Source organism: Lontra canadensis, unplaced genomic scaffold (genome assembly GCF_010015895.1).
Source record: "Lontra canadensis isolate GAN:19392208 unplaced genomic scaffold, GSC_riverotter_1.0 scaffold197, whole genome shotgun sequence".
NCBI lineage: Eukaryota > Metazoa > Chordata > Mammalia > Carnivora > Mustelidae > Lontra > Lontra canadensis.
The window spans coordinates 1,344,197-1,485,750 of NW_022631191.1; the positions used below are offsets into that span (position 1 = coordinate 1,344,197).

Consider the following 141,554-nt stretch of genomic DNA (forward strand, 5'->3'; position numbering starts at 1 on the left):
GAAATCCTACAGCAAACATATATAGTGGTGAAACATTCAAATTTTTCCTTTTAAAATGAATAACAAAACAGGGATGCCCATTATGGCCCCTTTTGTTCACTATTGAACTGGAGATCCCACACAGTAAGACAAGGACATAACATAACAGGAGTAAGGTTTTGGAAGGAAGAAACAAAACTATCATCTAAATCTACTTTTTCAAATCTTTCACCCACTCGTCCTCCTTCTGTTTCCTGGAGGCCCACAGACCAAAGCTGTCCCCTCTTCTGCATGACAGCCCAGGTCTTCTTCCCTCTCTGGGCCTCAGTAACCTCAGCTGGAAAATGAACGGTTGGACAAAGTAATCCAAAAAGCTTTTTGTGGTTTCATCTTGCCATGATTTATGAGTCTGTATGCTCTCTACTACTAAACACCTCTATTTTCTTTAACAGTTTCTAATAGTGATGACTTCCAGAGCCTTCCTTTCTTACTGACATGCTGAATCTTGTTTTTGTTTTTTTTTTTAAAGGTATGATGCCCAGAACTGGGCAGAAGGTGAAAAAAGGATAAAGCATGAAAAAGCATGAAAAGATTGGAGTAGAGGGAGTTAGCCTGAAAATAGAGCCTAAAAATGAAATGGTAGAGAGAGGTAGCAGAGGGAATGGTCAAGGGATGGCATTTAAGGAAGAAATTGCCTGGTGGGAGAGAACTCCTTGACTTCTCTCCCTGGGATGGGAGAATGGTCCCCCTCATGGTTTAGGGGACAGTGATGGGAACTGAGTTGTAGTTGGTCACAAGCATTTGGTGGCTCTGTCAGTCTTTCCTTCCAGCTTTCCTATCCGTAGGCTGTAGGACCCTCCTTTCCATAGCTGAGATTGGGGGAGAATATTGACTAAAGCCAGCTCAGGGTGGCAAGGGAGGCTTCACTGAGCCAGGTCCCTGCCCAGGATGCAGGAGCAGCCATCACAGTGGGAGGGAGCAGCAAGCCAACAGCTGAGTGAGACAAGGCCTGGGTTATTTTTTTTCCAGTTTGTTGGCAAGTGGGTGGATTTTTCTCCTTTTTTCTTCTCTCCTGCTCTCTGCCGTTTCCACAGAGATGTGGGAGTTTGCAAATTTGTCTCCGTGGAGGGGAGAGGCAAGAGCTGATTTGGGGGGTCCTTGACAGGGACCAGGGGAACACCAAAGGACACTGCAATTCTGGTAGCAAGAAACTAGGACCTATTCCCTGATGGTATCACTGGGGCAAAGAAGGCTCTCACTCTCTCTCCTTTCCTCTTAAGGTCACAGATATGCCTTCTCACCTCTGCTCAGCTCTTGGCTCTCAAATCCATCCCACCTGGTAATTGCAAAAAATCTCTCTCTTCTTCTTTCCTTGCTCTGCAGTGCCAAATGCCTTTTCCTCAGGGCCCTGAACAAACTATGGGAACACCTGACACTCATGCCCAGAGGCTGCTCTCCTCCCCAGTACCTGTGGGGGTTTGGGGGTGGGAGGCCAAGGAGCCTTACTTTTTTTTTCCCAGTTATTTATTTAAAGCATTAAAAAACCCCAGTACCTATAGCACATGCTAAGTGTCAGATGAGTATTTCAGGGGAAAGCTTTCTGAAAGGTTTGAGAGGTGCGTAGTTTAGGAAAGGCTTCCTGGAGGGCGTGGGACCTACACAAATTGACAAAGCACACAAGGGCATGCCAGGCAGGGACAGAGAGCATGGCACTGTGGGTCTGGATACCTACATGCTGATCCCAGTTCTGCTATAAATTTGTAATGTGATGTTGAACAAGGAATTTGCTTCTCTTGGGCTTTCTTTTCTCATTTGGGAATCAGGCTGGGTAGCTAAAGCTCTACAGGTCTCTGGAGCCTGAATCCTCATTCATGGCCCTGGGGGCTATGAGCCATCGAATGACATCGTGTGTATGCATCGTGCACTAAACATCATCAAGGGGTAGGATGACCAAATTTCACTATTTGCCTGGGACCCAGAGGTTCCCCAGAAAGTGGAACTTGGATGCTGAAATGATCCCGGGCAAACCGGAGTGGATGGTCACCCTAATAAGGGCCACATCCATTACTTGATATTATAGTGATCATGATCATTATTACCACTAGAGGGCAACACTCTCTTATGCCTGGGAGAAGGTCTTACCAGACCCCACCCCCGCCCCACACCGCCCGGCCACCACCACCAAAGTTGCAGAACTGCCCCCTCATTCCAGGACCAGTTAATCCTCTGGGTCTTTCTCCTGTAGAGGACATCAGTGAGGAACAGAGAGATCTGTGGATTTCAAATACCAGCAGCGTCCTTTTGGTCTTGCCAGCCCAATGTCTGGTTCTGCCCTTCGTGCCTGGTACTCAGGTGCCCAGTCTGTGCCACTGTGGCAGAACTACTGTGAGTCTCCAGGTACTCACAGCTTTGGTTTGTCTAAACACAGCAGACACTTTCTTTTCTTTCTTCCTTCCTTTCTTTCCTCCTTCCTTCCTTCCTTCCTTTCTTCTTTTAGGTAATCTACACCCAACGTGGGGCTTGAACTCATGACCCCAAGATCAAGAGTCCCATGCTCTAATGACTGACACAGCCAGGTGCCCCCAACTGGCACTTTCTCAAGGCTATGCTGTTAGTTCCCTGCTTTGATTGTCTGGCAGTGTAATTATTCTACAAGGCCAGATCCATTGATACAAGAGCTGGCTTTCTCCCGCCTACGGAATTGATTTCTGTATTACCATATATCCCTTATCACAGTGAACTGTAGTTATGATTTATCTATCTATATACCCCATTAGGTTGTTGATTCATGCATTCAACAAACATAGATTGCTTATTGCTTACCTACCATGTCCCAGGCCTTTTGCCAGACTCGTGGTACAGTGGGGAGCGTAACAGACAGAGTATCTGCCCTTGTAGAGCTAATAGTCTAGTGAAGGAGGCAGGAGGAAAGCAAACAAAGAGCCGCACAAATCAATATGTAATTACATACTTGCTAAGCTCAAGGAAGGAGAAAGACTCACTGAGAGCGTTTATCAGAGGGATCTGCCTCATCTGGGAGTGAGAGACAGTGCCGCTGAAGAATTGACATTTGAACTGAGATCTGAAGGATGAATAGGCAGTAAGTAGGCAAAGGCAGCGAAAAGAGCTTTCTACGCCAAAAGAACAGCAGGTGTGCAGGGCCCAAGAAGGGAAGAGCCCAGCTCCCAGGAGGAGCCGGTTGCTCCTTGAGGGCACAGCCTGCCTCTTGTTACTCTCTTGCTATAGCTCCAGGCCTGGCACACAGATATGCCAAATCAGTGTCTGTTGAATTGAAGTGGATGAAATTTTGTCATGGAAAGTATTGTGGGCTGTGGGTGGGGGTGCCAAAAGACCCAGCTTCTACTTCCAGCTCTTCTGGGCAATTCAGTTCCATTTTCCACCTGTCTACTGGGCATTCACCATGTCCAAGGACCTGCAGCCCCGTCTAGGTGGGGGACTGAAGGGCAAACAAAATTGTCTCTGCCCCTTAGTACCACATGGTCAGTGAAGGGGCTGACAGGTAGACAGGGAGGCCCCTTACACTCTCTGGGCCTCTTTCTCTCCAGTTCTAAAGTGTGGGGTTGGGATAATAGGATCTCTAAGGCTCCTTCCAGCTCTAAAGGTCTTGATGTGCTCTTTCTTGAATAACAGCAGCAGGAGCAATGGAGCTGATTTTTTCGTTTCTCCTGCCCTGTAGGAGTCAGATGGAATAAGACTGGGGAAATTGCGGCCAGGAATTCTGTTTGTGGACCATTTTTCCATGCACAAGGATCTTGGAAGCAATTAGGGTTTGCTGCTTCTGACTAGAATGTTCTAGCATTTGATGAACTTTTGTATTTTTCCTGTCTCTTTCCCCACCTGTCCCCCGCCCCAGTCTTCTTTTCTACACATAGAGCTGTATTTTCCATCTATTAGGGCTGGAAAGGGCCTTTTAAATAATCTCATCCAACCCTTCCATCCAGTGCTTACATTTCCTATGCAATAAGCCCTCCAAATAAGGCCATCCAGCCACTATATGAAGACATCCCATGGTAGTGAACTCACCGTCATTGCTAAGCTTTGCCTCTGAGAAGTTTCTTCCCTCTGGGAATTTGTCTTCCTGTACTTTTTATCCATTGCTTCTGATTGTGCCCGTCAGAGCTAAGCACAATAATTCCACTGCATTGCCCCTCTGACAGCCTATTGGATATTTGAAGCCAGTAATCATGTCTTCACAAGCCCGCTCTCTTCTAGGCCAAATATCATCTGTTCCTGCAAATGTTCTTCACTAGTTCAAATCCCCTTAGCATCTGTAAATATAGTTTAGTTTATATAAGATTTATATCCCGCCTACCTTAAAGAGGATATTAGGAGGCTCATCAGTTATAACATGAAAGAAAGACAATTAGGGATAAAAATGTGGAAGAAAACAGACCAGAGACCACGTAAAGGAAGCACGAATAGATGTTGCCAGGTACCCAAAATGAACTGGATTATAATTGGACTCTGAATTTGGCTCAAAATTTTATGGCAGCTAGGACAAATTTGGAAACACATTGGTTATGTGGTTTTATGTTCTGACAGGATCAAGCTTACAAATCCTCTTCGGAGAGAAAATTTTTCTTGAAACAAAACTCCCGACTAGCCTATTAGGATTGCTTTCTGTGAGACTGTTCCAAGACTGACAGGCACTTTGGATATATCTTGTCCCTTCTCCCACTAGGGGAAAGAGGACTGGTAAGATGATTAATTAATTAGCTAAATGCTGTCTCAGTTTTAAGCACTGCTATCTCTTTAGGGATCCCCACAGAGATGAGAGACTTCCTTTTCCCTTCCTTCTTCGTTCTCCTATGTTCCTCACAGATAGGCACTTCCTTAGCATTCTGCTCTTTATAGTCTGGAATCTTAAGACTCTTTGGAACACTGGACCTCAGGAAATAGCCCAAGTAAGGAACTGTAGCCTAGTGATCACACAGCAAGTATGTCAAATCATTTCTCTGGGTCCTCAGCGTCCTCATCTGAAAAGTGAGCTAATCTTTAACGTCACTTTTGCTCTGACATTCTGGACCTGTAAAGTCTTTGATGGAAAGAACAATGACTTTTAAAAATTTTTTGATTTTCCCATTTCGTGTCTGGCAGTTAACCAGTATAAGAGAAGATCTGTTTATGGACAGAGCTGTGAGAACCCAACAGGAAAAACCAATTTGAACAGGTGCCACCTTTGCATCTGAGGAAAATATTTCCTGGCTCTCGTTATTGTGATGAGTTCTTGTTGACTGGATACTGGTAATGGTGAGATGTGGTTTTCAGGGCTCTTTCCTGCTCTGGCTCCATATTCCTTGGCAAAGCCGGCCCTAGGATAAGGAGAATTGGAGCAATCATGCCAGAGGCTGAGGCTTCTGGGAAATGACCCTGGGAGCCAGCAGGCAGGAAAAAACAAAAAGGTAGTACCACAGTTTCAACCAAATAACAATGAACCAAGACAAAACTCACCTTGTGGTGTGTAATGTTTGGTACATATGATATCCATGTGGAGCCCCCGTCGCCGCCTACCATGTTACTCTCTTGCTCAAAAATGTTCCTGACTTTTCATTGCCTGTAAGAGAAAGTCCAGATGCTCCAGCTTGGCAATGGAGTCTTCTCTAAGCTAAATCAAGCCATGTCTTCCCACTACCTCCTATCCCTTACAACACACACACACACACACACACACACACACACACACACCTGCTCACGCACTTATATCTTGTGCTCTCTTCAACCAAACTGTGTGTGGCTCCTCAAACACACACTGTTTTACTGACCGTTCCTTTCCTCCCACAACACGTGGCTCCATGCAACAGGTATTTTTCTCAGCTCTTCCACTTCCACCTGTTAAAATTTTAAGCTCAGCTCAAATACCTTCACAGCCATAAAGACATCCCAGCACCCCAGTCCTGCTGTGCCTCCGCTCTGGTCCTTCTTCACACCTTGTATTGTTAGTCCTGTCTGTGACTTATGGTTGGAGCTCTCTGACTAGACCGGGAGCTCCCTGAGGGCACAGGCTATGTCTGATTCACCCAGGACTCTCTATCATCCTTCCCTGTTTGGTCTTTCTCCAGAGCACCAGTGTTAGTCTCCTAGGGCTGCTATAACAAAGTACCCCAAACTGGGTTACCTCAAACAATGGAAATTTATTTATTCTCTCAGGGCTCTGAGGGCTGGAAGTCTGAAATCAAGGTGGTGGTGGGGCCATGCTTCTCTCTGAAGTCTCTAGGGAAGAATCTTCCCTTGTCTCTTCCTACCTTCTGGTGGTTACTGGCAATGCTTAGCATTCCTTGGCTTGTAGATTGTAATCTCTGCCTCTGTCTTCACATGTCATTCCCCTTTGTGCGTGCACGCGTGCGTGCATGTGTGTGTGTGTGTGTGTGTCTATGTCCAAGTTTCTCTCTTCTTATAAGGACACCAGTCATTGGATTAGGACCCACACTAATGGAGTATGGCCTCACCTTAACTTGATGACATCTGCAAAGACATCTAGTATACCATCCAACATGCTCTGTATTTTCTATTTGTTTATTGTCTCTCTGTTCTACTAGAATGTTAGCTTCATGAGGTTAGAGATTGTTGTCTATTTTATTCATTATTCTATCCTCAGCGTCTAGAACAGTGTTTGACACATAGTAGAGACTCAACAAGTATTTTGTGAATGAATCTCCCTACCCATTCACCCCATGCCCCACAGGGAATCTGAATGAAAGAAGCAAGGATAAGGTTGAGAATGCAGGTATTGCCTAGAACATAATAAATACTCTGTAAGTGTTCACTGGATGAATAGAAGTGTTTGATGGATGTGTTAACACAAAGATGGTGCATCTTTTTTGTATAAAGTACTGAGAAAAGGTATGAAGAAGCGAGAAGGAAAACTCTGAGCATCCTGGCTATGCCTCCTTGTGACCCTGGGCAAGTCATTCAACCTCTGGGTTTCACTCTCCTTACCTGTAACATGGGGGTAATAACACTACCTACCTCATAGGATTGTCATAAGGATTAAGTGATGTAATGTAAAATGCTTAGCACAGTGCCTGGCACATGGTAAGCTCCATAGAAGTGTTAGTTTTTACTACTGTAATTGCTGTTATGTGCAAGGTATTTGTTTTTTTCTTAAACTAGCCTTATCAAAATAAAATTCACATATCATAAAATTCTCCCTTTAAAAATGTACAGTTCAGGGGCGCCTGGGTGGCTCAGAGGTTAAAGCCTCTGCCTTCGGCTCAGGTCATGATCCCAGGGTCCTGGGATCGAGCCCCGCATCGGGCTCTCTGCTCCGTGGGGAGCCTGCTTCCCTTCCTCTCTCTCTCTGCCTGCCTTCCTGCCTACTCGTGATCTCTCCCTCTGTCAAATAAATAAATAAAATCTTTAAAAAAAATGTACAGTTCAGTGGTTTTTAATTAACAGAGTTGTGCAACCATCACCACAATTGAATTTTATTTTTTTATTTATGGTATTTTTAGAGAGGGAGAGAGAAAGAGGTAGGGACAGAGGGAACGGGATAGAGAGAGTCTTAAAACAAACTACATGCCCAACGAGGAGCCCACCTCGGATCTCCATCTCACAACCCTGAGAACACAAACTGAAGTCAAGAGTCGGTGGCTTACCCAAGGGAGCCACCCAGGAGTCCCACCAATCTAATTTTAGAACATTCATTCTCTCTCAAAAAACCTCATACCTGTTAGTAGTCACTCCCCTTTCCCCAACACATGCCCCAGCTCCTGGCAAGCACTACTCTGCTTTTTGTCTCTATGAATTTGCCTATTCTGGAATTTTATATAAGTGAAATCACGATATGTGACCCTTTTTTCTTCTTAATAGAGAGAGAGAACGAGAGAGTGAGCGCATGCCGGGAGCAAGAGGCAGAAGAAGAGGGAGAGTGAGAAACTTAAGCAGGCTCCATACCCAGCATGGAGTTCAAGAGGGGGCTGCATCTCACAACCCTGAGATCATAACCGGAGCCAAAATAAAAAGTGAGCCGCTAAAGCAACTAAGCCGCCTAGGCATCCCACAATATGTGGCCTTTCGTGTCTCATTTAGCATAACGTAATATAATGTTTTTAAGGTTTATCCATGTTTTAGCATGGATCAATACTTCAGTCCTTTTTATGGCTGAAAAGTGCTCCATTGTGTGGATATGGCACATTTTGCTTGCCCATTCATCAACAGATGAACATTTGATTGTTTCTGCTTTTTGGTTATTGCAAATAATCCTGCTATGAACATTCACGTACACGTTTCTTGGTGGACATATGTTTTCATTTCTCTTGGCTATGTACCTAGGAGTGGAATTCCCGGGTCATATGGTAACTCTATGGTTAACATTCTGAGAAAATTTCAAACTGCTCTCCCAAGTGACCACACCATTTTGCATCCCAAAGGACCACCCAACGGTTGTTCCTACCCATTCAGTGGCTGAAGCAGTGGGAGTTGCAGACCAGTCTTCTGTAGTGGGCTGAGCGCTCCAGTCTTCATCAGGGAACTTCTAGGAAAGTCACCGAAGGCACGTACACACCTTCAGACCAGTTTGGGACCTTGGGTTGAGTAACAGTAAACTCAGGAACTGGAGCAGTACATTCACCTTGAAATTCCTCCTTGGACACAGCCTTTTCAACAGTGGCCTGCTCTTCCTCTTCTATCTCTTCAGGATCTCTGTAGAAGTAGAGATCAGGCATGACCTCCCATGGGTGCTCATGGGAGATGATGCCATGTATGCACAGAAAGAACTTCCTGGTCCAGACCCACCGAGGGTTCTGCCTTGTTGTTGCACGGGATGGCAATGCTCACATGGCACAGAGGAGTGTCTGTGTAATACAGAGCATCGGAAGGCAGATTAACATAAGACACTTAGGTGACAGGCTGGTGATCAGCCCTGGGCCCAGACATCACCAGAAGTCATGGCTCCGGGGAGGCTGCCTGGAGCTGGCTAGTGAAGTTTCGGGGAGTGAAGTGGCCAGCGGTAGGAGTGGATCCAGGAACAACAGCAAACTTGAACACAGCTCACTGGCCACTATTACTGGAGTATATGACACTGGCAGCAACCAAGTTTTCAATGGTAACAACGGTACAAGCCACCAGCAGAAGCTTCTCCCAGATTTTCTTCAGATTTAAGCTGTAGATGCCTTCATTTTTCTCTTTAGAGGCGTACAGTTCCGCTTGGAAGTCAAGCTTGGTGCCACCTAAGAGGGTTCTTGCTGCAAAGACTTTAAGGACAGCCTCCTCCTTCATGTGGAGGACGCTAAAGGCTCTGGAAATTGTGAAACTTATGACAGGAACCCAAAACAACACCATATGGGTAGCACAGAAATCTCATTGTGTGTGTGTGTGTGTGTGTGTGTGTGTGTGTGTGTGTGTGTCTCATTGTGGTTTTTGATCTACATTTATCTGGTGGCTAATGATGGTGAGTGTCTTTTCATGAGCTTATTGGCCCTTTGTATCTTCCTCAGAGCGATGTCTCTTCTAATTCTTCGCCCATTCAAAAACATTGGGTTGTCTTCTTGTTGTTGGGCTCTAAGAATTCTTTGTGTATTCTGAATACAAAACACTTATCAGATATACCATTGGCAAATATTTTCTCCTATTCTGTGGATTGTGCTTTCTGTGCCAAATGTTTTTACCTGCTTTTTTCTAAGACCACTCCTACCAGACAGGTGTTATTGATTGGGGAAATGGAAGTTCAGAGAGAAGATAGAATTTAAATCCATTTTTGTCTCACTATAAAATGGATGCTTTCTCCTCTACCCCAACCTGCTCACAAGGATGAATGAAGACATGTTTCTGGCTTTAAGGAGCTTGACCTGGCAGAGGACATAAAATAAGAACACAAACGAATGCATTTTAAAGCAGAGATCCACTTGTCCCATAGTACCACAAGAGAAGTGTAAAGAAGTGAAATGGGAGGTTGAGAGGAGAGAGAAAGCGAGCACTTCTGGCCAGGGAAATCAAGGTTGGCTTCAATAAGGTGGCATTTAAGTCTTGAAAGATGGGTACAGTTCCACTGGATGAAGACGATGGACACAATGGAGAGCATTTCCAAAGGAGGGCAGAAAGTGAGAGTTGAAGGAATGAATGGAGCTTTGATCCTAAGCTGCGATGGGGAGTCCCAGAACTTGTTGGGATGGGATCCTGGGACCTCCTTGGTTGGAGGACCCAGGGACTGGGTAACCTTCGTGATCCTGGGGTTGAGGGGGTGGGGGATCTGGATGTTGCATTGGATGGAGAGTTTAGGAACTGGCTGCAGTGGGGGGGCGGTGAATGGCTGTGATGACTGTGGGGAAAGGGAGGTGATGTTCTGGGGGCTGCCTGGGAAGTGGGAGCTGTGGCCTCCCTGGGCTGGAGGGACATGGGGCTGGCTGAGATGGAAGAATGGTCCAGGGACTGGCTAGGATGAGAGATCCCGGGACTACCCGGGATGTGGGCGGGAGGGAGGTCGCCTGAGATAGGACGTCCCGGGGTTGGATGGGATGTGGAATCTGACACTTGGGATTGGCAGGCCCAGGGAATGCGGAGTCCTCGGGAGGCCCGGATCCGGAGGCTGCCTGCAATGGAGGTTCCAGGGATGTCTTAGATGAGGATCTTGGGCTGAGACGACCCCAGGGACATTGGAACGGACCGAGATGGAGGGCTCCGTTGGGCTGCATTGGGTGAAGCCCCTGGGAACGGTGGCACAGAGAGATTCCCCGCAGCCGATGCTGCGGCCGGCGCGAGTGTCTCAGGGCGGGTCTGCCTTCGGGCTCGGGTGGCGGCGGCAGGTGGGGCGCGCGGGGGCGGGCCGGGCGCGCGGGGTGGGGGCAGGGGCGGGGGGCGGGCCGGCGGCCGGGGCGGTCCCGCGCGGCCGCGCTGCGCAGTGACTCCGCAGCGGGCGGAGCGCCGTGGGCCGCGTCCTCCTGAGCCGTGGCGGTGGCGGCGGCAGCGGTAGCCTCAGCTCCTGCTCCCGGTGCCGCCGGCCCCAGAGCTGTCTCCCGGGCCCCCCCGGGCCCCCGGGCCCTCGAGCCCGGTGCGCGCCCTCGCGTCCCGCCGGCCCCCTCCCCCGGCTGGGCCCGGGGGAGGGTGGCGCCGTGAGCGAGCGGGGACCGGGCTCTCTTGCCCCTTCCCCTGCCCCTGGGCCGCCAGAATGGAGGCGGGGTCGGGGCCCCCGGGTGGTCCGGGATCCGAGAGCCCCAACCGGGCGGTGGAGTACCTGCTGGAGCTGAACAACATCATCGAGAGCCAGCAGCAGCTGCTGGAGACCCAGCGGCGGCGCATTGAAGAGCTGGAGGGCCAGCTGGACCAGCTCACCCAGGAGAACCGCGACCTGAGGGAGGAGAGCCAGCTGCACCGCGGGGAGCTGCACCGGGACCCCCACGGCGCGCGGGATAGCCCCGGCCGCGAGAGCCAGTACCAGAACCTGCGCGAGACCCAGTTTCACCACCGAGAGCTGCGGGAGAGCCAGTTCCACCAGGCGGCTCGGGACGTGGGCTACCCGAACCGGGACGGCGCCTACCAGAACCGGGAGGCGGTGTATCGGGACAAGGAGCGGGACGCCGCCTACCCGCTCCAGGACACTACTGGCTACCCAGCCCGCGAGCGCGACGTGGCCCAGTGCCACCTGCACCACGAGAACCCTGCCCTGGGTCGCGAGCGTGGCGGGCGGGAGACCGGGCCAGCTCACCCGGGCCGCGAGAAGGAAGCCGGCTATTCGGCGGCGGTGGGCGTGGGGCCCCGGCCACCGCGGGAGCGGGGCCAGATGAGCCGTGGCGCATCCAGGAGCTCCAGCCCCGGGGCCGGCGGCGGACACAGCACCAGTACCAGCACCAGCCCGGCCACAACCCTCCAGAGAAAGTAAGGAACGTGTGTTCGTACCACCACCCACCCCTCCGTTCACCCCAGCTCTTCCCCTCTAGTTCCCTCTCCAACTTGTATGGCTGATAAAGTAAGAAGCCCGTGCCTGATTCCATGTCCTCCTCTCCCGTCCCAGCCTGTCAGGAGGAGCTGGGTCCTCCTCAAGCAGCCGCCTCCCCTTCTCTAGCCACCCCAGCCTGGGTTGGCCAGATGAGTGCAGGTGTCTCTTCTTTCTCAAAACCACGAAGTGAGGGCCTACAGCAGTCATCACCCCTCCACTTCTTCACCCCTTAGCTGTACCCTTGCCAGAGGATGGCTATTTATTTATTTACTTATTTATTCTGGAGGTGCTGCTTGGGATTTTTATTATCTGATGGTGTCACCTCAGAGCCCCAAGGGAAAGAAAGCCCCCATTCTCCCCCCGCCCCCCCAACCAACCTTTGGGTCTCCTCTGCGGGTGCTGAGTGCAGGCCTGATCTTGTCTCTGACGGTCTCAGACCCATCCTTTCCCAGATAGGCAGGTGGGGACCGGAATGGCTGCTGGAGGCTGAGACGCCCCTCTGAGGGGAACTGCAGCACATTCTGGCCGGGGGAGCAGAGATGGGGGAGCAAAGATGGAGGCCAGGCCCTTGGCTAGTTCCTCAAAGACCACCCCTCTCCACCCTGGAGAAAAACACCACCCAATGAAAGAGCTACCAGGAAGGGAAGTCTACAGATCTTCCCTCTTGTTGGATCAGTGCCAGTTTCTCTTCTGGGGCCTGTGTCAGCCTATTCGGGACATGTTGGCAGTGTCTCTTGGGTTGGTGGGACATAGACTGGGTCCACTTCTTCCTTGCAGACAGTACCATGAGCTGGTCGAGATAAATGTCAGGCTAAGAGAGTCAAGGGCATGCAGACTCACAGGGCTTCCCTGAAGGCTCCCTGCTTTCCCTTCTGCTGTATTGGAAAGAACACTGAACCGGAAGTTAGGAGACCTGGGTCCCCCTTCCAGCTGTGCTGCAGATTGGCTTCGTGACCTTGACTGAGTCCCTTCCTCTCTCGGGCCATCAGTTCCCCCCCATATCTTGTCTGCCTCGAATGCTCTTTAAGGTACCTCAGCTTAGATTTGATGGTTCTGTGACTAATACAGCCACACTACAGAGCAAGTCTGAAGTCCTCTAGCGAATGGACAGCCTTCCCCCTCCTCTCACTGCTCAGCTGGTCCTACCATGTGCCACAACCAGTGGAGTGTCTCTTGGAGGCTGGGCTGGGGGTGGGGAAGCCTTCTGCCTCAGGAAATCTGCCGGGAGACAGCTCTCTGCAACTCCCCCGTGGTGAGGCAGCAGGCTGGGGTGCTGGGTTGAGATGGCTGGGCCCCAGGAGCAGCAGCTGCAGCTCGAGGGCTCAGCTGGGCTCCGCTGCAGTGCACCCTCAGCTGAGTTTTGGTGTGCACTGCCCCAGAGTAGTCCGGGGGCGAGGGAGATGGGTTCTCCTGTCCAGGCATGACTGCTGGGACCCCATTCTCCGTAGACTGACTGCTTGTGTGGGTCCCACGCTGGAGGAAGGAAGGGGTCAGACCCACTGAACGAGGCTGTTTCAGGAGAGGCCCCTGGTGGGAGTGGGAGTAAGAGACTGGATGGACATGGTGGTCCTTGAGCCTGGCTGTGGAATACTTTTCCAGAGTGGTCAGGCCTGTGATAGTCTCATTATGTGTGGCTCGAGGGAGCAGAACCAGGAGCAGGCAGAAATTGGGGGATAATTCAGGGAGAACTTTTCAACCTGGCTGGATGGTGATGCAGTGGACTGACTCAAGAGATGGTTGGCCGGGGGGGGGGGTGCTGGACATGTCCAGTAGAGGCCCAGTGGGTGTCGGGAAGAGCCAGAGAAAGCACCATTCCTGAATCCGGTGTAGAGCCCAGTGAAGTGACCTGGGTCTTCCCAGTTCCAGGATTCCATTACCCTCAGATTCTCCATCCTGCAGCCATGTATCTGAATCTCTTGGCTGGCTGGAAGCCCATTTGCTCTTGAGCTCTGTGCTTCTGCCATCCGCACAGGCCTGCCTCTCTGTCTGTCCCTCTTTTGTCAACCCTCCAGGCTGTTTGTTGGATTTCTTTCCCTCAACTGGATTAATAGGAGGGTGTAGATAGTACTTTAAATCTCTCCTAACCATATATTAAATATTTGCACATCCACCTTTGCCTCTTTGGGGCCTCACAACAGGCCCTGTGCAGTGAACAGTAGCAACTCCATCTTAGAGATGGGGAAACCGAGGCTCCAAGATGAAAGGGTTTTGCTCAAGGTTATGCTGCTGGCTCCTAACAGAGCTGGGACTCGAACCCAAGTCCACCTGCTCTAAGGCCTGTAATTTTTCCACCAGAGCTTGGCGACCCACAGGAGTCTGTTGGCTTCGGGACCTGGCCAGGTCACAAGCTGGGAGAGGCCAGGAGAGCCTTAGATATCTAGAGGATTTGAGCAGGAGGAGCTGACGCTGGGATGAGTGGGGGCGCCAATGGGGGAGGGAAGAGGGTCCTGTGTCTCCCTCCTTTCCACTCTCCCTCGCAGCCAGGCATCAGGAAGGGGCCTGTTGCTGTGGTAGCCATTGCTGCCACCACAGCTGCCGAGGAGACTCCCCTGCCGGGCCGTTCTGGGTTTGTAAGGAGTGGGTGAGAAGGCTGCCTCGGGAAGCCAGGGCAGGCAGGGTGGGAGTTTTCGCAGCAGAGGCTGCCGCACTGGGGGAGGATAGGTAAAGCGGGTACAGGCTATAGGCGTTTCTGATCCCCAGGCTCCCTCTGGCGGAGAAAGAGGGGAGAGAGGCCAGCTGCCGCTTGCTGAGGGCCCCGTGTGCCTGGGGATTTAATTCAGTCCTCCCCGCGACCCTGTGGGTCTGTCACCACAATGCACATTTTATAGCTGAAGAAACTGAGGGGGCTCAGAGGAGTGAAGCGACCCGCCCGAGGTCACATTACCCCGAAGACAGACTTTTGGTCCTGGGAACTTTAGCTCTGCTGCAGCTGAAAGTGGCTGTCTTGTCCACCCCCACCCATGTCCTACTCCACTCCCCCCGCCCCCCCGCCGGAGTCCCACATCCTCCCGTACTGTCTCTTCTGGACAGGTTCCCGGATGCCAGTCTGCCTTCTGCTGTGCTCTGGGTGTGGCCTTTTTAGTGCAGCATAGAGTGAGAGGAGGCTCAACCTCCTTCCGGCCACTGGTCTTCTGGATGTGAGGGCTTTGCTTGGTTGTTTGCTTCTTTGTTTGTCACTGCTGGGCTCCAGCAACATTCAGGTCTTTTATCCTTGGCATGGCCACCCCTCTCCAGATGATCAGAGAAGAGCTCTGCGTTCCTGGTTGATCTTGGCCTGGCCCCCCTTGCAGTTCTGGCGCCTGGAATGATTTACGGGTGTGCTGGGGGGCACTGCTGAGACACACTACACTGAAGAGAGCTGTATTTCCCACGCTTTGTGCATGGGGCCCAGCTCTGGCTCCGCTGTAGGCGGTGGTGGGCTGAAGCTGGTTGGGTGGTAACTCTCCAACCTCTGCCCACCCCCCTCCAGGCATACCTCCTCCCCCGCCCACCCACCCTGCAAGCTAGCTCACACTGGGGGACAGCAACCAGAGGGCCCCGCCTGGTGTTCCTGACAGCCAGGGCAATGCATGGTCTACTGCGTGGCTGCTGGGCTGTGTCAGTGTGCTTCCTGCAGGGGCCGAGGGCACTGGGGGGAAGTGGGGGTGATGAGAGTGAGCCCAGGGAGGGGCCCCAGGGAAGTGTGTCTCTTCTGGGGTCTTGGTTGCTTTTCCCAGGGCGGGGGGGTTCTCCTTCTTCCCAAGAGGGTAAGCCATTTATTTCCCCCCCACTGTGTTGGGAGCATTATACTTGTGTGGGAGGAAATGATAATGTTGAGTTGAATGAGAATTAGAGGAGTCTTGCTTCTCCGTCTAGATCTGGAGCAAGAATGGGGTTGTTGTCATCCACAAACATTTCTTGGCTGCGTGCACAGATCAGGAGGGGCCCCCAGGCTGAGCAAACACCGTGCTCTCAGCACTTATAGAGCCCCTTCCTACTGGCCAGAGACACAGGGTGCTCAGACCATGGCAGCGACAGTGCTCAGCACAAAACAGGCAGCAAGGGTGGTGGGGGTGTGCAGGCTCTGGGAGGAAGGAAGGATCAGGGCAGGGCAGGCCTCTGGCTGAGTACCTGGCTGGAGGGCTTTGAGGGGAGTAGGTGTCTCCTGGTGTCAGACGGGGGCCTATGCGGGAGAAAGACTGGACTCAGACTTGCCCTCTGCTACTGTTTCATCTCATCCCCCACCACCTCTTGCCTTGCCTACTGGGGCCTCTGAATTTGTTGAGAGCATAGTAAAGGCCTGGAGCATGGAGAAGAGGCCACACACATGCTGAGTGAGTCTCAGCCTTTTGTGTGCCAGGTGCCACCCTATGTGGCTTTATGTAAGAATAGCTAGCTCTTCTTCTTCTTCCTCTTCTTCGCTCCTTCTCCTCCTTCTCCTTCTTTTTACTGAATTTACTGAGGCCCAAGCACTATTTGTTCTAAGCGCTTTCCATGTATTAATTCATTCAGTTGTCACATGAATCCTTTGATGTGGATGTTGTTATTAAATCCATTTCACAGATGAGGAAACCAAGGCCCAGAAAGGGTTGGTTAACTTGCCCAAGGTCACTCAGTGAATAAGCAGCAGGACCGAGAAAGAGCTCAAAGGAGCCCAGGTGGCAGGCTCCAGAGTCCATCTGCAGTGCTCTCACCCACCATGCAGTCTGGCCGCTTATCTCATTTGCAGAGTCCCTTGCCAGGTTAGTGAAGGGGTAGTATTATCCTCATTGTTCAGACAGGGCAACGAGGATCAGAGAGGTACAGCGACCTGCCTGAGGTTACACAAGCTCATGGGGCCCAGAGGTGTCTGGCTTGAGTCTGTGAGACACCATGGCCTCCCGCAGGCAAGGTAGAAAGACTTTAAAGACACTCCAGGCACAGCTCTGGCCTCCCCTCCACCCCCTGGCAGAGCTCCAGATACCACTACTCGAGTCAGGGTCCGGCTCCTGATTGATGCCTAGATTTTTGCCACAGTCTCCTCTCATAGATGCCTCCCCTGCTCTTGCTCCATCAAGCTTCTGGTAACACACAGCCAGGCCGAGCTTTCTGCAGGGCTCCTCCACCTGCCACCCAGGGCCCTCTTAGGATCGGCACCCAACTCACCGTTCTCCTCTCGCCTCTTCTCCAGGCCCCTTCCCATACACCGTGCTCCAGCCAGAAGGGCTGGCGTACCCCCTCATCAGCCAGCGCAGTCTGCTCATGGTCTCGCGGTCTTCACTCATGCTGCCTCCTTCTCCTGGGCTGCTGCTCTGTCCGCTTCCCAAGGCCGAGCTGCCCTGTCCCCTCTCCCATGTTGGTTTGTTGGTTTCCCTCTCCCATGTTGGTTACCTCCAGCCCTTGAAACGAGCACTTTGCCCCGGTTCTTTGTTTGCATCTCGTGTCCTCCCTACTGGATCGAGAGCTCCTTCAGCTTGAGATTGAACTGACACGTATCGAAAGCATGTTGCCTATGGCAGGTGCTCTGGGCATGAGTGAGAGAGCAAGCAGCTTGGAAACACACAGCACAGCACACATTAGCTGCCCAGGAAACAGTGAATAGACAAATGAATGTCAGATTAAGCCTTGGCGCACTAATGGCCAGAGGTGCCTCTGTCTTTCCTCATTCCAGGGCTCTGGTGGTGTGAAATAACTCCACTTCAGAATCCTCTTGGCTCCTGTGTGGCCTTGTCCTCATGCTCCCAGGAGTGGTTTGGCCTCCACTCTTTGGTGCTTTTTGCACTCACTCATTTTTCCAGTTGGTAGGATGTCAGGGTAGCAGAGTCAGACAAAACTTTGGGGACACTGCGGCCAGTCCACTCATCGTTACCTCTCCCTCCCACACTGTGGCCATGTCATACCATGGTCCTGCCCCTTGGTGCAGGATCTTCTGCTCTGAAAGGAGCAAAGAGACATGCATAGGACCCATGCACAGTCTGCCCAGTCTAGTGGAAAGTGACTTATTTTTCATCAAGTCTTTATTGGGTTCAGACCCTGGGCCAGGCATGGGGTCTTAGAGTCAAAATAAGACTCAGCCCCTTTGACTCTTTTCCTGCTGTGTTCCCTGGCAGAAGGATCAACCCTGGTCTTGGAGAAGGATGATGAGTAAATGACTGGTTTCCACTTTTGATGTAACTCACGTAGGGCCAGGTAGTTTGCTAGTTACTCCGACTTTCTCCTGGAAGTTATTTGGTCTCTCTCTAAGCATCCATGTTGAAAGCATTTATGTGGGGAAGCCTGTTCTCAAACACTTAAGAGCCAAATCTCTCTAGGGGCCTTAGCAGTCAGGGAAAATGCAGCACCGTGGAAGGAGGACTTTTCTCCAATTCTGGGCAAGTCACCTAACTCTGAGAGCCTCGGTTTTCTCAAGTAGCAAATGAGAAAACTATGTTTTCTGATAGAAAAGATTCATGTTGCACCTCTCCCCACCCCAACCCCGCCGCCAAATATATCAGAAAATTGCCTCTCTGCCTGATATACCCATCAAGGCTCTGATCAGGATGGAAAGCTGAGAGATAAGGATGGCAAATAATCTGTGGGGCTACCCTGCCCCCTAGAGGTGTAATGCAGCAAACAAAACAACTCAACCAGGATCCTCACTGCACATCTTCAAAACAAAGGTAACAAGCCAGAGCCCCGTGGGCTCATCAGGATGAGTCCTCTAATATTTTGGAAGGAAATTTATCCCAAGTAGCACCTGATATGTACCGTTTCCCTAATATCGATCCATTTCTTTGTAGCTATGTGATTTTTATACCCTTTTAAAGGGATAATATGACCGCAGATCTGGGCCTTGTGATTTCCTGCTGGATTCTAGGATGCTGCCCTCACCTGAACAAAGCCAGTATTTTCCTCTGTATAGCCACGTTAGAATCACCGTCATCATATCCGTGATGAAAAGTACCTAAATCGTTTTCCCTCCCCAAATTTCCCTTAGAACAGTGGGAGGGAGGCAGTTGTCCATCTGATGGGCTGGCCAGTTCCTAAATGGTTATGAATCTTCTCATGATTATTGTGCAAATTAAATAAGATGACATAGGTGAAGTGTTCGGCACACGGTGTCTGCTTCCTTAGCAAGAAGCATTATTATTATTATTAATAACTTGGCCAAACTCTGCTGCAGAGGAGCTGGAGGGAGAGGCCATATGGGAGCTTACTGCATTTCTGAAAGAGAGGCCAGTCCAGTGAATGTTACGAGCCTAGTACGTGCCATGTCTGGTACTACTGCCAGCAGGAAGTTCTGTGGTTAATATTACTTAGTTCCCGGATTCCCGGCATTCACAGTTGGGTAGGGAAGATGAATGTACTGAGGTTTCCTGTGGGCTAGAGGGGAACACAGGGGGGCTGTGGGTACCCAAAAGAGGGACATCTACCTAGACCATCAGAGAGAGCTTCCTGGAAGAGGTGATGCCTGAGCTGAGACTTGGAGGATGAGTAGGAGTGAGTTAGATGAAGAAGGACAGTATGTGGGTTGGTGGAAATGGAGAGCATAAGGGAGGCTAAGGCAGAGGGGACCGAATCAGTGAATGTGCGGAGACATGGAACCAGCTGGGTGTGTGGGGGAGGGGAACACTTACTTTTATGAGGTCAGTACAAACTGAAGCACAAACAGCGAGGCAGGAAAGGTCTGGAGGAGGGTCTGCAGGGTCAGCCAGCCCAGATCAGGAGGTCACTTGAATAGCAGGATGAGGAGCTTTATTCTATTGGGAATTGGGAGCCAGGAGAGGGTTTTAGATTGAAGAAAGAGGTGCTCATTTTAGAGTGTGGGGTGATGTGTTGAGAGCTAGGTTCTAGAGAGATCCCACGAATGCACAGATTGGAGGGCATCCAGTGAGGAGGCTAGTGGGACAGTCTGCATGAGAGATGATAAGGCCTGATCTCAGGCAGTGGGGTGTAGAGATAATCTACTGGAGGAGAAAGACAGTGACAACATGGGGGCAAGAGCCATGACAGGGGTGTGTAGACAGCTGCTGGGCCTTGTTCGTGACCAGCACGATTTCAGTGATCCCAGCATAAAAGCCAAGAAACTTGAGCCAGAGGTACCCTGAAAAAGCATCCAGCTCAAGCTGTTCATTTCACAGATGAGAAGGGTGAGGCCCAGAGAAAAAGGACTCGTCTGAGGCCAACGTGTGAGTTGAAGAGCTCTGCCCAGAAGAGTGATGCTAATGTTAGTGCCCATGTTCAAAGGATCATCCCTCAAAAGTGCAGTTTTATGCCTTGAAATCCTGGGAAGGTTGCAGGGCCCATTCTCTCTGTGTCCTACAGATGAGAAAACCTGGGCTTGAGGAGGCTTGATGACTTGCTGGGAGGAAGCCATGAAGAGGAGGCATCCCTCAGAGAAAGGGTCTCTTGCTTTGATGGCAGACAGACCCTCCACCCTGTCTGGCTCAGCCCCTCGGAAATCAGATCTCCTAGATTCACAGTGAGGGAGAATGCCCAGATTTCCCTTTCTCCACCCAGGCCCACCTTTCTCCCTGCTGCTCTTTGCCTTTGAGGTCCTCATTTAATGTAATTGAGACAGCTCAGAGGCAACTTTCAGCCTGAGAGCCAGGCCAGTCACCCCCCTTTTTTCTGTTTTCGTGGGAGAGGACAGGCTTTTGTCTGTCATCACTTGGGTGCCTATTGCCTTGGGCAGAGCATCTCCAGCCCGGATGCCTTGGTTTTGAGGCCCCACTGTATGATACATAAAGAATGAGCTTCGGAGATGGAGAGATCTAAGTTTGTCTCTGTTTTGTTTTGTTTTGTTTTGTTTTGAGTGTAGTGGACACACAATATCACACTTGTTTTCAGATGTAGAACACAGACTCCACAAGTTTACACGTTGTGCTGTGCTCCCCACAAGGGTGGCTACCAGCACACAGACCCAAGTTTGATTCTTGGCTGTGCCCCAGCCCACTGGAGGACCTCAGCTATGTCATCTTGCCTTCTCTGAGGTTTAGTTTCCTTGTCTGGAAAATGGCATGATAATGCCCATCTCTCAGGATTAACCGAGATCATTTCAATGGCATTCCCTGATACCCCTAGGTGCTTAATAGTCATTTTCAGGGGAAGAAAACATATGAAATCATTCAAGATTGTGCCAAAGTACATGCTCTTATACATTATGTCTCTCTCTTTTTTTTTTTTTTGTATTTTAAAAAAGATTTTATTTAATCATTTGAGAGAGAGAGAGAGAGAACAAGTGGGGTGGGGGAGGCAGAGGGAGAGGGAGAAGCAGACTCCCCATTGAGCAGGAAGTCCAAGCGGGGCTCAATCCAGGACCCCAGGATCATGACTCGAGCTGAAGGCAGATGCTTAACTGACTGAGCCACTCAGGTGCACCTCTTATACCTCATTTCTATAATCATGACATTACCTGAGATTCTTTAGTTTTTAATAGGCTTTAACTCATCCAAATATTTGGATAGCACATCATTAAAGTAGGACAACTTTAAGTTTAAAAAACAAAACCAAACCAGTCCTTTCCTTCTCCTTCATGAAATCTCCCACAGACAGTGATTTGCAAAATTTCTTGCCCGGCAAAGATTTGTGTCCCTGGAGAATGGCTGTATTTCCTCCTTCCTAATATGAGGCTATCATGGCTCATTGTATCTCGCTCTTGTTCCCTGGCTACAAGCCAATTTGAAATACAGTTTGAGCATCTTTGTTGATCTCTTTTTCTGAGTCCTATTTTCTAGTTCAATTTTTTAATTCTTTCTTTATCTGTGTTATTGGAGTAAGCCACCTCAAATCCTTTGTGACTCAGGCAGGTATAAATAACTAATTGGTGTAAATAGTCAAATGAATGGAAGGCTGGAGAGGCTGGACAGACGACCGTGGGGCTAGAAGGGGACTGGAGGGCCGTAGAGGCTGGAGCAGCTGAGAAGGTACCCTCACCGACTACTGTGACTCCAGAAGGAGTTGAGGTGTTAGTTGGGGGCATCCTTCACTAGCCTGTCTCATTCCTGCTCTAAAAAGAAGGCTGCACTGGAGAACAGGCCCTCACATCATGTGGAATCATCACTGTCCCTCTTCTGTCCGTTCCGTGAGGGAGACTGAGGTCCAAAGAAAGAGGAGGGGCTTTTTTTTTTAAATTAAGTTAAAGCTATACATATGCATAATTTTAAAAAGGCAAATACTGGGCAGGAGGCTGGCTGGTTCAGGCAGTAGAGCATGTGACTCTTGATCTCTGGGCTTGGTGGGTTCTAGCCCCACGTTAGGCAGAGAGATTACTTAAAAATAAAACATTAAAAAAAAGGCAAAGAGTACACAAAGATGTATATAGTAAAAAGCCTATGTCTCCCTATTCCCCCCTTCCAGCCCTCAGAGGTGATTGCTTTTACCATTTAGGTTTTCTGGTGGTGATTTCACATCTCTAAATAACATGCTTCAGTGGTTATTTCTTCATTTATCAACTTTATCTTTTTTAAACATTTTATTTATTTATTTGAGAGACTGCGCACTGTGAGAGAAAGAGATCACAAAAAGCAGGGAGGAGGTAGGTAGAGGGAGAAACAGACTCCCGCTGAGCAGGAAGCCTAGTGCAGGGACCCTGGGATCACGACTGAGCCACCCAGGCGCCCTTCATTTATCAACTTAAACATTATTTACTGACTTCTTTCTACTAGGGCAAATGAGGATCTAGCTTCTTTACAACACCTGACTCTTTATCTCCCTTTCATAGATTACGATAGTTATACTACTACTTCGGTTCCTCTGTTAGTTACCTTTGTAACTTTAGCAAGTAGTGTTTTAAACTACGGTTTCCTATTCCATCCATTTTCCACACTATCTCTTCACCACTTGGTCTCTAAGACATAGTTATTAGGGCCCCATCCTTCCTTCCCTCTCTCCTCCACCCTTGCACCTCCCACATTCTGTGCTCAGTACTTTTGCATTCCACAGGGTTGACTGCATTTGCATTCTGTAATAATTAGGTCTTTGGTGGTTTATCCAGACAAACCGACCACCAATAATGCACTGTGTTCATGTGCTTAGGACTATAATTGCCCCTCAGTTTCCATGGTCCGTTGTCACAATCTCTGTACTCCCAGGAAGATGTTCCTAGCGTCAAAAGCAAATGCACCTGGGTGGCTCAGTCGTTAAACGTCTGCCTTCAGCTCAGGTCATGATCTCAGGGTCCTGGGATCAAGCCCCACATCGAGCCCCACATTGGGCTGAGTCGGAAGCCTGCTTCTCTCTCTCCTACTCCCCCTGCTGTGTTCCCTCTCTCGCTGTGTCTCTATCAAATAAATAAATAAAATCTTAAAAAAAAGCTAAAACGCATTTTCCTTTCTTATGCTCTATGACATGGCTCAAAATCATGCCACTGTTTACTTTGCTTTGTATTTGGGACCAGAACTTTCTTTCTCCCTTATTTGTTCGCTCACTTGCTCATTTATGTCGTTACTGTCCCATGGAGTTCCTTGAAACTGCAGGATAATCATAGCACACCTTCTGGAGAGAGTTTGCTGGGAGATTTCGAGAAGGTTTTTTTTTCTTTTTTTTTTTTAGATATCACATGGAAATACGATATGCATACAGAAAAGTGCTCATGTCACAAATGAATTGCTCAGTCAATTTTTACAAGCCAAATACACCTATGTAACCAGCTATGTAACCTATGTAATCAGTTCAAGGTCTGTTTTCCATTCACTCAACCTGGTACTCAGTGAGTCTGCTCAGCCGGATTCTTTTGATCTCTCCTTACATAATTTCTTTGGTGGTTTCTTCCCTTTCATTTTCTCTGTTTTCTCTTTCTGAAATGTCTGCCAGTTAGATGTGCAACTTCCTGGATTGATCCCCGAGACTGCCTATCTTTTCTCTCATACTTTCTATCTTATAGTCTATGAATGAGTTAGGAGAAAGTCTGATTGAGATGCCCTTACACTCCGACTGGCTTGTCCATTCACTGGTTTTATTTTAGGTGAGACTCCAGGGGGCTGGCTATTATAATGGGTGCCCCCTGAATGCCATAATGAAAAGCACTTCATCCTGGGGACACCAGCAGGCCCCTGGGGGCCCTAATTGACTGCAGATAGGTTCATTCCCTTAGCCAGGAGCTCTCTGATATCTTGCCGTGCCAGGTAGCTTGGATTCTGGATTTGGGGCCTAGGGGAGCAGGGCAGGATTTCATGTACTTACCTTCAGCATATCCCCCCATTTTCAGATCCTGACCATTCCTGTCCTTCCTCTTACCTACCATCTCCATGTCTGGAGTCTTTCTGGACCTCTGCTGGCCGGATTGGCTCCCACCCTGGCTGCAACCCCCTGAGCGGTGTCCCTGGCTCTCCTTCAACTATGAACACTCTCCTCTTTGGTTGTTTTTGTTTTTGTTTTGCTTCCAGAAATTTGTTGAAATCTCTCATCGATACCACTTTCTTCCATCCTCTTCACTGTTAGGACTTCATACCTTGTTTTATTTTTCACATTCATTTTAGTGGGCTCCCAGGAGCTCAACTCAGCCTCCTTTGCTTAGGCAGTAGGAGCAGGTAGGCCAGAGATGGGCCCCTAGCGCGCAGGAGGGGGCTTTGAGTTTGAGCTGAGGTTTCTGCAACAGCGAGCTGCTCTAAGCTGCTCCCCTTTCCACCCACTCTCCTCCCCATCATCACTGAACCCCCATCCCTCTGCTTCTAGAAGAGGGAGGCAGGAAGGGAGGGCTGGAGAGAGAACCAGTTCCATTTTCCTTTTCTCTCTCTCGCTCCCCCTTCTTCTTCTTTCTTTCTTTTCTTTTCCTTTTTTTTTTTTTTTTTTTTGGTCATAATGTCGAGCTGATCTGGGCTGCAATACCTGTACCTAACACCACCTTCCTGTTTTGGCACTCCTCCTCTGACCTTGAATGATTGCTTCTTTCAGAAGCACTTCCCCGCCAATGCTCATGGGTTGGGGGAGGCGGGGAGGGGGGGCGTGCATGGGCTTGGGCGGCTTGGTGTGTAGGGGAGATTGGAGCCAGGTGAGGGAGAGAGGCCAAGCACACAGGCTGATATGGGAGTTGAAGTGCCACTTAGCTCTGACATGACAAAAGGAAACCACAGCTGTAGCAGTTAAAAGCATTGGTTTTAGAGTCAGACCAACCCAGACTTGAATCTCAGCTCCACCGCTCATTAACTGCGTAACTCTAGGCAAATCACATCGCTACCCTGAGCCTGAGTATTCATATCTATACAATGGCAAGAAGAATAACCATCTCGCCCAGCTGTCAAGAACATAACACAAGCCTGAACCTTCGTAGGTGCTTAATAAATAGTCACTTTATTCTTTCTGCATTACTAGAAGGCAGAATAAGCGAAAGACCAAATAAAGCCTGCTTGACAGGAAGGAGCATGAACTGGGGGAAGGCAGCTTTTGACCTTATCACGCCCAGGGCTGAGCTCCCCAAGGGCTCCCCAGAAATTACAGAACAATATACCCTTGCCTGGTATTCAAGGCTCTTTGTTGTAGCCTCTGCCTGTCTTCTTTTTAAAATAAAAAATGTGAAGTGGCACTTGCCTCATTATTTTCCGAGGAAGAAATTTAAAAAACAATAGCCAAACATTTCTTTGAAGTATGCAGCCATCTTCGTCATCATCCTCAGCATCCCAGAACTTGTTCAATGAATAGTGGTAATCAAGGACCCCTTAGGAAGAGTCATCACCAGCAAAAGGATAAATGGCTGCTGAAATTGCCACGATCTTCATTTTGCTTCCCTGCCACCATTTTGGCCTTGGATGTCAGGTGGATCCATTACTGAAAGTGGCTTCATTATCCCCCAAGCTTCCTGATTTGTCCGGTGATTCATCTGGTTGTTCTCTCTTATTAACCCTTATGAGATTTTCTTGCGTGTCACCATTCACTTACCCTCCTGACCTCTCTACCTCCCTCTGTGTCATTTCTAGGTCTGATTCTGGGCTCAGATTGGTCCCTTAGGCAGGAGACTTCTTCTTCAGCTGAATTATCTTTCAAGAGGTTTTTTACAGTCACTTCTCACATTGTCATGATTTAGGTGGCTCTTGAACTTGGGAGGTATCTTTGCCTCTCCCCAAGGGCTTTTCCATTCCCTGGCCATCGTCACAAGTAAGTATTTACACCATTTATGGTCTAGGAAAGCTCTCGTGTGCTCCTTTTGATCAGACCATGGCTCCACTCATCTCTCTAGCCATGGTCTTCCCTTCCTGACTAGTATTCAAGTTGTATTGTACTCTCTAGGGTTCCTAAGTTTAACAGACTTCTGTGTGCCCCCATGACATTCGCCAAGAATGCCTTTTTGCCCCTAAGGAGCAGATATCCACTTAACTGTAGAAAAACATCTTCTCTGTTGGCATTGTTCTAGGTGCTTGGACACAGTGAACAAAAGAGATAAAATCTCTGCCCTGCAGAGCTGATATTCTATTGTGTGTATGTCGGGGGGTGGGGTGTGGAGCAGGGGCAGAAAAGAAACAAGATGACACAGAATATGTCCTATAGTGGTCAGAGCTATGGCAAAAAAAAAAAAAAAGCTGGGCAGAGGGGATGCGGAGTACAGAAGGCTCCGTCAACTCTACCATAACCAATATTTGTACAACGATTATTAAGCAGCCTTTCCTCATTTAAGCCTTTTCCAATGTTATTACATATTCTTTACAACCACAATCCTTCCAGCAACTCTGTTGGGTAAACCCTGTTGTTATCTCCATTATACTAAGGAGCAAACGGGGCCTTACAGATGTAAATCACATAGTTAACGAGGCCAGAGCTGCCACTGAGGCCTAGGCCCCTCTGACCCAAAGCCTGTGCTCACAACCAGTAGGCCTATCTGTCCCTAGCAAACCTCACTGCAACCCTCTGAAGTTGGAATTACTATACCTATTTTACAGTTGGGGAAATTGAGTTTCGGAGAAAGGAATGGATTCATTCATGGTTTCACAGCAAATAAGTGGATTTGAACACAGATCTGTCCACCTCTAAGTGTTAGGCCTTTCTGTAAACCCTGAAGGTGCAAGGACCTATGGACTTGCCTGCCCCTACTTCTGCAGGGCCCGTCAAGGTACCAGCTGAGGCCCTTGGCCCTCTCCCCCCCCTTCTCTTCCCACCTGTGGTTCATATAGAACCTTGAGACGTATATGGACACTCCAGGCCACATCAAAGCCCCACCTCCCTCCAACTTCCCCTTGGCCACCTATTGGCCCTAGCAGATGGACCTGGATAATAAGACCATACAATTCTTGCAAATAAGCTCAAGAGATATGAGCAGGGAATTCTGGGGTTCTGGGTACCTGGAGTGCAGTCTGGAAGACAGAGAGCCAAGGATCCTGATGGTCATATTCCCTTGGCCCCACAGACTCTTCACCTCATGGAGAGGGGCATCTGAAGTTTGGAGCCCAGTGTAGAGGTCTCTGTTTCCCAGTATGGCCTATGGTGGTGTGATTTTTAAGAAGCTAGACGCCCAAGATCCTCCTCCTTTGGCTTCCAGAGCAACGTCCTTCTTTTGCAGTGAAAGGGGGTGGTGTTCCGTGGGTCTGAGTCTTCAAGGCCTCTGGACAGTGGAGAACAGAGCCTTCCCAGCAAGCACTGCTGGACCTGCACTCAGACTCTCAGGTACCCTTCACAGTATTTTCTCCATGGCATCTCAGTACATTTACCTTCGTTTCTTAGGAGCTTTTTAAAAAATTAGACATTTAATGCAATTGCATTAGAAAATGTAGAAGAACTCGAAAAGTAAAGGAGAGGGGTACCTGGGTGGCTCAGTGGGTTAAAGCCTCTGCCTTCAGCTCGGGTCATGATCCCAGGGTCCTGGGATAGAGCCCCACATTGGGCTCTCTGCTCAGCAGGGGGCCTGCTTCCCCACCCCCCACCCCGCCTGCCTCTCTGCTTACTTGTGATCTCTGTCAAATAAATAAATAAAATCTTTTTTTTTAAAGATTTTATTTATTTAATTGACAGAGACAAATATTTTAAAAACATTTTTAGTGAGTGCATGTGTATGGCCTGTGAAAATAACTTTATACTGTTGATTCTGTCTCCTCACATTTTTTTTTAAAGATTTTATTTATTTATTTGACAGAGATCACAAGTAGGCAGAGGCAGGCGGGCGGGGGGGGGGTGGGGAGCAGGCCCCCTGCTGAGCAGAGAGCTTGATGTGGGGCTCGATCCCAGGATCCTGGGATCATGACCCGAGCTGAAGGCAGAGGCTTTAACCCACTGAGCCACCCAGGCGCCCCAAATAAATAAAATCTTAAAAAAAAAAGAGTAGAGGAGATAAACATTACCCGTAATTAGAGCGCACAAAGACAGCCACTGCGAGCATTTGGTGTATTTCCCTTGTTCTTTTTATTCTTTTCATATAGCTGAAATGATATAGCACATACAATTTTTTCTTGCTTCTTTTCACTTGAGCATTTCCCGCATGTAATTGCATATTCTTCGCAAGCATTATTTTTAACGGCAGCTGATATACCATAATGTACTTAACCATCCACCAAATGTAGGGCATAGAAGCTGGGCCCATTTTTCCATTGCTTTAAGTCATGCTGCAGTGGGCAAGCATGCACATACAGCTTTTAGGGAACTTACAGCTTTTAGGGAACTGGCCTTGGAGAGGAACAATCATCTTCAGCTTATTTCCCTTTCTGGATGGTCCCTCCAACTGGGTCTGATTCATTCGAGTAGTCATTCATTTATTCATTCATTCCATCACCACATAGTAGCTCTGTACCTCTGTGGGCCAGACCGTGAGATCTGGGGGTACAGGCATGACTAAGTCACAGCCCTAGACCGCTCCTAATCTACAGGGGCTCCTAATCTACAGGGAGAGTCGGGCATGGAAATGGACACTTTCAGAACAAGTTTGATCGGGGCTGTGATGGAAGCAAGAAAAGGACACTGCGGGAGAACAGAGGAGGGCCTCCTCATCCAGCCTAGAGACATTCAGATAAGCTTTCTGGAGGAGGTCTTGCCTAAATGAGTCACTAAAGATGAATAGGAGTTGGCCGCAGTAAGAAGAGGAACTTCCTGTTAAACATAATGAGTTGAATAAACTTATTTATCTCTGCTGCTTCCCCAAACCCAACTGAAATATGAGTAAAGAAATAAAAAAAGTAGAAACACACAGGGTCTGGGATGCTGACCAGAAGTAAGCTATTCTGCCCAGAGAGGCCCAGAAATGCTTAGGATTCAGAGATGCTAGGAACCACAGAAGGCTAGGTGAGGTGTGGAATTAAAAACAGGGAGAATATTGAAAGTCTGTGAATAGACCTTCTTGTCCCTTCCTGGCCCCATCAAGTGAGGGACCTCACCCCCCCCCACCACCACCACCAAGCCCCATCTCTGCAGATGGGGGTTGATTCTTTGGAGAAATTGAAGTTAAGGGGCCCTGGGCTTGGGGATATCAGGCACAATGAAGTATGGGATGAAACAGGGATGTAAGCAAAGGGATCTGCATCCCAAAACAGTGGGACCCCAACATCCTCCCACTCCCCTACTTCTAGGACACCAAAGTCGGGAGCATACAAGAGAGCAAAGTAGTCTTCTCTGAGGAAACTAAAAGGCTCTAGAAAAAGGCCTCCAAAAGATGACACGTGGGAGTCTTTCAACAAAAGAACAGGCTTCAGCCCAGCAACTGTAGTGAAGCCCACCACTTGGCAAGCTTCAGCTATGCACAGAGCTTCCCATCTGCTTGTTAGTGTCATGAGAACCAATTGCCAAGGATCACCAGCCAAGGACCCTTAAGACAGGTATATTTGATTTTATGTACATTAAACCTCAGTGCAACTGACATTTCACACACACACACACACACACACACACACACACACACACACGGGCAAGTCTTAGGTAGCTAGAGATGACCAGATAGTACAAAGCTATTTGAACCTATAAGAGTGACCAAAAAAGCAAGCAAACAAGCAAACAGAAAACAAAGGAACTTGGAAGGAACTACAAACAAACAGAAAACAAAGGAATTTGGAAGGAACTGAGGTCAGGAGGGAGGAGAAGAAACCTGGAAAATTAAAGATAGCGAGAGTCAAAATAAAGATTTCAGTGGGAAGGATTAGAAAATAAAAGGAGATAAAATATCCTAGGAGGCAGAATAACAAGATGAAGGAATAGACAACAGAAGAGAAAAGATGAGAAAATTGGAGGATCAGTTGAGGAACTCCAACATCCAACAACAGGAGTTCCAGAAATAGAATGGAGGAAACAGCAGGAAGGAAGGGATCAAAGCCAAAATACAAGAACATGTCCCAGAACTGAAGGAATGCAAATCCCACTGAGTAACCAGCAAGATAAAATGATAAAAAGACCCACACCAAGGTATGTCTGTGGAATTGCAGAATGCCAGGGATAGAGAGGATCCTGAAAATTTCCTGGGGTGGGGGGGGAGAAAAACATATCATGCACAAAGTTTCAAGAAAGAGAATGGCACTGGATTTCTCAACAGCAACACTGGAAGCTAGGAGACAGTGGAGAAGTGTTCTCAAAATTCTGAGTGAACATAATTTCCAACCTAGAAGTCTATACTCAGTCAAATTATCAATCAAGGCAGAGAGCATAAGGGAAGACATTTTCAGACAGATGAGGTCTAAAGATTTTATGTCCCTGGCCTCTTTTCTCAGGGGAACACTGGAGAATGTGCTCCAGCAAAATGTGGACCTAAAGTCAGAAAAAAGGCCAAGGGATCTAGGAAATAGGAAATCCAACACAGAAGACAGGTGAAAGGAATCCCAGAGTGCTGGGCAGGGACAAGACCCTCTGTGCACCCTTATGCGGGTCTAGAGAGCACCCAGCCTGAATTGCAGTTGGGACAAATTCTCAAAAGGAAGAAAAAAGAAAAGAAAAAATCTGATGGGTTATCTGAGGTGTCAAAACACATTGAGAGGAGAAATGTATTCCCAACAGAGTTCGGGGAAAACCAATAATAGATATGAAGAAAACTAAGCAAGCAAAGTCATCACCATCAATACCAGGAAAAAAGAAAAGTTGTATGGGAAATGAAATACAGTTACCGCACATACTATGGTAAGCGTGAGCAGGGGAGGGGAAGAAAGGGGCCGAGGGAAAAGCAGGATCCCTGCTGAGCAAGGATTGGTCCTCCATCCCAGGACCCTGAGATCATAACCTGAGCCAAAGGCAGCTGCTTAACTGACTGAGCTGCCCAGGCGCCCTGCCTGGGTTCTTTAGAAATGAGAAGGCAAATACCTGAGCAAGCAGTTAAAAGAGATGAAGAGGGTTTGTCTCTGACAGTGGGGGTCAAGGGTGGGAAGGGAGTAGAGTGGGGAATTTGTGTTTTCTGTTATAATCTTCACAGTCCTTGTGACTTGAAAATCTGCATACATTTTATTACATAAAAAATGTAAAAGGACACACAAGAAAATAAATTTCACAAGCAGATTAGCAATATAATATGAACATATACTTTAGAAATCTGAAAGTGAACTCAGAAAAAAAATAACATTGAAAAGGAGTCTCATTCTGTTGAGATCCTTTCACAATTTGACTTTTAAAACTATTTCACATATCGCTGTAACACAGTTAAAAGACCTAGAGAGGGGCAGGAGTGTTCCAGGTAGCAAGTACCAGATGTGCTAGAAAAGTCGATGGGAGGGCAGAGTGAGATGGAGAGCTTTGGAGTGCTTGGGCTGAACAGGCAGGGAAGTCAATGGGGGGAGTTACTGAATACTTGAAGCAGGAGAACCATGTCAGCTGATTTGCATTTTAGAGATGTTCTTTCAGCAGTGAGGAGGGAGTGCTACACTAAGGAGACTTGCAGTTAGATTAGGTGATGGCTAGGAGAGAAGGTCCATGGCTACCCCAGGATTGGTTCTGTGCTTTGCAAGAGACCTGTGAGATCCGTGGGCTAGTGTACCCACCTCTTTCTCCTCAGGGCGCTGCTGGAAGGAGCCCTGTTTACAGTTGTCCTTCAAGCCTCCTTTTAAAAAAAAAAGATTTTATTTATTTATTTGAGAGAGAACAGAGAATGAGAGAGAAAGAGCATGAGCAGGGGGAGGAGCAGACTCTTCAATGAGCAGGGAGCCCAGTGCGGGCTGGATCCCAGGACCCCAGAATCATGACCTGAGCCAAAGGCAGATGCTTAACCTACTGAGCCCCTCCTTCAAGCCTCCTTAAAAAAATCTACCTCCATGGGTATCCAGTCTCCTTTCTTTTGACACCCAATTTTTTAGACGTGTTACTCAACTCAAATCCTGACTTGAGGACCAGTCTTTCTCTTTCAGGTAACTTTGCATGTCTCATTTTTGATGTATTTTATGTTTATTAATTTAGCTCTCAGAGGATCATCTTGTTTGTCTAATTCCAGGATCTTAGGGCAAAGCACCTTATTATTTCCCCACACACTGTTTACAGGAGGCTCAGAGTACCAAAACCAGAGGCAGGGAACCAGTCAGGAGGCTAAGGTAGGAACCCCAATATGGCAACTCAAGGGCTTACATTCTTTTCAAGTATTCCGGCCTATTGTCCCCGTAAGTCCCTCAAAGTTTCAGAAACTTTCAATATTTTGCTATTTATTGTCCCATCTGCCAAACTGCTTCTTGTACCTGGAAGCAGCAGTGTCAAAGTCCTTGGTCAGGGGCTCTTGGCTGGCTCGGTCAGAAGAGCATGAGACTCTTGATCTCGGGGTCATGAGTTTGAGCCTCACATTGGGTGTAGAGATCACTTAAAATCCTTGGTCTGATTACATGGCCAAGTTTTAGGTTCAGAAAATGTGGTCACTGTACTCGCAGCTTTTAGTAAGTTACTGTTTATTGAGGACCACTCCTGAGGATAGGAATTGGCCCAACTAAACCTTTTGAGACTGGGGTCCTAAGGGGCCTTTCATTAGGAGAAGACTGTGGGAGTAGCAGGAGAGATGGATCTCTTCTCCTGACATGGATTGATAAAGAGAGGCCTGGTACCCCAAGTCTTTGGGTCTCTATGTAGGCAGCTGAACCCAGCTGATGCAAAAGAGAAACTCTAGCATTCTGAATAAATGAAATATTTTAGGGTTAAGGTTAGGGCCTAAGATTGTCTGGAACTCAACTAACATAGCCCCATTATTTATAGATGAGGAACCAAGGTCCAGGGGCAGTGACTTATCCAGGTCTGCGCTGTCTCCCAAAGAATGGTCCTGGGATCGAGCCCCGCTCAGTGGGGAGTCTGCTTCTCCCTCTCCCTCTGCCCTGCCCCACACCTGCTTGTGCTCTCCCTCTCTCAAATAAATAAATAAAATCTTTTAAAAAAGAGAGAGAGAAAAATGCTTTTGGAACAGAGGTGCATATGGGATAATCTCTCTGAACAAAGAGCCCTGGAGAAGAAGATTCTGTCTTGACATTAGGGAGGTAGGATAAGGGAACTCATCTTAACAGTGTGTATATGCCCAGGACTGAGCCCCTGGTACAGTGGAGGGTGGTGGTAAGAGCACAAGTTTTGGGATTTATGCCAAGCTCCCCTACCTGTATGATGTGTGGCAAATCATTTTGACCTCTCTGAGTCTCAGTTTCATCATCTTAAAATTGGATGAGCAGTTCCCATATTGCAGGATCAAAGAGTCTGACCCTGTGCCTGGTGCCTAGCAGGGGCTCAGTGATTATTCACATGCTGATGGCAGTGATTATGTAGGTTGCTTATGCTCTAAAGAAGATTGGGGCAAGGGGGTCCACCTGTGAGCTCCTGGAAGGTTCCTATTCATTCCCAGGTCTGGGTCTGATTAAGTGTGTGCTGGGGGTTAGGGGTGGGGTGGGGTATCTGAGAAGACAGAGCCTGCTTGGAGCAGAGTATTAGTGTTAGGGAGGGTGGCTGAAGGGTTTGGCCTCAATTCTGTTGACAGTTGGGGAGCCAGCGAAGTCAGACCCCTCCAGCCTGGTCCCTATGAAGAATTGGGCCAGGCCTCAGAAGCAATCTTGCTGCTGCAGAGTGAGACGGAAAGTTTTAACAAATGCAAAAAGGTGCTTTGTGGCCCTGGTCCTCTGTCCCTTTAGGGAGCTCTGAAGGCTAAAGGTTAGCGCTACTGTCCTTGGCTGAACATGCACCACGGGCCACGCAGACACTGTGCTAGGCGGAGCCTCACAGCCTCCTGATGGAGGGGAGGGGTTCTCCCCCCCACCCCATTTTCCAAGTGAAAAAGCCAAGGCAGGGCATAGGGGAGTGCCTTCCCCAGGATTATGTGGCTAGCAAGTAGCAGAACTGGGCACTTCGGTGGCTCAGATGGTTAGGCTTCTGCCTTTGGCTCTGGTCATGATATGGGTCTTGGGATCAAGCCCCACTTCTGGCTCCAGGCTCCAGGGGAGTCTGCTTCTCCCTCTGCCTCTCCTCCTGCTCATGCTCTCGCTCGCTCTCTCTCTCTCTCCCTCCGTAGCTCTCTGTCTTAAAAGAATAAATAAAATCTTAAAAAAAAAAGAGCTGGGCATGCTGTACTCACCCAGTTAGAGCTCCAGCACCCTGAGGCCTGCCTGCCCACCCGCCCCCGTGAGGGCTCCATTCACTCTTCTAACACGTACTCCCTCCTGAGGTCCACCTCCTCTCCCTGTGCATCCGTCTCTCACTTTGCACCCAGCATAGATGATGCTCCTCTCACTGAGGTTGAGTCTTGGCTCTCACCTGAGGACAGAGCCTGTGATGTGTTTTCTCTTCTCCCCAGGGGAAAAGGTGGGGCAGGGAGTGGGGAGGGGTGTAAAGGAGGAGGAAGAATACATAGGGGATGAGAAAGGCTGCTTCCCACATTTTCCCACTTCTTCCAAGTTCCTTGGTCTCTCTTCCTCCCCTTCCCCACCCCCCAGGCACCAGCTCCACTGTCTAAGTGCCCCCCCAACCCCACCACACACCCCGCTCTGAGGAAGAGCCGCCAGAAGGGCGTGTCTCAGATTTCGCTCATTCCCTCAGTTCCTTCAAAGCTGTCCTCCACTCCATTCTCTTCTCTCACCCTTCCTTCACCTTTGAGGGGGCCTCACAATGAAGAAGGCAGACCAATGTAGTAGAAAGGAGCCCAGTGGCTGACTCACTTACCCCCTCAGCCTCTTTCTCTTCATCTAGAAAATAAGCAGTTTGGACCAGGCAATTGGCAAAGCCTTTTCTATGTTGTTAATAATACCTGGCATTTGTCTGCTGGGTTACAAAGGGCTTAATCATCCCAACAACCCTGCCAGGATTGGCCTTGTATTCCAAGTGGGGAGACTGAGGCTCAGGTCCTGAGAAGGGAGGTGGCTTGCCTGGGTCACTGGGCTGGTATGTGGCAGAACGAATAACCAAGGGTAGGTCCCTCTGTGTTTAAAGCTTGGGCTGTGCTCTGGCCCACAGCTGCAGGCTGCCTCTCAGCCACTTGGATTTGGGCCTCACTTCCCCCTCTGACCCACGAAGCCCCAGGTGGTTGGTTCCAGACTCCTCTCTGACCTCACCACCTACCACTCCTCCCCTTGCTCCGTCCACCCCAGGCACACTGTACCCCTCCCTGTCCCGACAACCCAGGCAGGCCTGTCACCATCTCCCAACCTTCGCGCTGGCTCTTCTCTGCATGAAATACCCCATCCCTCATATTCGTGATATGTGTTGGACCATGAGGCCGTTGTTTAGGGCACAGGGAGAAGCAGTATCGAGAGCATATTGCTGATTGTTGATTTTTTTTTCTGTTTCCCTTTCAGATCTGATGGTGAGAATTCCAGGACAGTCAGGTCAGTACCCCCTTTCTCTAGTAGCAGTTGGGAGATGGGACAGGGATTGGGGTGGGGCCCTCTGGTTTGTTACTTGGGAAATCCATGGGCAGGGGCAGGGGTCAACCCCAGGGGTTTTGCCCCATTGGTATTAGGAGTGGGTATGGAGCCGAGTGGGAGGGCTAGGGTGAGTGTGGCAGGCGTGGGCAGGGGGGTGAAAACTGTTCCTCAGCCTTTCTGACCCTAGCTCCTCTGGGCTGGTCTGAACTCTAGAGGGACTCATGGCTGCTGCCCCGGTGGGAACGCCAGCCTGCAGAGAGGGTGGCTCTGGACCTGGGACCTTCTCCATCTTCTCCTTTTAGGAGAAGTGGGCATGAGAGAAGGGGGGCTTCCCTGGTCTAGCGCTGGTGCTGTGCCCCAAACTGCACTAGCGCTTAGTGGTGGGATCCAGGTGGACTTCCACTGGGACACACTCTACACATTATAAACATACCTTATGGTGACGAGGGCACATTTTTTATTTACGTGCTGGCTAAAAAGGGCTTATAGGCTTCAGTAAGTTGTCACGATGTGATCAGTCTGCCACTTGTGGAGGTGGGAATACAACTGGGGTAAAGACAAGGGCTGTTTGTGCCTTTCTGGGGCCTTAACCCATTAGAGGCTTCATGAGGTCACAAGTATCAAGGATAGGGTCTATATGGGAATGATGGGGGACCCAGGCTAAGGCCCACTCACTCTCAGCATCTAGGCCAGGGGCGATGCGGTGGGCCTCTGAGATGAGAGGGACCCAGGCAACTGAGGCATGGGATGGGTACACTGAGTCCCAGCCAGGACTACATGGTGCCTAAGTAGCATACACAGTGCCTTTGTGAAGGGTGGAATCCACTGAGTGGATCGGTGGAAGAATGTTTCCTTCCTGCTACCACGGGGTTACCACGGGGTACCAGGGGCTACCACAGCCTCTTACCAGGGTTCCCAGCTCAGTGAGCAGAGCACAGGTTGCATGTCAGCCCCCATTTGCTCACAGCCCCCATCTTGGCTGTGAACCCTTGCACAGGGCACAGCTTGCCCAACCGTATGCAGTGGCCCAAGTCTGGCCATTCAGGCAGTGTGGGAGGGGGACTGAGGACCCCAGCATCCAGCTGGGAGTGCATAATGAGACACTCCGCTTCCTGGCATCCCAGGCAGGGGCCCCGGGATGAACACACTGATAACTAGGCCCAGGGTAGGGGCTGTGGCCAGCAAGAAAGCGGGGGACCGTGACGGAGGCAGTCAGGCCTAGCATCCCGGCAAAGAGTACATGACAAGATGCGATTAGTCCCAGCATGCAGCCAAGGAGTACAGCATGGGCACAGCCTGTCCTAGCTTTTAGGAAGGCACTAGTCTGAAAAAGGACACAGATCCCACTGTCCCACTGCGGGTTTGGAGAAAGACAACGGGGCAACACCACTGAGAGCCCTGCTACTTACTCGTCAAGGAACCTGATCAAAGCCATCTCTAGCTCCCAGCTCTCTGCAGCAGAGAAGTCCCTGGGACCTAGAGCTCGGGGTGTTTACTAATGATCCTAATCATAAGCCACGATGACATGCGTTGGGCCTTTACAACTTACAGATGTTGTCAGGGCCTTCCTTTTGTTTGATCCTCCCGGTGACACTGTAGGAGGGACCTGGGCCGGCTTTATCATCACTGTTTTACAGTTGAAGAAACTGAAGCTGGGGCTGGGTGTGGGTTTTGCCTACAGCCAACCAACAAGGAGATGGCTGGGCCAGGATTCAAACCCAGGTCTGCCTGGCACCAAGCCCGGAGCCCTGCCCACGCCACCACTGTGGGAGCTCTTGACAGCCTTGCAGATAATAATAATCCTTCTCATCATCATCCTAATATTAGTAATAATAGCGGTGATCATTTGCTTCTTACATATTAAGAACTCTGAACATGATCTTATTTAGTGCTCACAACAGCCCTGTTAGATGTGTTTTGGGATCCCTGATTTACAGATGAGGAAAAGGAGGTGCCCCAGAGGGTCAGCGCCTTGCCCGAGGAAAGAAGAGCAAGAGGTCAGGGTGGAATCCCTCTGGCTCATACCCTGTGCTGTCTGCTTCCAAAGCCAGCATTTGTTTTATTAAGGCATACTTCCCAAATCCATCCTGGGCCCACCATCCAGGAGGCTACGGGGGCCTTGAGGACTCAGCAGTTGGGAAGCAAGGGTCACATTCGGGCTGTGGAAGGGTCCTCAAGCATAGCCCCTGTGGGGCAAGATCTGGCAAACATGGTGGGAAGAGCCTGGAACTTGGAACTGAGGGCTATGAGCAGGGGCGGTGTGGGGGGGGCGGCATGTGAGGATGCTACCAGGACCTCACCTAGATTCTTGAGCTCACTTCAGTTAGGAGTCTGGGAGAGCTTCCTGGAGAAGGCAGAATCCCATCTGGGCTGTGGCAGACTGATTGGCTGACTCTGCATGAAGGCTGGGTGGGTGAGGTGGGGTGGGGTTCACATCCCTGGAAGTGGAACCAGTGTGCATCAGAAGTAAGGACAAGATCAGAATGGGTACGGTGGGTTGGGCTGAAATAGATCTGGGCAGGAAAAGAGCTAAAGTTCAGAACACGGACGGGAAGGGAGCGGGGGTTAGGTCAGATACCGTCTGTCATCAGTGGGAGCCAGGGAAGGCTGGCAGGGAAAGACTGGACCCTGCAGGGTAGCAAGGGCAGTGACTGGATCCGGGCAAAGGGCTCTATTTATGGCCAGGTCACTTTCTAGCTATGTGACTTTAGAAAAATCTGTTCATCCCTTGGAGCCCCCAGTGTCCTCATCTAATAAAGGTCGTGTGTCTGTGTGTGTAAAAGGGAAAGGTTTAGATGGGGAGAAGACACGCCAAGGAGAGGGGCTAGGCCTTGGCTATTTTGACAGCAGAACAGCAAGGAAGGAGCAGGGTCAGTAAATCGAAAAGCCACCGAGGCCTGAGGGCTTCTAAGTATGGGGTGCCAGAGGAAGTGTGGAGTCTAATTAGAGCTGAACAGCTGGTGTTGCGTGAGGGCTGTGGGCAGAGGAAGGTGCCCGGACTTCCTGTGGATTTGTGAAAAGTTGTCAAGCCTACAGGCACTCAAAACCAAGGTCTGCAGAGGGTGATGGCTCAAGCTCACAAAGCTAGTTCTCAGTGGAGCCTGCTTCCTAGCTGTGCGCTCTCTGCAAAGTCTCTGAACTTCTCTGATCCTTGGCTTCCTCATGGTGAAATGGGGACAGTTCTGACTTCTCTGGGTGAGGTGAGAGGAATGAAAGTAAAACAGGGTTCAGCATCTAATAGTGCACAGTACAAAGTAGTGCTCTCTGCCCACCTCTACCCCAGTCCATTGTCTTTAATGGATAGTCAAGCTTGAGGAATGTGGAGATGTGGGAGGGGCCGATATCTCTGCTGCCAGAAGCCAGAAGCCCAGGGATCCCAGGTTTGGAGGCATTTCCATGGTAGGGAGGCTCTGGCTGAGACTTAGGGGGCCTTGGGGACCAGGCTGGGGTTGCCAGGCACGCAAGGATGAGAGCCGAGGAGGTGGCCCGTTGCTAGTTGCTAGGGAAGGAGGGAGGAGAAGGGGGAGTCACTGACACCCGCAGAGTCAGGGATGTCCCCATGGCAACGGGAGCCGCTGCATTGGGGAGGAGAAGTGGGAGGAGGAGCCACTGCTGGCTCGGTTCCCAGAGGAGGCCTCCCACTCTGGGCCTCCGTGCCTCCATCTGTCCAACGGCGATGGTGATGGTAGTTTGAATTAGATAATCTGTAAGATTCTTCCTTGTTTTGACCTCTTGGCAATCTGGGGTAGCTGAGACCTCACGAACCTTCCAAGGCTCCCCCAGCCACATATCGGAGATGCCACCAGTCCCCAGAGGCAATCCAGCTGTGTTCAAGTCTTCGCTCACATGCGGCCTCTTATTTGGTGGTGTAGCCTTGTTGCCCTCCCTGTCCAACTCTCTGTTCCCACCATGTCCTGTGCCTGGAACCCTGTCACCTGAGTGTCTGCTGAATGCTTTCTGGCTCTGGGGGCCCAACTCCATCTTGCTCACTCTGGGAAGCATTCCCTGGCTGCCCCGGTCCATCCATCCTGCTTCCTCCCTCCTGGGATGCTCTGGCCCCAAAGGTCTGAACTCCTCCCTGCTGCCCTGAGTATTCACTGCTGCCATTTCTCGGGCAGCTTCTAAGGGCTGGGCTCCACATGGAATGCCTGACAGGCTCAAATCTTTACAGTATATCTCTGGCATCACATCACGAATCTCCATTTTTCGGGTGAGGCAGGCTCTGTGAGCTTATGTGACTCTGTTTGCCGTTCCCTGGGGTACTGCGGGGTGGAACTGGGCTTGAAACTCGGCTCTGCCTAATTGCTGCTACCCCAGCCTGAGGTGGGGTGTTCACAGCGGCAGCACTCAGTGAGCCCTGCTGAAGCTGGTGTATGCCAGGCCCCCCGCTGACCACTTTACCTGTACTCTCTCATTTAAGCTCCATAATAATGCTATCGGGTGTATATTCTTGCAATTTTACCAGTGAGGAGACCAATCTTAGCTGAAGTTATTTAGCCCACAGGAGACCTAGGATAGGAATTCAGACCATCAGAGCTGCAGTCACCACTGTATACTGGAGTCAACCCAACTGCATTCCAGAAGTCCGCAGAGCATTCCTTGGGTACTGGACCTATGTTGGGTGGTCTGTTGGGGCTGGGGATGGGGAGACAAAAGCGGAGTACACACACAGACAAGCTGGCTCTGGCAAGCCCATATGGGAGTGTGCTGAAGAGGAGAAGCCAGTTGTGAGGACAAGAGTTGGGAGTGGGTAAAGCTGGAACAGCAGTAGGATAGAGGAGGATGTGGGGGGGGGGAGTTGGGTAATTTTCCCAAAGGAGGTGCCATTCCATGAAGCTCGTGAGGGACAAGAAGGGGTAAGAGGGTCTTCCCTCCCCTTCCTGTTTTGCCTTCCCCTGGCTCTGCCTGGCCCAGCCCCAGGAAGTGGGTGACCCCTAAGCTGGCTGCGTGCCTAGTTGGCACCAAAATAAACTTGCCTTCTCTCTCTTCCCCTCCCCTTGCCTCTGTCCCCTCTGTCCTGGCTTTAATTAGCAGCCCTGGGGATGAGTCACTTGGCAGCTGGGGAGGGAGGCTGCGCAGAGCCCAGTCAAGGCGCGACTCTTGCCCTGAGCCTTGTGGGCAGCGCCACTGAGTTCATGTGTGTCGGCACACTCCCGTGTGCCACCGGTTCCATGTCCCTGCAGGTGTGGAGAGCACAGGGGCGCTGGAACTTGTCTGTGTGCATCTGGGTGTCTGCATGAAAGCATCTCGAGTCATCCCTGCCTTTGTTTCTGCATGCCACTGAATGTCAGCGTGTGTGAGTGCACAGCTGTAGCGTGTGTCTGGGGTAGCAAGTGTCAGGAAATGAGGGAGCATTTGAGTGAGCAAACACAAACACTTTATAATTGCCTTCCCCCCTCCCTGCATCATATTCCCTATGTGGTCTTGCTTATGCAAGCCCTGCACTTATATCCCCAATTTTCCCTTGTCTTAGTCTGGGTACATTTTGTTGCAGGGAACAGAAGCCCACTCAAACTCGCTCCAGAATAAAGAGTTGGGGGGGGGTACTACTGTGAGGCTATATCTCACAGAATCTGAGAAATGAAGTATGCAGAGCCAGGCCTCACACCAACTGGAAGCAGGCCCAAGAAGTCAAGAACCCATATTTCTTTCTCCCTCTCTCTCTCTCTCTCTCTTTCTCTGCATCTCCCAGGCCCATGTCTCATCTCTCTATGTATCTCATGGCTTGCTTGGTCCCTGTCATCTCTCTGTCACTGACTCGTCTCTCTGGACTAGCCTGCTCTGCTTTCACAAGACCTGCTGTGGCTGCCAACCCTCAAGCTACGTGACCTTCCAGCTTAAGGGTCCATTTCACGTGCCTGCAGTGTTTCTGTCCAGCCTGGGGTAACACAAGATGGCAAGGGGCTGTCGGTGGGAGTCCGTTCCCTTAGAAGTGGGTGAGGGGAGAGAGGTGAGATACTTCCACGGTAAGCAGTTTTTCTTAGTGCGTAAGCGAGGTCAGTGCCTGGGGCAGGGAAGGTCTGCTCAGAGCCCAAGGAGGTCAGATTGCCCATCCATCAAGACTTCCGTTCCCACCCTAATGCAAGTTGACCTTTGCTGACTATGCTTTCAAGTTCCATGGTCTTCCGTCAAAACACCCCATTTTATCAAAATAATTCCCCCCTTTAAATGCCAGAGCAGTTTTTAAGGGCACAGTAAATATTACCATTGCTACAAGTGTGTGGTGGTTTTCATAGCCTTGGAACAACTGGCATAAGTGCTACTCATAGTACCAGCTGCTACCAAGTTGTTGGTGGCTTTGGGAATTTTCACATTTTATTAGCGCATGACTGAATTTATAGTTATCTGCAGTATATAATTACAAGCACACATTATCAATATTATCAGCTTGACGCTTGAGCTTACTTTTCCATTAATACAAACCCCTGCAGTTTTTACATTAATTACAGAGAGAATTAATGACCTCTTAGACAAGTTTTCACCTATGAGTAAAGAGTTTGGAACCAGCTGTGCCCATTATGACTGCTCTTCAGATGCAGGGGCAATACCCACGGCTCTGACTTCGGCCTTGGCCTCACATGCTCTGGTTGAGACTTAGAGGCTGCCCACCGCCTCCCCAGGGGCCTCCTGTTTCTGGCCGGTGGTGCTGTTGTTATTTTTAACAAGATTGATAGTTTTCTCATTATCATTAAAGCCATCCTCCACGTGTAAATCCTAAATGTGAGTGGGAGAGATCATCCCAGGTTCAGGGCAGAGTCTCCTTCAACTTCTCCCCTCCCTGCCTTTTTAAAAAAACTATTCCAAATATTAATAATTGCTTTTGATCTACAAAATGTCTGCTGTGTATTAGGTACTGTTAGGGAGAATTTGGCACACATTCTCTTTAAACCTCCTGGCCACCCTGTCGAGTAGGGGCAATTGTGTGCACATCACAGCTGTGGGGAAACTGAAGCCCGTGGTGGTAAAGTGAATTGCCAGAGTCCTCCATCCATCCATCCACTCACCCACCTGTCCACCCACCCTTCCAATCCATTCATCCACCGATCCATTCACTCACTCAGGATGATTTATTGAGTACCTCCAGTGTGCCAGGCATTGCGCTAAATTAGAGGCAGTTGATACAGTGGTGAAGACTAGAGTCCTGCCTGGAACAAACTCACTGTCCATTAGGGAAACAGACGAGAAAACAGACAATTACTGGGGAAGTGCAGGGCGGGATCATCTCAGTACCCAAGCAAGCCTGAGGGCCAGGGAGGCGTCTCTAAGCTGACATCTAAGCTGAGACTTGGAGGGCGAGTAGGAGTTGGCCAGCTGAGGAGTGGGGGTGGGGTGAGGTGAAGGGGAGAGTGTCTCGGGCAGAGCAGAAAATGTATGCCATGACTGTGGGAGGCGTGTTTGTCTCCTGCGTTTGTGAAGAACTAAAGCTGTATCTGCAGAGGAACGGGGCTGTCGTGAGAAATGGTCCAGAACGGGAGCAGAAGGTAAATTGGGAAGCTGTAACTGGGACCCTGATCAATTAGGCCCAGAGCTGAGGAGCTGCATGCCCCAAGAACAGAGTTTTTCCCTGCTTCCCTGCCCACCTGGTCCTGGGGCCCCACCGAGGTTCTCCTGGGCAGCATCAGGCCATGATTCCAGTGGCCGCAGTGCCCTCTAGTGTCCACCAGCCCATCTTGCAGCCCCCGCCTCAGGCTGGCTTGTCTACCACCACCACCAACCACTTACTGACCTGTGTGACTAGGTGCCCTGTGCTGGGTGCTGGGGACACGGGGATAAATAAGCCCCAGCCCCTGTCCCCACCGGGCCCCAACCCAGAAGGAGCATCAGCATGTGAACAGAAGATGCAGAGACAAGCTCAGGATGGGAAGGAAACGGGGGAGGGGGGGGCCGGTCAGGGTGGTTTCCCAGAGGGCACAACCTCTAAGCTGACTGGTGAAGAACAAAGGGGAGCTAAGAAGGTGGAGATAGGGCAGTGGGGGTGGGAGGGTGGGGAATGGCTTTTGAGTGGAAGCCAAGGGAAGGCTTGGACAGCCTTGTAGGCAAGAATGTGAGCACTTCTGTCTGGGTGGAGCATTGGTTGAAGTTGAGGGTGGGGTGGGGGAAGGCTGAGACTAGCAGCCAGCTCAGAGAAGGTTCTAGGGTAGCTTAGGGTTGGCGCTAAGTGAATGGAATCGTATAAGGAGCTTCCCTGCCCTTTGGGGATCATAAACCCATCTGCTCTCCCCTCAGACATGCTGTTACTCATTAATATTTTCCATACAATTTCAAGGGCTTCAGAGATACTCCCCCTCCCCACAATAGGGGCACCCACGAACCACAGGCTGCCAAACTGCTCTTAGTATCAATACTGAAACTTTATCATGGCCTCAGAGGCTCTGCAGGATTGGATCCCCGCCTACATCTCCAGTCTCCCCTCTCTCCCCCTCGCTTTTTCCACTCAGTTGCATTGGCCTCCTCACAGTTCCTGGAAATACTGCCTTGGGTCTTTTGTCCAAGTTGTTTCCTCAGACTGGAACACTCTCCCCTGCCATCTCGCCTTTTTGCCCAGCTTCATTCCATTCGTTGGTGAATGTCTGTCTCCTCTCAGATACAAGCTCCATGAGATAAGGCCCTGTGCCTGGTCCACAGGACCTGTTGAATAAGTGAGTGAAGGCCCCACCAGTGCCCTGCGGCTGGGGTCAAGCTCCTCACCCTTAATGCCTCTTCCTTTTGGCTCACTGGGTCATCACATGAGTCTACCCAACATGCTTAGATACGTCTGAGTTCCAGGAGTGGCTCAGAGATATTTTCCGAGAATTCTCCTCTTCCCTGAAACAAAGAGGCTTCCCGGTGGGTCTCCCCAGTCTTCCTGGGAGAGAGGTCAGACTCTTTCAGGCTCAAGCTGACTCTTCATCATATATGCACATTTGTTTCACTGAATCCTCATAAGAACCCGTGAAGTAGAAATTTGCCACTTGTCTCTTAGAGATAAAGAAACTGAGCCTTGGAGGGGTTATCCAGCTAGAAAGTGGTAGAGCTGGGACTTGCACTGGCTCTACTTGGCCCCCAGGTATAGGCTCTTTGCCTCACCACAGAGGGGAAGGAGTTTGCCCTGGGCCACACAACCCTCAGGCTGGGACTAGAACTTCTGTCTCTCAGCTTCTACCAGGCCAAGAGGAAGGTCTGGCCAGGGGTGCGTGGGCACAAGGCACAGCAACTGCAGGAGCGCGAAGGGCTGCTGAAGGAGAGAGAAAAAAGCAGCAGTTGGGGCTGGAGCCGAGCCCTGAGGACCAGGGGCTTTAGAGAGTGGGAGGAGGGAGAGGAGGCCACAACTGGCCCACAGATGCCAACTTTGCAGTGGTCCGGCGGGCCTATCTTTCAGCGGCTTTGGCTTTCTTGAGAGGAACCAGCTGCCCCGGCAGGGAGGCAGGAAGGCAGGAAGGCTGGCGTGTTGCCTGTCAGTTCCTATTCCTTCTAGATCACTGCCCCCCTGGCTCCTCCCAGGGCCGCCTTCTGCTTAGAACAGCCAGGGGCCTGGGCTCTGGGCTATGAAAGGACAGGAGCACTCTGAGCTGGAGCTGTGGGACTCTTCAGGATCACCACCCCCCCCCCACACACACAATCCTTCACATCGTCCAAATTCTCTCCTTTCTCCAGCCCCACCCATATGTGACAGGTAGGTGGGAGTCAGGGCATCTGGATTCTAGACTGACTGACTGTGTGAACATTAGCAAGACTCTTCCCCTCTATAGGCCTCAATATCCCCATCTATCAAGTCAGGCAGGGCATTTTCCCTGGGAGAAGAGCCTCTTGATCCAGAATGGTGGTTCTTCCGATTTTTGCTTTTCTCTTCAGGGAGCGTTTCTCTTAGCCAGTCCAGGAAACCACACAGAAGAGAATGTGAGCTTATTGCAGTGGTCAGGCATATTGGCCAGGGCCTCATCTTGATTTCCCCAAAATGGTTGATTTGAATATTACTTGATTTGGAGCATCAGGGCACAGCAACAAAACAGTCTCTTTAATTGCGCGGAAGATGAGAATGTTTGTTGAAGAGCTTCTGTGGAAAGTTTTCAGCAGTATGGCCGAGGGGGGCAGAATCCTGATCTGGGGAATGGCCAAATCAGGTCTTGAACTTGAGGTTCCGCCACTTTGTAGCTGCAGTACCTGTGCCCAATTACTTAGTCTCCCCGCCTCAGTTTTCCCCTCAGGAGACTAGGGCTAGTGACACATAATTGAGAGGGTGGCTGGGGGAGATTCCAGCAAAGATGCATATAGGGAGCTTAGCCTGGCTTTGGCCTGGAGGAGTCAAGTGTGAGCTCTCAAAACTGCTTCCTCTTACTTGGCGTTCCCAGGCCTCCTGGGGAAGCAGGGGAAGGAGCAAAGTTTCCAGTTGCAGTCTGGCCTACCGCCCAGCTGGCCCGGCCCCGCCTCCTCGGTTCCTCCTTCTAGGGAAGGGCAGGGGAGGAGGGGGTGGTGACAAAGTGGAGGCACCGCCCGGCCAGGGGGCCTGCCCTCAGGACAGGTCCAGACCCATGGAGACCCCCGAGAGGAGTAGCAGGTAGGAACCTAGCCCTCCACCTCCCACCCTGCAGCCTGACCCCCTCCTTCCCTGCCCTGGCCTGGACACGGGCCTTGGGCTGCTGATTCAGCAGCCTCCTGTCTTCCTGGTTCCTGGCTCCCCTCATGGACTCTTGGAGGCCTTTGGCTTTCGGAGGGAGTTTGTGAGAGCCGGTGAGCGCATGGACCTCTGGGTACCCAGCACTGGGAGGACCCTGGAGCCCTGAGCAGCACAGTCCATGGGCCCTTGAGGGCTGTAACTAGTGGCCCCCTTGGCTTGTTAGTCTGGCTCAGCACTGTAGGGCTCCCCACAGCCGCTGAGCTTCTCTGATGCGAACATTTCAGCAGCTGGAGGGGCCCTGTGTCTCAGGTTTAATGAGATAAGGAGTCAAGAACTGGGGCTGCTGACTGGCACATAGATGGCACTTGAGAAACACTCTTTCTGATGACGACAAGTACTTCAGAGTCTCTGGCAAGAACAGATTCTAAGATGTCTATAAGGATCTAAGATTTGGGCATCCTCCAAATCACAAGTGAGATACTGGGTAGCTGGAATGACCTGTTCAGCCACATTTCCCAGCCTTTACTTGGGCTCTGGAATGGCTGGGCCCTGACCACAACCTGCCTTCCAGGGCTTGTGGGGGGACAGGGGCTGGCTGACCTGGAAGGGCCAGCTCCACTCCCAGGGTCCGCCCTGCACTGGATAAACCAGGCCCTCAGCCTCACTCCCCTTACTGTCCCTCCGGCTCCCCCACCCCTGCCCCCGCCAGTCTCTGGACTTTAATTATGGGAAGCAGGAGGCATGGGGCCTTTGGACCCTGCACTAGGGGTGGGGGCACAGCCCTGGGGGGTGGAGTGTGGGCTGTGCCCTGGGCTGGGGGCACAACACTGACCTTGGAAGCCAAGACTCCTGCTGGGAACCACCCACCCACTCAGCTCCAGTCCCCATCCTGTCACCTAGACCACTGAGACCTTGTCAGCTCTCCTCCGCCCTCGCTGCTCCTCTCCTTTGCTCTGGTGCTCTCTGCCTCTCCCTGTCTTCTCTCCGTGTCTTTTGTCTCACCCTTTCTCTGTCTTCCTCTTTCTCTGTCTTTTCTCCTTTTCTGTCTCACCCTTTCCTTGTCTCTTTCGGTTTCTTTCCGTCCCTCTCCCTCTCCTCCTACAGTGTTTCCTCCACCCACCTGGCCTGCGTTCTTCCCCCTCTTTGGATCCAGAGCCTCTTCTCTCTCCATCTCTTCCTCCCTTTCTATAAGGGGGAGCCCCCCCATACAGCTTTCCCCTTTCTCTTTCATCTCCCCTCCCCTGCCCTCTTTCCTACCCGTGTGGCGTCTGGTGTGAGGAGGGCTCCCTTCCCCCTTCCCTGCTGTGGTGTCCCAGTGTCTCCGTGGCTCAGGTCCCCACGGAGTCACCTGGAACACAGGAGGCCCAGACTGGCTCTTTTGTCTCTGCTGCCCCCTGTTGTCATTGTGTTCTGTTTGTGGTTCGAGTGCCGTCCTCTCTTTCTTGACTTTGTGGTTTTTTTCTTTTTTCTTCCTTCCTTCCTTCCTTCCTTCCTTCCTTCCTTCCTTCCTTCCTTCCTTCTCTGCTTCCTCTCCCTCCTCTCCCTCCTGACCTGCCTCCCCACCTCCCACCCCTCCTCTTCCATTCCCAATCCTCCTTCACCCATTCCTCCCAGTCTTCCCTCCCCTCTCACTTCCCCACTCACTCTCACTTCCTTGTCCCTATTCCCCACCCTGCCTCTCCCCTCCCTCCCTGTCTCTCTCTCTGTCTCTCTTTCTCTCTCTGTCTCTTGCTGTCTCTCAGGTCCACAGCGTCTCATACTCTACACCAGTATTGCTGTCCTACTCAGGTCCTTGACTCCATGAAGCTTACCCCCTCAGGCAGGCTGGCAGAGAGCAGGTAAGAGCTAGACCCATCCCTCCCCTCCATCCTTCACCCTTCCGGACAGATCTGCCATAGGATTGCCAGACCCCCTTTCCCACCTCCCTCTAGCCTCTGGAATGAATGTGGAATGGATGTCTGAGCATGTGAGGAGAGTGACTGGGAGACCAGGTAGGAGACCAAGGAGGACATTCAGATTCTGTTTGTAGTTTGTCCTTCCTTAAAAATCCTTCCCTAGATATCTGCCCCCAAAAGTGGGAGTGGTTGGTTCAAGAATATGTAATATTTGAGCTGTTTTGAAGGATGAGTAAGAGTTTGCCAGTTGGCTAGGATGGGGAAGGGTGTTTAGGCAGAGGGGAAAATCGCCCACAACATTATTTCCAAAGTAATTGAATATCACATTTTACGTTTTCTAATTATAATACAATAACATGAAATATTCATAGCAATGACAAAAAGGTTAGGCCTATTTGAAAGCTGAAAAAATACTTGGGTGAAAGAGGAAATAAGAATGGGATTTATAGACTATTTAGGGTAAGTATCAATTATAGACTCTTTAGAATAAATGTCAGCGAGAATACTATATATCAAAACCCACGGGATGTGACCATGGGGGATTCCTGGAGGAAAATTTATCATCTTAAATGCTTTTATTAGAGAACAAGACAGTTTAAATTTAATGAACTAATTATTCCACTCAAGAATTTAGAAAAAGAACAACTGAAAGAAAGCAGAATAAAGTAATTACTATAGATAAAACCAGAAATTCATGGACTAGAAAATAAAAAATTTGATAAACTAAGAGGTGGTTTTTGAAAAGACCGGTAAACTAGACAGACTGTCCTCTGACAGATATGACACAGAAAAAGGCAAGAAAGACATAAATAAAATAAGGTATGATGAAGGGGCTTTAACCACAGATTTTGAGGAGATGAAAAAGTCATAAAAGATGCTTTGTATAATTTTATACCAATAAATATAAAACTGTAGATGAAATGGGTGGTTTTCTAGGAAAATATAAATTACCAAAATAATATAAGGAGTGACAGAAAAGCTGACTAGAATAGAACAATACAGAAGAAGTTAAAAAGATGGTCAAAGTTTTCTCCTTAGAAATGGTACCAGGGCCCAGTTGGTATCATGGACGTTCTGGTATGATGGAAGTTCTGTCAAATCTGGAAAGATCAGGTAATAGGAAAAAATGGACTCTCTCTCTGGGTAGTTGGTTCATTCCAGAAAGCTAGTATGACTGGATAGGTTTAGACAAAAAAATATGAAAAGTATAGCCTAATCTCATATATTAATACAGTCACAAATATTTTAAATGAAAGTATCAAACTGAATCCATCAGTGTATTGAAAGAAGAATGCATCATGACAAATGAAGGTTTGTCCCAGGAATGCAGGGATTGTTCAACATTAGGGTAGCTGTTATTGTAATGGATTACATTAATAGATTAAATTAAATGGAACATATAACTATCTCCATAAATGTTGAAAAAATAATCTGATACAATTACACATCCATTCTTTTTTTTTTTTAAAGATTTTATTTATTTGACAGAGAGGGAAAGAGAGATCACAAGTAGGCAGAGCCAGGCAGAGGGGGAGGGGGAAGCAGGCTCCCTGCCAAGCAGAGAGCCCAATGCGGGGCTCAATCCCAGGACCCTGAGATCACGACCCCGAGCAGAAGACAGAGGCTTAACCCACTGAGCCACCCAGGTGCCCCTACACATCCATTCTTGATTTTAGAACTCTTAGTAACTGTCCTAGTTATTGCTTGCTGTATTGGGTAATTTGTTACACAGCAGTAGATAACTACTATAGTAAGCTATCAGTGAAAACGTTCTTAAATTGGTAAAGAATTTTTTATCAGAAACCAAAGACAATCATCAGATGTAATTGTGAACTACTAGATAAATTGCCATTAAGTTTGGGAACAAAATAAGTATGACTGCCTCGCTGTCACTAACCAACATTTTTTTTTTCTAGAAGTTTTAACCAGTGGGCTTAAAAAAAGAAAAAAAGTGGTATAAATATTAGAAAGAAAGACTCAGAATTAGCACTCTTTGAAGATTGTGTGGTTGGCTACTTAGACAATCAACAAGAATAAGAGGAAAATTTATTAGAACTAATGTAAAAATTATGTGAGATGGCCAGACACAAGATAAATATGTACCCAAACCATTAGCTTCTCTGAATACCAGCAATAACTAATTAGAAGACATAATAGAAGTAGTAGGGAAAAATGATAAAATTCCTAGGAATTGACAAGAAACATGAAATATTTCTCTGTAGAAAATTATAAAATTTCATTAAAGGCTGTGAGAAGACTTGAATAGTCAAGCGTCATATCCTGTTCCTGGATGGGAAGATTGAATATAGTAAAAATGGTATTTTTCCTCTCAATTTGGTCAAAAGGTTCAATGCATTTCTCATTAAAATTTCATTGGTATTTTCTTTGGGAATTGGGCAATTGGATTTTAAAGTTCATTTGGAAGAGTGAATGCCCATGGATTACTAAGAAAATTTTGGAAAAGAAGAACAATGAGGGGGACCTTGTCCTATTAAATGCAAAACTTAACATAAAGCTGCAGAAATTACATATAATAACACAGAAATGGAGGATGGCATACATGGAACAAAACAGAGTTTAGAAACAAACCCATATATTCATATGGGAATTTAATTTATGATAAAAAAAAACACATGTCAAATCAGTAGGGAGTCAGTAAGTGGGATGGGACCATTGGCTACCATTTGGGGAAAAATGAAGTCAAACCTCTGTCTCATATAAAATTGAAAACAAGGATAGAACTATAAATGTACCAGAAGAAAATATGGAATATTTTTATAATACTAAGGTGGAGGAGCCTTTCTGAGCATGACTGAAGAACCCAGAAGCCATAAAGTAAAAAGCAGTAATTCTGGCTACATCAAAGTTAAGAACTTCTGTTTGGACAAAGATACCATACACAAAGTTAAAACATAACAACAGGCTAGGAAAAAACAACAACAACAACATAGATATCAGGCAAAGGTTAATATCTATGTCTGTATATCAACACCTGGAAACTAATAAGAAAAAGTTGTATACCACATTTAAAATAGAGAAATAACACGATTTGGCAATTCAGTGAAGAAATCGACATCCATTAGCTGATGAATGAGAAAGAATACTCAAGCTTGCCAATAGCTAAAGAAATGTAACTAAAACATCAACGAAGTACCAATTTTAAAGTGCCAAATGAGAAGACTGAAAGAGTTGTGAGGAAACGGAAGCTCTCACATTCCTTGACTGGAGTGCAAATTGGTGCAATTTTTTTAATGGCACCTATTTGTCAGTTGTCCCCAGAATCTTAAATGTGCACATACTTCTAACCTGAGAACCATGTCTTGGAGGGAGGTAGACTTCTCTAAGGCTTTACTGCTAGGCGGTCCCCCAACCAGAGGTCTTTTCTAAAACATTCAATCCCAACTACAAGCTTAAACTGTACTGTGCAACTCTTTTATCACATGCCCTTGTAGGATAGTGTTCTCAGCCAACTCTTAATGAAAAGGTTGCATGATGTATGCTACTCAAAATAAAGACAAGATTATATGAGGAGGAATAATCTTTTAGCCAGTCTATAAAAATGTTGAAGCCACAAAAATAACTTTTAGCCACATTTCACACAAAATATGCATTCCTTTGGCCCTGCAGTTCAACTTTTAGGAGGCTATCCTTCAAAACTACTTCCAGACAAATGCAAAGATGTTCATTGCAACATTGTTTATAATAGCAAAAATTAAAACAATCTTCCTATCCGTCAATGGAGAGCAGCTTTTCCTTCATGATTCACCCCTACTATGTGATACTCTTACAGATCAAAAGAAAAAGATCTATCTCTGTACTGGCGTGGAAAAATCTCCAAGACTTATTGTTATATGAAAAAAAGCAAGTTGCAGAACAAGGCTTGTAGTGTTATCCCATTGTCGTAAGGAAAAGAAAATCCACATAACAATGATGAAAACATGTTATACGTATCCTGTCATGATATCAAAATCACTGGCCTTTTTCCTTGGTCTCATTTCCTCCCTTTTACTACTTGATTTCCTTCTTCCTCTATACCATTTCCCTGTGTCCCGTTGTTCAGATCTTGCTTTTCCTTTTAATAACTAGCTCAAATACCACCTGATTCATTTAGCAAGATTTGTCTGGCCTACCCTTGGTTAAGCCTTGTGCTGAGCCTCTGTGGGATACAGGACTGAATTGTATCTGGCCCTACCGTCTGGTGCTACCATCTAGAGCTGAAGTCTAGAAGGGAGAGACAGGTAGACCATGACAGCATAGTGTGGTTTGGTATGGGACAAAAATAGGTTCAGAGGGCCTCCTGAAGAAGGGCTCCTAATTGCATCTGCTCCTACAGGAGGGGACATGGGTACTGAGTCTTGAAAGAGCAATAGCTTTCCTTCATCCCCCAACCCTGACTGAACTGGTCTTGTCTACTTTTTGGCTATTCCAAGCAGGATGATGTAATGGGGGGAAATATTTGAGTCAGTACCTTTCTTTATTCAAATCTAAGTTTGACCACTTACCAAACCTATGACTGTGGGCAGGCCATTTAACCTCTGAACCTCTGTTTCCTCATCTGCATAATGAGGATAATGCCTACTTAACTCTCAGGGCTGATTTAGGATTGGAGATGGTACATGTAAAATTCCTGGGTGACTATCAACTCTTGAAGGACAGGGACCACCCATGTCTTCTGTTCCTCATAGGCAAGTGTGTTGCATTGGATTGGATTGGATTGGATTGGATTAGATTGGATTGGATTGGATCTGGGGATGGTTCTGGAGCAAAGAATGGGCCTAACCATAGTGGGACTTTGAGATGAGAAGGCTGAGAGTTGTACACAGGACGGAGGGGACTGCACTATAAGAAGAGAGAGCCACGTCTCTGGTCTTGCCATGAAGGTGGCACAGGAGGGAAAAAATGGGCAGGTGGCCCTGGGAAATGGAGCCCATACAGGGCATTCTGCCCCTGGTTCTTGGCCCTGTTCTACTGATGCCATCTTCCAGTCTCACAGTCGAAGGTAGAGAAGCATGGTGGACCAATATTTGTACTGGGGCCAGCACATCTCAATTTCATTCCCAGTTCTTTCACTCCCTAGCTGGGTGACTGTAAACAACTCCCTTCACATCTCTGAGCCTAGTTCCTTATCTGTTAAAAGAAACACAATACCACTAACATCATGGGGTTTATAGAGGAGATCAATTGCTGAGTGCCTGGCACATAATGGGTACTCAAAAAAAAAAAAAAGCATAGCTGTTCTTAGTGTTTGTTTTAGGAGACACTTACAGAGTTCTGTTGTAGCCAGGGCCTATGCTGAGTAATGGTTCTTGCCTTCCACAAGTCCCCAGTTAGTTAGGGAGACCGAGGAGTTCTATGATAGAGGAGCTCCTGGTGGAGAGGGGTGCTGTGGAAGCCCCAAAGAGGGGATCTGGCCTAGTCCAGGACTGCTGCAGGTCAACTCAACCTCAGAACTGAGTCTTAGATGATGAGTAAGAGGTAGTCAGGGATAGAAGGGTGAAGTGTGGAAGACCATTTCAGGAAGAAGGAATGGCATACGCAGAAGAACCTAGATGTTATTGGGTAGGGCCAGAGATTCTTAACCTGGGGTGACATGGGCTACAAGTGGTCCATGAAACTCCTGAAATTGAGTGCAAAATGTTTTGTGTGTGCACTTGGGGTTTTTTGTGCATTTTTTTTGTTGTTGGGGAGATGGTCCATGGCTTTTGTTATATGCATAAAGTGTTTGTGCTCCTACAAAAAGGTCAAGAACCAGTGTTGCCAGTGACAAAGTGTCATGGGAATGGATCCTAAACGGGAGAGAAATTTGGTGAAATTTGTGTTTTAGAAACATCCCATTAGCAGTCAGTATGAGAAGTGGATTATATGCCTGGGGGCCAGCTGGAGGGCCTAAACTGGGGTATTGGCACAGAAGGGAATGGATTTGAGCAGAACTACCCTGTTGCACTACTCCAGTGGGCACTGGTCATATGGAAGCATTTTAATTTCAAATTACGGAATCAAAAGTCTTTGAGAGATATTAATGAGATAGACTCGATGGAAGATGAAGGGAAGGGAGGAGACAAGGATGAGCTGGCCACAGGGACATGAATCCAGGGTAACTGCAAGAGGAAAAGGGAACCTCTATTAATGCTTACCCAGCACTCAGTGTCCTTGGTGGTTACTAGCTTCCAGCCTGCTCAGTTCTTGGAGATACCAGAGAGACACTGAAGACACTTCTCTCTCTATGGACTTTGGAGAGGATTTACGTCTGGGTTGTGAGTCACGTTGTTTCCTAAAGAAAGTGATGTTTGAGTCAGTCATTCAAGGTCCCCAAAGATCTGGAGAGCTAGGGATGGGGGAGGATGCTCTGGGATGACACACAAAGGCCCAGGGGTGAGGGATGGTGAAATCAAATGTGGGAGGGGGTGGAGTTTAGACCTGCCTCAAACAGCTCTCTGGGGACAGTCAGTCTTCCTTCTTCATGGTAGGCAGCTAGGGAGCCAGGAGCACATCTTGAGTAGACAAAGTGACACGTCAAAGAGGCTTTTTAGAGGAAGGGAAACTAGGGAGGAGGCTGCTGTGGTAATTCAGGAGAGAGAGAAGCTAAGGTAGCAGCCATGGGGATAGAGCAGAGGAGATGCATTCGAGAGGTGATTGGGAGGAAGAGAGAACTGGAGTAGTAGGCTGAATAAATAGTGGGGATGGGAAGGAGTGGAGATGACAGAGGTTGGAATTCACAGTGAGTTTCAGTGTTCGGGTCTGGCAATGGAGTTATGCATTCAGTGAATATTTCTTGAGTGCCAGACGCTGTGCTGGGCATTGGGAATACAGCACTTAACAGAACAGATGCTGGTCCTGATGGATCTTATGGTGGGTGAGATGGATAATAGATAAATAAACAAGAAAATATATATAATGTGTCTGGTGCCACGCCTCTCTGGGGGACGATGTTCCAGACAGAAGGAACATGGAGCGCAAAGGCCCCGAGATAAGCATGTACAGGTCATGTCTGAGGGACAGCAGGGAGACTAGTATGATTGGAGAAAGAACCAACAAGGAGTGAGAGGAGTAGAAGATGAGGAGGTGGAATCGGCAGAATTTGGTGACTGACTTGTTAAGGGAGCAGGAAGAATCTAGCATGGCTCCCAGGTGTGTTCTGCGCTTGGGCCACTGGGTGGAAGGTGGTGCTTTTCATTAAGGTGCAAAATGCAGAGGACAGGTTTGCAGTGGTAAGATGCTGAGTTTGAGGTCACGGTGAGCTCTGAAGGCCATAAGGTCATCCTGGCAGAGCTTTCTGCAAGCATTAGACTTGATGGGTCTGAGATCCATGAGACAGAGACAGAGACAGAGATGGGGGAGGGGGCCTAAGCCATCCCTGACGTTAGGCCATGGAGTGGGACTGCTGACAAAGGGTATGGAATGAAAGAGAAGAGGACCAGAGCAGGACTCGGGAAGAGGAACCAACGCATAAGAGATGGGGAGAGGAAGAAGAGATGGGGGTGGTCAGAGAAGTAGGAGGAGAACCAGCAGGGAGTGGGCTCACAGAAGCAGAGGAAGGCAGGAGCCATCCGTGCACAAAGGAGGGGCTTGTTAAGAGTGGCAAATGTTACAGCTGGGGGAAGGAAGATGAGGGTGGGAGAGAGTCTATTGGCTTTAACCACTAGGAGGTCCTCGGCGACCTGGCTAAGAACAGTTTTGGTGTCAGGGTGGGCGCACGAGGCAGATTGCAGTGGGTTGGAGAGCTCGTGGGAGGTACTGAATTGGAGATGGCCAGTGGAGATGAATTTCTCAAGAAGCTTAGCTGTGAAGAGGAGAGAGGGACAGTGATTGCTAGAGGGAGATGTGGGGGCAGATAGAGGGTTTTTATTCCCAGATGGGAGAGACTTGAGCTTCTATAAATGTTGGTAAGAAGGAGGCAACAGAAAGAGAGAAAGAGAGAGAAGTTGAAACACGGGAGAGAGAGGGGATGGTAGTTGTGGAGGAGGTAGCAGGGGTGGGCCCAGAACCCGAGTGGAGGGGCTGGCCTTAAATAGTATAGGGGCCCTCTCTTTCTCACAGAGAGGCAGAGCAGGGGTAGTGGGGGCGAAGACAAGGGCGTTGAGGGGGCTGGTGAAAGAAATGCTTCAGTGGAGTTTGGAGCAACCACCAAGAGCAGGGATGGGGAAGCTAAGAGGAAGCAAGGAATACTTCTCCTTGTGAGTCAGGGAGGACTTCCTGCAAGAAGCAGCATTTAAACAGGGCCATCATGTTCAGATGGGATCTCAGTAGCAGAAGATATGTGCAGAGGGAAGAAACAGAGTCAGCAAAGGCACGGAGGTATGAAGAAGCTGGCCATCCTAATGGAGTAATGAACGAGCTGGTTTGATGAAGGCTAAGCATGAAGTGAGTCACTAATAATGACAGTAATAATAAGAGTTACTGTGTATGAAGCCCCAAACATACCCCATGGCAGGTGCTCGACATACTTGACTCCATTTAATTCCACCACACCCTGCAGAATGGGCATTTTCTCACTTTGTAGATGAGGAACATAAGTCTTAGAGAAGTATAGAAGTGGACCCGAGGTCACCCAGCTAGTAGGAGGTGGGGCTGATATTCGTACCCAGGTCTGGGGAACTCTAAAGCCCATGTTTTCTCTACCAGACAAGGCCAGGTGAAGCCATATGGTGGTGGAGCTTTGAATGCCAACTTGGAGAGTCTGACCTTTTATCCAGGAAGCGATGGGGAGCCAAGGTGGGCGTCTAAGCAGAGACATGCAAGAGATTTGCACTTGCAGACTCTATTAGGAAGGCTAATGGGTCCAAAAGGGTAGAGAGAAGAAATCGGGAGGGGATGGCAGGATCAGGGTGAGCGGTGGCAGAGGCCTGACCTGAATGCGAGGGAAGTGAGCGGTGGGACTGGAAGATCACTTGTCCTTCCTGATAGCCTTGAGGGGTGTGGTATTTGCTCCTTTTCTAGATGAGGAATGGGAGACTCAGGAAGGGCGAGTGGCTTGTCCCAGACTTGAGTTCTGCTTCACGTGGTTCTGCTGACTCACTGACTGTGGGACAATGTGTTAGAGGGAACTTTGAGTATGAAGAGGGGGTGCATGTGTGCTTGGGTGTCTGCGTGCCAGTACGCGTGTTACCTGTGTGTGTGGGGGCTCGTCTGCCTGTCTGGTGGACAGCAGTGCCTTCCCTTGCCTGTCCCTGTCCTCTTTCCTTCTCATCTCTTCCCAATCCTCCAGTTTCCTGGCTTCCACACTTCCTGCCTCCCTTGAGCCAAGGGGTCTGGGAGCGGGGCGATACTGTTTCATTAGCTATCTCCAGAAAATCAGCCTTTCCATTCCCAAAGCAGCTGGACCCCCTGAGCCCTAGTGTCTGTCCATCCATGCCACGAAATTGTAGCCCGGCTCCAGGGACTGCCACGCACAGACTGGCCCCTGGTTCCTGTGTGCAATACCCTGGGGCCAGGAGCTTGTTCCTGCACTGTCTCCCCCCGCCCCCCGCCACCTTGGCTCTTCTGCGTGGGTGCCAATGGCCACCTTGGGAAATAGATTCCGTTCACGAGCAGCTAACAGTAACCACCACCATGTTCCTGTTACTCTTATTTGCCAGGCACTTGATGTATGTTCCAGTCCTTGCAACAGTCCCGTGGGGTTGGCATCATGAGCCCCATTTTTACAGATGAGAACACTGAGGCTTCAAGAGGGGCAATAGCATGCTGGGGCTCATAGCCTGGAAGCACTTACAGAGCTGGCGTTGGAACCCGGGTCTGTTTGCTTCCAAAGCTGTGGGCTTTCCACACTCCATTTCTGACATCGCCAATTTCCCTGACCCTGAGCCTCCAGGAAATACAAATCTTTGTCTTTCAAGGGCAGGGCGGATTTCTAGCGGTTGTGCCAAGTTCACCTAAAGGACCCGGTGGGATGAGTCTGAGACTTGGAGCTCTGAGAACTCCGGGCTGAAATCCTGACTCTACCACTCAGCCAGCTATGTGGCCTTGGGAAGGTTATCTCAACCTCTCTGAGCTTCAATTCCCTCATCTCTAAAATGTTGCCGTGTCGTTGCAGTGGTTAAATGAGATGATGTCTGCAAAGAGCCAGCACCAAGCAGGTTGCTGCTATTTCTATTCAAATGAAGGTTGGGCACCTGTCAGGTCTGAAATGGAATTGGTATACTCTGGGTGTGACCTTGAGCGAGCCCAGCCTGGGTGTGGGGGAGGGCTGTTGCAGGCTCCTTGGAGACTGAGTTGGGCCTGGCCCTAGGTCAGCTGTCATGCTGGCCTCCCCATTCAGACCCCACTCCTAGCCCACCACCCTGGTTCCAAAGCCGTTCATGTATCTCCCCTGCTCTGCAAACTAATGCCTCTGCCTCTCTCTGTCACCCGCCCGCCTGTGGCCTCTACCCTGCCCTTCCTGGCCCCAGGGAAGAGGAGGAGGAGGAGGAGACTGAGGAAGAGGAAGAGGAAGACGCTCATCAGTTCTGCTGTCCGGCCTCCGAGTGCAGTAGTCCCTCCTCTCGGTAACTGAGAGGACAAGGGTCATTTTCTATGCAGAAGCAAAAGCCTTAACCAGCCCCCTCACCCCCCGCCCGCTATCCCCTATGGGACCCTGTCCCTGCTTCAGGATGGGCAAGCATCGTGCCCCTTCCTCCCCCACCTCCTCGGAATTCCCACACACCCCTACTGCTGTTTCCCCTGGACTCCAGCCCCCGAATTATAAAGGCTGGAGCCCTAGGTCTGACTAAAATATGGGAGCAGCAGAGCTTGGAGCTTGGAACCTGGACCCTCCCGCACCCGCACCCCATTTCCCAGGCACCCTGGAGCCTGCCACTCCTGGAGAGGTCTCCAAATGACATCCCAAGGACCTACCTCTGTCCTCTGTGAGCACAAACAGAGATGCAGGGTGCCTAGGGCTCAGAGGACCAGACGGGGGCGGGACCCAGCCTGCCTAGTTCCCCGTTGCTCGTTCCCTCGCTGCAGCCATTGCTGCCATCTCCTCTGCCGCTTGAAGGCCTCGTCCCATGCCCTCTGCCACTCCCATAGTGCTCTGTAAATATGATCAGGAGAAAAAGGCCTTTCAGAGTACGTGTGTCGCTGTGTACAAAGGAATTTCCATCAATAAAAGCTGATCTCTTCTCTCTGTCTGATGTATGTTCCACCCTAACCCCCACTTCCCTCTCCTCATCCCCACCAGGGCTTTACCTTCTTTCCTATCCAGGGCTGGGGACAGGGCCTGGGAGAGAGACTAGGGTTTGATTGTTGGTATTGTCAACACCCTAGAGGCAGGCACTCAATCAATGAATGAATGGTGTGGTGCTCTCACTCTCACCCGGGGCAAGCTTGCTACCTTCTCCAGCCTGTCAACCTGAGGCCAGCTCTGACACGCTGCTTGGCCCCTCTGCTACCTAGTTCCCCACCTCTGCCATGTGTGAAAGGAGGAGGGGGGGTTGGGTCAGAGGCTCTCCAAGGGCTCCTCCAGCTCCAACATTCTGTCGATCTCAGGTGCAACAATTTTAAGGAAGTATAATTACACGCATTTAAAATATGACGATTCAATGACACATTCCATGCAATTCTGTGGTTTCTATTTCTACAACAACACTGATTTGGGGAGTCTCCAGTCCTGTGGATTTCATGATTCTATTATTTTAAAAAGCTTCTGATGGTATGATTTTAATACTCTGTGATGGTTTAAGAGTCCTTGATTCTGTACTTTCAAGGTTCTGATTCTACAACTTTAGGGATCTCTGAATCTAAGCCATTTCCTCCAGATGAAATGACGCGAAATATTTCCTGCACCTTCCAGAAGCTGGTTCTAAGACTCCCTGGAGGCTGTTGGCAGGAGGGTGGAAGGTATCCTTTAGGGACTATAGGACCCACACCTTCCATAATGTGTCTTCACATTATGGAGCAAAGTCAGGAGACCCCCAAGTGGGTTCATACCCCCAGCTTTCCCTTTCTAACCCTTTGGCATTGAACAAATCTGAGCTTACCTTCCAGTTCTCTCACTTACTGCCTGTGTAATCTTGAGCAAGTATTTTCTTCTCCTTGAGCTTCATCTTCCTCCTGAGCACAGTGAGAATATATCTACCTCTGTGGGTTATTGTGAAGATTAGCAAGGAAACACAAGGAGCTCAGCACAGGGTTTGGTGCACAGTGGGGCAAGTGTGATTAGGGTCCACGTGAGAGTGCCTCCTCTCCTTTCTTTCAGCCCTCCCTTCAGCATCCCTATCACATTGGTCCCATCCTTTTCACAGAGGCTCACCTTAGTCCCTCACTCAGCCACTCAACTCATCTACTCACTTACTCATTCAAATTCTAATTTATTTCTCAGCTCCCTCTGACCTTTCCTCTGTCCCTTCCTCTGTCTCTTCCTCTTTTCCCTCCTTTACTCTTCCAGAAGGCATTGCTTGAACACCTAACTGTGGGCAAGGCTTTATTTTATTATTTTATTTTTTTAACAGTTTTATTTATTTATTTGTCAGAGAGAGGGAGAGCTGTAGGCAGAGGGAGAAGCAGGCTCCCCCCTGAGCAAGGAGTCCAATGCAGTACTTGATCCCAGGACCCTGGGATCATGACCTGAGCCGAAGGCAGATGCTTAACTGGCTGAGCTACCCCAGGCGTCCTGATGAGGCTTTAAGCTAAATACTGTGAGGGCTCCAAAAGAAGACAGTGGCTCTGTTCTCCCTGAGTTCTCCATCTCCCAGGGGAGGTGAGAATTCCTTTGGAAAAAGGCAGGGCATGAGAGGCAGAAATGATAGAGTAGACACAGCTTCACTGTTGAGCAAAATTGGTTCCTAGCCCAAAGAGGAGGGAGTGTGTCCGGATGGGCTGAGGAGGGTGGTAGTGTCAGGGAGGGCTTGCTGGAGGAGGAGGGGCAAAGAGTGGAAGGCTGAGAAGGGTTTGAATGGGTGGCAGACATGACGAGGCATCACAGGAGACAGGCACAACCTGGAGGAAACCCTGGCGGGGAGCTCCAAGGTTATGCTGGGGAATGGTGTGTAGGTTGCTCTGCTCAGCTGGTCTCCAGGGTTGTGGGAGGCTAGATGACCTGTGGATGGAGAGACCATTCTACCCTTTATCTGACTGGAAGGAGGGTGGGGGTGGGGGTTCAACGAAATGGAGGCAGAGGCCAAATAAAGGTCAGGCGATCACTGTGGAAGCCAAGGAGGTGTGGACACCTGTGTAGGCAATGGAACTGGCCAAGGGCCTGTGCCGCAGGAAGGGGGAAGGTTTCCGTCAGCTGTGAGGGAAATGTGTATGCCTGCATGTACGTGTGCGTGTCCCTATGTGTGGTGGGTGGGTGGGTCAGTAGTAAGAGACCATGCGTTGTTATGTATCTAAGGATATGTGATTGTGTGAGGCTGGGTGTGAGGAATTCTGAGTATGTGTGTGAGGTTGATTGTGCGAGGGGCCGACTGACCTTCTGTGCCCGGCAGGCTCTCTGTGTCTGCCTGGTAGAGATAATCATGAGACTGTGTGTGGGTGGCTTTTGAGCATGTGGGGCCATGGCTTTTAGGGTGACAGTCTTCGGGCAGGATGATCACACACACTCAGACATGCACTACAGTCACTTGTCGTAGGGGACTGAAGTGGCCACTGAGCATGTGCCGTGTGCTGTGCCCTGGCCTGGGCTTGCAGGGCCCACAGAGGTGACTCGTATCAGCCACTGCCATTGGGAGACAGGAGCAGGGAAGGGGAGGGACACATCACAAGTTAGCTGCCGGTAAGGACCACCCGTGACGTGAGCATGCACAAGATGCAGAGTGGGGAGTAGCTGACCCTGTTGGGTTCTGTGTGTGTTGGGGGCGGGGCAGAATGAGTCAGAATTGACTCTCCAGGAGGGCTCACATGCTCAGAGTGCTGCAAGATGCAGATGAGGTCTGGGGCCAAGGGGAGAGGGAGGCCATCCTGGGCAGAAGAAACCAAGGAAGAGTATGAGCAACGGCACTGGGCTCACTAGCCTAGCAGGTGCAAGTTACCTGCTGTTGCCCAGCTGTTGTCTGTGAGCTCAAAGGGGTTGGCGGGGAGCTGGACAGATTCAAGGGGCTATTCAAACTAAAAGCAGGGACACTGGCCTGGAAGGTAGGAGATTTGGGTTCTCATTATTTTGACTATGTGGGCCTCAGTTTGGATCTCAGGGATTGGATGGTTCATAAAGCCCATCCCTGTTCTGTGGCTTCTTCTCCCTGTGGCCAGTTAAACCCATGACTCACTCTTCTCGAAGTCAGGCCCTTCTTCCATTTAACCTCAGTATTTCCTGCTTCCTCCTGGGTTGTTGCTTCTCCCACTCCACAGATATTTACCCAGCCTCTGCCCTCTGCATGTCACTGTGGGAAGGCCCAGGGAGCTGGAGAATACAGATCAGACCTGGGAGGGGGGTGGGGGGGTTCAGTGTCAAGGGGTAGGGGCACAGGGGTAAGAGTGGGAGCGTTGATTTGACTCCTGGCTCTACCACGGCTGAGCTTTGAGACTTTGGGCAAGTTACTCATCCCTCTGCATTTCATTTTCCTCATCTGTTATCTCCTTCAGGGAGAACAACCTGGACCTAGCAGAGTTGCTAGGCTTAGCCAAAAGTAGGTACTCAGTAAATGACAGCAATTCTTTTTAGAGCTGCAAAGCAGTAGAGCTGGGATTCAAGCCCAGGTCTGTGTGCCCCCAAGCCCACATTTGCCTGCTGTCTCCCTAGTCAGCCCTGTTGGTGGCCTCTTCCCCTGTCAGCCCCTATGCCAAGCGGGGCTGGCCTCAGGTTTGGAATCTCCAGGGCACTGGGATTGGGTAGGAGAAACAGCTTGCAGAAGAACCATCAGAGGAGATGGAGGTGATTGGGGTCCCTCCGCTCCTCTGCCCCACCCACCCCTGTGTCCCATTTCCCCGACCGGTTCTTCCTCCAAAGCCCCAAGCCTCTGCTCTCATCTAGGTGCGCCGACCTCCTCCTCTTGTTTTTTTGTCTCCCACTTCCGGTCCCACCCCTTCCAGCCTAAGTTGTCATGGGGATAGTCCTCAGCATCCCTAGCTTCCTCTTGCCCTCATCTTATGGTATCCATAGCGACAGCCCCCATTCATTTCCATGGCAACTGCATCCTGATCCTGTCCCCTGCTGGCTGCCTGGCTCCAGGCAGCACCAATAAAGGGAAGGAGGGAGAGAAACCTCCCATTAGGAGCAGCATCGGGGAGAGTCAATGCCCATGCTACCCTAAATCCTTACAGAATGTCCTGCCTCTCCCCACCTTAGTGCCTTGGCTCACAAGGTCACTCACTCACTTCTACCAGCTCCACCGAGGCAAGGTCCTGGTCAACGCTTCCTCCCCAGGGAAGCCTTTAAAGCTGCAGGGGAACTAGTCCAGACGCTGGGCTTTGGATTCCTGTTCTGCCACTTGCTCTCTCTGAGACCTCTGGCAGTTAACTTTCCCCCTCGGAGTCTTTTTCCTCACTTGCAAAATAGGAATCCTAATTCTTCCTTCACGTTTGTCATGCAGATTAAATAATGTGCGGAAAATGCCTGACACAGGGAAGGTGCGCTGCAAGTGTGAGTTTATTTTTATTCTGCTCAGCCACCCCCAAGCAGAAGGAATCTCTCTCCTGAGCTCCCCCAACACTTCCTCTGTTCCCCAGCCTTGAGAACTTTCAGTTTTGTACTGTGGTTATTTGTGTAACGTGGTTTATTCCCCCCCACCCCCCGCCCTGCTGCAGAGGATGCTCTTCAGTTTCTCCCACAGAATGGCCCAGAAGACAGTGCACACAGGCACGTGTGTGTGTGTTCTTGTGTTCTTTGCTCCAGGCTGGGAGAAGTCCAGACCAGAGTGGTGGTGGGGGGGCCCTCCCAGGCCCTTTCTGAAGTCCAAGAATCCAAACAGGGAATTGCATTTCCCTCTAGCCCTGCACAGATGAGAAATAAGTGCAGGGAGGTAAAGTGACATGGCCAGGCTCACAAAGCTGCTAAATGGCAGTCAAGACCTGAAGCTGGGCTTCCCAGCTTTTTACTGCACATATCGTGTGTGTGTGTGTGTGTGTGTGTGTGTGTGTGTGTGTGTCCATGTGTGTGCATGTGTGCATATGAGAGAGAGAGAGAGATTTTCCATGTTATCAGCATACCCCTCAGTGTTTTGGGGGCTCTGAGTAAAGGGATTTCACATCCCCAGGTCCGGTTTTTTTCAGCAATATGTATGATATCAGGAAGGACACCCTCAAACACTGTCCTTTTTGCCAGGCCCTCTTGGGGGAGACTGCACTGACAGCCTGACCTCCCTGCCCCTCTTCCCTTTGCAATCAAAGTTAGGGCCAGCTCCGAAGGGAAGAATTACCAAAGAGCAGAGAGTCAGGGGCAGCGCGGAGCCAGAAGTGGTGAGAGGCAACAAGATGTCGTGCGAAGACAGCCTGGGCCCTGTGTCTGCTTTCTGACTTTCTCACTTAATAGGCCGTGTGACCTTAAGCAAGTTTATATTACCTCTCTGAGCCTCCGTGTCCTCATCTATAACACGGGGCTAATGGGGTCTGCCATAAGTTTCAAGGATTCAGTCAGCTCATTGATGCTCTTGCCCTAGGGATGGGGTGACTCTAGGGCCCTGTGGCAGCAGAGGAAGGACCTGTAAGCCAAGCCGTGTGGAGGGGGCAGGTAGGCATGAAAGGGTGCACCTGAGCTAACTGTTGAAGGGTGAGCAGGATGTAGTCAGATTGAAGTCATGGGGCAGAAGGTATATTAGGCAGGGGTCAGATCAGGAGAGCCATCCACAGCTCTGCTGAGGTAGTTAGAGGTTATCCCCCCGAAAGTTGATCCCTGTAAAGCCTAAGGTAGATCACGTCCCTCTTCTGCTCATCTCAATCAGAGCAGAAGTCGAAGTCTTTATCATGGGCTCATTGCCCTTCACGATTTGGCTCCCATTCCTCCTCTAACTTTACCTCTTCTCACTCTCCCCTCATTCACTCTGCTCCAGCTACACTGGCTTTCTTGCTGTTTCTGAAACGTGCCAGGCATTGCTCTACCTCAACATCTTTGCCCTGGCTCTACCTTCTGTCTGGACTCCTTTGGCCTCAGGTGACCACACTACTCACTCCCTCAGTTCCATCCGGGCTCCGCTTCTACACCATTTCTTCAAAAAGATCTTCCCTGACCGCCATGTTGAAAACAGTGCATTTGACCACTCTGCCATATTTTCCTTCCTAGCGCTTATCTCTACCTGCAATGATAGTATGTATTTATAGTCTGTTTCTCCCGCTAGAATGTCACCTCCCCTAGGGAACACATCTTATGTGTCTTGTTCACTATTATATATTATATTCTATAATTATATTATATTCAATATATTCCGAGCACCCAGCACTGGGCCTGGCATACCAAAAATGCTCAACTGTTGTACATTGAATGAGTTCGGATGAGCCCTGGGAAGGTTTTAGTGGGAGAGCAAAATGGTCAGATCTGTACGTTGGAGGGCTCTCTCTGGCCACAGGGTGGAGAATGGATTGGAAGAGGACACTGGCGGGCGGAGGTCAAGGCTCAGGGGGGAGGATCAGCACAGCCACCGGAGCTTATTCATTGACTCCTTCACTCCAGAGGTTTTATCGAGCTCTTCTGTTCCGGGCCTTGTGCTCGGGGCTGGCTAGATTACCAAATTCTCTTCCTGTGCTGGGATTCTGGGAGTCAGGAACACAAATAGCTGTCACGCTTTGCCAAAGCTAACCTGCGCCATAAAAAGAAGGACAGACATGTGCTGTGAGTGGGAGCTCTGAACAGGATCAGCAATAATTTCTGGCTGGAGGCGGGCTTCAGGAGGGCTTCTTAGTGGTGGCATATGACCTGAATCTTGATAGAAGTAGGGTGTGGGGGGATTTCTCGGATTGCAGATGGCAGAGGTGATAGGGACTGCATTCCAGGTGGAAGGTACTATATGAGCAGTTTGGGAGGTGGAAAGCAGAGTATTTGGGAGAAACAGGATCTGGGCCAGGCTGAAGGGAAGGGTGGAGAGGATGGGAGGCTGGCAGCTCACCCTGCAGTCTGGCTGAATGTTTAAGGGCATGAGCTCTGGAGTCAGACTGCCTGGATTTGAATCCTGACTCTAGTATTAGGAGCTGTGTGACCATTGATAAGTTACTTAACCTCTCTGGGCCTCAGTTTCTTGATGTATAAAATGAAGATAAATCACAATACCTATCTCATAGGATTGTTTTGAAGAATAAACAGATTATTAAATGTGAAGTGGTAAGAACAGTGCCTGATGTGCTAAGTTCTTCATAAGCATTAGCTATTGTGTCTTTGAGAAGCCTCAGGTGCCAGAATAAGAAACTTGGGCTATTTCTTGTGGGCAGCGGGAGCTACATATGGTTCACGAACAGAGGAGACAATTGGCTCAAAACTGGGTTTAAGCTGTATGCTGAGAGGGAGAGATTTGAAAGGTTGATGAGCAGGATCCTTCAGTCCTGAGGAGCATCTTAGATGCCTGGGTTGGCGGGGGGGAAGTGGGGGGCTAGACTAGGTCTGACACCTGAAGTGGGAGTTCACAACCCCTGAGGCCCAGGAGGAGAGAGGATTTGGGGTAGAGGGCAGCTCCCCAGTCTGCTTCTGCCTTGTTCCTGGCAGTGTTATAGCATGACGTTGGGAGGGTGGAGGATGAATGGTGGGCGGGGAGGAGATCCTCTAAGGTGGAGCTGAGCTCTACCCCTGCAGCCCGGGACCCAGCCGGGTGGGTGGGTGCTGCCTCCCCACTGCACCCAGCCCCCAGCCCGAAGTGCTCTCCCACAAGGCTGGCAGGTCTGATCCAGCTGAAGTTCTTACACTCGTAGGGAGTCCCCCTACATCCACCCCAGCTTGCCCTGCCCTGCGCCCTGGCCTCTGCCAAGTAGGGCTTGAGGAGTGGCCCCTTAAGCCTTTCCAGCTAAGAGCCCCCTCAACCATGTGCCTGCCCAAACCAGACCATTCTCTGGGCTCCACCACACCCACTCCCCCCACAACCCCCATGCCTCACCCACCTGTCCCTCCCCTCCCGGCCCCCCTCCTCCATTCCCCTCACCTCTGTGGCTCCTCACCTGCCTACTAGGCTCAGGGTGCCTGGGCGCTGTCGCCACCTGGGTTCCCTGGCAGCCTGGTTGCCATGGCACCATGGGAGCAAGTCTGGCGGAACAACAGCTCTGGGTAACCAGGGCGGGCAAGCTCCTGCCCAGCTCCTGCCAGTCTTCGACCTCAAGACTTTTGCCTCCCCCTCCCCCAGCTGAACAGAGGAGGCCATGAGGAGGAAAAAGAAGTTGCCCCGCAGGGCAGCTCTTTATCTGTGAGGATGCTGAATGGGAGGCGCCTCTCTCTGTCTCCGAGCCTGAGCTCTTGCAGCCAAGGAACCCTGGGAACTGGCCAGGCCAGTGTCCAGGCAGCAGAGGGCAGGGGCAGGGCTGTAGCGGGCAGGGCTGGGCAGGGGAGGGCTAAGTCTGGAGGCACAGGATTCAGGAGTGGGCCCCAGGCTTGGCTTCAGGGCTGATCTGGGGTGGTGCTGGGGGATCAGGCTGGGAGAGAAAGTGCAGCAAACGGTGTTGGGGACAGAGCCATGAGGGGGCTGGAGCTGAGAGGGGAAGGGGCCTGCGGTGGGGAGGGGGCGCTGTGAAGGAACTGGTCTGTCAGGGGAAGGAAGGTTTGGGGATGGAGTTGTTAGGGGCCAGGACTATTAGAAAAAGGGACTTGGGTGGACAAGACTGGGAGGAAATTGGTCTGTGGATAAGGCTATGAGGGGACGTGGCCATGGTGGACCAGGTGTGAGGGGTGAGAAGGAACCGGGACAAGCCTGTGAGAAGACCCAGCTTTGAGGTAAAGGAGTCTAAGCAGCTGGAGCTGTGAGCGGTGGGGCAGAAGGGCAATGATGGTAAGGCTGTGAAGTCAAGAGGGCCTGCAGGGAAGGGACTGCCAAGGGCAGCTTGGGGTGGGGGGTATACCTCCCCTCTGGCCTTTAAATGTTGGGGTTCCTATGTCTGTGAGGAAGCTGGGGAGGATGGGGCTGTGGGAAGGGATCTGGTCCACCCACGTTCAGTCTGGCTGAGCAGGCCCATCTCCTGGTCCCACATCCTGGTTCATCTTATCTCATCCCCACAGTGTGGAGGGTGAAGCCCCAGGCAGTGACCTGAGCACAGCGGTTGATAGTCCTGGGAGCCAACCCCCCTACCGGCTGAGCCAGCTGCCCCCCACCAGCAGCCACATGGGGGGCCCCCCAGCTGGGGTGGGCCTTCCCTGGGCTCAGCGAGCTCGCCTCCAGCCAGCCAGTGTCGCCCTGAGGAAGCAGGAGGAGGAGGAGATAAAGCGCTCCAAGGCCCTGTCGGACAGCTATGAACTCTCCACAGACCTGCAGGACAAGAAGGTGCAGAGGAGATGGCTCTGGCTGGGAATGGGAGCTGGGAGGGGGAATGGGGGTGTGAGAGAACCAAGGGAGGGATCCCCAAAGAGGGATACTTGAGGGTGGTATCCAGGGAGGGATAGGGAGCCCAGAATGGGAGACTAGCTCTAGGATCCTTCGCCCTACTGGGGACTTACCCACTCATTCACCACCCATCCGCTCAGTCTCCTGTTCACTCAACAAACATCGACTGAGCTCCAAGCCCTCACTGGAAATGTAAAGATGAATAAGACCCAGACCCAGTCCTCCAAAAATCTAATATGAGAAGCACACACATCCATTGACACTTTCAGAAGACTGTGCTGTAGTATATCACATATATCACACAGGATATCATTTAGTTTAAAAAAAAAAAGGCTGGGGGGCACAAAACGCCATGTATATAGGGAAAAAAAAGAAAACCTGGAAGGATGTACACCAAAATGTTAATTGTAGTTATTCCTACATATCGTGACTTTAGCCAAACCGATCTTCCTTCCTCTCTTCTTTCCTTCTTTCTTTCTTTCCCTCTCTCCCCACTTCCCCTCCCTTCCTCCCTCTCTCTCGCCTTTCTCTCTCTTCCTCTTTCCTTTCCTCCTTCTGGCTCTCAATTTACTTCTTACTTCCTCACCGTTTTTGGCTTCTCTGGGTTTTTTTCTAACTTTTTTTGAAATAATGGACCTCTACCTCTTGTAAATAAGAAAGAAAACCACCATCCAGCCTCATGTGCCAAGTGCTATCGGAGATTAAAATGAGGATACCACACAGAGCCCAGCCTGGTGTGTCCAGGCAGCTCTAGGCAGTTAGCTGTGACTTGGGGCCAGGGGTAGGGGGGGAGGAGGGGGTGGTATGTGGTTGAGGCTCAGGGAGATGAATGAGGCTGGCGTGAGTTTCTGACCTTGTTCCCCTCGACCCTCCCCTGCTAGGTGGAAATGCTGGAGAGGAAGTATGGGGGCTCCTTCCTGAGCCGCAGGGCTGCCAGGACCATTCAGACAGCCTTTCGCCAGTACCGCATGAACAAGAACTTTGAGCGGCTCCGCAGCTCGGCTTCAGAGAGCCGCATGTCCCGCCGCATCATCCTTTCCAACATGAGGATGCAATTCTCCTTCGAGGAGTACGAGAAGGCACAGAACCCCGCGTACTTCGAGGGCAAGCCTGCCTCGCTGGACGAGGGTGCCATGGCTGGTGCCCGGAGCCACCGGCTTGAACGAGGGCTCCCCTATGGAGGCTCCTGTGGAGGGGGCATTGATGGTGGGGGAAGCTCCGTCACCACATCTGGAGAATTTTCTAATGATATCACAGAGCTCGAGGACTCCTTCTCCAAACAGGTCAGTATCCCTGAAAAGGGCCTTTCCTCCCCATCCCCATGCCCTACCTACTCCTATGCCTCTTTACCCATGTTCCGTACTAAAAGGAGTTGCCTGAAGAGCATTTGAGGAGGGGCTGTGAGATTGAGGAGAAAGATTTGGCCAGACGGAAAAATCAGGTCATTAAAACAAGCAAGTTAAAAATCTAGGCATGGAGAACACAAAGAAAATTTATGTTCCCACTCTCTGGAACGTGACCCACTATCGAGTTCAGGCCTAACCAATAGGTGATGAGCTCCTACTCCATGCCACGGGCTATGTGTGCGAGACCCCCGCGAGACCAGGGGAGGGGGCAGGGGTGATGGTGGTGGTTTCCCAGTTTTACAAAGAAGGAGACTGAGACTCCAAATCCCTGAGAGGCGAAGGGACTTCTCCAAACTGGAGTGGAACTCGGCTCTGTCTGGTTTCAAACTCTGCGCCCTTTCTCTTATACCGCACTTACTAGGGACCAGGTTCTGGGTTGGGCACCTTGACGGAGACAGATGAGAGCTGTCCAGGGTCCTTGTTTTTAAGGCTCTCCAAAGCAAGTAGAAAATAGCAGACATGTGTGCGTGACTGTCCCCTGAAACAGAGTGGCTCCAAGCCATGAGGAAGGACCACCAAGAGTACCATGGGAACCCAGAGGAGGGAAAAGAAACTTTCTTCTGGGACGAAGAGAGAAAGCTTCTTTGGGAAAATAACACTGGAGTTGGGCCTTACCAGACAGATAAGATTTAGCAAGTTAGAGACTGTTGGGAGGGTGTTGCTTGCCCAGGCAATGCATTGGCAAAAACACGGAATGGCGGGAATGTAATAGGCTGTGGTGGTGGAAGAAGATCATTCTCAGCTCAAGGGTATAATCTGTGGAGCCATTCAGGTGCAAATCCCAGTTCTGCCATCCCCCAGAAATGTGATCTTCAGCAGCTTGCTTAACCTCACTGAAACATGATCAATACGAGAGAGGTAAAACCTTCCTTTTAAAGCTGGTGTGAAGAGTCACTTCAGCTAGGAAATATACATGACAGCACTTATGCATGGTGGCTGCAAAGTACATGTTAGTTTCCTTCCCAAAACCGAGGAGGTATTTGGCAGAGATTATTGAATGAAAGAATGAATGAATGAAGCCTTGTAAGAGAAGAAATCATTCTTCTCTAATCTCTGTGATCTGGCCCTGCCATCAGCCAGGATGGGCTTCCCTGGAGCTAGGGGTAACCCCTGGGCTATCCCTGGAGTGGGTATATGTAGGGGGAAGGAAAGAAGTATTAAAGGGAAGATTGAAATCATTCATCCATTCATAACAACAGACATTTAATTGAATACCTCTTCTGTGTCAAGTGTGTTGAGCTGAGCTGAAAAGAGGGAAGCCGGACCTGGACCCAGCCCTCAAGGGGAGAATGGGGGTTACAGGATCACAGTTTGGTGATCCTATGAGGAAGCAGGCCTGGGCCCAGCTGTCAGTGCTGTCCACATCCAATGGAGAAGTGTGTTAGTTATGTGTATTAGTTACATTGCTGCATATCAAATGATGCCAAAATTTAGTAGCTTAAAACTGAACTTTAAGACTAAGCTTAAACAAGAAATATTTATTCCTTCATGCAGTTTCTGAGGGCCAGGAGTGGCTTGGCTGGTGACTCTGGCTCAGGGTCTCTTATGAGGCTGCCATCAGGCTGTAGGTTCAGACCACAGTCTCTGAAGACTTGACTGGGGCTGATGGGTCTGCTTCCAAGCTCACTCGCTTGACTACAGATGCTCACCATGTGGACATCTCCATAGGGCTGCTCATGGTGTGGCTTCCCCCCAGAACAAGGGGTCTGAGAGAGAGAGAGAGAGGGAAGAGTGAACAGGAGTTCTCAGGAAGGAATCTGTAGTCTTTCGTAACCTAATCCCGGAAGTGACATCCCATCCTTTCTGCCATATACTGTTGGTTCCACAGACCACGCCTGGGTCAGTGTGGTACACAAGGGTGTAGAGACTGGATACCACAGAGAAGCTGAGTTACCAGCCATGGTTTGGATCTCAAATAATAAATATATGGATTTCCTAAGACAGAACCAGACAGAGGGCTCTGGGAGCCTGGAGGAAGCCAAGATTTTGGTTTACCCTGGGGGATGGCAGAGGCAAGAAATAGGAATTGAATCAGGGAGGAGATGGCATTTGGCTTGGGTCTATAGGGACATGAAGGAGATACTGAGATTTCTGAGAAGAGAACTTGTCACCATTACCCAGCTCCTGTGAGCTCACAATGGCTCCCTAGGAATTGTTTTATATACTGCAGAGAACCTGTGGAGGTGGGGGAGGGGACCCACTTCTTCTTGGCTGACCCACTAGGAAGATTTCCCCTTTTTCCCTCCCTCCCTCCTTCCCCTCTACTCTCCTTCCCTCCCTCCCTTTCACCCTTCCTTCCTTCCTCATTACTCCCTTGCACCATCCCATCCTCCTTCCCTTCTTCTTTCCTCCCTTTCTCTCCCTTTCCCCCTTCCCCTTTCCGCCCACACAGGTAAAGTCTCTGGCTGAATCCATTGATGAGGCCCTGAACTGCCACCCATCAGGGCCCATGTCTGAGGAGCCAGGGTCAGCCCAGCTGGAGAAGCGGGAGTCAAAGGAACAGCAAGAGGACAGCTCGGCCACATCCTTCAGTGATCTTCCCCTCTACTTGGATGACCCAGTTCCCCCACCATCCCCTGAGCGACTGCCCAGCACAGAGCCCCCACCCCAGGGCCGGCCCGAGTTCTGGGCACCAGCCCCTCTCCCACCAGTTCCTCCACCAGTGCCACCAGGGACCCGGGAAGATGGTGCCCGTGAGGAAGGCACTCGCAGGGGTCCTGGGTGCTTGGAGTGCCGGGATTTCCGGCTGCGGGCCGCCCACCTCCCCCTGCTTACCATTGAGCCTCCTAGTGACAGCTCTGTGGACCTGAGTGACCGCTCAGATCGCGGCTCTGTCCACCGCCAGCTGGTGTATGAGGCTGATGGCTGCAGCCCCCATGGGACCCTGAAGCACAAGGGGCCACCAGGCAGGGCCCCAATCCCACACCGCCACTACCCAGCCCCAGAGGGCCCAGCCCCAGCCCCGCCAGGGCCCCTGCCACCAGCCCCCAACAGTGGCACTGGGCCCAGTGGTGTGGCTGGGGGTCGGAGGTTGGGGAAGTGTGAGGCAGCAGGCGAGAACTCTGATGGTGGAGATAATGAGAGCCTTGAGAGCTCCAGCAATTCCAATGAGACCATCAACTGCAGCTCTGGCTCCTCTTCGAGGGACAGCCTGAGGGAGCCTCCAGCCACAGGCCTGTGCAAGCAGACTTACCAGCGGGAGACGAGGCACAGCTGGGACTCACCAGCCTTTAACAATGACGTGGTGCAGAGGCGGCACTACAGAATTGGCCTCAACCTGTTCAATAAGTACGTGCTCCCTGCTCCTGCCTCCTCACCCCCTCCCTATCCTGCTGGGAGCGCTTGGATCATGGGGGCTGGACTCCAAGCAGAGTTCCTGTTTCCGCTGTCCTCTCTCATTTTGTGGATGGGCTTTCTCCCTGGCCTGGGCAGCAGAGTGGCAGAATAGAAAGCCCTCCCCACCACAAACACACACACACACACACACACACACACACACACACATACCCTTTTTCAGAAGCAGCTCTAGTCCTAGTACTGCCTCTGACTGGCTGTGGGACTTGGGGCAAGAAGCTTCCTTCTCTGGGCCCCAGTTTGCTGTCTATAGGGATAGGTTCTGAACCTCAGTTCCCCCACATCCCCTTTCCAGTGAGGAGGTGATACAGTGTATCAAGAGCCCTGCTCTGAGTCCCAGGAGCCCTGGACCCCTAACCCGACTTTGGCCAAACTGTGTGTGCAGCCCTGGGCAAGGTGTGTTCCTTCCTTGGGCTTCAGGGCTTCAGGGCTTCCATCTCTTAGCAGGGTGTATATCTGAGGCACTGGGGGGCAGCGTGGGGTGCTGGAGTAGTCCGTGACCATGTCCGAGCTCTTTCCAGATGCCTGGTTTTGTGCCAGGTGCCTAGGAGCAGAATGGAAGCTGACATCTGGTCAGAAAAGGAAGAGAAAATGGATGCCCTATGTCTTTATAGCTTAGTAGATGCCGTCATCTGTATTTACTTCTCGCAATAGCTCAGTAAGGTGGGAAGTAGTGTCCCTGTTTTATAGAGAAGGGATTGAGTCTTGGAGAAGTAAAAAGGAGTTGTCCTGAGTCATACAACAGGTAAGTAATGGACTTGAGACTCTGGTGGCACCAAAGTCCCTTCCAAATTCCAGCCTCGTGGGAACCTAAGGCTCTGGGGTTCTGAATATGGGATAGTTCAGACCCAGATTTGGCCTCATGGAAAGTGGGGAGTATCTTGTCTGTTGAACCACCCACAGAAGCTGGGTAATACCTTGTCTGGGTGGAATGTGAGATGCAGACAAGGTAACCTCTTTGCTTTCCTATTCAGAGGGTTTGTGACTGGGAGAGAAGGGCATAGCCTGGAGCTCACGCCTTTTCCCAGGACTCCTCTGTGCCTGCTAGGGGTATGGAAGCTCCTGGCATAGAGTGGCCTCTCATTAGATCTTAATTTTCTTTCCATTGTAGTGTGGCTCCCATGGAGGAGGAAGTTGGGTTGAGGATACCTTGGAGTTTGGAAGCTCTGTGAGAGTGGCTTCCTCTCCTTGGGCCTCAGTTTTCACATCTGTGAAGGGATTGGGCCAAATTATGTATTCAACTTCCTTGGTTCTTTGAGTCTGTGGTTGGACCCCAAATTAGTTCAAGTAGTGGGACAGAGGGCCGAGTTCTCGGAGGATAGTCATCTCATCTACCTCCCCTCTTTCTGCAGGAAGCCAGAGAAGGGCATCCAGTATCTGATCGAGCGGGGCTTCCTGTCAGACACACCGGTGGGAGTGGCTCACTTTATCCTGGAACGGAAAGGCCTGAGCCGGCAGATGATAGGGGAATTCCTAGGGAACCGGCAGAAGCAGTTCAACAGAGATGTGTTGGAGTGAGGACCCCAGGATGGGGCAGACTGGGCTAGGGATTCCTGGAAAAGGAGGGCAGGAGGGAGGAAGTGGGCAGCTGGTCCTTTTTGCACGGATAAACTTTACAAAACAGGATGAAGAGACCTTCCTGCTCCCATGCCCCTGTACTTCAAAAAGGTCTGATCTCTCTTGGCCCTATTTCCACAAGTCTTCTGGGTGGCCCTGTTTGTCCTCTGACCTGCTTTGGGCCTCAGTTTACCTGTCTCTGAAAAGAGTGGGTCAATGGAAAGGACCCTTAGTAACCATGTATCTGGCCTTGATTTTTCTGGGATGGATTCCATTTCAAACATTCCATCCTTGTAAGTACTTGCTAGGGCCATGGGTCCAGATTTTGGAAGTCTGGCAGTGGGGGTGTTTGTCTATTCGGGCAGGTCAGGATAGGTCAGAGGTTTTCTACAGAGGATTTGAGAGTGCCATACCCACTTTGTTTCACAGCTGTGTGGTGGACGAGATGGACTTCTCTTCCATGGATTTGGATGATGCACTCCGGAAGTTCCAATCCCACATCCGGGTTCAAGGCGAGGCCCAGAAAGTGGAGCGACTCATCGAAGCCTTCAGGTGTGCCTGTCTCCCATTCCCAAAACTGCCCTTAACCTCCTTCCAGGGGGCAGCGGAGTCTGTGTCTCCAAGTCACCTCTCTGAACCTCAGACTTTCCTCACACCAGAAAATGGAAGTTATAAGTCCTATCTTGCCAGGCAGTCGTGCAGTTGTGAGGATCAGAGGTAGTGTACCTAGAGTGTCTAGCTCAGCACCTGAGATGTGGACATCCAATAGTTGACGACAACAGCAGCCCCAGCTAACACTTGTCGAGTCCTCACCAGATAGCAGGTGCTGAGCTAGGCACTTTGCACGATTATTTGACCAAATACTCATAACAACCCAATGAGGTAGGTGCTTTTATTATTATCCCCATGTTGCAGATAAGAAATCGGAAGTTTAGGGGGTGAAGTAACTTGCTCAGAGTCATACAATGAGTAAGAGGTGGAGCCGGGATTTGAACTCAAGTGTGTTTGCCTCCATGACCCAGTGCCCTTAACTCTTATCCTCTACCATTGATGCTTTGGGAATTAGGCAGACCTGGATAGAAATCCTGGCCCCAACACTTCGGGGTATGTAGCAGAGAAACAGAAGAATGACGGAGAACTTGTTGCTCATAATGGGAGAAGGATTTGCCTTAAAGTCAGAAAGATCTGGATTTTCATCTTGTCTTCACCCTTTGCCAGCTCTTTCACCTTGGGCAGTTTACCTCTTTGCTTTGGGTCTCATCACTTCCTCTGTAAAATGGGGCTGCCAATCACTACCTTGCAGGCTTGTGGTAGGATTCCATGACACAATATACCTAAGTCCCCTAGCGGAGCTCCGTAAAAGGTAGTGGTAGTGATTTTTACACGCTAGTCATGGGGAAACTGAAGGAAGAAGACATGCCCAAAAGGTTTGGGGATGTTTCTTGGGGGAGAAGGCTGGGGGCACCAGACTGGATTGGTGGTGCGGGGGCGAGGGATAGTGGGTAGGTGAAGCTTACTGGTGACTAACCTTGGCCATGATCCCGCCCTGCAGCCAGCGGTACTGTGTGTGTAACCCAGCCCTCGTGCGCCAGTTCCGAAACCCAGACACCATCTTCATCCTCGCTTTTGCTATCATCCTCCTCAATACCGACATGTACAGTCCCAGCGTCAAGGCTGAACGCAAGATGAAACTAGATGACTTCATCAAGAACCTGAGAGGTGACCCTACACCTCCCTATCGGCTTGTCCCATTCTTCACCTGGGAAGGGAGAGTGGGGGTGGGCTGGGGAAGGAGGGGGAAGATCACATAGACTCCCTGGAGATGAACCTGTGGGGTTCTCTCCTTTTCTGCCAAAGCTGCCACGTTCCCTTATTAATTCGCTCGAATATTGTTTGTCTGCTCATTCCTGCACCGAATACTGAGCGAGTGGGTTCTGGGGTTATTATAGCAGTAAGCATGAGAGCTAAAAGCCCTGGCTCTTACAGAGCTTGTACTGATCCACTCATTGACACATCACTTCCTCTTTCCCTCTCCTCTTTATTTATGCCCATAAAGACTCATTTAATTCTTCTCTGTACCCTTTCCTCCATCCATATGTTCACTTATTCCCTTGACCAGCCAGCTGACCCTGAGTGCCTCCCATGTACCTGGCCCTGTGTTGGGCGCTAAGGACACCCCAGCCCCTGCCCTTAAAGCTCCTGGTTTGTGGGACAGACTGACTTACTAGACCAGAAACCCAACACAAGAGAAAGAGCGAATCGTGATGTTAGACAGGCCACAAGTGCAGTCAGAGCTCAGAGGAGAGAGAGCCCACCTCCAACGCACTTTCTGGAGGAAGTAGCGTTTTCATTTTAAGGTGGGCCTTGAAGGCATGGATAATGTGACAGAATAGCAATAGAGGAGGCGTATGTAGCAGTAAGAATACAAAGGCACAGAGCTAGGACAAATTGTTGAGAAAACAATCAAGATGGGGTGGACGATGCAGTCAGGAAGGTCAGTGGGAATCAATACATGAGGGCCTTGAATGCCAGGTGAGAGGGGTCACCTTGACCTTTTTTTTTTTTAAGATTGTATTTATTTATTTGACAGAGAGGGGTACAGCGAGAGAGGGAACACAAGCAGGGGGAGTAGGAGAGGGAGAAGCAGGCTTCCCGCTGAGCAGGGAGCCCATTGCTGGGCTTTATCCCAGTACCCTGGGATCATGACCTGAACCAAAGGCAGACGCTTAACCACTGAACCACCCAGGCACCCTGACCTTTTTTTCTTAGTTTATTGTATTGATGTCAAGCCCTGGCATCTCACCAAAGACCAGCCTACTAAAAACAGCACAGACGTTAGGATTATTTAAACAGAAATGAGAGGGGGAAACAGAATTGAGGAAAAACAAACAGATGAGACAAATTGGCTGACCAGCAGGCTGTGCACGGTTGCTGGGCTCAAGCTCTTTGGCAGCTGAGGTAAAAAGGCGGTGTGATGACGGATGTTCCCTTAACACCTGCCCAAGGAGGAGGTGTGGCATTTCCAAAGGAGAAAACATCTTCCCTAGCAGAAGGTTTAGAGGGAAGAGTGAGTGGGTTTCACTCAGCAGACAGTCAGGAGTGGAGAAGGATGGTAGACTTGGGAGGAGAGAGTTAGATCAGAGGCCATCTGGAGCTGTCTCCCAGAATCCTGCTATTAGTCATTTATTCATTCATTCATTCATTTCACCCATCCTCTCTCCCTCCGTCCTCCTCTCTCTGTATGTACACACACATACATGTACATACACACATATACACACTTATATACGTGCATACATATGTATATGTGTGTATGTGTATTTGGAGAGGAAGTACCTCTCCAAATATATATACACATATATAAATACATATATGTGTATATATATGTATGTACATGTATATGTATATATATATTGTATATGCATATATCTTTCCCCTCCAATTATTAAATGAATAAGCAAACAAATGAAATGAATACTTGCTCATACCTAGAAACTTCGGAAATATAGCAAATGAGAAAAAATTGTTTAATCATCCCAAATTCTGCCCCCTAGAGGCAACCGTGGTTGATATTTTATTTTGTTGCTTTCTAGTCTTTTTTCCTTCTGCATATGGAACTTTTTATGAAGTTAAGATCGCGCCGTGAATGTGATTTATTATCCTGCTCTTTCTACTTACCTTGCTACAGGAATTTTCTCATGCTTTTTGTAAACACCAAGTTTTGAATAGTTGTAAATTATTTTAACTGGATACACTCAGCTTTAATTAATTGGGCCTCTATTGTGAGAACTTAGGTTGTTTCGAAGTTTTCCTGTAAGTAGCACTTGTACATGTATCTTTGCATGTATTTCTGAGTAATTCCTTAGGGCAGATTCCGAGAAAAAGAGTCATGGAATATTCAAGCGTTTGCAAAGTTATCTTCCAAAACAGTTATGTTCATATACGTGCCCGCTTCCCTGCCCTCTTTTTAACACTGGATATATAATTTAACATTATTTTTGCTAGTTAAAAAAGAAAAAAAGTATCTGATGATTTTCATCACAGCGTGCTCTGAGTTGCTTAGAAAAAATCCCCATGCTGGGAAAGAAAGCAGCTGGTCGTCCAATTGCTTGGCAAAGGACGCCTTTTCTGGCCCAGTCCTGACCAAAGGACTGAAGGTGCCCACTCCTTCCAGTTATAGCCATTGTTTGCACTCCTGCTTCAGTGTGGGATATTGTGGAGAACCCCTGCCACCCACTCCCCACATTTATGCAATATATCCCTGTGTTGCTCCCCTCCGCAGGGGTTGACAATGGTGAAGACATCCCCCGAGACCTCCTGGTGGGTATCTACCAGCGTATCCAGGGCCGTGAACTGCGAACCAATGATGACCATGTGTCCCAGGTGCAGGCCGTGGAGCGCATGATTGTGGGCAAGAAACCGGTAAGTGCCTTGGGGGGCTGCAGAGGGGACAGGATTTGGGCTGGCTTCTGCCACTGAGTGGCAGGTAAGTCAGTTCCCCTCTCTGAGCCCCAGACTCCCCGTCTCCTGCTGAATGGAGTAGGTGATAATGCATTCCTCGGGGGTCGTGGTGCAGAGTGAGATGCTCTTGGGGGAATGCCTCTAGTGCACATCCTTTCCACCTGTAGTTTTGCCTCTCCATCCCAGGTGAGGAGCCAAGGTAATAGTTAGTTGATAACCAAAACCAAGAACACCCTCTAGTCTTATAGTCAACAAACATTTACAGATGTTGGGATGCCTGGGTGGCTCAGTTGGTTGAGTGTCTGCCTTTGGCTTAGGTCATGATCCCAGTGGCCTGGGATCAAGCCCCGAATCAGGCTCCCTGCTCAGTGGAGAGCCTACTTCTCCCTCTCCCACTCCCCCTGCTTGTGTTCCCTCTCTTGCTGTATCTCTCTCCATCAAATAAATAAATAAATAAAATCTTTTTTTAAAAAAACATTTACAGATGCCTTTCCACAGAGCCCAGCATTTCACTAGGGAATAGGAACACTGATATGAATCAGACAGTCTCCGTCCTTGGGGACATTCACAGACTGGGAGTGGGGAGTGTCAGCATAATACTTCTTTCTGCCTTATAGTCACTCTAAGGGAGCAGAAAGGAGGGAAAATTCATTTTCAGTCATAGAACTGGGATGGGGAGGAAGAGTGGAATATGGAACTGGGCAAAAAAGGCACTCCAGACAGAGAGAGCTCTAAGAACAAAGGCAAGCCGACACCTCCATTGCTCGGACTCCTCGTGTCACAGTGACAGTGATATGTATCAGAGGTAGACTTCCTCCTGAGGTTAAACGGTAAGGTGCTGGAGGCCCGAAGCTGGCATGCTAGCCTTGCTGACACCTATTTCTTCATGCCTGACTAGGTCTTGTCTCTTCCTCACCGTCGACTGGTTTGCTGCTGTCAACTCTATGAGGTGCCAGATCCAAACCGCCCCCAGCGGCTAGGGTTGCATCAGCGGGAAGTATTCCTCTTCAACGATCTCCTTGTGGTATGTGCCTTGGGGTACGGGGGGCAGGGGAAGGAAATGAAGAGGAGGTGGTGAGCTTGGACCCCGGGTCTGGGGTGAACCACGTTAACGGTGGCGGGTGGAGGCGTGGTGGGTGAGGTGCTTTGCCATGGGCTCTGTGCCGTCTTGGATAAGGCACAGGCCCCCTCTCCCCGTCTTTCCCCTTTCGGATCCATTTGGTGGTGGTGGACAGCTGCACGGGGGAGAAAATGTGAGGACCAGGGGAGTTGACAGACCTACAACCTGGAAAGCCATAGAAAAAGTCCCCGTCCATCTCTGTAGCCCAGAGTGTTGGCTGGAAGGAGAGGAACCTGTGACCCTGAGGTTACTCCGAAACCTTCAGGTGGTCAGGATGATCAAAGTGATTTTGAAAACCAAGCTTGTCACCACTGTAGACATGCATCTTTTAGAGCTGGGACTCTTAAGGACTCTGCCAGTGGGAAGAGAATTTCAGGGTTTCCCTTCCAACCTTCTACGCGGAGCAAGAACCAGTATCCTGCATGGCCCCCTGGTTGCATGACTGCGGAGACAGAAGACTGCCTTCCTCCAAGGCAGCCAGTTTCCTGGTTAGACAGCTCTGATTGGTAGAAACTGTCTCCCAATGGGTTTCTTCTAACCATCTTCCCTGGGCCCCTGCAGTCACAGAGAACAAGTGTTTCTTCTGCTCCTCAGGGATTTGAGGACAGTGACCTGTTCCCCCTGACCCTACCCCCGTGGTCTTCTCTAATTCTTTAGAACAGGGTCTCTCAATCTCAACACTATTAACATTTGGAGCAGGATAACTGTTATGGGGGCTATTCTGTGCATTGGAAGACATATAGCAGCATCCTTGGTCTCGACCTCCTAGATACTAGTAGCACTCCTTTAAGCAAAACTGTTTCCAGACATTGCTAGATGTCCCCCAGGGTTCGAAGTCATCCCTAGTTGAGAATTGCTGCTTTAGATGAAGCCCCTCCGATGCCTTCTCTAAGCCTCAATTTCCTCCTCTGTGAAGTAGGGCTAATCCCTATCTCATGGGTTGTCCTGAGGATGGAGTTAACAAGTCAGATGGGGAATAGCCTAACCCAGAGGAGGGCCTGGCTCACACAGGTGCTGAGTAAATGTCTCACCACCTCTCACACACTGACGCCAGTGTGTGTCCAGCCCCGTGCTAAGCACTGGGTTCACAGAGATGAGTGAAACTCAGTCCTTGTTCTTGGGAGCTCACGGTCCGAAGGACTGAAAAAAAAAATGCTTTGCATAACCACACGCTGTAACAGTCCTGAAATGAAGTATTTTGCTTTTAAATGCCACTCGTAGACTGCCTGAGGTGTTCAGAGCCTATGGTGGTCGAATCCAGAGTGCCCAACTACTTGACAAAGACCCTGGGCTATTGAGAGGAAGACCCGTTAGCTCTAGACATGGGTTCATTGGCATTTGCCATTGTTGGCTGGGATCTTCAGGGATGGGCAAGAAACCGGAAAACCAGACTCCTCTTGGTGCTCCCAGTCCAGCAGGGGGCGACCACTCCCGCACAGTGCTCAGCTAAAGCCTCCTGGTGAAAGGCACCGAAGCAGCAGCTTACCAGAAGCTCAGAGAAGGGGGTGGGGTAGGGGAGTCCGTGTGAGGTGTTAGATACAACAGGCTTTCTGGAGAGGACAGCATTCAGTTACTTCCTGTAAAAATCGTATATGCCTGTTGTGCGTCGTCATTACATATGAGGAACTTGCATTTTCTCCCGTCTCTTCCGTTCTGCTTCTCAAGCTTCAGTTCTTCCCAGCTCATGGGTATGTGTGTTTGTGTGTATGTGTCCGCTAGTGGTGGTGGGAGGGGAGAGGGCGGCTATGAGAAATAGGTGTCATGTGGAAATTCCCCACCCCAAACCCTGCCTCTTGTCTCCCCCCTCCCCCCGCCAAAGGTCACCAAAATTTTCCAGAAGAAGAAGATCTTGGTGACATACAGCTTCCGTCAGTCCTTTCCTCTCGTGGAAATGCACATGCAGCTCTTCCAGAATTCATGTGAGTCCCTTCCTGGATTCCTGCATCCCAAAAGTCTATGCCATGGCCCCCATGCTCATCCTTCATCCCTACCAACCTCCGGTTTTTTTGGAGCCCTTTACGATGGGACTAAGATCTCCAAAGCAGCTACTTGGTCCTGGGATGCAGGGCAGACCAGGGTGAAGTATAATTTGGGTCCGTGCCCTGGGGAGCTCGTGGTCTGGCAGAGAGAACCATGGGGTGTGTATGTTTTCTGGTGGGCCGAAGAGATGGTGATCTTGCTGCGCTCTGAAGGACCAAGCCAGAGGAGCTTTGTTGGGTGGCTGCAGAAGCAATGTGAGTAGAAGCAGAGACGTGAAGGAAGGGGTTTGAGAGAGCAGCTAGAGTTCAATTTGCCTTCATATCTGGAGTACAGGGAGTAATGGGGCCATGAGTACCAGAAGTTTGGGGGCTGCGGGGTGGGACAAAGGGGAGCTGCTGAAGATCCCCGACCTCCCCCTTCCCCACAGATTACCAGTTTGGGATCAAGCTGCTGTCCGCGGTACCTGGCGGGGAACGCAAAGTCCTCATCATCTTCAACGCCCCCAGCCTCCAGGACCGGCTTCGCTTCACATCCGACTTGCGCGAGTCCATTGCCGAGGTGCAGGAGATGGAGAAATACCGCGTGGAGTGTGAGTAGCCCAGCGGCGCCTCTTTCCCCTTTTCCTGACACAGCACCCTGCAGACACCAAGAATCCTGTCCTTTGAGAATCTCAGAGTCGAGGGTGAGCTTGTCCAGCCTTCCTACCCTCATTCTAAGGAAACTTTCAGCCTCTGCTTGAATACCTTCAGTGACAAGAGGCTCATTACCTCTGAACAGCAGATTATTACGCCAAGCCCTAATTATGAACCAACTCTTCCTTCTATTGAAAGGCGGCAGGGAGAAGAATCAGGGTTCTGGAGGTAGGACTCTAGTTTCAGATCCCAGGTTTGCTACATATTACTTAGGTAAACCAGGGCAAGTTGCCTGACTCCCTGAGCCCCAGTTTCTTTATACATGACATTGGGAAGATGAAATCTCCTTCACAGCGTTGTGGAGATTCGATGAGGTAAGGTAGACAAGGTGTCCTCTTCCCACATTCCAGTTCCTGAGCTGAGTCCCTATCACCCATTCTTCTGGCCCCCACAGGCCGCATCAAGTCACTTTCAGCATATATAATGGGAAATAGTGATTACATCTCATTCCACTCGATGCCCTCCAAGTTTTCTCTTCTCCAGGCTAAGCAGTCACAGTTAAGTAACATGGTGTTGAGGAGAAAGAGGCAGGCAGACACAGAGAGAGAAACTGAGGCAGTGGACAGTTGCTTGGTGAGCTCTTCATGGTTCCAGGGTCAATGCTACTCCTCAGCAAGGCAGGGTCATACATTTCAGTTTACCAGATCCTTGAGACCCAGGGGCTAATTAGAGAGGGGTGAGTGTACCAACATGAGGGGGAAGGCGATAGAGGTCTCCATGACCTCCTCAGGGAGGTGGGGTATAAAGAGGCTGGAGAATGTAGGCTTTGGACTCAGGCAGACCTGCTTCCAGAATATGGGCTCCCCATTTCCAGCTGTATGACTCTGGGCAAGCTCTATGACTTCCCGGATTCTCAGTTTCTTCCTCTGAAAAATGTGGACGATAATGCCTTACCTCTGAACTGTCGTGAGATGGAGAGAAATCAAGTAAACACAGCTCCCAGCATACTGCTGGCATATAATAGAGGCTTCGATTCCTGTTGGTTTCCTGCTCCTGTCCTTCCAGGAGCCCTCTGCTCTGGAGCAAGATATCTGAGAACCGAGCAGACTTTGGAATGATTGCCCTTTGCCATAATCCTTCCTGTCCCTGCTGTGACCAGCAGCTGTGAAGCTGTTTTGAAGGGCAGGGGTGGTTTGGAAGACCAGACTGAGAGTGGGCAGGGGAGCTGGGAGCAAGAAGGGTGAGAGGAAGAGGGGAGGAGCAGGAGGAACAGGAGGAGCAGGCACCTCCAGAGAGGAACAGAGGGAAAACCCAGCCAGAGGACATGGCACAAAATGGGGCTGGGCAGTGTGGGCAGCGGGGAGGGGGGCTTCAAAGATGGAGCTGAGGTTTGGGGGTAGCATGCTGCCTGTCCAGTGGGCAAAGCAGGAGCCCTGGGGAGAGAGTGGGCAAGGGTGGGGAAGGCTCATCTGTCAGGTGGCCTTTCACTCCTATCCCTGACCTTCTCTCCCTGTCTCTCCCACTACCACCCAGCGGAGCTAGAGAAGCAGAAAGGTATGATGCGGCCTAACGCCTCACAGCCGGGAGGGGCCAAGGACTCAGTGAATGGCACGCTGGCCCGCAGCAGCCTGGAGGACACGTATGGGGCAGGCGATGGGCTCAAACGGGGCGCACTCAGCAGTTCCCTGCGAGACCTCTCTGACGCAGGCAAGTCTTTGGGGCCCTGCCCTGGCTGGGGAGATGTGGGACAGGGCGTCCTCTCTGCCTCCTATCACACTGACTGCCAGCCTTCCCTGCACCCACCATACACGCACGCACCCTGCCTTTATCCAGAGCCCTGGGCACCATGCCGCAGGGGGCCTGGGAGCCAGGTCAGATCAGGTGGAGCCCAGAGTCTGGGCCAGGGAGTGTGAAGTGGGGCCACAGTCTTAGCCCCTCTCTCTCGCTGCTCCACCTCTCCTCCTCTCTTTCCTCTTCTCTCTCTCCGGTACCACCTCTCCTCCTTCTCCATCTTTTCCTCCTCTCACGCCTCCTCCTCCACCTCTCCTCCTCCCCACCTTCCCCTCTTCAATGGGGGAAAGGGAATAGGGGTGTCTGTCCCCGGGAGGGGCCCAGGCCTGGTGCCCAGCTCTGGAGCCCAGCAGGGTGGGGAGGGGGGGTTGCTGCTCTGACGCTGGGCTCCTTGCTTGTGGGTGCAGGGAAGCGGGGGCGGCGTAACAGCGTGGGATCGCTGGACAGCACCATCGAAGTAAGTGCCAGCTCCTGCCCCACTCGCCCTCTGCATGAGCCCTGCCCTGCCTCAGAGCCCCAGAGGAAGAGGGGACCTGTTGCTTCCCCCTCTTCCCTGATGGGAACCTCGAGGCTGCCTCTCCCAGCCAACCACTCTCTCCATCTGTCCTCAACTCTGTCTGTCCTCACTCTGCCTGTCTCTCAGTCTGTCTTCCACTCTCCCTAGCCCCTCTCAACCCCAGGGCCGACTCTGAGTAGAGATGCCCTTGGAGTTGGACCGTGAGAAGCTCTCACCTCCAAGTCCTGCCCTTTGAGCCGGAGCAAGTCACTCTGTGTCTCTCCGGGCCTAGCATTCTCCCTGCCTGCAAAATGGGGATAAGGAGGAGGTCCTACTGATTCTTCCTCTCCCGGCGGAGGCTCAGATGAGATAGTGGATGTGACAGCAGAGCTCTGCAAGCTGGGGAGCTCCGCGTACAAAGTACAGGACTGTTACTGGCTTTCATTATGCCCTGGGTGTTCCTGTCTCCCCAGCTCCAGCCCTCAGGGACCGGGTGGAGTTTAGGGTTGGGGGTTTAGGAAGTCTAGACTGGCCTGACTGTCCCCCCTCCCCGCTTCCAGGGGTCTGTTATTAGCAGTCCACGCCCTCACCAGAGGATGCCACCTCCGCCCCCACCCCCGCCGCCAGAGGAGTACAAGAGCCAGAGGCCCGTCTCCAACTCCTCATCCTTCCTGGGCTCCCTGTTTGGAAGCAAGCGGGGCAAGGGGCCCTTCCAGATGCCACCACCGCCGACAGGCCAGGCTTCTGCCTCCTCTTCATCTGCTTCTTCCACCCACCACCACCACCACCACCACCACCATGGTCATAGCCACGGTGGCCTGGGGGTGCTGCCTGATGGGCAGTCCAAGCTCCAGGCCCTGCATGCCCAATATTGCCAAGGACCAGGCCCTGCCCCGCCGCCCTACCTCCCACCCCAGCAGCCCCCTCTCCCCCCACCTCCTCAGCAGCCCCCGCCCCTGCCCCAGCTGGGCTCCATTCCACCACCACCTGCCTCGGCCCCACCTGTGGGGCCACATCGCCACTTCCACGCCCATGGCCCTGTCCCAGGCCCCCAGCACTACACCTTGGGCCGGCCAGGCAGGGCCCCCAGACGGGGGGCTGGAGGACACCCTCAGTTTGCTCCACACGGCCGCCACCCCCTGCACCAGCCCACATCCCCATTGCCCCTGTACAGTCCTGCCCCCCAGCACCCACCAGCCCACAAACAGGGCCCCAAACACTTCATCTTCAGCCACCACCCACAGATGATGCCAGCAGCAGGGGCCACTGGGGGCCCTGGATCCCGGCCACCAGGGGGCTCCTATTCCCACCCTCACCACCCCCAGTCACCCTTGTCACCACACTCACCCATCCCACCCCACCCTTCCTACCCACCCCTGCCCCCACCTTCACCCCACACCCCACACTCGCCCCTGCCGCCCACCTCCCCCCATGGCCCATTGCACGCCTCTGGGCCCCCTGGCACGGCCAACCCACCCACTGCGAACCCCAAGGCCAAGCCAAGCCGGATCAGCACCGTGGTCTGATGAACAGAGGGAGTGAGCTAGGGCCCAGGGAGGTCTGGGGAATCCACAAGAGATTCCCTGGTTTTTCCAAAATATATGTACACATAGAGATGCCCTCCTCCCCACTTCCTCCCTGCCTTGGAACCCCTCCTCTAACCCACAACAGCTGCCGTGGGGTTTCCTTCCAGATTCAAGGATCCTTGCCACTTGAAGCCTGGATGCAGGGCTCTCAAGCCCTGGGGAGTGGTGAGGACCTTTTGGAGAGCCTCCTTCTTTTTTTTTTCCCCCCTCTACTCTCTCCATCACCACTCCCCGCCCCCAACCCTCAGTCCCTGAGGTGGCCTCAGACCTCTGGGCCAGTGTGGGCTCCCTGTTAGCTTGGCTGGCAGAGAAGGGAAGACAGGTGTCAGGAGCAGTGAGGGTGAAGTTTTCCCCAGAGCACCTCTAGCCCCGCAGGGCTAGGAGGGAGCTCCATAGAGTTGTGGCCAACCTTCAGTTGGCTCTGTCCTCTCTCAGACCTCAGGGCCTGGCTAAATTCCTCCATGTGTCTCTCCACCTGCCCGAGGAACAGGGCTGTAGGTGCCCTCAGTGGGTGGGCCCCCACTAACGCTGGCCCCCATAGGGGCAGTCCCTCCCCTCCAGAGCCAGCCTCTGTCCTCTTTCCAGGGGGCCTCAGCCCAGACCTCTTCAGCTTTGGGACCTTGCCTCTCACAGCAACGTTCTTATCCTGATCAAAGTCCAGACAGGTTTGGGCGGGGGGGGGGGGCCGGGGGGGACTCAAGTCTGGGATGAGAAGGGCACTGCCCTCCCTCACCCATATTGCATGCCCCCCATTCCCTTACACCTACCCCACCTACAACTGAAGACAATGCACTTTACAGATCTTGCCCACATACACCTCGCTGGGGCAGGGCAGCCAGCATCAGCCCTGGGGAGATAGGCTCCCAGAGGGCCACCATAAGCCCATGATGTCCTTCCTTAGGCAGATTGAAGCCATCAGAGCGGGGGCTGGGAGCCAGGATGCCTGACTCCTTCTGTACGTCAAAATCTCTGCCGCCTCTCCAACTCCTTTACAGCCCTGTTTATTTATTATAAATATATTTTTTACAAGCCCCAGCTCTTCCTCTCGCCCCACATACCCAGCTCCTTTCTCAGTTCCTGCCTCCCTCTGCCCCCCACCCACCATGGGCTGTAGTACAGACAGACAGACCCTGGCTGTATGAAGGTCCAGGGACCCAGGGGCTTGGGGGTGGGGGAGGGCAGCAGCCAGAGGGGCTGTACGGAGAGGAGCTGGGGTTCAGGCATTGTCTTTTTTCCTCCTTGTATATAAGAATGTATATTTGATGCCTCATAAAAGACCTTGTGCTCACCTCCCGCCTCTGCCTCCTACTTATGCCCCCTCCCCCTGGGGTGGAGCCCATGGAGAGAGAGGCCTTTAGCCCAGGGAGGTGAGGAGTGAAGGGTAGCAAATCAGGCACCTGGGTGGGTGAGATGCCTTGGGTGGGTGGAAGGTGGGGGAGGAGGGAGGTTTCCCCATCTCAGCTTGTTAACTGCCATGTGACAACAGCAAGGGTGTATGGGCTTTGGAGTTGAGCCAGTTCAAATCCTGGGGTTTCCCTCCTGAAGCACACACACTTGGGAAAAGCACCCTCTCAGACTTGGTCTTCTTGATTTAAAACTGGAGGGGATGAGCTGTTGCCACATGGAATTGTGATGATGACAGGCAGTGATGAATGTCAAGCAGACAGCATGGAGTAGGTGCTCGGGAAGTTAGTTCCCTGCTCTTCCTTTCTCAGGTTGGAGACTTCCTTCTGCTCTCCTGCCATCCATGCTTACCCTTCCTGTGGCTGGCCTGGCTTTGTCCTGGGGCCCTCCCCACACCCCTGGGGCAAGCCGTGTTTCTGCCCTGGAGGGTAGGTGGGCAGGTAGGTGACCTGGGCCAGGAAGCCAGGGGATCGATCCATTGTAAGAGCTCTCAACATGTATATACTTAGGTTGTCAGGTAACAAATAGCTGGATTCTCTTCAGTTTACACGGGAGTGGACAAGTCCAGAGAAGGGAAGGGTCTTTTCCAAGTCCACACAGCAAGTTGGGACAGGGGTTCCTGCCACTCTCCAGTCCCCCTAACTGCCCCCTTCGGAAGTGGACACATTTCCAGCCCCACCAATTATGTCTTTGCAGAGTCCAGGAGGAATGGGGCTGAACATCGGCTCTTGGTTAGGGTCAGCAGCGTTCCCAGAAGCAGCAGTCAGTAAACATTTTTGCTGCCTTCTTAGAGTCTGGAATAGCCAGAGGTGTCTCGGTGTTTCCGCTTCGTATGCACATTCTAGTGGAAGAAGCAGCTAGGGCCATCTTGATGCCTCCTCCAGGATCCAACCTGAGCTTTTGAAGAACTTAGATCCAGAGGGGCCAGAATGAAGTCCAATAAGCATTTGGCTTGTTGGCTTCTTCCCTGGTTGCTCCCCCTTCTCCCACCTTCAACCTAATGCTGGTTTTGTCTTCCCAAGTTTAGCTGTTAGCCCTCAAATCCTTGCTTAGTCACAGACTTGACCAGGTTGCCGTCGGCAGCTCACCTAGCCCCTCAGAGGCTGGTCTTTCACGTGTATAATAAGGATAATAATCTTGCAGGGAAATTGTTCATAGATGCATGTGAAATGCCTGCCTCCTGCACAGTAAGCTGTTCTCTGCCACCTACAGAAACGAACGCAAACTCCTTGTCTTGACATTGGAGGTCCTCCACCGCGTGGCCCCAGTCGATCTCCTCGTCCTCATTCCTCGCCCACACTTCGACCACCCACTCACTGTTCCCGGAGAAGGCCTGTGTGTAATTTTCCGGCTCCGTATTTTACCTGTGCCTGCCCCCACCCCCGCCAAAGGTGCCTCCCCAATTCCCTGATGAAGATTTCCTCCCTCTGGTGAGATTGGGCTTAAAAGACCCACCCCTCACAAAATGTGCCCTTGATCACATCCTCTGACATCTTTCATGTCCTCTTTCTTCCCCACTAGGCCACAAGTGGCTCAAGAGTGACAATGGTCTGAATCATTGCTGTCCAGAGCATTGCATGGCACAGAGGACACTGAAATTTTGTTGATTTGAGTGAATGTATAGTTCTTTCTGAGCTGAATCCTAGAGTAAGGTATCTTTGCATTGGTTGGTTTCCTGATTGGTACAACCTGTGTACCGACAGTCCCCCCACCCCGCCCACCGCCCCTGGACCTCTTCATGCCTCCTTCAGCTCTTTCCTATGTTCTCCCCTCCCCTCCTCAGTGCAGTACCAGCACTCAGCTGTCCCTGTCCCCCCTCCCTATCCTCTGCTCCCTGGAGCCTCACCGTCCAGACTGTGGAGGAGGGGTATTTCGGCTCCTCACCTCCCCATTTCTTTGAGAGCCTGAAGACAAGAAGCCCAGTGGCTGTCCAGCCTTCCGAGGTTCTACTGCCCATCTCTTTGGGGACATGGATGGGAAGGGACAACACATAACAAAGGACAAAGGTCCTAGACACTCACAGTGTTCTTTGTCCTAGACCAGAGCTGTCCAATAATCCTTTCTGTGATGATGGAAATGTCCTATATTTGTGCTGTCCAGTACAGTAACCCCTAGCACATGTGGCTATTGAGCCCTTGAAATGTGGCCAGTATAACTGAGGAACTGGTTTTTATTTTTTAATTTAAATAGAAATAGCCACGTGTGGGTGGTGGCTGCCATATTAGAGCAGGACAAGACCTTCAGGAGGGAACAGCCTGGCAGGGATAATGTCCACGCCATATGATACTAAGTACAGGCCCAGAAGGGAGCAGAGTATGGGGGGTGGTACAAAGAAGGGGAAAACCCAACTTTGGGTGGCGGTATGGGTGAGCAAGGAGGGCACTGCCCCTTTAGCTGAGTCTTGAGTGGTAAGTAGGAATCACCCTGGTAAAGAAGGGCATTCGTCAGAGGGAGCAGGGTAGACCAGGGTGTGGAGGGAGGTGTGTGAGTGTGTGATTGTTAGTGGCATAGTGAGAAGGAATGGGAGAGGGAAGCCCAGGTGGCAGGCATGGCATATTCTCGAAGCCCAGAGGCTGGCAGGCAGTGTGCCCTCTTTCCTCTGTTGCCAACAGGTTTTTCCCCCCTTGCCTCCTGAGGACCTAAAGTATGACACGGTGACACATTGAGCTACACAATGTTCCCCACTGTAAAGTTACTGTTTTTCCTCCTTATAATAAATGAGCATCTCGTGGAGAGCAACATTGAGATTGTGTAAATATCCTGTTCTCCTCAAACTTTCATCCACCAGGATTCACTGATGCTTATCCAGATTGCCAAATGGTGATTTTAAATTCTTTTTTTAAAATATTTTATTTATTTATTTGACAGACAGAGATCACAAGTAGACAGAGAGGCAGGCAGAGAGAGAAGGGGAAGCAGGCTCCCCATTGAGCAGAGAGCCTGATGCGGGGCTCGATCCTAGGACCCTGGGACCATGACCTGAGCCGAAGGGAGAGGCTTTAACCCACTGAGCCACCCAAGTGCCCCCAAATGGTGATTTTCAAATGCTATCATACTTTTGACATGGATTAGTTGACTTTCCACTGTAAGGGAGAGCTTTCCCCTCTTCTACAAGTATTTGTTTGTATCCTCATGGACTCTTGATTGTCTATTGTATTCAATGGTTATAACACATTAGTATCATTCTTTATTATGATGTTCAAAATGTCCCAGATTTGGCCAGCAGGAGGCTCTCTGGGAGCTGGCTTCTATGGCCTTTGGGCAAGTCTCCATCTTTTTCTTTTTCTTTTCTTTTCTTTCTTTTTTCTTTCTTTCTTTCTTTCTTTTTTTTTTTTTTTTTTTTTGAGCACTTCCTTGTTTTCTGGCACCACAAGATGCTCCAGGACCCTCATGCACTTTCTCTGCCCCAGTCTTGGAATCAGCCACTTTTCCCAAGGACCCCTGGTTCTTTTTAGTAGAGAATAGCATTTAGGAAGCAAGATTTGGGCCAAAATTTCAGTGTTAGAGCTATGTTTTAAGAATTTACTTTTTTGCTTGGAAAAATTCTGAGCATCTGTTGATCATCTTACTCCATCCTTCCTTTAAGGACAAGTTTTCCCTTTTCTCTCTTTTTATATATGTATATCAGTGTGGAGTCATGGATTTTTATTTCATTCTTCAATGAGTTAGAAATCCACTATAGTAGTTCTTTTGGAATTATCGCTATTTTGAACATATTTTATTGTTCTGCATACAGATACATTCATGAATTCACACAGACACCTTGATACCTTGAAGAGGCTCTTTTAATAATCCAGGCTAGAGATAGTAAATGGCTCTCAGGGGAAGAGAAGATTAGAAAATGGCAGGGGGAGGAGGGGATGGATTCCAGAGCTATTCAGGAGTTAGAACTCACAGCTCATACCTACTTCAGAACTAGAGGGGACCCTATTTTGCAAATCAAAAAGTAAGGTACAGAGTCACTCTCATCCTGCCCATTCAGAAGACATGGATGGGGTGAGTGTTGTGGAGAGGCCAGCTGAAGCTTCCAGTCACTGTTTTGCCTTGGCTCCATGCCAGACTCACTCTCCCAGGTGGGTGGGTGAGGCCAACCTAGCCCCCAGCCCATGGTGAGCTCCCTGGTGCTTTCCAATTCTTAACTCAGCAGTGCCTAGATCTAGGTTGATCTCCAGCAAGACCCAAGGGTTGGGAAAGGAGCCCGTTTCCTGAGCACAGCACTGGGGTTGGGGGTTGGGGGCGGGAAGCACCATCTGAGACTTTTACAGGCAGAATTGCGTAGCAGTCAGACAGACCTGGGTTTGAACTCCAGCTCTGCCCCTTACTAGCCATATGACATGGTAGGTTCATACTTCTCTGAGCTTCAGTCCCCTTATGTGTAAAAGAGGGATAACCATACCTATTTCATAGCTCTTGGTCCTTGATGAGTGGCAGTTATGGTTATGTAAGGAAGGGATTACAGAGCCTCTTTGGATAAATGAGAAAATCAAGGCTAAGGAAGAAGAGGTACTTGGCAGATCTCTTTGGTGAATGTCAGCTTCAGGAAAGTGGGGACCATATCTGTCTTGGTTGCCATCATATTCCCAGGGCTCAGAAAAGTGCCTGGTGCATAAGAGGAGTTTAATAAATATTTGTGAGTGAATGAATTAGATCTGACTGGCTTCAAAGACTCCGTGCAATTTCCATTTGCGCTTCCAAGATGGTGGGGCTGGTGTCTGGGCTAAGGCCATCAGAGAAGGCTATGGGATGTGTGGGCTGACCTGAGCCCCCAAACCTGGTCTTCTGACTCCTGATTCTTTGCTCTTCACTGAGCTGCATTTGATGGAGATGCTGAGCTGCCTTCAGCCTAGTATTTGGCATATCTCCCACTTTCTGCATTCTCCTCACCCTTCTGCCTGGTCCTATTCCTGGTGAGAGCAAATGACAGGAAGAGCATTTGACCAGGAGGTAGCAACTTCCTGTGTAACAGTAGGGAAGTTTAATCTTTCTAGAATGTAGTTCCTTGTCTACAGAATGGGTAAGTTAACCTATATCTTTCCTAAGACAAAGGTTAAGGGAAATTGCAAAAATTAATAAGGATTAAAGTAATTAGGCCTATCTGACACTAAGGTGTGGGCTCCTACTGGTTTGTACTGCTCTATTAGATAAGATGTCTTCAGCTCCATCCCAAAGTAGGCAGAATGAGGAACCTAACTGGGACATGTAGGTACAGTTATCTGTTCCTAATTCAAACGTACTCAAGCTTGTCACAGATGCTTAATATACACAGGAAGTTTTTGCAAAATCATATAGTATTTTCAGTCACTATATACTAAAGATGCTCAAAAATATACATTCATTTTTTCTTTTGTTTACTCAACATTTACTGCTTATGGTGACAAGTGCAAGGGATGTATAAAGCCACATGGTCCCTGCCCTTAAGGAATTCAGTCTGATGCACACAAAATAAGCATTTAATCAGCATGTACACATGTACTCTAATATGTGCACAGTAGGTGTTCAAATTGTATGCAATGGGCCCACAACCAAGGAATAACATCTTTGTCAAATGCTTCGGATGCCTGATGTGTGTGTGGGCAAAGTACTGGTCTGATACTCAAAGTAGTTGCAATAAAACTATTCAGAAACTGCTCAATGACCATGCATAGAATAGGAATAGATGTACACATAGTAGGTACTCAAATGCATATGACAGGGGCTATGCACAATAAATACAGCTCATGTACACATACGTTTTGTAAGTACGCTGTAGGCTCACAAATGGTAGGTGTTTCATACAGTATGCACTAGTAGGCAATAGGTAAATATGCTGTTGTTAAAACATCCAACAATCAAAATATATATACACTCAGGCCTGTTTTATAGGATTCCATTCTACAAATGTGCCCACAATAAAAGCTTCATACAGAAGAATTCAGAGTGTTCATTTTTTTTTCAAATGCTGACAATGACTCTTTGCGGAGTATGAATGGAAGCCCCACCTCTGAGAGGCCTCTACACATAACCTTGGATGAAATATGTATTTCCTTCTCCTTGGGACCCAGAATTCTAAAAATCCATAATCCCCAGGGGGGGAGCAGCATCTTGCTTTCCTCCTTTCAAAGCCCCAGAGGTATCAGCACCTAGAGCTAGGAGCTCCCTAAGTCTTTCCCAACATGCTTGCCAGCATAAGAGGTCCCTAGCAATCAGGCACCCAAGCCGTCTTTTGCATCCCACACCGGAAAGACCCTGAAGAAGAAAATGTTGGGGCGGGGCCCGCGCCAGAGCTGAGGTCATAGTGGGGGGAGCCAGTTTGGGCCCACCACCCACCAACGCCAGCTCCTCTTCCGGTCTGTCTTCATAACGCGCATGCGCACCACTGGCCTTTAAACGTGCGCCGCCGGTCCATCCGGAAAGAGGATCCGGCAGTTTAATTACAATTTTGCTCCTCCGCCGCCGAGGCGGACTATTTGCTCTCAGTCTGGGAGGTGCTTTTGAGTTCCCGCTTTCAAATAGGGAGCCTACACTTGCAGATTCAGCTCTCCCTACGGGATGAAAGTTTCCTAGGGCTTGGCCTCACGCAAGGTATACGACGCTCGGAGGGACACGCCGCGGAGGGATTCGGTTTGTTGTGGTGAGGGGAGGGGGGGGAGACGCTGACAAACCAAGATGGCGGCGGCGGCGATGAAGGCCGCGGCGGTTGGGAGGTAACTGGTGGTGGAGGCTGCGGTAGCTGGGAGGCAGCGGCAGAGTTTGGAAGAAACGGAGCAGGACGAAGAGGCGGTAGCAGTAGCGCCAGCCTGAGCCTTTCAGAGCGCGACAGCTACACGCCCCCCAAGGCCCTTGGCGGGCGGGGGCCGCCCCTCTTAGGGCCTAGTCCCCGAGCATTGCCTCGGCTTCATACAGTGGCGTCCGCCATGAGTCCTTAAGGGTGGTCCGAGCCCTCCAGTCCTAGGGCGCACCATGGAGCCGGGGTCAGACGACTTCCTGCCGCCGCCGGAGTGCCCGGTGTTTGAGCCTAGCTGGGCCGAGTTTCGAGACCCTCTAGGCTACATCGCGAAAATCAGACCCATCGCCGAGAAGTCGGGCATTTGCAAGATCCGCCCACCCGCGGTAAGGCCCGGGGTTTGTGGTCGCCGCCGGCGAGGCTGGGGATGAAGAAGTAGGGTAGCTGGCTGAGAGCTCTGGGGCGGAGGGCATCTCGAGGTGTGGGAAGTGGGGTGGCTGGGACCGCCGTGGATGTGGTGCGGGGTCGGAGAAAGGATGATGGGGCCAGGGGCCCTCGCATGGTGTGAGGCCCCCTAGGCACTTGGGGGTCAAAGACCCACCCTCACTTCCATTCCGCCTTTTAGACTCATCCTTGGTAAGGTTCAAAACAGGGATGCCTAGTGGGCCGGGTTGAGTTCAGAGAGGTACTTGCACATCTCTTAGTTGCCCCGGACCACCCAGGTCAAGGCTGCATTGAATAAGGCGATTTTTCCGTTTATTGTCATCACTTTCCTTAAGGCAGGCCATGTGGTGCAGTGGAAAGACCATAGCTGTAAAAGGAGACAGACTTGAGTTCAAAATTCCACTGTGAAGCTTACCACTTGTGTGACCTTGGACCAGTAACTTAATCTTTCTGAGCCTGTGAAATGAGTCCCATGAATGGTTATTTCGAGAATTGGATTAAACTAGGTAGAGTCTGTGTGTGGTAGGCGCTAGGTAAGTGGTAATTATTGTGACTGCGAAGGTGTTTGATGTGGTCATTGGTTTGCTTCTCTGTGGGTTGACTCATATTTACTCACACCCTGCCAGACCAATCCATCTATGATAATGTCATGGCAGATCAGTCAGGAAACCAGGCTCATAGGGAATGCTTTATCTGGCTCCCCTGAGATAGGTTTAGGGAATTGTCCCCTTCTTTTCCTAGTTGAAGGCAATATCTTTCCCTACAAATCACCCCTCAGACTTGACTTCTGTGGATAGGCTTGAGCCAGTCAGCTTGTCAGCAGGGTATGAGTCCTACTCAGAAGATTTGTACTGTGTTCTGTCCCAGGATGTAGCCGGTCCTGGAGGATAGGGGATTCTTGGACTCCCAGAAACAGAATGGAGCTATGGAAGTCTGTCTCCTTTAGAACACTTGATTCCCAGAGGTCAATGACAAAGGGCATATCTTTGTTCCTATGCCTGGCTTCAGGCCACAGGAAGTCCCCCAAGGGCTAGGATAGGCTGCCACCTTGCTGGCATGGAGGAGAAATGATGATATGCGATGTTCAGTCACCACTTGGGGTTCCAAAGGCAGGAATTGAGTTTGGAACAGGGTGTTTTTGAGTGGGAGGCCTTACTGCCACCTGAGGAGGGCACCGCAGGCCTCCTTATCCAGCTTGGTGTTTTCCGGTGTTCAGTCACAGATATAGGCTAGTTTCAGATGGATCTCCTCAGAGGTGTTGGGTAAGCTGATTTTTTCCTAGTTGGAGCCTGGCCACAAATCTCTGAGGTAGCGTTGTTCATAATGAAGGAGTGAAATTAGGTAGTGAGAAGTCAAGAAGGCTATCAGAAAGGAGAGGCTGGAGTCCTGGGCAGCCTCAAGGAGGTACTCCCTGGAGTGGTCCAGGAGGCTTCTGGAACAGAAGTGTATCTGACATAGGGGGTGGCTGAGGCCTTTATTTCCATGTTTCTGTCTTGGACTTAACGGGCAGGCTTTGTGTAGGTGTTGTTACCCTTCCTTGGGGGACGAGGAAGGGGAACAGTGACCTGTCCCGAGCACATGAGAGTGTGTGTGTGTGTGTGTGTGTGTTAGAGAGAGAGAGACCTGCAGGGGGCCATCTTTTGTTTTGCTTCTTGTCTCTACCTCAATAGTGTGCTTCCCTCCGATATAGGAGAGCTGGTCTCTGGTTTTGTTGTTTTTTTCCTCCGTAGGGCTGCTCCTACGCCACCTTTAGGCAGCGAGGCCTTCTAGCTGGAATTTGAAGCACTTGCCCAAATGATGCTTGGGCCCAGAGTGGGAAAGTGTGTGTATGGGTGGGTGCTTGGAAATTGGAGGTTTGCCTGAGGAAGGTCGATTTGGGTTTTGAGTTGCTAGACGGTTTACTGCTAGTCTTGGAGAAAATGGGTGGGAGGAGAGTGTTGGTACCCTGGAGGAGACCCAGGGGATCTTGGAAGGGCCTTGCTTCCGGCATCAGGTAGCCAACTTTTTAAAATCACCATCCTGATAATACTGGTGTGTTTGGCACACAGGTGTATGAGACTGAAGGCAGGATGAGAGAGCTCGCAGGTCCTAGGGAGGTGTGCTGACCTTCCCCAGCTATCTGTTGCACCCACAGCTCCTGCTCTAGGATTTGGTTTTATTGTTTCCTGGCACATTGCTTGATGATATACTTATCTAGAACTTGATTCAGCAGGAAAGAAGGGTGCCTGAAATTTTGGGTTTGAGTACCTTTCCACCTGCACTAAGGGGTGTGCGCTACTGATGGGTGGCAAGAGGGCACAGGGAGCTTGTCTGGGCTTGAGCCATACCATTTTAGTCTTTTCTCTCTCTCTCCTTTTTTTTAATGTACCCGTGCTTCACTGAGCCTCAGGTGTTTGCTGCAAACCTGCTTCAGCTGGGGGTTAGGGGGGAGTATGTGTGCATGCGAGTATGAATCCTCTGGCCCTTTTCTAAAAGTATGTGCAGAAGAGGCCAACAGCTTTTTCTTTTCTTTTATTACTGCCCGCTTCCATATGTATGCATGTGTGTGTATATGAACACTGGTGTCGTGCAAAGAGCTTTGGACTGGAGATCAGAAGACATGGGTTCTTCGCTGTGCCACTAAATCAGCATGTGATTTTGGAGAAATCACATTTCTCTGGGCCTCACTTTCCCCATTTGTAAAATGAGGGCATTGGTCTGGGTTACTCTAGGTTCTTTTTACCACTCCAGCAGGAGCCGGGGCTCTGAGGAGGAGGGGACTGCATAGGAGGTTCTGGGGGAGAGGGCATCAGTGAGGGGCTCCCCACAGCCACCCTTTGGGTAGGACACAACAAGTGCCAACCTGGCAGGGCACAGTCACCCCCCCCACTTCCATTATTTTTCCCTGACTTCCTTCCTCCTCCCCACATTCTCCCATTCTTTGCCACTACAGTTGGCTGTTCCATCACTAACCCTACCCCCACCCACCCCCACCTCTTCCTGTACTGGGCAGGTGTTTGAGAGAGGAACCACAGGAAGCCTTCCAGACTGGGTGAGTGATGCAGATTCTTGCTTTTCCCTGCAGTGTTTATCTCAGGCCCTTTAAACTGAGAGAACAGACATTAAAGGCTCAAGCCTTTAAATCTTGGTAAAATCGGAGTCAAGCTACCTTGGTGTGCAGGGTCAGCTTAAGATATCAAGTCTTAAGGACAACTCCTTTGGATAGCATTTTCATTTGAAAACAAGTTTAATTTTTCATCTCCGTCTTATGAGGAAGCTACAACAGGTGTTCATATTCCCACCTTACAGATGAGAAAACAAGCTCAGAAGGGTAAAAATCCCATAGCTCATAAGTAGCAGAGCTAGAACATGAACCAAAGTCTTCTGACTCCAGATCCTTTGTGCTTAACAGTACCTCCAGCCTGTGTCCTATAGCACATGCCTGGGGGACAAGGAATTAATGTGGATGTAGGGAGAGTTTGGGGCCAACTATTTTGGGCCCCATATCTCTCTTTCTTGAAATCCTGGCACTGTACTGTTGGGAGGGACTTGGGAGAAATTTCCCAGGACACGTGCTTGTGGCATTGAGTGTGGACTTGAGGGGCAGGTAGGGCCTTGTTGTGAGTTCTGGGGAGTGGGTAGTGGGTTGGGTGTTTGCTAGGTTAAAGGGTCTGAGGTGGCCAGAGGTGTGATGGTCTGATGGGATGCTGAGCTGCTTGTGGTGCCCTCGGGTCTTACACTGTGCTGGAATAACCCAACTCCCTCTCCCCTCTGTAACCCCCCAGGACTGGCAGCCACCATTTGCTGTAGAAGTGGACAACTTCAGGTTTACTCCCCGAATTCAGAGGCTGAATGAACTAGAGGTGAGAAGACTAGCAACTGGTGGCGGGGTTGGGTGAATGGATACCTGAGCTCTGATCCCACTTCCCCATTCCTTTTCGGGCTAAGGTACTTTACCCAACCGATCTTTATTCTCTCTTCTGTGAAGTTGCATGGAGGTCATAGAGGAAACCTTAGAGCTCTGAATATAACCCAAGAGCAGGAGCATTTAGAATCTCCAGTTTGATAGCTCAAAGACTGGGCATGTCCATTTCCATAAAGGTTTGCTACTTCTGAAGCTCTCCTGCCAGCTAACCTACTATACCTGAGTCAACAAAGGGAAACAGGTTGGCTAGGTCTTTCTTGGCCAGCTGAATGTGGCCTCATGATCCATTTCATCCACAGCCCTGTGCTTCCTACCTTCCTTCTATGCGGCTTGATAAGGTGGGATGTGAGGTGGATGGGCAGGAACAACATAAGAACTGGTCTGTATGGAGGCTAGAATGGTTATAAATTTGAACCAGGGTCAGGCAGGTAGGCTTTTCCCTCTCCCTTTTGTTCTGTACAGGAAGTCCAGGCCCTTTGCATGGATAAATGAGGTTCTCCACTAAAGGCCTGAGAATGCCCTAGGGTCATAAGAGTGGGTCTTTTGAAGCCAATTCCAGGGAAGATCCTGGAGTTTCCCACAGAAGATGTAGTTTAGAAGTTTGCTTCCACTTTTCTGCCTCATAGTTACATATCCACGAACCCTACCAGATGTCCTGGGGAGGGGGCATATTAGGCCAAACTGGAAACGCATGACCTAGAGGCTTACTTGTTTCTAGACCACTGTTCCTCATCCTTGATACTATTGACATTTTGGCCCAGATAATTCTTTGTCATGGAGGGGCTGTCCTGTGCATTTTAGGATGTGTATCAGTATCCCTGGCTTCCTTCCACCTATTTGATACCTGTAATACCTTCTCCCAGTAATGGCAACCAAAAATGTCTCCAGGCATTGCTAAATGCCCTGGTGGGGGTGGGGTGGGGTGGACACAATTGTTCCCCTCATTGAGAACCACTGCTTTAGAGTCAGTCTATGTGCTGCCCTGGTCAGAGCAAAAATCTTCTCATGAAGAGGGTATAAGTTTCTTGAAGAAATTGATCTGACGAGATCTGTGGGGTTACAGCTAGTGCAAGATGTCACCTAGCATGGGACAAGAACAGGTTTTCTAGAGATACTGTGCTGGCTAATGATGGGGAAGAGCAGGGATGAGGCCAAGATTGGAAAGCTAAGGGGTTAAAGTGGAGGGAGTAGAGTTCTTGGCCTCTTCCAGGTTCTCACAGCTAAATAGCCATAGGTTGTTTTTTCCTACATACAGACCTTAGTTTTCCCAATCTATGATCTAAAATTGTTTCTGTTCCTCTCATAGGATCTGAGCAAGGTAGTGAACGGTAATGACTTCCTCTAGTTCTTCCTAGAATCAGGCCCTCTGACCCGTGCAAGGTGGTTCTAGACTTGGGACCTTGGGGAGCCTTTCTTGGGTCAGTGAAATTTCAGGGAAGCATGATAACATGCCTTGTTCCCAGGATCCTCGGCCCACATCGGGTCCTGGGTTGGCCAGGTGCTAGTGCTGCTCTGGTACACTTATCTCTTAGTTCTTCAGTAGGTACTCAGCCTTCAGCTACCATGGGACAAGTTTCGTGGTGCGTAAGAAGAGGTAAATGTGCTTTTTTGGACCTTCAATCTCTGAAACATGCCTAGAGCTTAGATGCAGTTTTGGAGGTTCCAGAGGACCTTCACTGTCTCTCTTGTAAGTTCACCCTTCTGGAGTAAGCAGTTATTTTATTTCCCTTTTATAATCAGAAGATGGAGGTCCAGAGGCTGTACAGCAAATCAGTAGTAGGAAATAGCTAAAACTTAAGTTATTTGACATTCAGATCTTTTGGTATCTGCTCTGTGACTTAAGAAAGCAGAGGCTCTCTGTAAAAGAGATGATGATACTCATATAGCCTTGTCAGAGAGTTTGAGAGGGTGTGCATGTAAGGCATATAAAGCCAACCTCCGTGTTGGGACCTTGGGCTTATACTATTGACTAGAAGAAGGTGGCAGAGATGAGAGGTAGGCAAGCTAAGCACTGCCTAGAGTTTGGGACCCATTTCATTGGGAGAGGCCCTGGATGGTGGGCTGCTCTGTACCCTTTCTCCTCTCCTAAGAATAGGCCAGAAGACAAGGGTTAGGTGGAGGGGGAGGCCAGCGTCTTTGAGCCATTTCTTTTCCAGGCCCAGACAAGAGTGAAGCTGAACTACTTGGACCAGATTGCCAAATTCTGGGAAATCCAGGGCTCCTCCTTAAAGATTCCCAATGTAGAACGACGGATCTTAGATCTCTACAGTCTCAGCAAAGTAAGAAAAGGCTTTTCTCAAGCCCCTCCCCACCCCTTAATATCTTTTGTACTCTGGGGCTCCCTTGGTTTGGATATTAGAGCTCTACACTGCAGTGGAAGGGGCACACACAGCCCCCTAACACATGAGGTGTCATCGGAACTTCTTGGCATCTCTTAACTGCGGTGGTGGTGGTAGGAGGAGGGGATAGCCTCCAGTGAGGTGAGGGGCTGGAATTGTCCTCATCACCCTTTCCTCAGGCCTTCACCCTTATGTACATACACACAGCACATCCACATCCCTTCCTCCTGTCCCTGCAGATCGTGGTGGAGGAAGGTGGCTATGAAGCCATCTGCAAAGACCGTCGGTGGGCCCGGGTAGCCCAGCGCCTCAACTACCCACCAGGCAAAAACATTGGCTCCCTGCTACGCTCCCACTATGAACGCATCGTTTACCCCTATGAGATGTACCAGTCTGGAGCCAACCTGGTGGTAAGGATGCCAGGCTGGGGTGGAAGAAGCCTTTCCCCTAGACCAGATGCAGATTTCTCATACTTGCTCTTAATGGAACTGGTTCAGTGGGCTGGAGACCTGGGAGCTAGGCTCTATCCTTTTCTAGTAGTGCTTATTCTCTTCCCATGCTGCCCAGGGTCAGAGGTCCTGGAGTTACCTGCAGGGCCAGCCTACTATCCAGTATGTGACAACGTCGTAACTGATAAAGGAATTCCAAGGAGGGAGAGACATTCTGGGCTAGAGAGGTCTGGAAAGAGATGGCATCTGATTTAGTTATGGAGATGCTTGGGGGGAGGTGGTTTGAAGGTGGAGTGACATAAGCAAAGACAAGAAGAATTCTCAAAGTGTGTGCTGGTGTCCCTGGTAATGACCAGTGGAACAGGGCCTCTTGTTGTGAGTCAGGTGAGTGCAGCCACAGCTTTTTTTTTGCCATTGGTTAAGGATAGAGGGATGGCATCGTTGGGGGCTGTGGCCCCCTATCCTGAGCCTTACTCCTCACTTGTCTCTAGCAGTGCAACACGCGTCCATTTGATAATGAGGAAAAGGACAAGGAATACAAACCCCACAGTATCCCCCTTCGACAGTCCGTGCAGCCTTCCAAGTTCAATAGCTATGGCCGGCGGGCCAAGAGGCTGCAGCCTGATGTGAGTACTTCTAACCCAGAGCTTTGAGGGTGGGAGTCCACGAAGTTCTGACCAAAGTTCTTTTCCCTGTTTCACTCTCCCTTCGCTCTGTTCTCTGAGTTCTGAGCAGTAGTGTGCCCCCCTCTTGCTTCACTCTTGCTCTTTCCTTCACTCTCAGCTGAGCTTCTGAGTTGGGTCTTGATCTGCTCATACAGTATCTTTTGTGTGTCTGCCCTTTTTTGCCTGTCTTGTTCTTTCTGGACTCACTCTGCTTCTGGGGTAGACCTCTTCTTTTTCCCTATACCTATATCCTAACTTCAGGTAGAAGCTTATGTGCGAGGCATTGTTCTAGGCACTGGGGATGCAACAGAGAACAAGATAGACATCGTCCCTGGGCTCACCAAAGCATGTCCTTTAGTAGATCGTATTAGTCACTGCCATTTATTGGTAGTGCCACACACTATTAGATTTCTTTCTATATGTTATTCCCAAATTGCTCTGTAAACTTTGTAAGGTAGGAGTTAATATTCTCCTGTTACAGTTGGGAAAACTGGAATTCCACCTTAATTTCTTTCCAAGAGGGCTAATGGGGGAGCTCACTTAACCCTAGTCTCCAAAAGGAGCTCTGAATTCTTGCCCAGGCCTGCCTCTGCCTCCTGGCGTGAGCCCAAGTGGTATATAGTCCAAGCTATTGTTCTTTTAAGATGGGGCAGTTTGCCTCAGATAGCAGATTTGATTCATTTCCTTTTTCCCTCCCAGCCGGAACCCACGGAGGAAGATATTGAAAAGAATCCAGAGCTGAAGAAGCTGCAGATCTATGGGGCAGGCCCCAAGATGATGGGCCTGGGCCTCATGGCCAAGGATAAGACCCTGCGGAAGAAAGGTAAGGCCTGACAGGCTGGGGCAGTGTGAAGGATGGCCCCACCTGGGGAGAGGAGGCGGGGCCCTGACTGTTCTAGACCTGTGCTTTAGAGCCCCTCTTCCCTCTCCCAGATAAGGAAGGGCCTGAGTGTCCCCCCACCGTAGTGGTGAAGGAGGAGTCAGGCGGGGATGTGAAGGTGGAGTCAACCTCACCTAAGACCTTCCTGGAGAGCAAGGAGGAGCTGAGTCACAGCCCAGAGCCCTGCACCAAGATGACCATGAGACTGCGGAGGAACCACAGCAATGCCCAGTTTGTAAGGACCCAGCCCTGACTTCTTAATGCTCTGCTTCTCATCCCTTCAGCGAGCATTTCCCCAGCATGGCTCTGGACCAGGTTGCATTAAGCAGAAAAGTGGGCCTGCTGGGCCCTGCCCTCAGGTAGCTCACTTAATTGGGGAAACAAGGCCAACTCACAAGGAAAATGGAACAAAGGACAAGAAAGGGTGATCAAGTGCTGTCAACAGGAAGTGCTGGAAGGGTCCAGAGAAGGAGGCTCCCTCCATTGCTTCAGGATAAAGGCTAAGCTCCTCATTACCATGCATGATCCAGTCCCTGCTGACCTCTAGCCTCATTCCCCAGCACTGCCCACCTCACTCCTCTGCTATAGCCACACTGAACTACTTGTAGGTATGTTCATTTTTTCCCCTGAGATGCGCCATGCTCTTTCTTTCCCCCATTCCTTTGCACCTGCTGTTTCTTCCACCTGGAAGACTTTTCCCCGTGCTCTGCCCCATTGCCAAACTCAGTTGGCCTTCCGATTCCAGTCAGTTTCAGATGTCATTGTCAAGTGTCACGTTTTCAGTGAAGTTCTTCCTCAAGGCTGTCCCTCCTTATCTCCAGCTGATTTGAGTGCTCTCTTCTCTAGGCTCCCCTAGTACCCTCTGTGAGCTGGTATTGGCAGTTTCCATGTTACCTTTTAATTTTTATGAATATGTATCTCTGGAGTACTTTGTGCCTTTTGAAGGCAGATGCCATGTCTTACTCATTGCTGTACTTCAGAGTCTAGCATAGCATTGAACACGTAAGTGCTCAGTGTTTATTGAATGAATAAAAATGGGAGATTTCACGACTGCATGATAAAGACTGCTCTCACAGCTCTACCAGTTTATTTGGGGAGATGGTACATGCATACAGTTAAGCTCCCGAATAAGCACGACTCACCCATAATGGGGCTGTGAATGCTCTAGCCAACAAGCTCGATGGGTTTCTGATAGAAAGCTCTGTGGACTAGGGTGCTGCTTGGAGGACAGTTTGAAGGCTGGACAGAGCTTCGATTGATGAACTGTTGCCTCCTTTTCCTGGCAGATCGAGTCATATGTGTGCCGGATGTGTTCCCGAGGGGATGAAGATGACAAGCTTCTGCTGTGTGATGGCTGTGATGATAACTACCACATCTTTTGCCTGCTGCCTCCTCTGCCTGAGATTCCCAAGGGTGTCTGGCGGTGCCCCAAGTGTGTCATGGCGGTAAGCCCTTCCCAGCCCTAGTTCACGTCTGCCTCAGAGGGTATTCTTGCCTGCCTCCATCAGGCCTTACTGACAGCAACTTCCCAGCTCAGCCCTGGTTTAATGTTTTGGGTCCCTGGAGTGGGGCTAGGCTAGGCAGAGTTTAGTAGGGAGAAAGAAGAGGAGACGTAGCCTTTATTTATGTCCCCTGGGAGACCCCAGACTACCTGGGGAGGTGAGAGTCATTATTGAACAGATTGTATGCCGACATGTAGTCAGATGCTAAATTATGTGTTAGAAATTCTGAGGCATAGAAGTTCAGAGGAGAGGAAAATGACGAAGGGTAGTAATCAGGGAAGGTGTCAGGAATGAGATTTGGAGGACCGGAATATGGAGAAAAATCTTTCTTTTGATTTCCAAGTTTTTTATTCTTTGTTTTATTTAGAAAGCTTGGAAAATAGACAAATCACCTATCATTTCATCACCTAGATGTTATTAATAGTCTGGTGTATTTTCTTCTCATCTTTATGTTGTTGCATATATATAACTATCTTTAACCAGTTTAGGCTCTTACTGTGTATTTTTATTTGCTATTTTATAATTATTTTTGTATCTCATTGCATTTATTCATGGGTAGTGATTCGTTTTTCTTGGGGGGGACTGTCATACGAGTATAATACTTTGTTTTCCTTTTGATTATTTGACTAAGTTTGCAGTGGTACAGGCTTTAACTAGAAGAGGTGGGCAGGCCTTGTAACCTTGGGGATGGGGCATGCTGGAGCAGGGGTATTTTGGGAGGACGTACTTAGGGCAAGAGGGGCAGTCAGGAGAGCATCTGAAGCTGCAGCAACAGTGAGGGATAAGAGGCTCAGTAAGTCTGCCAGGTCCGTTTCATGAGCTTGCTTCCCTCCTTCATCCAAATTCTGGGTGCTCATTTGCATTTCTCTCTGGAAAACAGATGTTGATGGTCTTTTTTCTTATGTTAGGGACTCATCTGTGGTCCTAGAGACCAGCTGCGCGCACATGCATGCACACACACACACACGGCTGAGGAAAGAGATCAGGGTGGTGCATAATGGCCTTGGAAGTGGTGGAAATCCCTTCAGGGAGGAGTGTGGACACTAACAGTATGATAGACAGTGAAGGCTGTCAGCTCTACTTGGCTCTCTGTAAGTGGTTGAGGGCCAGTGAACCCGATCAACATTGATTTTTTTCAGACATGAGTGAGTCTGTCTAACTTTGGGATACATAAAGCTCTCCTCTAAAACCATGAACCTCGGTATAAAGTGAGGTAGTCTCACATCCTCCCTTCCGAGACCACCTAAAGAACAGGAATAGTGTAGGATTTAACAGTGTAGAAGCTGATGCTTTGACTACCATCCTCTGAGCTACTAGAATATTCGGTGCCATTTCCCCAGGCTTGTAGTTCCAGTCTGGGTATAAGAAAACTTCCTTAGGCATCCTGTTTAAACTCCCTGTTTTAGCTCAAGAGGAAACAACGGTGGCAGAAGAGCATAGCATAGCATATTTAAGTCAGAGGTCACGGTTTTGATAGTAAAGTCCTAAAGGAAGAGAAGAGCAAAAGAATGGCAGCAGCGCATGTGGGGAATGAAAAGACTAATTAAGCTGAAGCGCTGGGAGAAAGAGGTAGAGCTATAGTGAGGCCTGCTTCCAGGGCCTTGAGTGCAGACCTTGGGCTGTTCTTCCTTCCCGCTCCCCCATATTCCAGCTTTGTTTTTAAGGATTCTCCACCTCTGTGCCCTCTGTCTTGGTGATCTGTTCTCCTTTGGGTTTCAGGAGTGTAAGCGGCCCCCTGAAGCCTTTGGCTTTGAGCAGGCTACCCGGGAATACACTCTGCAGAGCTTTGGCGAGATGGCTGACTCCTTTAAAGCTGATTACTTCAACATGCCCGTGCACGTAGGTGATGGAGGGCTGGGGTAGCGTCAGGGCTAGGTAGCTGTTGGTGCCTAATGGGCTTAGCTCTTCTGGGTCACTGGAGCCAGGATGTGATGGGCCACGGTCATCTGCTACCCCTGTTCCTCAGATGGTGCCTACAGAACTCGTGGAGAAGGAGTTCTGGCGGCTGGTGAACAGCATTGAGGAAGATGTGACTGTTGAGTATGGGGCTGACATCCATTCTAAAGAATTTGGCAGTGGTTTCCCTGTCAGTGACAGTAAGCGGCACCTAACACCCGAGGAGGAGGTGAGTGGATGATTCATGGTTATATGTCAGCTGTGTGCACTTTGGCAGGTCATTTAGTATCTCTACTGGGTGGGGGTAATTATGCCCACTTCCCACAGCTGCTCTGAGATTTAGATAAGATGGTATATGTAAAAAACACAGTCTGGTATCTGGCATGGCATCTCTAGCCACGAGATTGGCTATTTCTTTGTAGGGTGAGGTTAGTATCTACCTTACAGATTTGTTAAGAGTTAAATGAGAAGGTGTATGAAATACTTGCCAGGGTGCCTGGTTTATTCATAAGAAGTAGACTAGTATGGTATGTGCAGGAAAAAATGAGGGTCCAGGCCTACCTCCAGAGAAGGGGGCATTTTGGTCCAGAGCAGGGCTTTTAGCTTGCAGGTTTTTTGGTGAGTTGAGTATATCTGTAAAACTCCCTAAAATTGAAGGGAATTGGAATTTTGTGTGTATGCATTTGGCGGGTGGGGGTGGGTAGGAGGTGGAGAACATCTGTAATATTTCTCAGATGTGTGAAAGGTCTGGGACCTCAAAATTCAGCTTCCCTGGACTAAAGATCTCAGCTTCTTAACATAACCTTCATCCCCTTTCCACAAATACCCAACCTGACAGGAGTATGCCACCAGTGGTTGGAACCTGAATGTGATGCCAGTGTTGGAGCAGTCTGTACTGTGCCACATCAATGCGGATATTTCTGGCATGAAGGTGCCCTGGCTGTATGTGGGCATGGTGTTCTCAGCCTTTTGCTGGCATATTGAGGATCACTGGAGTTACTCCATTAACTACCTCCATTGGTGAGCGGGGCCCTGGGAAGCCAGGGAGGCAGGGTAGGCTCCCTCAGGACCACATGTGTGACCACTCTGTATGTCCCCTTTCCACGTGGCCAGGGGTGAGCCGAAGACCTGGTATGGGGTACCCTCCCTTGCGGCAGAACATTTGGAAGAGGTGATGAAGAAGCTGACACCTGAGCTCTTTGATAGCCAGCCTGACCTCCTGCACCAACTTGTCACCCTCATGAATCCCAACACCCTCATGTCCCATGGTGTGCCGGTGAGTGCTTAGGAAATAGGGACAAAGGGTAGGAATGATGTAGCATGTCCTTTGTGCCGGTGGTTGTGGTGGTCATGGTCATGGTGGTCATCATGTGGAATCTACTCCTGCCTCTTTCTCATTCCTCTTCTGTTTTATTTTGACAACTGTAATAGAGACTCTAATAGTGGTTAGATACGCAATGTGATGGTGAGCCCACTAGGCCATGCATTTGAGGGCGACACCTCAGGATGGCTTCTTTTCATGTCTGTATTCTACCCAGTGGAAGAGGGAAATGGGAGAAGGACAGGGCAAGACAAGTCTCCTTATTTTTAAAGACCTACATCGTTTCCATTCATCTCCTATTAGTCACAAGGCCACATCCAGCTGCAGAGAAGACTGGAAAATGTGATTCTTATCTTGGATGGTAATGTACCAGTTACAAATTCATACTGTTGTGAAAGAGGGTGAGAATGAATAATGGGGGTTAATTAGCCCAGTCTGACGTGTTCTATATAGTAGCCCTTCTGGGAGCAATGGGTAGGTTTTTTACTTATGTAACAGGTGGTAAGTTCTATGGTAGTAATTCTTTTGCAACATGTAAGTGTATCAAGTCAACATGTTGTACACTTTAAACTTACATAGTTTTATGTCATATTTCAAGTTGGAGGAGGTATATAATCTCTTTTTAAAAAGTGTTAATATCCATCAACATTTAAAATTTAAAAAGTTGAGGGGTGCCTGGGTGATGCAGTCGTTAAGCATCTGCCTTCAGCTCAGGTCATAATCCCAGGACCCTGGGATCAAGCCCCCCACATCAGGTTCCTAGCTCCGCGGGAAGCCTGCTTCTCCCTCTCCCCATGCTTGTATTCCCTCTCTCACTGTGTCTCCCTCTGTCAAATAAATAAAATCTTTAAATAAATAAAAATAAATAAAGTTGAACCCAGAGTCCTAGACTGAACCTATTCTCCTCCTCTGTGGACTCCTCTCCCACTCCATAAAATGTTTCGTTGCTATATAGTCTGGCTTGCCTATAAGGGAATTTCTGGCATTAGCTGATCAGCCAGTTTTCTGGTGTGGATCTTAAGACAGCCTAATCAGTTCTGTAGGAACAGTAATTAGTACATCCTCCACCTGTGTTTTGAGTCTTATTCTGTGCTGCTACTCCTCTCTGCTTCCTTCAACTCCCCTCCCCACGTGTCCCCCCGCCGCTACCCCCTTGGCTGCCATGTCATTTAGTCTAATGGAAGGATGTGGCAGGCAATCACTACATACTGAATTAATGTCTCCTTGAGATCCCCAATCATCTCTACAGTAGGGCTTTGGACTAGGTCAGTAGTTCTCACCCACATTTCTTCTTGCCTTCAACTTGTTTTGATACACTACATAAGCTACAGTATTTTTTATTGTATACTTTAGTGATACTTAACTAAGCATTGAGGGATCTAGGGAATTAGAGGAAGTGTATCCCACAGCAGTTCAGGCAGCCTTCCTCTGTTGGAGGCAGTGGGGGCTAGGGTATCCTTTTCCCTCACTGCCTCACTCCGTTTAAGAACTACTAGACTCGAGAGGTAGAGGTGATCAAGGGCCCTTCCACTTCTGCTCTTCATAAGTAGGTGTTGGGTCTGAGTTTTCCTCCCATTCCTTTCTTCCTGACCCACAGCACAGCCTTAGTCCTTGCCTACAGGGTCAAGAAAAATTATAAGAGTGGAAGAGGATCCTTAAGGATTTAGGCAGCTAAGATATATAGCTGTTTAATTCTTCCTCTTTTTAAGAAAACTTTAATACAGATTTTTAAACATGTGCTCTTTGCTTCCACCTCCACAGCATTTGTCCAGCTCATGGCTCACCAGCTTTTCTGGCCAGCTGCTGCTTCACCCCCCAACCCCACCCCCGGCCTTGCCCCTCCTGTAGGTGGTTTCCACCAGCTCCAGGCTCTCTGGACTTGGCAGTATCCCTTCAATCCAAGGCATTTGATTTTCATATTCTCATGCTGGCAGGCTGTAGTTGGGCTAGCTGAAGCTCCCCAAGGAGCTATCTTTAGTCCACTCCCTCCCCCCCCCTTCCCCTTGGGTGGAAGGCAGCCATTTCTTTTTATAGCTATATAGAGTAAGTATTATTTTCATTATAAAAGAAATCTGTTCCCTTTCCAGAAAATGGAAATTTAGAGTGGTCATCCCTATTTCCTTCACACTTCATTATGTTTCTGTAATTTTTCTACATGAATTTTGACGTAACAATAATCAGTGTATGGATATTGTCATTTCTTTTTAAGTCTAAATGATCTAGAACAGCACTGTCCAGTTTGGTAGCCACTAGCCACATGTGGCTGCTGAGCACTTGAAACATGGCTAATCTCATCTGAAATGTGCTGAAAGTATAAAACACATGTTGGATGTCAAGGCTTAGTATGAAAATATCTCACTAATAATACTTTTATATACCACTTACACATTGAAATGGTAATATTGTAGATAAAATACATTGAAGTTAGTTTCACCTGTTTCTTTCTACTTTTTCAATGTGGCTACTAGAGTATTTAAAATATATATATGGCTGGCGTTATTATATTTCTGTTGGATCATGCTGGTCTAGATTGATTTTTGCTTCCTTACTGTGAACTGTTTATAACCGTCTTTTTAAAAAAAAAACAAAACTGCAACTTTATTGCAATATAATTTACATACCATAAAATTCACCCATTTTAAGTGCACACAGTTCATTGAATTTATAGAGTTGTGCTGCCATCACCACAATCCAGTTTTAGAACATTTGTCACCCCAGAAAGATTCTTTGTGCCCTTTTGTAGTGAGTCTCCATTCCAATCCCTAGTCCCAGGCAACCACTCATCTGCCTTCTGTCTCTAGAGATTTCCCTTTTCTAGACAGTTCACATACACAGGATAATATGTAGTCTTTCGCATCAGACTTACTTCAGTTTGCATAATGTTTTCGAGGTTCATCCATGTTGTAGCATGTGTCAGAACTTTGTTCCTAAATTTATGGTGGAATACTACATTTTATGGAAGTACCACATTTTGTTTATCCATTTACCACTCGATGGACATTGGTCATTTTTAATGACTGCAGAATGTAAGGAGAGTCTTTTTAGATAACTGCATAGGAAATAGTAAAGGCACATGGCCAAAGTGAGGGTGGAAGAGTTAGGAGCCTTAAATTCTGTTTCTGGCTCTGCTGCTTAAAGCTTCTCTGGGACTCAGCTTTCTCATCTATAAAATTAACTGGGTCTAGATAGTTCAGCAAGTATTGCTACAACTCCCCCTCTGTGTGCAAAGTCTCTGGCCAACACCTTGAAGACAAATAAACCGGTCCCTGCCTTTGGGTATGTGCAGTTGAGTGGAGAATAAAGGTGAGTAAATGTTAGAGCTGCTTCAAAAGGACAACAGACTGGGTCATTAGAAACAGGGGGTCAGGAAAGCATTTGTAGAAGTGGTGATCCTTGAGGGAAGATAAGAGTTTGCCTCTTGGAGCCTTGGAGCCTTGGCTACATCATGTGGACATGGGGTTTCAAGTAAGGGGTTCTCAGCCATGGGCTTGCCAGTCAGATTTGCGTTTTTTGGAAGATCATTCTAGTGCTTAGTAATGGGAACCAGTTCAATAATCCAAGCAGAAATCCTGGTGTTGCCCCTAAGTAGGGATAGATTTGCAAAGAAGAAAATGTATTGGAGATGGGAACTAATGTATGACCTGAATAAATGTGGAGATGTATTCATTAATGGGCAGATTCAGTATTGTGAGTATGTTAATTCTCTCCATAGTAATCTAGAATCCTCACAGAGGAATTGTTGGGGTGAAGGATATAAACATTTTAGGTTCTTGATCTATATCAACAATTTGGTTTTCCAGAGAGTAGAAGTTACTGGTACCATTACCAGCAGTGTACCTATTTCACTGTGTATTCATCAGCACTGAATGTTCATCCTAAAAACCTTTGTGGGATTCCTCCTATAGACTGCAAATTAAACATACATGTGGCTGCTTCCATTCCTTTCTGAAACTCTGCTCAAATGGCACAGAGGTTTTTTGGGTTTTTTTGTTTGTTTGTTATTTTAAGGTTTAAAAAATGAATAAAATGGAGAAAACGAGAGGATACAGCAATAAAATTCTTGAAGCTAGAAAATAGATGAGGTAACTGAGTCTTAGGCCAGTATTGAGACATCTGAGAACCAACCAACCTGATTTATACCTCAGAAATCCTCCAGAGGTTCAGTAGTCAGTGACACCAGGCATTCTGGGAAGAAAGATAGATGAAAATAAGGATTGGTTCATGTCTATATAGGTAGCAATGAGGTCCCCTTCCACACTGGGAAGCTGGAAGTGTGACCATACCTCACTAAAGAAAAAGACTTTACTTTTGAAGAGATTATAATAAAAGATCTCTGGACTGAGGTCTTCTAGGTACAGTTGAGGGTGGAGGTAATAGTGACAAAAGTAGGATTCATCATTGTATACATAGTGGATGCCAAGGTTCCCAGCTGTCTTCTTCCACTTGGCTCTTAGAACACTGGCAGACAGATCTTCCTTCAGGCAAAAAATGAGAGAGGTCTCTCTGGAGAATATGAGTGGCCCAAAAAGAAAGACCCAGTGGCACTTCCAGATTACCTTACAGTGAAGCTCACAGTTGACAGACTTCACCAGTATACTCGGAACTTCCATTCAGCTTTTCCATTTCTAACTCTTAAAGTTGACAGTCACAGATTAACAGCTGAGGAGACTCTAGAAAATAGAACCAACCAAAGCAACTTGGATAAACAGGTTAGGCAGGCAGAAAAATAAACTTCAAAAAGGGAAAGAATCCTCATGAAGCTCTTCAGAGATAGCATATAGTGCAAACTGAAGTAAGAACAGGATACTATTTGAGAACATCCTGAGAACAAAAAGGAGCTCTTGGAAATTAAAACTGTGATAGTAAAAGGGGAAGAAAAAAGTTTAGAAGATAAATATTTAAGGAAATCCCTCAGAAAATAGAATAAAAAATAAAGATGGGGAAATGGTAAAGTTGAAAGGAGATTTTGTTCAGAAGGTTCAATATGCAAATAATGAGTTCTGAAAAGAGAATAGATGAAAACAAAGAAATTATTAATTAAATTATTTAAGAAAATTTCCCTGAACCAAAAGACTGAGTTTTCAGAGTCAAAGGGCCTATCTAGTACATGAATGAAAATAGATGCACACCAGGGTATAGCTGGTGAATTTTTAATTCAAAGCATTAGAAACCAGAATGGCTTAAGACTTTTCAAAAGGAGCACCAGAATCTAGAAGACTAGCACCATGCCTTCAAAATGGTTTTCAGTTTAGAATTCTACATGGTCAAATTATGAAGTACTAGAGTAGAGACAATTTAAAAAAAAAAAAAAATGTTCTTTGTACCACTTCCTGGGAAGCTATTGGAGAATGTGCTCAAGTATAGCCAAAGAGTAAACACCAAGAAAGAGGAAGACCTAGGTTCTAGGGAACAGGAGAGATCATCACGGGAGAGGGACTGTCTGGGGAAGACAGCTGGTTCAGGTTGGAACAGATCATAGGGCTCTGCTGCAGAAAGGTGAAAACTGACAGGCAAGAGCAGGGTTGGACACTTGTCTTAAAGGTTGGGATTAAATTGCTAAGACATGTGCAGAAAACTAAGCAAACTGAGAAATTACAGGAGGCTATCTTTAAAGTCTAGAGGCAGGTTATTTAGGGTTGTTAAGGTAAATGCCAAAATAATCAGAAGAGGTGAAAGTGATTGGCTCTGGGGAGTGGAGAATGGCAGGGACTGCTGATTTTAAAACAAATCTTGTAGACCATCTGGCTCTTAGAGCTGCCTATGTGACTGATAAAAGTAATTATTAATGAAAAAGCCGTTGCCAGCTTAATGAAAAGTGGTATTTTAAATTTTATAAAAAAGTAGAAAAGTTGAGATGTTTTGATATGTACATTTCCTACTTTTGACTCAAATCTTCCTGTTGCTGCCAACATAAATCTCAACTTTGAGAGCCGAGGCCAGTGGTCCTTTCTTTTTAGAATTGGAGGAACTGAGAATCTGTTGTCACACTGTTCCTTCAGGCTCTCCCTCCTTTGTCTCCTTAAGGATCCTGCTCTTAAATCAAGTTTCTCCCGACTCTGGAAAACCTATCTCAGTGACCTTGGCCTTCTTCTTCCTCAGGTTGTCCGCACAAACCAGTGTGCAGGAGAATTCGTCATTACCTTCCCTCGTGCTTACCACAGTGGCTTCAACCAAGGCTACAACTTTGCAGAGGCTGTCAACTTTTGCACTGCTGACTGGGTGAGTCGGGGGTGTGGTGGGCTGGCAGGGAAAAGCAGGAGGCTTGTGGAGAAGCTGAGGCACCACAGCCTTCAGACTTGGCCACACTCAGCCTTGAATCTGTCCACAGTTGCCAGCTGGGCGCCAGTGCATTGAGCACTATCGCCGGCTCCGAAGATACTGCGTCTTCTCCCATGAGGAGCTCATCTGTAAGATGGCCGCCTGCCCAGAGAAGCTGGACCTGAACCTGGCAGCAGCTGTGCATAAGGAAATGTTCATCATGGTGCAGGAGGAACGGCGTCTACGAAAGGCCCTGCTTGAGAAGGTAGGGTGGAAGGAAGAGGGCCCTGAATTAGGCATGCTATCCTGGCAAAAGTGGGGGAAGGAAAAAGTAGATGTAGCTTCTATTCTTGGGGTATAGTAAAAAGAACTAGATCCATCTGGATTGGAAATCACATTCCAGGGCTCCTGGGTGGCTCAGCTGGTTAAGGGTCTGACTTGGGCTCAGGTCATGATCCCAGGCTGGGATCAAGTCCCACGTTGCGTTCCCTGCTCAGCAGGGAGTGTGCTTGTCTCTTTCCCTCTGCTCCTCCCTCTGCTTGTGCTCTTTCTGGCTCACGTGCTCTCTCTCCAATAAATAAAATCTTTAAAAAAAAAAAATCACATTCCGTTCTCTGCTCTGCCATTTATCAACAACTATGAGCAAGTTAATTTACTTCACTGTCAGTATCCGCCTCTGAAAAATGGGGTTTATGATGTTTGTCTTTTGGGATAGTTGATAGATTAAAGATTATGTTTATTAAGTAATTGACACATAGCAAGTGCTTTTGTCACTGCTATTTGTCATTATTTAATTAACCCAACAGGACAGGCTGGCATATGAAACTACAACTGCTGATTTAGCTGGGTGGCCTTTTTAGGTTATTTAACCTCTGATAGTCTCACTTTCCCACTCTATAAAATGAGAATAAATACCTAACTTGCAAGGGAATTGTAAAGCTTGAGGAAGGTAATTTATGTCAATGCACTTATTAATTGGACTTGCATTTTAATAGCTGCTATTATTGGTAATATTAATACATGAAGAAAATGATTGAAATATGGAACATTTCTTAGAAAGTGCCCATTATGTTACATTCAGATGATTTAGTAGTTCATACTGGGGTGATACTTCCAAATACAAGGCAGTCCTCCTTTATTTTATTTTATTTATTTATTTATTTATTTTTAAGATTTTATTTATTTATTTGACAGAGATCACAGGTAGGCAGAGAAGCAGGCAGAGAGAGAGGAGGAAGCAGGCTCCCTGCTGAGCAGAGAGTCTGATGTGGGGCTCAATCCCAGGACCCTGGGATCATGACCTGAGCCGAAGGCAGAGGCTTTAACCCACTGAGCCACCCAGGCGCCCGTATTTTATTTTTTTAAGGTAGTCCTCCTTTATTCTCTCATAAGCGTGTGGTCAGTTGCGTTTATAGTTGAGTGGGACTGCTACTCATATAGTTCAGCTGCCTTCCTAAAGCCGCACACTTGCAAGAGTCCTCTGTAGTATTACAAAGGAATGCTGGTCCTGAGGGACCCCTTTATGCCCATTTAGGGTAACACTTTCTTATTTTAAAGCTCATTTATAACTTTCCCGTGAGTATGGGCTATAAGAATTTCAACTGTGGTAATGTTGGAAGTTTATGGTGTTAGTTGGTAAGCCCCTGGGCTTTCCCAGGCATCATTTTCTCTCTCTGTTCAGTGCTGTTGTTAAATGACCCTGGGGTTGTTCCAGACTATAAGAAGGGAGTCAAAGCAAGGTGGGAAGACTAGGTATTCTCATCCTGACATTGAGAAGTATTTATACTTGGCTCTTACTTTAGAGAAGGGTTCTGGACCCACCCCTCACAGTCTTAAAAATCTGTAAAAGGGGTGTGTGTGTGTGTGTGTGTGTGTGTGTGTGTATTTGAATAATTTTATAGGGAGAGTGCTCCTAGCTCACATCCAGTTCTCAGAGGAATCTGTGATCCAAAAATGCCTAGGGGCTGCATCTGAACTTAGAGCATTCTCTGGCTTTAAAGTCAAAATACACTGTAGTCAGATTCTTATTTTGAGCAGGTTATAGACCCTCTCTCTGAGACTTAGTTTCCTCCTTCGTAAAATGGGATAGGCCTATGAAATAGGTATCCTTAATATGAAATTAGAGCTAATAATAGTAAATATTTGGTTTCCCTGAACTTCTAACTGGAATATAGCCTTTACCAACATTTCTCCATTTCCCACACTCCCCAGCCCTTGAAAACTACCATGCTACTCTTGTTTCTGTGAGTTTGGCTTTTTTAGATTCCACATATAAGTGACATTTTATAGTCTTTTGTCTTTCTGTGTCTGACTTATTTAGTATAATGCTCTCAAGGTCCATCCATGTTGTTACAATTGGCAGTATTTCCTCCTTTCTCATGGCTGGATAATATTCCGTTGTATGTCTATACCGTGCCTTCTTGATCTGTTCATCCACTGATGGACTCTTAGGTTGTTTCTGTATCTTGGCTGTTGTGAAAAATGCTGCAGTGACCATGGGAGTGCAAGTACCTCTTTTGAGATTCTCATTTCATTTCCTTTGGATATATATCCAGAAGTAAGATTGCTAGATTATAGGGTAGTTCTGTTTTGAATTTTTTTGAGGAACCTCCATCCTGTTTTCCAGGTAGTGTTATCAGTTTACATTCCCGCTAATAGTGCATGAGGGTTCCTTTTGCTTCATATCCCTTGCTAACAGTTATTATCTCTTGTCTTTTTAGTAATAGCCATTCTGACAAGTGTAAGGTGATACTTTGATTTGCATTTCCCTGATGATGATGATCGTCACATTGAGCATCTTTTCATGTACCTCTTGGCCATTTGTGTCTCTTTGGAAAATGTCTGTTCAGGTTCTCTGCCTATTTTTGATCAGATTGTTTGTGGGGGTTTTTTGCTATTGACGTTGGATGAGTTCCTTATATATTTTGGATATTAACCCTTTATCAAATAGATGGTTTACAAATAGTTCTCCCATTCCGTAGGTTTCCTTTTCATTTTGTTGATGATTTCTTTTGCTGTGCAGATGCTTTAATGTAGTCCCACTTATTTCTGCTTTTGTTGCTTGTGCTTTAAGTGTCCTATCCAAGAAGTCATTGCCAACCAATGTCAAAGAACTTTACCACTATGTTTTCTTCTAGGAGCTTTGCAGTTTTAGGTATCATGTTTAAGTCTTTAAGCAACTTCAGGTTCATTTTCATGAGTGGTATAAGGACCCATATTTGTTCTTCTGCTCATCGTTACTCAGTTTTCTCAGTGCCACTTATTGAAGAGACTGTCCTTTCCCTGTTGAGGATTTTTGGCTCTCTTACCAAGTGTTAGTTGACTGTATATGCAAGGGTTTATTTCTGGGGCTTAATTCTGTTCCACTGCTCTGTGTCATTTTTTATGCAAGTCCCATAGTATTTTAATTTTTATAGCTTTGTAGTGTAGTTTGAAATCAGGAAGTATGATGCCTCCAGCTTTATTCTTCTTTCTCAAGATTGTTTTGGCTGTTATGGGTCTTTGGTGATTCTACTTATTCTAAATATTACGATACTTTTCTAAGTCCTTAGTTGCTGTACCTTTGTTAATCTTCATGACAACACAATGAAGATGGTGCCATTATCTCCCATTTTATAAGATGGGGAAATAGAAACCTAGAGAGGTGTAAATTTAATTTACTCCATGTCACACAGCTAGTAAGTGGCAGAGTGGGATTTGTTATGTACAATAGACTCCTTTCTGATGCAGAGGTTAGGTGTTACAGTCAGTATAGAACAAAAACTGTTAGTCAAGAATTTCCCTTTAAAAATCCCTAAAATTGGCCATAATCCATAGCATCATATTGTCTTTCAGTTACTTCAGCATAGCTGTCTTTTCCTCCATTATTAGAACAGGATTCTTTTTCTTCATCTGAGTAACAGATGAAGTCATTGGCATAGGTTTGGAAGCCATGTTGTTGAAAAAAAAAATAGTATCTTTAAACACTGGACACAAGCACAGCGTTTTATTTCTGTGAGTTCTATATGTGCTTTGCAGTGTGTCCTGCCTGCCAAGCTGCCAGCGCGGTGCCTGGAACACGGTGGGTGCTGAGTGACTACAAGCCAGCACAGCCTTGTTCACAGCCTTTCCCTTGGCCACTCCCACACAGTGCCACCTCTCTGGTGCCTTGGCCCACCACTTTCCTCATCTTCTCTCACCCTATGGGCCCTTTCTGCTGATCTGAATCGTGCCTGATTTTTTTTTCCCTCTCAGCCCACACTGATCTTGCCCTGGTTCATCTGATTTCCCGGTTTCAAGAGCTTGAACTTCACAGAGGCAGTATATTCTGTGGAGTTTGCTCTCCAGAACTCTCAACACAGATTGGAGTCTAACTAACGTGGGGCTCAGTTGTGGTAGAGTTAGGGCCTATCTGCAGCCCTGTTCTGGTTCAATATAACGTGCATGGGTTGAATGCTCCCAGGGCATCACAGAAGCTGAGCGAGAGGCTTTTGAGCTACTCCCAGATGATGAGCGCCAGTGCATCAAGTGCAAGACCACGTGCTTCCTATCAGCCCTGGCCTGCTATGACTGCCCAGACGGCCTTGTCTGCCTTTCCCACATCAATGACCTCTGCAAGTGCTCCAGTAGCCGGCAGTACCTGCGGTGAGCAGGGGACCTACTGAGGGAATTGGTCTGAGCAGGGGGCTGCGGAGCTGGGCCAGACATGTGCTTCCCTGCCATCTTCTTCCAGGTATCGATACACCTTGGATGAGCTCCCTGCCATGTTGCATAAGCTGAAGGTTCGGGCTGAGTCCTTTGACACCTGGGCCAACAAAGTTCGAGTGGCCCTGGAGGTGGAGGATGGGCGGAAGCGCAGTGAGTGATGGGGGGACAGAGGGACTCCACAGGCAAGTTCTCTTCCCTTTTCTTCTGTACACCCCCACCCCCTTCCTTGGCCTTTACTCAATACTGCCTACTCCTTGCTGCTTTCATTCTCTCTCCAGGCCTTGAAGAGCTGAGGGCGCTAGAGTCCGAGGCCCGTGAACGGAGGTTCCCGAACAGTGAGCTATTGCAGCGACTGAAGAACTGCCTGAGCGAGGCGGAGGCTTGCGTGTCCCGGGCTCTGGGACTCGTCAGCGGCCAAGAAGCTGGGTATGGCAGTGGGAAGTGGCAGGCTCAGATTCTGCCTGCTGAGGAGCCAGCGTCTAGGGGAAGTGGACTCTGAGTGCCACTAGGCAGATGACGTCAGCAGGAAGCTGACAAGTACTGTGGCGCAAGGTGGCCTAAGAGGTGTTGGAAGGGCAAGGAGATCAGGCAACTAGAATGGAGAAGAGTGCTAAAAAAGCTAGAAAAGGTTCTTTTTATCAGTACCTGGAGATTTCCAGCGGGCTTAGGGATTTTGTGGGCAAAGAGGAGTTGTGGAAAGCTTAGGGGACAAGAAGAGAAGCTTCAGCCTGATCAGAGAGTTCAGAGTAGAGGATGAGTTGAAAAGTCCAGCTTCTGTTACCGTCATTTAATTTCTAAGCTACCCCCCACCCAATATATCCTGTATTCCCCTCTTCTCATTCTTTGCTTTCATCATATGAATGTGTTGGTTTCTTACACCACCACCCCCCCAATCTGGACAGTTGAGGGGTACTGTGGAGTAGGAAAGATCAAGGTGGGCAGGTATGAGGAAAAGCATTGGGTCTGAGCACAGAGATGGAGGGAGGGGACTGGGTTTGGACCTGAAACCCCACATGTGAAACTCCATAGGCCCCACAGGGCGGCTGGTCTACAGATGACCCTGGCTGAGCTCCGGGCCTTTCTGGACCAGATGAACAACCTGCCTTGTGCCATGCACCAGATTGGGGATGTCAAGGTGAGGAGGAGTGCACTCAGAGTGCTGATGAGGGTTCAGAGGGATTGGGAGACCTGAGCAGCAGGCTACTCTTGGCTTCCTTAAATGTTAAATGTTAGGGCAAGACAGGATGCCCCTGTGAGAGTAACAGGAGCTGGGAGACAAGGAAGGCATAAGGGGCAGGTGATGTAAGTATGGGATGTGGAGTCAAGAGGTAGAGGTGTAAGAGGAGAAAGGAACAAGGATGTTTGTGGGCCTGGAAAGCTGAGTCAAGTTGAGGAAGGGAGAGGAGAGGTGGGACAAAGAGGGCAGTAGACACCAGTGTGAGCGTAGGGGTTTGTGAGGAGGCCAAGCATAGCAGAGTGTTTTTAGGGCAGAGGGTCTCCTGGTGTATACATCAGAATGCTCTGGGAATTTAAAGCACAGACTTCTGACCAAACCCTATTAAGACTCTCTAGAGGTGGGGCCCAGGAATCTGTGTTTTAACAAGTTCCCCAGGGTATTCTAACGGGAAGGGAACCTTAGGGCATGGCAGAGGAGAGCACAGTCCATGTTAGGCTCTCTTCCCAAATACCGGAGGGTAAGTAGGTAGGTGGGGCAAAGGTATTTGGTGGTGGGACCTCTGATGGGCCCAGCTGAGGAGTTTGTTCTTCCTCTGTATCCTGGTAGGGTATTCTGGAACAGGTGGAGGCCTACCAGGCTGAGGCCCGTGAGGCCCTGGCCTCACTGCCCTCCAGTCCAGGGCTCCTGCAGTCCCTGTTGGAGAGGGGGCAGCAGCTGGGGGTGGAGGTGCCTGAGGCCCAGCAGCTCCAGCGGCAGGTGGAACAGGCGCGATGGCTGGATGAGGTGAAACGCACGTTGGCCCCTTCAGCCCGAAGGGGCACCCTGGCTGTCATGCGTGGACTATTGGTCGCGGGTGCTAGCGTGGCCCCTAGCCCTGCTGTCGATAAGGCCCGGGCTGAGCTGCAGGAGCTGCTAACCATTGCTGAACGCTGGGAGGAGAAAGCCCACCTCTGCCTGGAGGCCAGGTAGGTCAACCGCTCTTCTACCTCTGCCCCAACCTTCACAGTTTCGTGGAAAAGCCGACAGTGATTCCCATGGGTGGCCTTGAGTACCAGACTCTGGTGTTGGTGTATTGACTTTCTTCCCTTTTTTGTTCCCTAGCTTTTTTTTTTTTTTTTTTTTTTAAACTCCATGTATACCTAGAGGCAGAAACAGGCTTACGGGGAAGCAGAGATGGACAGATACAGAGATGCATAGAGGACTAGCTCCACAGGCTAATGTGGGCACACGCACAGGAGCATAAGAACTAACAGGCAGATGGACAGATGTCGGGAAAAGCCACACACAAGGCAGCCTGACAAACTACAGCACCAGATGAATATCACCAGTCGTGTACGCAATGCGAATAGGCTGGCAGACTGGCAGACAAGCAGAGGCTATGGTGGAAGTTGGGTGGGTGTGTGCAGTCTGGAGCGGACAGGACTGGCAGACCCCTGTAGGCAGAGTACTAGCAAGCAGGCCTAAGTGGCAGTTCCAGGGGCCCCTGCTGATACATATGGTGGTCAGGCCAGGCTGCTTGTTAGGCAGGTCACTCGAGACTGAGGCTTCTTTTTCCCCCTGTCTTTAGGCAGAAGCATCCACCAGCCACGCTTGAGGCCATAATCCACGAGGCAGAAAACATCCCTGTTCACCTGCCCAACATCCAGGCTCTCAAGGAGGCTCTTGCTAAGGCCCGGGCCTGGATTGCTGATGTGGACGAGATCCAGGTAAGGACCTTGTTGCCCCCTGGCCCTCCACCCTGGAGCGTCAGTCCAGCCAGGAGAGCTGGCATATGTTGGGTTGTGCTGGGTTGGGTTGCCTAGAGAAGCAGGCACAGTACATTGAGAGGAGGGAAAATGCTTGGTGGTAAGCCATGTGATGCGGGCTCACAAGGCCAGCCTGAGGGTGGAGAGGTTGCAGAAAGGGTCAGAGTGGTAGAGGCAGGGGAGGGTATAAGGGGCAGACCACAACAAAGTGATGAGTGTGATGGTCACGGGGACTCAGTGGATTATCTGCGGGCTGACCCAGTGGGTACGGGAGTTGTAGGAGTGCTTCCCTTAGCACGATCCCTGTTCTCTTCTCCCCGAAGACTGCAAGTCTAGTGCCTCTTCCCAGCTCAGGGCCGGGCACAGAGAAACTTCGGTAGATGATAGCAAGTTGACTTGAACTTTCTTTTGTCCCTGTCCCAGAATGGTGACCACTACCCCTGCTTGGATGACTTAGAGGGCCTGGTGGCTGTGGGCCGGGACCTACCCGTGGGGTTGGAGGAGCTGAGACAGCTAGAGCTGCAGGTACTGACAGCGCACTCCTGGAGGGAGAAGGCCTCCAAGACCTTCCTCAAGAAGAATTCTTGCTACACACTTCTGGAGGTGAGGCCTGGACCCTGATCCCCAGCCTCTCCTGCCTCCAGTCCTGCTGTTGTGAGATGGCTCAGAGGAGGATGTCGGGGTCGGGCAGTACTGGGAGTGGGAGGTAGGGGAAGCCTACTCATCTGCACCCTGTCTGCCTGCCTTAGGTGCTCTGCCCGTGTGCAGACGCCGGCTCCGACAGCACCAAGCGCAGCCGATGGATGGAGAAGGAGCTGGGCTTGTACAAATCTGACACGGAGCTGCTGGGACTGTCTGCACAGGACCTCAGGGACCCAGGCTCTGTGGTAAGGAGCTGGGGCCCACAAGGAGAGGAGAGCCTGGCAGTGATAAGTGTCTGAGGGGAGCAACCCTGGGCAGACTGCTTGCTCCCTGGGCCTCGCTTCTCCTGGTTTGGGAGTAGGATGTTAATGGTGTCAGAGCGGGGAGGGGATAGGCTGCTGATCTCCTCTCCTGCTGTCCTGGGCATGCCAGATCGTGGCCTTCAAGGAGGGGGAACAGAAGGAGAAGGAGGGTATCCTGCAGCTGCGTCGCACCAACTCCGCCAAGCCCAGTCCACTGGCGTCATCGGCCACGGCTTCCTCTGCAACCTCTGTCTGTGTGTGTGGGCAGGTGCCGGCTGGGGTGGGAGCTCTGCAGTGTGACCTGTGCCAGGACTGGTTCCATGGGCGATGTGTGTCGGTACCCCGCCTCCTCAGCTCCCCAAGGCCCAGTCCCACCCCCACCCCACTGCTGGCCTGGTGGGAGTGGGACACCAAATTCTTGTGTCCGCTGTGCATGCGCTCACGGCGCCCGCGCCTGGAGACCATCCTGGCACTGCTGGTGGCCCTGCAGAGACTGCCTGTGCGGCTGCCTGAAGGCGAGGCCCTGCAGTGTCTCACAGAGAGGGCCATCAGCTGGCAAGGCCGCGCCAGGCAGGCTTTGGCCTCTGAGGATGTGACTGCTCTGTTGGGACGGCTGGCTGAGCTTCGCCAGCGGCTGCAGGCTGAACCCAAGCCTGAGGAGCCCCCTACCTACCCTTCAGCCCCTGCCTCTGACCCTCTCAGAGAAGGCAGTGGCAAGGATATGCCCAAGGTGAGCTGCCCGACCCAGCTCTTGCCCTCACATTCCTATCTCCTAGCCCCTGCCCCCGTGTAGGCTCCAGCCCCGTCTCTGTTCTCTGACTTTGATCTCTCGGCCTGGCCTCCCTGCCCCATTCTACATTCTGTCCAGATCCCCAGACTGCTCCCTGCCACAGTCTTTGTCTGCTCTCCTCCTCCAGGAGGTGCAGTTTCCCAAGTCTGGGTTCAGTGGGGAATAGGACCTGGTTCTTCAGTTACCACCATCCGTCCTTGCTCTCCTCGGCAGGTCCCAGGCTTGCTGGAGAACGGAGACAGTGTGACCAGTCCTGAGAAGGTAGCCCCTGGGGAGGGCTCAGGTAAGAGAGGTAGGTCTAGGTGTGGGTAGGCTGTTTTTTGCATATCCCCAGTGACCCCTGTGCTCCTCAGCTCTGTGGTGGTGGTGGTGGGGATACAACCAGGAGCAGCCTCTAACCCAGCCTGTCCCTGCAACCCACCAGACCTGGAGCTGCTGTCCTCACTGTTGCCACAGTTGACTGGCCCCGCATTAGAGCTGCCTGAAGCAACCCGGGCCCCTCTGGAGGAGCTCATGTTAGAAGGGGACCTGCTTGAGGTGACCCTGGATGAGAACCACAGCATCTGGCAGCTACTGCGGGCTGGGCAGCCTCCAGACGTGGAGCGGATCCGCACACTTCTGGAGGTGAGGACAGGGATCGTGGATAGGGCCAGGAGGTCAGGCCAAGGAGGCAGAGATCCCCGGCCTGACCACTGGCCCATACCTCTTTCTGCCTGTCTGATACACAGCTGGAGAAGGCAGAGCGCCATGGGAGCCGGGCACGGGGCCGGGCATTGGAGAGGCGGCGACGGCGGAAGGTGGATCGGGGTGGGGAGGGCGATGACCCAGCCCGAGAGGAGCTAGAGCCAAAGAGGGTACGGAGCTCAGGGCCAGAGGCCGAGGAGGCCCAGGAGGAGGAGGAGCTGGAGGAGGAGACTGGGGGTGAGGGCCCCCCCCAACCCCTGCCCACCACTGGCAGCCCCAGCACCCAGGAGAACCAGAATGGCTTGGAGCCGGTGCTAGGGGCCACTTCAGGCCCCTCAGCCCCTTTCTCTACTCTGACTCCTCGGCTGCATGTGCCCTGCCCACAGCAGCCACCTCAGCAACAGTTGTGACAGTGGCTGAGTCTAGCACAGACCCCCAACAAAGACCCCCCCCCCTTGGCCTCAAGGATCCTCTTTCTGACCATCAAGCCTGCTTCTTGGGAGGTGGGCAAGAAGGGGGGATGGCCACCCCCCCAAGCCCACCCCTGAGTCCCTTGACTTTTATATTCTGACTCCAAGGTATTGTTCAGACCTCAGCTCCTGGGGGCCGGCCCCTGGAGTCCCCCTCCCTGGTAGCCTCTAACCAGCATTCCCAGACACCTGAGGCAGATAGATGGATGGGCAGGTGGGCAGGGGGGTGGCTGGGGCTGGGCCAGTACCATTCCAGAGACAAGGCCAGTGCGTATGCAAACTGGGGGAAACTCCTCTCCCTTCTCTCCCCAGTTCTGGCCCTGGCCAGGCCATGCTACACTAACCTCACCTCCCTCTCCCTCTCACTCTTTCTCCTCCTTCCCCTTTCCTGCCTCCCCACCCGACCCACTTTCTATCCCCTTCCCTCTCCTCTCCTTTCTCCCCGCCCCCCTTCCCCTGACTGTTCTACCCAGGAGGAGGAAACTTCACATAGCTGTGCTCACAGTTCTTATTTTAAATGAATTTGGTTGGGGAGCTGAGCTGGCTCCCTGTGATCTGAAGAAAGCTTTTGGTGCTTGTCCTCACAATCACCTTGACCTTCTCTCCCTGTCCTGCCCTGTCTCCTTTCCTCCTCCTGGGTTCATGTTGTAATAAAAGAAGATTGTTGGTGTGTAATTAATTTGTTCAAAAAAAAAAAAAAGCAAAACAAGAAACTTGGTTCCAACTGAAGCCTATTTTAATTTTATTTTATTATTTTCCTCTTGTTAGAAATAAAACCCTTAGCAACATTTTTTTGAAATATGTTTCTGAAGTGCATTTCTCTTTGAAGGGGGAGAACAGTGCCTCCATCACCTGTCAGCGGAGCAGCTGCAGTGCTGGCGGGAGCACTAGGGCTGAAGTCTGGGAGCTCTGGGTTCTGAAAACAAGTTCTACCGGGTTCTCCTTACCTGTGGGCAAGACATCCTGAGTCTCCCCCTACCCCATCCCCAGACCAGTTTTCCCCATCTCCCAGCAGGTGGGCCTGACACCTCTCGCCTAAACTGCCACAGTCCCCTCCAACCTTACGCCCTCCAGTCCATCTTCCTCAAGCCCCCCAGAGGCATTTTTGGTTTTGGCTTTATTGAGATATAATTTATACATCGTAAAGTTTACCTGTTTTAAATGTAAAATCCAGTGATTTAGAGCGATGTTTCTAAAGTACAGATCTGATCATGTCACTGTTGCTGCTTAAAACCATCCATGATGCTTTATTGCCCTTAAGATCAAGGTTATATTTATAATCTCATTCTTTCTGGAATGCTTTCCTGTCCAACCCATATGCCATGTTCAGGGAGGCTTCCCTGACTTTTCTTTACCCTAAAGGGTTTCTTCTGCCCCTGTGAATGGAGACTGAAGCTCAGATGTGTGGTCATTTGCAGCCCAAGTTCACTTTTACAGCTTTATTGTGATATAATTTATACATCGTACAGTTTACCCACTTAAAGTATACAATTCAGTGGCTTTTAGTATATTCTAGTTGTGCAACTGTCACTGCAAAAGATTTTAGAATGTTTTTTCATCATTCCAAAATGAAACCACACTCCTTAGGCATTACCCCTGTCCCCCCATCCCCCTGGCCCCCACCCCCCTAGCCCTTCAACCCTAGGCTACTACTAATCTATATGGATTTGCCTATTTTGGACATTTTATATAAATGGAATCATACAATTTGTGATCCTTTGTGACTGTGTTCTTTCACTTAGTGTGATGGTTTCAAGCTGAGTTTGCTTTTAAATGTAGATATGAATGGTTCCTTTATGTTGGACAGAGTCCCCCCCCCCCTTTTTGGGCCCCAGAATTTTGTTTTGCTTTTCAGATTTCATTTATTTAGAGAGAGAATGAGTGTGTGTGTGAGCGGGAGAGAGGCGCAGAGGGAGAGAGAGTCTCAAGCAGACTCCTCACTGAGTGCAGAGCTCAACCTGGGGCTTGATCTAACGACCCTGAGCATGACCTGATCCGAAACCAAGAGTTGGATGCTCAACCAGCTGAGCCACCCAGCACCCCCAGAGTCATGAAAACGAGGGTGTTGGACGAGATCAGGGACTGTCACTAGTCCACCCTTTCTCATTGTGGGTGCTCTCTCAGTGGGTTCATTTGGTTCCATTTCTCCCCTTTCCAAGATTTCCAGTTGATAAGAACCTAGTGATGAGTGAGAAAGCCCACCCTCTTCTGGTAGTTTTGATTGGTGGGACGGACTGGCTTAGCCCTGCCTCCAATCTTCTGGTCAGGAGGCCTGGGTTGTACAAGTTAAGGGGAAGCAGAAGCCAGTGGACACCCGGGTCCTGGACCCAGTTCAACCCCAGCCCTCCGTCTAGGGGAAAAGGCCGGCCTTTTGTCTGCGCACCTATTCAGAATTGATCATGAAAGGAGGGTTGGAAGAGACATCTCAGAAGAGACGGGCTTGCGAGCTATGACAGACGGGAGGGGGCTTAGGCTCAGCACTTCACTACCATTCCCACTCAAGGCAGTCTGCCCCTTGGAAGCAGACCAACAGGAGAGGAAAAGGGGCACCTGTGACCTTCAGCAGCTCCCAGGCCAGCGAACTGCTGGGCCTAGGCTGGGGTCCTCCAGGCTATAGCCCAGCCCTCAGCAGTTTGCAGACAACCTTTTTTTCCATCTCGGCACAGTCCTGCCCCATTCCTCACAGTGGACGTGCATCCTGTGAGTTCTGCAAGAGAGGCCCTAGCTCTGATCCTGTAAGACTGGTCAAACATGGCCTCTTCCAGAGAGTTTGCTCTGGTGGCACAAATATCCCCCTTCCCAGGCACTCACCTAGAAAAGGAGTGACTGGCAGTGAGTGGGGTGGGGTGGGGGGCCGGGGAGAGCAGATGAGTGGGGGATGGGGAGAAAGAGGAACCCTAAAGAAGAGATAAAGGGCTGATACCCAAGATCTATAAAGAACTCAAACTCAACACCCAAAAAAATAAGTCAAAAAGTGGGCAGAAGACATCAACAGACACTTCTCCAAAGAAGACATACAAATGGCTAAGAGACACATGAGAAAATGTCCAACATCATTAGCCATTAGGGAAATTCACATCAAAACCACATTGGGATACCACCTTACACCAGTTAGAATGGCAAAAATTGACAAAGCAAGAAACAACAGGAGAGATTGTGGAGAAAGGGGAACCCTCTTACCCACCCTGTTGGTGGGAATGCAAGGTGGTACAGCCACTTTGGAAAAGAGTGTGGAGGTTCCTTAAAAAAGTAAAATTGGGCTACCCTATGACCCAGCAATTGCACTACTGGGTATATACCCCAAAGATACAGATGTGAAAAGAAGGGGCACATGCACTCCAATGTTAATTGCAACCATGTCCACAAGAGCCAAACTGTGGAAGGAGCAGGATTGCACTTCAACAGATGAATGGATAAAGATGTGGTCCGTATATACAATGGAAAATCACTCAGCCATCAGAAAGGATGAATACCCCTTTTGCATCAACATGGACGGGACAGGAGGAAATTATACTGAGTGAAATAAGTCAAGCAGAGAAAAGTCAATTATCATATGGTTTCACTAATTTGAAGAACATAAGGAATAGCATGGAGGACATTAGAAGGAAGGGGAAAATGAAGGGGGGAAATCGGTGGGGGAGACGAACCGTAAGAGACTGTGGACTCCGAGAAACAGAGTTTTAGAGGGGCCTGAGGGGAGGAGTGAGCCCGGTGATGCGTATTAAGGAGGGCACGGATTGCGTGGAGCACTGGGTGTTACACACAAACAATGAATCATGTAACAGCACATCAAAAACTAATGAAGCACTGTATGGTGACTAACACAGCATAATTAAAAAAAAAAAAAAAGCTATCTTCACCTAGAAGTCATTTTCTATAGAGACACATCCTTGATGCTGCGGCTGCATCCTCCCAGAGGTTACCACGTCGCTCAGGATGGCTCCTGAGCCTGCAGGTGGCAAGGATGAGAAGAGAGCACTTCCACTGAGGACTCACCCCCAACTTGTTCTCTGGAGCCCAACTGACAGCTTCCCTCCTGCTAGTGTTTCCACTGTGCCTTACATGGTGTCTGAAACACTCTAGGATTAATGGGTCTGTTTCTCCCACCATTCTGGGAGCTCCTGGAGGGAAGGCAAGGCCCAGACCCAAATCCTCTGTCCCTACTTCTAGTCAGGGTCCTGCACAGTCAGGGCTCAGAAGAAGGGAGGACAGGAGCAGCATTTGGAGCCCCACTGCATATGAACTCTATTCCCTTTGCACTACATAAATCTCATTGGTAAAGGTGTTAACCTATGAAAGTGAGGTCTGGGGCCCAGGTCCATGGTCACTGGGGGCCTGAAGAAGCAGACTGATCATGCTTCTCAGAAGTCCTGAAATTGTGGTGATGGGAGAAGAGGGATATCAAGGCAGATAGGTCCTCTGCCCCTGGGGCACTCTTAGGAAAGGGAAGGGAGCAGTTCTATGGGAGACATTTCACAAAGTTCCTGTTGGACACGTGGGAAGCAGACCTCTCAAAAAATAGTCCTGGTCTAGGCATATCAGCTTGGCAGAGCTGGGATTTGCACCAAGTCTGAACCTACAGCTCTGTGAGGCATGATGGAAGGGGACCGAAGTAATCAGCCTGCACCCAGAGAATATTTCATGGCGGGGGCTCATTATTGATCTCTGTCACTGGCAGGTGGGAACTCAGCAATGCTACAACCAGATTGGCCTTGGTAGGCAGAAGTCTCTATTGCAGAACTTGTGCATAACCTATTCATGCCTGTATTCATTATTGTTGAGTAACTAATTACTCCAAAAACTTAGGGGCTTAAAAACATATTTATCTCATAATTCCTGTAGGTCAGGAATCTGGGCACGACTTAGCTGGGTTTCAACTTTGGGGTCTCACAGGCTGCAGTCAAGGTGTTAGGTAAGGCTACAGTCATCTCAACACATAACTGGGGAAGGATCTGCTTCCAAGCTCACACACACGAGTGTGGGCAGAATTCAATTCCTTGAGGGTTGTTGGCCTAGGGCCTCGGTTCCTCACTGGCTGTTGGTTGTCCTGAGTTCCTTGTCATGTGGGCCTCTCCACAGGGCAGCTCATAACATGGCCACTTGCTTCACCAGACCAGTCAAGTGAGATGAGACCGAGAGAGAGAGAGAATTGCGTGAGTGCAAGATGGAAGTTAGTCTTCTTGACCCAATCTCTGAAGTGACATCCCACCACTTTTGCAACATTCTCCTCAGTAGGAGTAAGTCACTAGGTTCAGGTCACACTCAAGGGAAGGGGATGACAAAAGGGCATCAATACCAGGAGGTGAAGATCATTGGTGCCATCTTGGCAACTGACTAGTTAATTAATAATTTACATCTCTTCCACTTGCAGAATACATTTACCCATTCCCACTCCATTTAGGCATTACCTCAAAGCCCACAATCTCATCTAAATCAGGACCAGGTGTGAACGTGGCCCCTTGGGTGTATTCCTGAAGTAATGCTCCTTAAGTACTATTTTTCTCCACCTGTAGATCTGTCAAACTTACAAGTCATCTGTCCCCAACACACCCACCATGCAAAGATGGAACAGGCACAGGATAACCACTACAGACATTCCAGTTCATAAAGGGGGAAAGTGGGAGACACAAAGGAGTCGCTGTCTATAGCAAGTCTGAAATCTAGCTGGGCAAATGGAAGTTCCTTGATTAGGTCATACACAACTGCAAGGGACATTGGAAAATGTAGTCTGAATTTGTCCTGAAAAGGAAGAGGAAACAGGCTTAACGACCACCTAGCTAGTCTCTGCCACACCTCATAATGTATTTCTCAACGCCCTTGTGAAAGGACTGTCCACGTGGCCAGAGGGTGAGTTAAATAGATTACACCTGGCATTCAGTGATTCCTCCCTCTACATTGTATATCTGGCATCTTAACCTCATTTAACACAGACTGCTATTGAGTACAGGTTTCAGTCGATCAATAGAACAAATCTCACAAATGCTCTTCCTGCTTCGACTAACACGGTACATCCAGGATTGTTGATAAGTGCATCTATATTGAAAAGTTTGACTCTACCAATCAAAAAAGCTCCCCAAAAGTAAAAGTCCAGGGCCAGAGGGCTTCACAGGCAAATTCTACAAAAGAAGAATTAATACCTATTCTTCTCAAATTGTTCCCAAAAATAGAAGAGGAAAGAAAGCTTCCAAATTCATTCTCTGAGGCCAGTATCACCCTGTTACCAAAACCGGATAAGGACACCACAAAAGAAGAGAACCACAGGCCAATATCTCTCGTGAGTATAGTTGCAAAAATCCTCAACAAAATATTAGTAAACCCAATCCAAATATACATTGAAAAAAGCATTCACCAAGATCAAATGGGATTTATTCCCAGAAGGCAAAGGTGTTTCAATATTCACAAATCAATCAACATGATACAACCACATTAATAAAAGAAAGGATAAGAACCATATGATCATTTCAATAGATGCAGAAAAAGCATTTGACAAAGTACAGCAGCCACTCATGAAGAAAACCCTCTGCAAAGGTGGTCTAGAGGGAACATATCTCAACATAATAAAGGCTTTATATGAAAAATCCATAGCCAACGTCATACTCAATGATGAAAACCTAAGCGTTTTCCCCCTAAGATCAGGAACGAGACAAGGATGTCCACTCTCACCACCTTTATTCAACATAGTACTGGAAGTCCTAGCCACAGCCATTAAACAACATAAAAAAATAAAAGGCAGCCAAATTGCTAAGGAATAAGTAAAACTTTCACTATTTGCAGAAGACATGATACTACATAGAGAAAACCCTAAAAGACTCCACCAAGTAACTACTAGAACTGATAAATGAATTCACTAAAGTCGTGGAATGCAAAATCGATGTCCAGAAATCTGTTGCATTTACATGCACTAATAATGAAGCAGCAAAAATTGAAATTAAGAAAATCCCATGTATAATTGCACCAAAACAATAAAATACCTAGGAATAAACTTAACCAAAGAGGTGAAAGACCTGTGCTCTGAAAAGTATAAAACAGTGATGAAAGAAATTCAGGACAATGCAAAGAAATGGAAAGACATTCTGCGCTCATGGGTTGGAAAAACAAATATTGTTAAAATGTCTACACTACCTAAAGCAATCTTGCAGATTTAATGTGATCCCTATCAAAATAACTACAGCATTTTTCACAGAACTAAAACAATCTTAAAATTTGTATGGAACCACAAAAGACCTCAAATAGGCAAAACAATCTTGAAAAAGAAAAACCAAACTGGAGGCATCACAATTTCAGAGTTCAAGTTATATTACAAAGCAGTAGTTACTAAAACAGTATGATACTAGCATAAAAATAGACACATAGATCAATGGAATAGGAGAGGAAACCCACAAATAAACCCATGATTATATGGATAATTCATCTGTGACAAAGGAGGAATGGCTATCCAGTGGGGAAAATTGTCTTCAACAAATGGTGTTGGGAAAATTAGACGGTTATCTATAAAAAAATGAAATCACTTTCTTAAACCATACACAATAATAAACTCAAAATGGATTAAAGACCTAAATGTGAGAAAGGAAACCATAAAATCCTGGAAGACAGCACAGGGAGTAATTTCTGTAACATCAGTAGGAGCACCATTTTTCTAGATACGTCTTCTAGGGTAAGGGAAATAAAAGCAAAACCAAGCTATTGAGACTATAGCTTGGTTTGGTATAGTGGGTTGGCTCAGTGGGTTAAAGCCTCTGCCTTCGGCTCAGGTCATGATCTCAGGGTCCTGGGATCAAGCCTCCCATCAGGCTCTCTGCTCAGCGGGGAGCCTGCCTCCGTGCCCCCCCCACCCCACCGCCTGCTCCTCTGCCTACTTGTGATCTCTGTCAAATAAATAAAATCTTAAAAAAAAAAGACATCACGAGAAAAGAAAATTATAGGTCAATTTCCCTTATGAATATAGACACTAAAATCCTCTACAAAATACTAGCAAAACTGGGCGCCTGGGTGGCTCAGTGGGTTAAAGCCTCTGCCTTCGGCTCAGGTCATGATCTCAGGGTCCTGGGATCGAGTCCCACATCGGGATCTCTGCTCAGCAGGGAGCCTGCTTCCCTCTCTCTCTCTGCCTGCCTCTCTGTCTACTTGTGATCTCTCTCTGTCAAATAAATAAATAAAATCTTAAAAAAAAATACTAGCAAAACCAACCCAACAGTGTATTAAAAAGATTATACACTATGATCAGTGGGATTTATCCCAGGAATGCGAGACTGATTCAACATCAGAAAACTGATTAAGGTTATACATTACAATAATAGAACAAAGGGAAAGCCTACATGATCATCTCAACTGAGGCATAAAAGGCTAATAAATTCAGCAAAGTTGCACTACACAAGATCAACACATAAAAATCAGTTGTGCTTTTATACATTAGCAACAAACAATACAAAAATGAAATTAAGAAAGCAATTCCATTTACAATAGCATCTAAAAGAAATACCTAAAAATAAATGTAACCAAGGAGGCCAAAGACTTGTATATGGAAGACTTGTATAAGACTTGTATACAAAGACTTGTATACTGGAAAACATTGTTGAAAGAACTTAAGCGAGACATTCTATGTTCATGGATTGGAAGGCTGTATATTGTTAAGATGTCAGTACTACCCAAAGTAATGTGCAGATTCAACATAATTGCTATCAAAAGTCCAACAGCCTTTTTGCAGAAACATGGAAATGCCAATCTTAAAATTCATATGGAATTTTAATAAATTTTATTATTTTAATAAATTAATAAAAAATAAAATAAAAATTTAAATAAAATTTAAATATTTTTTAAAAGATTTTATTTATTTATTTGACAGACAGAGATCACAAGTAGGCAGAGTGGCAGGCAGAAAGAGAGAGGGGGAAGCAGGCTCCCCGCCAAGCAGGGAGCCCGATGTGGGGCTCCATCCCAGGACCCTGGGATCATGACCTGAGCTGAAGGCAGAGGCTTTAACCCACTGAGCCACCCAGGTGCCCCCAAATTTTAATAATTTTAATAAAAATTTAATAAAAATTTAAAATTTTAAATAAAATTTTAATAAAATTCATATGGAATTCAAGGGGTCCTGAATAGCCAAAAATAATCTTGAAAAAGAAGAACAAAGTCAAAATGCTGGTTGTTTTCTTTTTAAAAATTGAAATATAATTAACATATAGTGTTATATTACCTTTTGGCATACAATATAATGATTCAACAATTCTATAAATTAACGCAGATCCCAACAAAACTTGTAGAATGGCAAAGAATTAGAAGCAATCTGGGTGTCCATCCCTGGCAAGTAGACAGGAAAAATCAGGCATATGAAGTAGTTGAGGTTGATAGAAAATCTACACACAGCCTCTCAAATAAATCTTCCAATATATTGTCGACATTTTTCACCAGAGGCAAAAAAATGGAAAAAACCCAAATGTCCATAACTGATGAATAAACAAATAAAATGGGGTCTATCCATACAATAGAATATTATTTGGCAATAAAAATGTGTGAAGTACTGACCCATGCTCTATAAAGGGATGAGCCTGGAAGACATTTTGCTAAATGAAAGAAGCCAGGCACAAAAGATACATATTGCGTGATTGCATCTTTATGAAATGTCCAGAATAGGAAAATCTATAGAAACATAAAAGAGATTAGTGGTTGCCTTGGGAGGCAGTGGGTGGAGGCTGGAGGGAAATAGGGAATGACTACTAATGGGTACAGGTTTTCTTCTTGAGGTGATGAAAATATTTTATACTTAGGTTGTGAGGATGGTCAAACAACTCTGTGAATATGCTAAAAGACACTGAATCGTATACTTTAAGTGGGTGAATTGAATGATGTATGCATTACACTTCAGTAAAGGTTTTATATGTATCATGTACATTTTAGAGGTAATTATATCCCAATAAAGGTGATATATATATATAAACATATTTCTAATACATAAAATATCTATATCATCTATCTATCTATCTAAACATATTATTGCCCCTTGGGAGAAATGGTTGATTCCAGGGCGGGGACTAGAGAACAAAGAAGGGTTTAAAAAAATGAAACAAACATCAGAAGCACAAAGAAGCCAACTTAAAGGATCTCCTAATGTCCAAATCTGGGACAATTTGAGCAACAAAATAAATAATGGATGAATGAATTATAATCCATAAAATAAAACTTCATGAGTCTGTATAAAAATAAATACATAGGGGCGCCTGGGTGGCTCAGTTGGTTGAGCATCTGACTCTTGCCATAATCTCAGGGTTGTGAGATCGAGCTCCACGTCAGGCTCTGTCCATGCTGGGGGCGGAGCGTGCTTACGATTCGTTCCCTCTGCCCCTCCCTCCATTTCCTCTCTAAAAATGGAAGAAACAAACAAATGACCAAATAAATGAATGAATGAATAAATAAGAGGGGAGAAGGTAGCATCTTCACCACAGTAGAAGTCTCATAAATTCTTAATAAATGTAGAAGGAATGATTGAAATAGAAACTCCCTATCTGGTAAACGCCACAGTAACAATTGTGTCAGGCACAAATCATCAGTGGATGCTAAAATTAGTGGGTGAAAGCTTGATGAAAAACAGGATATTTACATAAATAATTTGAGTGTCTTCTCACGTGTTACTAATTACTACTTCACAGTGGTGAACACCACCTTAACCAAGTGTTAAAGTTTAACATCACCAAAAATAAGACATACGGATGTCATATACCTCCTGTTCTGATGGACTAAGGGTGAATCCCTTTTGTGGTACTCAGTTTTTCCCCCAAGTTCTTATTTAAATTCCAGTTAGTTAAGATACAGTGTAATATTAGTTTCAGGTGTAGATTTTAGTGATTCAACACTACATACAACACTCAGTGCTCATCACAACAAGTGTATTCCTCAATCCCTATGACCTACTTGGCCCGTCCCCCACCCCGGAACCATCAGTTTGTTCTCTATATTTAAACAGTCTGTTTCTTGGTTTTCTTTTCTTTCCCCCCCCATGTTCATTTGTTTTGTTTCATGAATTCCACAAATGAGTGAAATCATATGGTGTGTGTCTTTCTTTGACTTATTTTGCTTAGCATAATACTCTCTAACTCCATGTTGTTGCAAAAGGCAAGATTTCATTCTTTTTGATGACAGAGTAATACACACACACACACCACACCACACACCGTATCTTTTTTTGTCTATTCATCAGTCGATGGACACTTGGGCTCTCTCCATAGTTTGGCTATTGTCAACAATGCTGCTATAAACATCGGGGTGCATGTATCCCATCAAATTAGTATTTTTGCATCCTTTGGGTAAATACCTAGTAGTGCAGTTGCTGGCTTATAGGATAGTTCTACTTTTAACTTTTGAGGAACCTCCATACTGTTTTCCAGAGTGGCTGCACCAGTTTGCATTCCTACCAAAAGTGTTCTCAAGGAAAAAAAAAATCATAACCTATATCTAATCATGAGAGAACATCAGAAAAACCCAACTGAGGGATAGCTACAAAACAACAGACAAATACTCTTCAAAAGTGTTAAGGTCATGAAAGACAAGACAAGACTGAGGAACTGTCACAGACAGGAGGAGACTAAGGAGACATGATAACTAATTTTAAGGGAGGAATCCTAGAATAGAAAAAAAGACAATTGAGGGAAAACTGGTAAACTCCAAAAGTGAAATTTGAAGAGATTAATTTGATTGTATTGTATCAATGTTAATTTCCTGGTTTCAATAATTCTACCGTGATCCTGTAAAATGGTAACATTTGTGGAAGCTGGGTAAAAGATATATGAGAATTCTTTGCACTAGTTTAATAAATTTTTTTTTTTAGAGAAAAAGTGGGGTCAGAGGACAAGGGAGAGAGAAAGAAACTTAAGCAGTCTCCATGTCCAGTATGGAGCCCAACACGGGGCTCAATCTTACAACCCGGAGATCATGCATGACCTGAGCTGCAATCGAGTTAGACTCTTAACCGACTGAGCCACCCAGGCGCCCCCAGTTTTGTAACTTTTTATGTCAGAAATTATTACAAAAGAAAAAGCTAAAAAATTAAAAGACATATCACTATGTAAACAAGTAGGAAACAGAATAAAATATATGACATAAGACCCTTAGAGACTGTTTACTGAAAACAGCCAGTTATTTTACCAGCAAGATGGGTTTATTCAGGAATAACAGAATTGTCGTTTGGGACATGCAAGCTGCAGAAAACCATAGGCAAGTCCAATAAATAGAAGAGTTATTTTATGGAGAAGAAGGAAGAAGTCGGAAGGCATTGTTTTTGTTTGTATGTTTGTTCTTGTTTTTTTTAATTCCAGTGGAAGGGGCCATTTTCAATGAAAGGCCACTGGAGAAAAGCAAGAGTTCAAGGTGCTGACGGTTTCTCATTGGCTGAGTTGTAGGGGTAGTCAGTTTCTTGCAGGACATGCAATGTACATCTTTTCCATTGGGGCCTATAACTGATGTTTCTTTTCTGTTAACAATTCTTCTGTTGGGGTCCATAATTGACAGTTCTTCTTATGAATGATGTTGAATAGAATGGCTCCCCCTTCTGGCTTTCCAATTCCACTTTAGTGAGGCTTCCCTTTATTAATTTTCACAATACATTACAAATACATGCGAACAGAACAGTATACTTTACCAGGACACACACAAACAAAAGGTCTTACATTGAGGGGCACTTGGGTGGCTCAGTGGGTTAAAGCCTCTGCCTTCGGCTCAGGTCATGATCCCAGGGTCCTGGGATCGAACCCCGCATCGGGCTTTCTGCTTGGCCGGGAGCCTGCTTCCCTTCCTCTCTCTCTGCCTGTCCCTCTGCCTACTTGTGATCTCTGTCTGACAAATAAATAAGTAAAATTTTTAAAAAAAGGTTTTACATTGAAATATTAGCTTGACTCCCTGAGAATGGTGAATGGGAAAAGGGGGAATCATTCATTCAGTTTATCAAGAGATGAAATTTAATTTAGACACTAGAAGGTTTCCTAGAGGGTGTAGGATTAGATCCAGATCTCGCAGGAATTATGTAGGGACTTGGGAGAGTTAAGGGGTGGTCTGAGGTCACGGTAGTGGCAACATATGGGAAACGGAGCTAGATGGGGCTTGGAGGTGGGGCCAAGAGTCTGCATTGAGAGGAAGGACCAGATGCGGAGAGACTGGGAGCTGAAGCTGGCTAGAGGGGCTCAAGCTCCAGAGATGACTTCAGGGCCAGTGTCCTCTGTGGTGCTGTCAACTCCTCAGCTAGTGCCCTGAGGTGCTGCTGGGACTGAAGCCTTTCCTGTCTTTTACCTGGTATTCAGGGCTCATTCTCTTCCAAGGACCTCCCTTCTAGCTCCTTCCTGCCTGGGCTTCCCCCTGCCCCACCCTGGTAATGTTATCCATTTTGCTGTCCTTTGATCAGGTCCAGACAGGGGAATAGGTAAAAGGCCAGACCTTTCCTCTAGACCAGGGATTAGGGTCAGTTGGACTAGGGGCTGGTGCCTCATAACTCCTTGCTTCCCCTAACTATAGACCTCAGAGTACCCAGCTCAGCCTGTCCTGCTGTGTGGCTTATGTGGTCATCTGTTCAACCTGTAGCTTGGCCTGGGACAGTCCCAATATAGGCTCCACTCACCACCAAGCAGTGCAGATGAAAAGCTGAGGCTCAAAGGGGACATAAAGGGGCCCAGAAGAGCAGGCATATAAAGGGGTACTCAGAGGAGGAGCCACACACACCACCTCCCCCCTCCCCCCAGGAGCTGCTGAACTGCCTGACTGCAACTCTTGCCTCCATCGATTACTGGCTATGTGATTTTCTTGGCAAATGGCTTAATCTTGTATGGTCTCAGTTCCCACATTTATATTGAAGAGGAATAGTAGAATAATAGTACCTATCACAGAAGGTTATTGTGAGAAGGAAATGAGACTATGTATTTAGTGTCTGGCATAAATCAAGTCCCGAGTAAATGTTAGCTGTCATTATTATTATTATTTTTTAAAGATTTTATTTATTTATTTGACAGACAGAGATCACAAGTAGGCAGAGAGGCAGGCAGAGAGGAGGAAGCAGGCTCCCTGCTGAGCAGAGAGCCCGATGCGGGGCTCGATCCCAGAACCCTGAGATCATGACCTGAGCCGACGGCAGAGGCTTAACCCACTGAGCCACCCAGGCGCCCCTAGCTGTCATTATTATTATCTGATGTTCTTCCTCAGTCCTGGTCCTTGGGCTCTCATAGCTGGAGCGAGGCATCACACTGGCTGTGGCTATGGCTCTACTTCAGAGGATGTAGGGGGTACTGAGAAAGGGATGGGAAGTGGGCTTGATGAAAACATGTACTCCTTTGTATTTATTTTCTATAGTTGTGACAAGGGGCACCTGGGTGGCGCAGTTGGTTAAGCATCTGATTCTTGGTATTGGCTCAGTTCATGATCTCAGGGTCGTTCAGCTCTGAGTCTGCTAAAGTTTCTCTCTCCTCTCCTTCTACCCTTCCCCGCCACATGCTCTCTTTCTCTCAAATAAACAATTAAATGACTACAGCTTTGTAATAGAGCTTGAAGTCAGGGATTGTGATGCCACCAGCTTTGGTTTTCTTTTTCAACATTCCTCTGGCCTTTCAGGGTCTTTTCTTGTTCCATATAAATTTTAGGATTATTTGTTCCATTTCTGTAAAAAAAAGTTATTAGTATTTTTAAAAAATATTTTATTTATTTATTTGACAGAGATCACAAGTAGGCAGAGAGGCAGGCAGAGAGGGAGGAGGAAGCAGGCTCCCTGCTGAGCAGAGACCCCGATGTGGGGCTCGATCCCAGGACCCTGGGATCGTGACCTGAGCCGAAGGCAGAGGCTTTAACCCACTGAGCCACCCAGGCACCCCAGTTATTAGTATTTTGATAGGGATTGCCTTCAACGTGTAGATTGCTTTGGGTAGTACAGACATTTTAACGGTATTTGTTCTTTGAATCCATGAGCATGGAATGTTTTTCCATTTTTTTTGTGTGTCTTCCTCAATTTCTTTCGTAAGTGTTCTGTAGTTTTCAGTTTCAAAGCTTCCCTCTTTGGTTAGGTTTATTCCTAGGTATCTTATTGGTTTTCGTGCAATTGTAAGTGGGATTGATTCCTTAATTTCTCTTCCTTCTGTCTCAAGACTATATGGTCCTAGCACAAAAATAGACACACAGATCAATGGAATAGAATAGAGAACCTGGAAATGGACCCTCAACTTTATAGTCAACTAATCTTCAACAAAGCAGTAAAGAATGTCCAATGGAAAGAAGATAGTCTCTTCAACAAACGATCTTGGGAAAATTGGACAGCCACATGCAGAAGTATGAAACTGGACCATTTTCTTACACCATACACAAAGATAAACTCAAAATGGATGAAAGACCTAAATGTGAGACAGGAATCCATCAAAATCCTAGAGGAGAACACAGGCAGCAACCTCTTCGACCACAGCCACAGCAACTCCTTGCTAGACACGTCTCCAAAGGAAAGGGAAGGAAAAGCAACACTGAGCTATTGGGACTTCATCAAGATAAAAAGCTTTTGCGCAGCAAAGGAAACAGTCAACAAAACCAAAAGGCAACCTACAGAATGGGAGAAGATATTTGCAAATGTCTTATCATATATAGGGCTAGTATCCAAAATCTATAAAGGACTTATCAAACTCAACACCCCCCAAAAAACCAAAAAAATGGATAGAAAACATGAACAGATATTTCTCCAAAGAAGACATCTAAATGGCCAACAGACACATGAAAAAATGCTCAACATCACTCCGCATCAGGGAAATACAAATCAAAACCACAGTGAGATATCACCTCACACCAGTCAGAATGGCTAAAATTAACCAGTCAGGAAATGACAGATGTTGGTGAGATGTGGAGAAAGAGGAACCCTTTTACATTGTTGGTGAGAAGGCAAGCTGGTGCCACAACTCTGGAAAACAGGATGGAGGTTCCTCAAGAAGTTAAAAATAGAGCTAGCCTATGACCTAGCAATTATACTACTAGGTATTTACCCCAAAGATAAAATGTAGTGATTCAAAGGGGCACCTGCACCCCAGTGCTCATAGCAGCAGTGTCCACCATAGCCAAACTATGGAAAGAGCCTGGATGTTCAGTGACAGATAAATGAATAAAGAAGAATTTTTATATATATGTATATAAAATTGAATATTACTCAGCAAAAAGAATAAAATCTTACCATTTACAACATCAATGTGAATGAAACTGGAGGGTATTATGCTGAGCAAAATAAGTCAGTCAGAGAAAGACAAATATCCTATGGTTTTGCTCACATGTAGAATTTAAGAAACAAAACAGGATCATAGGGGAAAAAAGGGAAAAATGAAATAAATGTTGAAAAACAAAAATAAAACTGGGGACATCACGTTACCTGATTTCAAGCTTTACTACAAAGCCGTGATCACCAAGACAGCATGGTACTGGCATAAAAACAGACACATAGACCAGTGGAACAGAGTAGAGAGCCCAGATATGGACCCTCAACTCTATGGTCAAATAATCTTCGACAAAACAGGAAAAAACATACAGTGGAAAAAAGACAGTCTCTTCAATAAATGGTGCTGGGAAAACTGGGCAACTATATG

The 141,554-nt window shown here is 48.9% G+C and overlaps 2 protein-coding genes and 1 pseudogene across 12 annotated transcripts; 2 read left to right on the top strand and 1 right to left on the bottom strand.

Moving 5' to 3' along the window:
* Nucleotides 1–8,287: 8,287 nt before the first annotated feature.
* LOC116861429 lies at nucleotides 8,288–9,279 on the bottom strand (annotated as a pseudogene).
* Nucleotides 9,280–10,861: 1,582 nt separating this feature from the next.
* Nucleotides 10,862–88,008, top strand: IQSEC2 (IQ motif and Sec7 domain ArfGEF 2). Of its 5 annotated transcripts, XM_032847982.1 has the most exons (16): nucleotides 10,862–11,808; nucleotides 35,428–35,457; nucleotides 47,833–47,928; nucleotides 68,015–68,276; nucleotides 69,218–69,619; nucleotides 72,135–73,030; nucleotides 74,449–74,610; nucleotides 75,083–75,205; nucleotides 76,206–76,372; nucleotides 78,936–79,075; nucleotides 80,013–80,138; nucleotides 82,054–82,153; nucleotides 82,642–82,803; nucleotides 84,380–84,553; nucleotides 85,045–85,094; nucleotides 85,694–88,008. In XM_032847982.1, exons 1-16 carry the CDS (start codon nucleotides 11,102–11,104, stop codon nucleotides 86,657–86,659), a joined length of 4,563 nt encoding a protein of 1,520 aa, XP_032703873.1. In that variant the 5' UTR covers nucleotides 10,862–11,101; the 3' UTR covers nucleotides 86,660–88,008. The 5 variants fall into 5 exon arrangements, with proteins under 5 accessions (XP_032703873.1, XP_032703874.1, XP_032703877.1 ...); XM_032847983.1 differs by lacking the exon at nucleotides 47,833–47,928; XM_032847986.1 differs by lacking the exon at nucleotides 85,045–85,094 and having other exon boundaries at nucleotides 85,694–85,834.
* A 6,560-nt stretch (nucleotides 88,009–94,568) lies between these two features.
* Nucleotides 94,569–126,685, top strand: KDM5C (lysine demethylase 5C). Of its 7 annotated transcripts, XM_032847972.1 has the most exons (27): nucleotides 94,569–95,212; nucleotides 99,035–99,112; nucleotides 101,331–101,453; nucleotides 101,753–101,923; nucleotides 102,454–102,588; nucleotides 103,327–103,450; nucleotides 103,561–103,742; nucleotides 104,794–104,952; nucleotides 106,729–106,848; nucleotides 106,976–107,134; nucleotides 107,744–107,925; nucleotides 108,019–108,181; nucleotides 114,326–114,445; nucleotides 114,555–114,749; nucleotides 118,926–119,107; nucleotides 119,196–119,320; nucleotides 119,449–119,596; nucleotides 120,200–120,305; nucleotides 120,954–121,312; nucleotides 121,915–122,053; nucleotides 122,516–122,695; nucleotides 122,842–122,979; nucleotides 123,167–123,766; nucleotides 124,040–124,118; nucleotides 124,251–124,450; nucleotides 124,555–124,680; nucleotides 125,810–126,685. In XM_032847972.1, exons 1-27 carry the CDS (start codon nucleotides 95,063–95,065, stop codon nucleotides 125,945–125,947), a joined length of 4,581 nt encoding a protein of 1,526 aa, XP_032703863.1. In that variant the 5' UTR covers nucleotides 94,569–95,062; the 3' UTR covers nucleotides 125,948–126,685. The 7 variants fall into 7 exon arrangements, with proteins under 7 accessions (XP_032703863.1, XP_032703859.1, XP_032703860.1 ...); XM_032847968.1 differs by lacking the exon at nucleotides 125,810–126,685 and having other exon boundaries at nucleotides 124,555–125,680; XM_032847969.1 differs by lacking the exon at nucleotides 125,810–126,685 and having other exon boundaries at nucleotides 102,457–102,588; nucleotides 124,555–125,680.
* The last annotated feature ends 14,869 nt before the right edge of the window (nucleotides 126,686–141,554 follow it).

What these genes read in the sequence shown, in the direction of transcription:
- IQSEC2 (XM_032847982.1), top strand. Translation starts at nt 11,102, where the DNA reads ATGGAGGCGGGGTCGGGGCCCCCGGGTGGTCCGGGATCCGAGAGCCCC. An exon ending in GAGAATTCCAGGACAGTCAG is followed by an intron (nt 35,458 to 47,832) that starts GTCAGTACCCCC and finishes GCTGTCTCTCAG; the next exon opens with GTCCACAGCGTCTCATACTC. An exon ending in CAGACCTGCAGGACAAGAAG is followed by an intron (nt 68,277 to 69,217) that starts GTGCAGAGGAGA and finishes CTCCCCTGCTAG; the next exon opens with GTGGAAATGCTGGAGAGGAA.
- KDM5C (XM_032847968.1), top strand. Translation starts at nt 95,063, where the DNA reads ATGGAGCCGGGGTCAGACGACTTCCTGCCGCCGCCGGAGTGCCCGGTG. An exon ending in ATCTCTACAGTCTCAGCAAA is followed by an intron (nt 101,454 to 101,752) that starts GTAAGAAAAGGC and finishes CTGTCCCTGCAG; the next exon opens with ATCGTGGTGGAGGAAGGTGG. An exon ending in ACCAGATTGGGGATGTCAAG is followed by an intron (nt 120,306 to 120,953) that starts GTGAGGAGGAGT and finishes GTATCCTGGTAG; the next exon opens with GGTATTCTGGAACAGGTGGA.